Here is a 144179-nt window from a genome sequence, read left to right on the forward strand (position 1 = left end):
CACAAATTATACAACATCAAATACAGTGAAAGCAGGGGTTATACTGTGGGGAAGGAACATACAAAGCAACAAAGAAATAATCTTATAATTGCGTTAGAAACAAATGCATGAAAGAAAATAAAACATTTAAAATACATATGTTAGGGTTCATTTTCCTAACATCACCATTAATGACCTTATCTGTTTGACTAAGACATATACTAGATATTGCAAATAAGGGAAATCATGGGACCTATGTTTCTTTGGGCTTGGTTTACTTAACTTAATATAATTTTTTCCAAGTCTGTCCATTTCCTAACAAATGGGGCAATGTCATTCTTTCTGCTGGAGGCATAGAATTCCATTGTGTATATATGCCACATTTTCTTGACCCATTCATCTACTGAGGGGCATCTGGGATGGTTCCATATCTTAGTTATGGTAAATAATGCTGCAATATACAAAGTTGTGCTGGTAGATGTAGTGTGGTCTTGTTTGTAAACATTTGGGTAAATGCCCAAAATTGGGACTGCTGGGTCATATGGGAGGAATCTCCATACTACTTTCTAAAGTGGTTGAACAAGTTTACACTCCCACCTACAATGCAGTAAGGTTCCCTTCTGTCCACATCTCCTCCAGCATCTGTTGTTATTAGAGTTTTTACTAGAGTTCTTGATTATAGCCATTCTAACTGGGGTGAGGTGGTATCTCGATGTTGTTTTGATTTGCATTTCTTTTATAGCTAGGGAGGCTGAGCATTTCTTCATGTGTCTATTGGCCATCCTTCTTTCTTCTTCAAAGAAGTTTCTCTTTAAGTCATTAGCCCACTTATTTATTGGGCAGTTGTTTCTTTGAGGATTTGTTGTTAGGGGATTTAATTTTATGTGTTCTAAGTATATTTTAGATATGAGATCCTTGTCTGTTGTATGGCTAGTGAAGATCTTCTCCCAATCCGTGGGCTTTCTTTTGATCTTGCTAGCTATGTACTTTGCCATGCAGAAGCTCTGCAACTTCTTGCAAGCCTATTTGTCCAACCTTTCTTTGATATGTTTTGTTTCTGAGTCTCTATTAAGAAAATTTTGGCCTGAGCCAAACAGGCCTATTGTTTCTCCTATTCCATCCAGTAAAGTTTTCACAGTGTCTGCTTGGACTTCCAGGTCTTTGATCCATTGGAGTTGATTCTGTTGCAGGGTGATATATTAGGAGCTAGCTTTATTTTTCTAAAAGTAGTTAACCAATTTTGCCAGCACCATTTACTGAAGAGGCTGTCTTTCTTCCATTCTATTGTTTTAGGTCCCTTATCAAAGATTAGATGTCTATAGGTCTGTAGGTTCATTTCTGGGCTTTCAATTCTATTCTCTTGGTCCTGAGGTCTGTTTTTATTCCAGTACCAAGCTATTTTGATTACTATGGCTTTGTAGTAGAGTTTGAAATTTGGTATTGATATTCCACCAGCAGTGTTCTTTCCATTGCAGAGTGTTTTTGCTATTTGGGGTCTTTTATTGTTCCATATGCATTTTTGGATTGCCTCTTCTATTTCCTTGAAGAATGAGGTTGGAATTTTGATAGGTATCACATTGAAATTGTAGATAGCCTTGGGAAGTATTGCCATTTTCACGATGTTAATCTTTCCAATCCAGGAGCATGGGAAATTTTTCCCATTTTCTAACTTCTGTTTTGATTTCTTTTTTCAAGTGATTAGAGGTTTCATCATAGAGGTCCTTCACTTTTTTGGTTAATTCCTAACTATTTCATTTTCTTTGGGGCTATTACAAATGGAGTTGCTTTCCTCATTTCTGCCCCACTTTTTTCATTGTTGGCATACAGAAAGGCCTTTGATTTTTAGGGTTAATTTTATATCCTGCTACCTTGCCAAAGTTGTGAATCAGCTTGAATAATTTGGGAGTGGATTCTATGGGATTTTTTAAATGCAAGGTCATATCATCTGCAAAGAGGGAGAGTTTTGTTTCTTCTTTCCCTATTTGGATCCCCTTTATGTCTGCATCTTGTCTTTTTGCTGTAACTAGACATTCTAACACTAGGTTGAAGAGAAGTGGAGAGAGTAGACATCCCTGTCTTGTTCCTGAGTTAAGAGGAAATGGCTTAATTTTTCAACATTAAGTATAATGCTGGCCGTAGGTTTGTCATATACAGCCTTTATTGTATAGAGGAATGTTCCATGGATTCCTAATTTTTCAAAAACCGTCATCATAAAGGGGTGTTGGATCTTGTCAAATGCTTTTTCTGCATCTATTGGGATAACCATATGGTTCTTATCCTTGCTCCTGTTGTTGTGATGAATAATATTAATTGATTTGCATATATTGAACCAGCTTTGCATCTCTGAAATGAATCCTGTTTGATCGTGGTGTATGATTTTTTCGATGAATTGTTGAACTTGATTGGCCAAAATTTTGTTGAGAAGTTTTGCATCAATGTTTGAGGTGTATTCCCTTATTATGTTCTGAATCTTGGTTGTTTCTTTGGTGATGTTTCCATTCTCATCTCTGAGTTTATTTATTTGGATGTCTTCTCTTCTTTTTCTGATAAGATTTGCTAAGGGTCTGTCAATTTTGTTAATTTTTCCATAGAACCAACTCTTGGTTTTGGTGATTCTTTCTGTGCATTTTTTTAAAATTCTAGTTCATGTAATTCGGATTGATTTTTAATTATTTCTTTCCGGGTACTGGATTGGGGTTTATTTCACTGCTCTTTTTCAAGGAGATTCAGATGTCTCATTAAATTGGTGTTTTCAGATCTCTCCAATTTGTTGATGTAGGAACTCAGAGCGATAATTTGCCTCTGAATACTGCCTTTGCTCTTTCCCATAGGAGCTGGTTATTTGTGTGTTCATTTTTATTGAATATCATGAACAGTTGAAATTATTTCTAATCTTTTCTATGACCCTCTCGTGATTCAGCAGTGTGTTGTTCAGCTTCTATATGTTACAAGATTTTCTTTGTTGGCTTTTTCTCTTGAGTTCGAACTTTATTTCCTTGTGGTGTGAAAGAATGCAAGGTATAACTTCAATGTTTCTTAATTTGGACAAGATTGCTTTGTGACCTAAAATGTGGTATATTTTGGAAAATGTTCCATGTGTTGTTGAGAAAAACGTGTATTTTGATGTTGCTGGGTAAAATATTCGTTAAAAGTCTGTTAAATAAATTGATCTATGCAGACGTTTAAATCTGCAGCTTTTCTGTTTAGTTTTTGCAAAGTTGAACTAGCTAGTGGGGATAGAGGTGTGTTAAAATCCCTAACAATTAATGTCTTTGGATCTATGTGAGGTTTGAGGGAACATGGTGTTTTTTGTATAAATTGCAGTGTGCCAGTATTTGGCAAATAGAAATATAGATTTGTAACATCCTCCTTAAGTACAGATCCCTTAATTGATATGTAGCGACCTTCTTTATCTCTTCTCACTAATTTTAATTTGAAGTCTATTTTATCTGATATTAGGATTGCAAATCCTGACTGTTTATGGGGGCGATTTGCTTGATTGATTTTGTTCTTACCTTTCACTTTCAAAATGTGTTTGTTTTTATGGGCAAGGTGTGACTCCTGAATGCAGCAGATAGAGGATCTGGTTTTTAATCCAACTAGACAGTCTATGTCGTTTAATTGGAGAGTTAATTCTGTTTAAAATTGAGAGATAGGACTGAGAGGTATTTGGAAGTTCCAGCCATTTTATCTACCTTCTTGGAGCTGTGGCAACTGGCTCTTCCTATGGTTCGTGGATTCTCAGTTTGAGTGTGATTTCTTGGCCTTTATTGTGTTATTGTTGGTTTTCTATGTGTAGCACATTTGTATATCTTTTGTAGGGTGTTTGCTTGAGATATGTGGTTTCACTTTTTCTTTGCTATGGAAGGTTTTTATTTTACCTTTGGTTTTAAAGGAGAGTTTAGCTGAGTACACTATTCTTTGTTTATATTTGTTTGTCTTTTTGGGCATTCTACGCATCATTCCAGGCACTTTATTGTCTCTGCTGGGATATCTGAGGTGATTATAATTGGTTTCCCTTTCTATGTGAGTGATCTTTTCTCACTGATATCTTTAAGCATCTTTTCCTTGGTCTAAATTGATCTTTATAATGTGACAGTGCGATGTCCTCTTCTGGTCTGGTCTCTTTGGGTTCCCAAAAGCCTCTTGTATTTGAATAGGCCTATCTTTTTGCATGTTTGGGAAGTTCTCTACTAGGATCCTGCTAAACAATCTTCCTAGACCATTGACATCGGTCTCTAGGTGCTCCTCTACACCAATTATCCTCAGATTATGCCTTCTGATGGTGTCTTCCAAATGTTGAATAGGTCTATCATATTTCTTGGATTTGTCATGGGTAGCTGTATGTTCTTCCTCTATAATATCTAGACTGTCTTCAATCCCCAAGATTTGATCTTCTGCATGGTCTAACCTACTGTCAAGACTTTATACTTTGTTTTTTTAAAAAAATTTTTTCCTTCTAATTGGTGAGCTTTGATGGCTTCATTTTTTTTGTAACTTTGTTTTAGATCTTGTGTGAACTTCTATACTTCCTTATTTTGGTGTTCAATGTTTATTCTAAAATCACTTAGTTGATTGGTTATGATTTCCTTGCACTCCCACTTCTTCTGTCGGGCTCCATTCAGCATTCCCTTTGTGGTCTGCCTCAATTCTTTCATCTGTCTGTTTATGGATCCCATGAATGCCTCTATTGATCTTTGCTGATTCTCATCCTGCTCTTGCAAATTCTGTATTACTCTTTGACTAGCTTCCTCACGTTCACCCAATTCCTGTAGTTCTCCTTGACTGTTCTCAGCCTGCTCATGCCATTACGGACTTTCATTATGTCTGTTCTCAGGCTGCTCATGTATTTCTGGTATATCTCTTTGTCTGTTCTCAGACTGCTCACGCAATTTCTTTAGTTCTCTGAGTCTTCTAAACCTCCTCACACAATTCTTGTATCAAACTTTGAGAAACTTCCTCACACTCATGATATTCCTGTATTGAATTTTGGTTTGCCTCCTCTCTCTCCCTATCACACTCACACTGAGTCCTTTATGGGTTTTCAAACTTTTCATTCACCATGTTTACCATTAGTGTTTGTAGAGCTTTTGGGGAACTCTCCTCTGCATTATTCATTATCTATTCTGTCCCCTGATTATCATGAATTGGAGTTGAGATACCCTTACTTGCCATTTTTCTTGTGTTTTTCCAGTTTATTCTGTCCATTTGGTATGAAACTAACACAAGTTTCTGCTAGCAAACTATTTTAAGGCAAGTGTCAACCAAAGTCCTGTAGTTACCCAGTTAAAGGGCTGCAGATACAATCTAGTTCAACAGATACCAATCTATTCAACATCAGAAAACTATGTATTAATGGGCTAAGAACAACAAAGAAGAATTTGGCAAGCCAGAAATTATTAGGTTAGGGAGAAATCAGAAAAATAGGAGTAGAGGGATGTGGAAAGATAAAAGGAGAGTGAAATTAACCAAGTCCTAATCTCAAAGAGGAAAATGGATTGGACAGAATGATAGAGAAGAAAAGAGACAAGAAAAAATGGAAAAACAACAATTTAAATTTAAAAAGCGAAACAAAAGTTATCTAACTTTTAAGATGAAATTCACAAAAGAGCAGGGATTGGATGACAGTAGAGGAGGACAAAAAGGACACATTAAAAACTAAAAAAAAAATAAAATTCTTAAAAAATGTTACTGGGGTCAGTTCTAGTGCCAGTACAAAGCTGTTTTGATTACTATGGCTTTACAGTAGAGTTTGAAATTTTGTATAGTTATTCCACCAGGACTGTTCTTTCTGTTAAGGATCTTTTTTTTTTTTTTTTTTTTTCTATTTGGGGCATTTTATCATTCCATATAAATCGCGAAATGAACATAAGGATTTATAGCCATCTAATCTTCAATAAGGAAACTAAAAAATAGAATGGAAAAAAGACAGCCTCTTTAGTAAATGGTGCTAGCAAAATTAGTTAACTACTTGCAGAAAATTAAAGCTAGATTCTTATGCATCACCCTGCATCAGAATCAACTCCAAATGGATTACAGACCTCAGATTCAAAGCAGACACTCTTAAAACCTTACAGAATGGAATAGGAGAAACCCTAGGTCTCATTGGCACAGGACAAATTTTTCTTAATAGAGACCCAGAAATCCACCAAGTCAAATTTGTACAAATGGGATTGCATGAAATTTCAGATCTTCTGCATTGCAAAAGACATACCTAGCAAGATCAATAGAAAGCCCACGGATTTGGAGAAGATCTTCACTAGCCATAAAACAAACAAGGGTCTCATATCTAAAATATACCTGCAACCCAAAAACTTAAAACCCCCAACAATAAATCTTTAAAGAAACAACTGCTCCAAAAGTAAGTGGTCTAAAGACTTAAAGAGAAACTTCTTTGAAGAGGAAAGAAGGATGGCCAATAGACACGTGAAGAAATGGTCAACCTCTCTACCCATAAAAGAAATGCAAACCAAACAACCAGTTAGAATGGCTAAAATCAAGAACTCTAAGAACAACAGCAGCTGGAGGGGATGTGGAGAGAATGGAACTTTACTGCAGTGTTGGTGGGATTGTAAACTTGTTCAACCACTTTGGAGGGCAGTATGGAGTTTCCTCAGAAGACACATAGAGCTCCCCTATGAAGCAGCAATCCCACTTTTGGATATTTACCCAAATGTTCACAAACAAGACCACACTAAATCTACCAGAACAACTATGTTTATTGCAGCTTTATTTACCAGAGCTAAGATATGGAACCAACCCAGATGCCCCTCAGTAGATGACTGAATCAAGAAAATGTGCTATATATACACAATGGAATTCTAATGACTTGTCTGACATTGCTACATTCGTTAGGAAAGGAAAAGATTTAGAAAAAAATACTTTTATGTCTTCATTTATTTTATTTTTGATGTATTCATTTATTTTGGGAAAACCAAGTAAATATTTCACATGTACCTAAATTAAGAAGAACATATTTTATTGGTCTCTTTTTAACCTGGAAGCTATAGATTATGTTTGCTTGCTTTTTATACTCTATTTGGGAACAATGATCTGCTGTCAGTTATTTTCTTCTCCTCCCCTTCTTTGTACATTTCATTGTTGCAATAGGTCCACCAGTATCCCTCTGTAAACGAATGGTTTTTTTTTTCCCTTCCCCTCCACAAATAATGCCAACATCAAATAAAGTGAAAGCAAGGGTTATACAATGAGGGAGGGACATGCAAAGCAACAAAGAAATAATCTTAAAAAAACATGTTAGAGACAATTGGATGAAAGATAAAAGATTGAATACTTATTTTGACGTTCATTTCTCTAACATTAACTTATCTGACCTTTTCTGCTTGACTCAGACATACACTGGTTATTGCAAATAAGGGGAATCATGAGACCTGTCTTTCTTTGGGCCTGGCTCTCTTCTCTTAACATAATTTTTTCCAAGTCTTTCCATTTCCTAACAAATAGGGTAATGCCATTCTTTCTGATGGAGGCATAGAATTCCATAGTGTATATATATATATATATATATATATATATATATATATATATATATATATACAATATTTTCTTGATCCATTCACCTACTGAGGGGCATCTGGGTTGGTTCCATATCTTAGCTATGGTATATAACGCTACAATAAACATAGTTGTACTGGGAGCTTTAGTATGGACTTATCATCATTTGGGTAAATGTCCATAAGTGGGATTGCTGGGTCATATGGTAGCTCTATGCGGATTTTTGAGGAATCTCCATACTATTTTCCAAATTGTTTGAACAAGTTTACACTCCCACAAACAATGCATTATGGTATCGTTCTGCACACATCCCCATTAGCATCTGTTGTTATTAGATTTCTTAATTATAGGCATTCTTACTGGGTGAGGTGATATCTCAATGTCGTTTTGATTTGAATATCTTTTATAGTTACTAAGGTGAGCATTTCTTCATATGTCTATTGGCCATCCTTCTTTCCTCTTCAGAGAAGTTTCTCTTTAAGTCTTTAGCCCACTTATTTATTGGGCAGTTGTTTCTTTGAGGATTTGTTGTTGGGCGATTTAATTTTTTGAGTTACAGGTATATTTTAGATATAAGATCCTTGCCCGTTGTATGGCTAGCGAAAGAATAAGCTATTATTTCTATGAAAATCAATCCCAAGCTTTTATGCCATAATCTCATTTTAGCTCATCAATTTCCAACTTGAAGCAGTACCTTTAAATTCCCTTAATTCACATCATTACTAGCTTATCAATATTGTTAAAAAATACTACACCTCTGCTAATGTGATGACCTTCCAATTATGGAAATAATACTGCACTAACTTTGCTGCATCATTTTCCTCTGTGGTATTCTTGAGATGAGAACAATTGCAAAATATTATTTATATTTATAGTTTTAAATATCTTAGATATTCTGGGGAATAAGATCTGAAGTATATGGTTCGAAGCCCACCCAGGTAGGAAGTTTTCTGAGACCCTTATCTCCAATAACTGCTCAGAAAAATCTAGACCAAAATTGCACTGCCATTCCAGTGGTAGATCATTAGAATTGAGCACAAAAACACTCATGGACAACGTATAGGCCGAGCTTAAGTCTTAGGACCAAAAAAACCCCACAAAAACTAAAATAAAAACAAATCCCATACCTAGAAGTTTTCTTATTATATAGAGTCATGTAATTAAGGAAATTTCTTCCTGTGTTATGTATTAGTAGAAGAACCACGATTTCACACAAATACTCCCTTCATAGCATGTTATAAAAAACCCTGAAATAATACTCTTTTTCGATATTTATAAATTAATATCCATATGTTGGAAACTCTGTCTAGATTCTTCACATTATCAATTCTTACATGACCTATTTAAACTATCTAATATCTAAGTTCTAATTTCTCCTCTCTTCAAAGAATATTCTAGGCAAACAGCATGCCAGAAGCATTTTTTAATTTGTAAATTAAATCTGCTACTTAAAAATAATTTTGTAGTGTCCTATATTATAACCAATTACAAACAAAACCAAAATATTTATTTAAATCTATATTCTAATTTTAGAAGGTCTACAAAGTCCTACATTAGATGAACTTTGCTATTTATTCAGGCTTTGGCTTCTGAAATCCATCATTTATTTAAGTACAACAGAAGGGTGCTTAGGTTTTCCCAATTTGGTTGGTATCCACGAGCGCTATTACATCTACAAATATTCGCTGATGAAGAGAGCGTTTAAAACACAAATGAGGATCACATATGAATTGCATTTCAATAGGAAACTTGACTTCCCAAGACATAATGACAAAATTAACCCAAACTTCCATCTCTGTATCCCTTTCTTGTTGTTTGCTTTATTTTATTGAGACAAAATTATACTACCTTTTCCAGGGAAGGTATCACTATGTAATTCCAATCTCTAATGTCCTGTCTCAGACTGACTGCTAGAATTCCAGGCTTGTAATCTCTTGCCCCGCTATAGTTAGTTGTTGTTATTTAATATAGATACATAGTAGCAATTCTGAACTTCTCCTATGAACTTATCCACTACAATGACTGTTCAGGCTGTATGTATTATTTTCAAAGATATTCTAACATTGGACACAGCATATGAATATTTTCAGATGCACCGGCAGTGGTCTCTCATTGATTCCTACATGGATCTGATACCTTTAATAACCATTACTCAAATTTCTGACTATCTCTGCTCCCTACCTAAGTAATATTCTCAAACTTTTTGGAGGACAGTTCACATGAGGACTTTCTATTATTAAAAATTATCAATTGATTCCAGTCTTACTCAGGACATATTTCCTACTGTTTTCTAACATTTCTACACATTCTGAGTTGTATCATTTGTGTGTGTTTGCACATATCAGGTCCCTCTGTGTGTATGTGTAGGTATGAATTACATAAGCAAAAGCCTCAAGCTCTTATTAAGCAATCTTGCTCATGACTAGTATTCCCTCACTTGAACCAGTCCTCCAAGCAGATTTTGATTGGTTAATTACAGGAAGTGTCTCAAAGACTGTTCTGCCAACACTGCCTGCAAACTGCATTTCCCATCCCCCTTAACATACTTAGGTTTAATTTTTCCAGGACTATCAATTTTTAAACCGTGAGTGTGAAGTGTAAGTTGTAGCCTCTGATTTTCAACCCACAATTCATACAAATAAAGATGTACATAAACATTACATATCCTAAGTGTACACTGTTCAAAATGAGGTCTAAAACTGGGTGTCAGTGGCTCATGCTTGTAATCCTATCTACACAAAAGACTGAGTTTGAGAATTGGAGTTCAAAGACATCCCAGATAGAAATGTCCTTGAGAATTGTTTTTGTTTTTTTTATTTTTTTGTTTTTTATTTTTGTTTTTGTTTTTGTTTTCCCTTGGTCAGTCGTGGGGCTAGAACTCTGGGCTTGGGCACTGCCCCTCAGCTCTTCAGCTTGAGGCATAACTCTACCACTTGAGCCTCAATGCTACTTCTGGTTTTCTAAGTCGTTTATTGGAGATAAGAGTTTCACAGACTTTCCTGCCCAGACAGGCTTTGGACGTAGATCCTTACTTTTCAGCCTCCTAAGTAGCTATGATTAAAGGCGTGAGCCACCAGTGCCCAGCTTCATGAGCCTGCTATCTCCAATTAATCACAAGAAACCTGGAAGTGGCACTGTGGCTCAAATGGTAGGACTTTGGCCTTGAGCTGCACAGCTGAGGGACAACATCTAAGCCCAGATTTCAGGCCCCAGAACCAACAAAAGAAAAGAAAAGGAAAGAGAAGAAAAGGAAAGGAAAGGAAATCTGTTCTTTGCCTCCAACTCATTCCTAGTATAATCCTTGTTTTCTCAATATGCCTTTTTTCCAGTTAAGTCCATGCTCTTATATCTGATTTGCTTGGAAACCAGAATTATTCTTCCTTTCTAGTTTTTACCAATTTGTGTGATTAGAAACCATGATTTAGAGCCAGGAAATGAAAGAGGGTGGCTTCATGTTACACTTAGTAATGCTTTCTCTATATCACTCCCATAGATGAACATACTGGCCTTGGCTTTACTGTTTCAATGTTGTCTTATTTATAGAGTCTTCTATAGTGTATTGATCCCTTATACTTAAAGACAGTACTCTTTCTTTTATTCCTCATGTTTTCCAACTGTTAACTCATGTACACTTGGGAAATAATGCACAACACACACACTCACACACACACACACACACACACACACACACACACACACACACACACACACAATTTTCTGAGAATCTTCTTCCTACTTAAAATTGGCCTTAATTTAAGGAGCCTTTACCAAATTTGAACTCAATGTACTCCTGGTTAATGTTTTTATAAGCCATTTACATTTCATATTTTCTCTTTACTAAGTTGTCTCTGAAACACATGTTATTCTCATGTCCAAAGATATCCTTGTGCTATTTCAGTGAAGGAAGAAAACATTCATTGTATATTAATACCTTTAAAAGAGCAGCACCATAGATTTTTATTGGAAGTAACTGGAAGGAACTGTTACTGGAAGTGGAAACTGATCAAGGAGACGAATTGAATATAGAGGATGACAAAGTTCAAGGTAATTTGTGCTCTCCCTTTTTCCTGTACAAGAAAAGAATAGAAGGATTAAAGGCAACTTTGTTCCTGACTTGTTCGAGTGTGTTCATTACTCATATAAAACTTGTCTGGAAACTTCTAGTTGAGAGTATTACAAAATGAAACTTTATGCAATTTGAAGGCCAACATCGAAAAAAATGGAATAACTTTGTTTTCAAAGTGTTCTACTGCAGAGAAATAAAAACATGGAAGTTTTAAAGTCCCTTTTGGGTGGATATTTCATTCCTAAAATGATTATCTTGTGGCAGGAATCAGTTATTAATTCCTATAGTCTGGCCCTGGGTTCCCCATAGCAACAAGGATTCCAAAAGAGCAGGATCCAGTGAATATAATTAGCAAAATGAGACTCTTCTCAGAGCAGTGCTGCTTTAAGAAGGGTCACAAAGATATATCTGGTGGGTTTTTTTGTTTTTGTTTTTGTTTGAATGTTTAGTTTGTGCTGGTTTTGGGGCTTAAACTCAAACTCTGGACCCTGTCCCTGAAGAGTTGACTTCTCTGTCCACCTGCCCCCAAAGCTAGTACTGTACTGCTTGCGCCACAACTCCACTTATGGTTTTTTGGTTTTAATTACAATTATGAGTTTGAGAGGCTCTCCATCCTGAGTTGGCTGTGAAATGAGATAATAATTAAGACAAGTGGCTCCAATTGTATCAAAGTTCTGCTTTGAACTGAGAAATATTAGTAGAAATTTATTATAAAGCTAATATTTGACAATTTTTGAAAGAAAATATGTCCAGCAAGAAGCCATAGCTTTAACTCAGCAAAAGTAGGTGCACTAAATTATTTTTTTCCACTTGGGAAGATTACTATTGACATCAGAGTTTCTCCTGGGGATACCCCAAATCATATTTTCTTTTTTAAAATTTTGGTCTTGGGGCTTGAACTCTGGTCCTGGTCATTATCCCTCAAATCTTCAGCTCAAATGATTGCTCTATTACTTTATGTACGTCACTGCTTTCAGTTTTCTGGTGCTTACTTAAGTAAAGATAAGATTCTCATGGAGTTTTCGGGGGACTTTGAACCTAAATCCTCTGGTCTCAGCCTCCTGATTAGCTAGGATTACAGACATGAGTCACTGGCACCCATCTCATATTTGTATTTGTGTGCACTTAATGACACTATGTAGACAAATCCTGGAAATTTGAATGAAATAATGACATTGCATATATTCAGAATAATTGAAATAGCAATAAATATGTCCTCTTTTTTGGTGTTACATTAATGACTGATTAGCTATGGGACCCTTACATTTTCATCCTCTTCCTAGTAGATAGGTGGACTTTATATCAGAAAATGTTCATAGACAAATAGAGAAAGAGTGCGATTTTTAGAAAGCAAAGGAGATCGGGTATGAAAGATCAGCATAGAAGGAAATATAACTTGGTACACAGAGGTCAAGAACTAGCATAAGAGATTTAGAATGGTAAATGCAATGAGGAATAAGCCTAGATAAATAAGACTAATTCTTTAATATCCAAAAACGGCTCCATGGAACACTTCCTGGTATACCTTACTTAATATCATTTATTCCTTCCATCTGGAATTATTCCTTCTCTTTTGTCATAACTATTAAATACCCTCTGCGTTTTTGGTGCTGTGCCTGACCAAAACATTTCTAAATCTCACTGCAATTAACCTTTTCATTGTAATTAGAAGTGACCACTCAAAAATCTGGAATCTTTGGATTTATAGGATTAATCTTCACCTATTATCTAAGCACATTCCTGGCATTAATTGCCATGACCTTATGAAAAATACTTTTTTTCAACACAGTATCTTAATATAGGTAAGCACATGAATTAGGGACTCTTGTCAGGTATCAGTATGGATGGAGCAATTATATATTCCAAGTACAGGTTATTTATTTTGCATTTACTAATTAAATGACCTTTTTCTGCCAGTCCTGGGGTTTGATTTCAAGGCTTTTTCCCACCTTAAGTCTAGCAATCTACGATTTGAGGCACAGCACCACTTCCCGTGTTTCTTTTCCTGTTTATGTGGTACTGAGGAATTGAATTCAGGGTTCTATGCATGCTAAGCAATTACTGTACCATGAAGCCACATTTCCAGAGCCCTAAATGACTTTCTTAAGATGGTATTACATTTTCATTCCATTACACGATATCACAATTTGGCCAGGTGCTGAAAAGGAAGTAGAAAACAATACTAAGCCCAGTAAGGCTGACATTCATGTCACATCACTAAGAAAGTACAGTTAAGACCTGCAGGACTCATAGAACTGTTGCATGTAGCATTATTATGTAAAACAGCATAAACAGTCAGCTCCAACATCCATACCATTCTGCTTGAACTTTCAAGGTCAAGAGCTAAATACCTAAGCCTTTTTTTTGGTTGAGAGTGTTTTCTAGGAAAGAAGGAGGATGAGGTAGAAGGTGATAGTGGAAAAATATGTCTATTTGCTGACTCCCTACTTATTTCGCATTTTAAAAAGTGCTAGTGATTAACTGTCATTTTTATCTAATTGACTATGCTCTCTGCACAAGACGCAGATAAATGTAGAAATTTATTCTTGTGGATAGTCACATATAGGTAACTATATTTATATAAAAAGAAAACAAACTACATTACAAAGTATAAAGTTCTAGTATTGAAAAGATTGCCAAGTTTTCTTTGAGATTTTATGAAATCAGTATAACAATATTCTCTAATTCCTGTAACATTCAAGGCATGAAAACATTATTTGAAATTTTATAGTTTTTTTTTTATGAATACAAGGCACATTTATTGATGTCACTCCTTTAATCAATCTTTCCCTGTACTATTTTTATTGTGAAAATACTGTAAAGAGCGGTTACAATTACATGGGCAAGATAGTGAATACATGTCTTATCAAGGATTGTAGCATCCTATATAAACAAAGTTACATAGTAGCTTCCTTCCTGCAGAGATATGTGATGGAAAATATTGTTCATTGTATTATAATAGTCTTCTTTTTTCTCTTTTCTCAATTCTTACATATCCTTGCAAATCACTGGATGATCTACATCAGCTTCCTGTAAGTGAGATTTCCCTCTAATCTGGAATGTCAAGATAGGTCATGTGACTTAGTGCAGCTTAAAAAATTGAACCAGAAGTAAGCGCTGAAAAACTTTTTCTAGAGGAATTTTTTATCCTATTGTCTGTTTCTAACAGATGATTGTTTTCCCATATCTATAAAAGTAGCATATTTTGTGGCTCAAGTGGTAGAGTGCTAGCCTTGAGCTGAAGAGCTGAGGGGCACCGCCTAGGCTCAGAGTTCAAGCCCACGACCGGACCCAAATTAAAAAACAAAAAAACAAAAACAAATAAAAGTAGCATATTTCCAGAGGGAGTCTTCCTTCAAATTATATTCTGGAAGACTAAAGTATGTGAAATAAATGCAAAACTCAAAGGCAGCCTCATATAACACAGCAAAAACTAAGCTAATATTAGAATATAATATTAAGATGTTAGTTTCTTACCATCCTTGTATAACTTCATGAGAATTGACTATAGAACACCAGAATTTGACAAATTCGAAACAAGAAGTAAACAAATAGATAAATTTCATGCTTGATGCTATTACATTTTTTTCTATCAATAAGCATTCTCCATGTGGTCACTTGCATGTGGGGTTATCTTTTCTATAGATAAGTTTAATCACTCGAGCATGATATCTAATATCCACAATTATTAACCAGACATTGTGATTGAGATATATAGAAACAAAATGCCTACATTTGTCTTTCATATTCACCTTCTCCTTTTTCTAATATGAATTATCATCCTTTCTCCAAAAGGTCCAATTAATAAAGGATGAATGACTCATTCTGGATATTAAGCAAAAGGCATCCATGCAAGAATTTCATTCTTTCAGAAATCCCTTAAATAAATCACAGTGGCTCTTGGAAGAATAAAAGCATGCTTTTTTTTCCTTCTCTGGTTTCCACCATAGTGTCTGAAAATGACTTTAAATATCTAATAAACCATTTGCTTTGGCTAAGCTTTTAAAAGGAATAAATAGGAATTTTTTTGTTTGCTTTTGAGAGACCGAAAATAATGTTGCAATAACATTGTGTGTTGAGAGGCTAAATTTTATCAGAATCTAAACATAATGAAAAATAGATGATTTTAAGATAAATAGCTGGTAGGTACCTTTTGAACGTGACATATACGAAGAGACATTTTTTTTTTCTTTTCCTCTCCATACTGATTCAAATTCAATAAGCAGTTTAAATAATTCAAATAATTACTTTTCTTTCAGAAATAGATTAGGCACAAGAAAGGTAGAAAAAGGGAAAAAGTATTGGGTGATGCATTCTTTAAAAATAGCAGTCAAATAAATATAAACTATATTACCAAAAAGAGCACTTGAATGCTCTTGAAAAGAGAAACTTTAAAAATAGAGTGTATAAAATGTGACAGAGCCAGAATTGTTTCAGGAGCTGCTGTTTGGGAGTTAAAGTTTCTAGGAGGTGACAATGTTTTAATCAGTATTACTTTCACGGAATAATTTTAATTTTTTAAAGTTAGATTTCATTGAAGAAATACGTTGTTCAAATCTAATGAAAGTATAACAGGACATAGTGGAAAGAATGCTACCCATTCATTGTGGTAGGCAGAAAAATACCTTCCCCAAACATCTGCCACGCCGACCCTAGTAGAGTCTGCTTAGCATGGGAAACCATCTATCAGACCATGATAGGGGCCTCGAGACCTATCTCTGAGTTTTGGGACTTCACCGAAGTCTACCTCAGAGAATGGGGCTTTACAGAAACCTATCTCCAAGTTTTGGGACTTCACCGAAGTCTACCTCGGAGAATAGGGCTTCTAAGAGGCCTACTCCTGGGAAAAGGCTGGAAAAACCCCTGGGAAAAGATGTGTTTCTGTCTTTCTTCTCTTCATAAGAGTGCCTATCAATCTTTTACTGTTTCTGCTGTGCATTGTACTTACTCATTGTCAACAACGTTCCCTTATTCAAAGCTCTTTCTTAAGAGTGTTGACGACTCCAATATCTGATGAGTGTCTTAAAAATATGACTAACTCACCAGAGTTAAGTCCTACCCTGAAACCCCTCTTATGGAGGCTAGTAGACAAGCCATAAGCAAATATAAAAGCATTGGGGGTTTCACAAAGTCACTCCAGCAGAAGGAATTGTAAGAAATTTACAAGAAGCTGTAGGCGCAGCTAGAACAGAAAGAATGTATGGCAATTGCTGAGATAACTACTTAGGAGAAAGAACTTTCTCATTTACTAAGAGACTTGCTAAATCTAAGTCTCCTTGGTGTTTACTATTAAAGAAGGAACAGAAAAGATCTTATGGGACAATTAAGGCCTCTATAGAAATAAGGTAATGGTTAGTTGGTGACAAACATCAAAACCCATTATATTTCTTAGAGATAAGCCGGAAACAAGTGCCTATCAGGTGACCAGCTGGTGACCACCCAAGAATGAAGCCCTGCAGCAAGATTGTGTAACCTTTTGCCTTTTCTTCTGGAGACTTTTGCTATAAAAGTTTATTATCCTCTGCATTAAATTGCACTCAGCACTCAGCACTCAGCATCCACTCCTAATGTGTGTGAGTTGTCTGTTTGCCATCTCCCCATCCTATTCCAGGTTCCTCCCCTAGGTATCCTCCGTCATCCGACAGAATCCAGTCCGCAGCAGGTGGCGCCCAACGAGGGGCTCAGAGCGGGGCACGAAGCAGTTTCTTCAGTCAAGGAATCTTGGGAGGTAAGCATCTCTCTCTCTTTTCCTTTCACCTGGAATAGTAGTCAGAAGCTCGTTGGGGTGCTGCAGGCCCCTCAGTTGTGACTGAGAAAGATAACGAGTAAATCATGGGGAGTTCATCCTCTAAGAATAAGGATAGTTTGTCTCTATTTTAAAACATAAACTCCACAGCAGCAGTGGGAGAACAAACTAATCCTTGGTTCCCGTAGGAAAAAGGAAACCATTGAAAAAGTGAATGTAAAGACGGAACTCCTCCTTTGAGAGGAAACAAAAAACGGAAACCATTGGAAAAGTAAATGTAAATCTAAGTTCCATAAAGACGGAACTCCTCCTTCGAGAGGAAACAAAAAATGGAAAAAGGGAACCATTGAAAACGTGAATGTAAATCTAAGTTCCATAAAGACGGAACTCCTCCTTCGAGAGGAAACAAAAAGGAAAAAGGGAACCATTGAAAAAGTGAATGTAAATCTAAGTTCCATAAAGACGGAACTCCTCTCCTCTTCAACAGGAAACAAAAAAAGGACAGAGGGGCAACCAGCCCCTCCCCAAGAGAATAAGAAACAGTTAGATCATTTGATACAATTTTCATATTTCAGGAATGGTGAAAGCCTGCAGGTGTGGTCTTGGGGCTGGCGGAGAGTCTTGGCGGACGTGCTATAAGACTGCCAGTGGGGCCAGTGGGAGACGTCCCCTGGACCCCTGGGTGGGGCTGTCCTCGAGATCGGGTAGAGGGGGTTCGAGTCCCCCTGATTGGCCTATTCTCTCTGGTTGGAAGCCCTTCTGGACAGACTGTCTGACCAGCAGTCTGACGCGCTTGCTGTATGTCTTGAGTGTGCGTATGTCTTCTGTTAACTCTAATTTGAATCTTAGGCACAATTTGAATCTTAGGCATGCAGCCCGGGGGCTGGTGGATGAGGGGCTTACTGATCCCCTAGACCAGAGGAAGAATGCGCATTTCCCACTTAATTGCCCCTTCCACCCTTTTAGAATTCCAGGAGTGCCCGGACCAGATCGCCCACCTCCCCAGAGAAAGCGTGACTAAGTGCGCGTACATTACCAACCCCCGTATGTGGTGTGTGTGTGTGTGTGTGTGTGTGTGTGTGTGTGTGTAATTTTAACTTCTTTTTCTTTCTTATCTCGGTTTTATTAATTTGGACACTCCTTGTCGCAGAGATGGGGCAAGGACAAAGCAAGCTTACTCCTCTCAACCTCCTGCTCAATCATTTCAAAGAGGTAAAAGAGAGGGGGTAAAATTTGAGTATAATTGAAAATCTCAGAAGAATCTAAAAAGAAAAATTCTCTAGAATAAGTAGAGGGGGTTCGAGTCCCCTGGTAAGTGGTGAGATGTCACCCCATTCACTGAGACCTGATTTTGTCTTTGTGGCCACTTGTTTGTCTTGTTTAGTGTGTTCGTTTTATGTTTTCTGAGGTAGGAAAGTTTTGGGTGAGTGTGGCAGGCTCACTCAGCAGACTCTGGATTCAGTTTGCTGAATGAGAACAGCATAGAGATTCAAAAGATTAATTAGTGAATTGCCTTGCTAGATAAGCAAGCTCTGGGAAAATGAAGCCCAGCAAAGGTACCTAGTTTAAAAGAAACACTGTCTTAAATTTTTGTTTAAAACCTTTAGAAAGTGTATGTACAACTGATTTTGATTTTTGCGCGCTTTAAGATCTGTGTGTTTTGTGTGGGTTTGTGAACGTGTTCAAAGATAAAAGTTGTCAGCATGCTGTAACAATTGGGTGAGTTTAAATTTAAAAAATTCGAAAGGTTATGAGGTTTGGACATTACCAAAAAATTTTAAAAATCTTCACATTGTTTTAAATGGCTTTTTAAAAGGTTCTTTAACTTATAAATTAGAAAATCTGGTATTTTAAAAACTAATATTTTAAAATGCATAAGACTGTTTATACTATAATCAAGTTATCTGGCTTAACAAAAATGCACTGGCAGTTCGGGATTTAATTCCCTTGGCTAAAATTTGGGATAAAAATTAAAAATTTAAATGTAAAGGTTAGTTTAACATTGTCAAAGATGTTACCTGTTCTGTCTATCTAAAACTGTATTTCATTTGAGAACCAAGAGAAGAGATGGGGAAAAAATTAGAAACCAACAGAAGACCTATCTTTAGAGGTGAAGGGTGAACAAGCAGAAGTGCAGTTCAGCTGGTCATTCAGTGGGACAGGCCCTGGGAGGAGTCCACGCATGGTGAGGCAAGCTGGCACAAATGCAGTTCATCTAACCCTAAAGAGTCAGATTGAGTGTGTGGCCATTCCATAGGAGGGGCCAAGTGGCCCATCGTTGTTCTGTCTCTTTTCCCTGTGGGTAGCCACTAAAAACATGATGGCTAAAATGAATGATGTGATGATCTGATTAGTATTGCTTAAACTTTCCCTTGGATGTGTTAACATTAAAATTAGGAAGGCCTTAAAAATAGGGTAAAAATTATTTGTATAATGTGGCTTACTTTCAATTATGTTCTACAATTAGGATGTTTTTAAAAGTTATAAAGATGTTAAATCTAGCTTTGTGGTATAGTAAAGGTGACTGTAATTCTTGCATTAAGGAAAATTGTCATCTGAGTTTAAAAATCTTAATGTGTGTATGTTTTAAAACAAGCAACTAAGAGGCAATGAGTGACACTTGGCCTCAAGATTTCAAGGGATCTTTTCAAAATGCAAATTAATTAAAATAGATTTTTGGATATAAAGTTTAAATATAAAATTGTTCTTAACATTGGCCTCAATGTGCACAAAGGAAAAATTAGGATTACCAAAATAATTGCTATTCTAGTTTGCTCTTATAGTTTTTTTTTAAGTTTCCAGCAAAGTCCAGAGCAAAGCACAGAGGATTCTTACAAGTTTGTCAGATATAACTTTGACTCTTAATAAGTGTCAGGTAAGTGCATGCTTAAAAGCTACTTCTATGTTGACCACTTTGTTGCTTTTAATTGGAGTAAAGTGGCCTTTTGTAAGACTCACTGATCTGCAAACTGGTTCAAAGCCAGCCTGGGCACAAAAAGGTCCCTGAGAGACTGTCACCTCTATTCAGCCAGCAGAGTACTAGCCCTGGACTAAAGAGTCAGGGGACAGTACTCAAGCCCCAAACTCGAGACTCACAGTGGCAGAGTACTAGCCCTGGAATGAAGAGTTAAGGGACAGCATTCAAGCCCCGAGTCTGGGACTCAAAGTGGCAGAGTGCTAGCCTTAAGCTGTAGAGCTGAGGGACAGTGCTCAGGCCCCGAGTTTGAATCCAGCCTTAAGCTGTAGAGCTGAGGGACAGTGCTCAGGCCCCGAGTTTGAATCCAGCGACCAGCTAAAGGGAAATGCCAATGAAGCGTTTATCCAGTGTAGAGAAGACACTCCTGGGACAAAAGCAATGGAGGAGCATCCAGAGGCAGTAAAGCCACTGCTTGGATGGCAAAAATGTCAGATCCTAGAGTCAATTGTGCATGGCCCTTCAAAACTGGTCAGAGCCGGGAGGTCATAGGAAGATAGTTTGGAAGCATGCCTAATGTTCATGACTACCTTGTAAGGGACAGGAACTTGCCAGTCCTCTGTGATAGTAAAAAGCTAATGTTATAAAATGTGGGAGATAGCTTAAATCTTAACCCCTTTATGTGCCAAAAGCTCTAATTGGCAGTATCTATTGAGCTGACACTAGTTACATGAAATTCATCTGTTCAGGAAAAGTTTGTAAACCTGAGAGAGTGTTTCTATTGATATCTGTCTTAGGCATTATTTGGGATCATTAGAGATCACATTCCTAAGCCATCTAAAAGATGCTTTTACAAACTAGAGTGCTAAACAAGCTACACTGCTGTAGCCAGAGAAAAGGTCTGTGCAGTTGTCAAAAGTTAAATATTGTTCTTAATGACATCTAACCCTGATAGCCTCTTTGTAAAATAGGCTAAGGTTATAGGCTCCTGGCTAGGTAAGATCAACGCCCCTAAAGTCAGCTTGAAGAAGTTACAGAAGATGGACATTCGCCCTTCTACCCCCATTTTAAGATCAAGGGTCTAGAGTCAGTTTTGGAAAAATGAGGCAAAATAGATAAAATAATTTTAAACAAAGGGCATAAAGAATAGAGTTAACAGCTGTGGTGTGCAAGTGTGGAGACTGCATCTGTCAGAGATGGTTACAAGACTAAGCCTTCTGTGTCTATTTATAAAAAAAAAAAAATCTGGTTAGTAAAAAAGGTTATTTTGGTAAATTGTCCTGGGCTATTGTTTAAATGTTCTTAGAAACCAACGGAGTCACGGCCTGCCAAGCCTATGTATTACTTGCATCCTTAAACAGTCTGTGTAGGAATTTACAGCCCAGCATGAGGTGTGACAGTCCCTTGGAGCCACTGAGAGACCCGGCTGTTGCGGTTGCTGCTGCTGCTGCTGTTGCTGCATACCCTAATGGGTAAAGTTCAACGACAGCCTGACAGTCACCTGGAGGAACTCCTGCTTGATTCCATCACCTGAATCTGCTTCCTGGTTGAAAGCTGCTAAATCTAAGATCTTGTGGGACATTCTTTTGGGTGATATCCAGAAACCCTCTCTTCCCACAGTGGATATTAGGGACAAGGATATCACTGGCTTGCTTGTCTTAGGCACTTCAGTGCATAGTGACTGGAAATCCACTCTAGGGTCACAGCCTAGTTTGACTCTGATATGGTAATAACCTGAGTGTGTTATCAATAGAGGTAATACTCTTAGCCTTAAAATCTAGCAAGTTTCTGCATCACGGTGGTGCCTTAAGGCTGTTCTAAGATAAAGGTTCTGCAAGCTAAAGGAAAATTGGGCAGTTTTAAACTACAGCCACAAAGATGGTCAAGAGATTGTAATGAAAGAGGGTGGTAAAGAAAGCCTTGGGAAAGGAATTGTAAAGAAAGAAGGAAGTAAAGAAAGCCTTGGAAAGAGAATTGGGGAAATTTGAAAAGTAAGGATTGTCTTTAAGACAAACCTCAGAAAGTTTAATTATGTCAGAAAGTTTAAGTATGTCGCAAATGGTATGAGTATGTCTTAAAATTGGAGCTTACAAGTACAGCTGGTATAAAATTGAGTTAACTGATACACGGAGTCAGGACTGGTGAAAATAAATAAATAAATAAAGATAAAAATTTAAAAAAAGGGGGGGGCAAATGCAACGCCGACCCCAGTAGAGTCTGCTTAGCATGGGAAACCATCTATCAGACCATGATAGGGGCCTCGAGACCTATCTCTGAGTTTTGGGACTTCACCGAAGTCTACCTCAGAGAATGGGGCTTTACAGAAACCTATCTCCAAGTTTTGGGACTTCACCGAAGTCTACCTCGGAGAATAGGGCTTCTAAGAGGCCTACTCCTGGGAAAAGGCTGGAAAAACCCCTGGGAAAAGATGTGTTTCTGTCTTTCTTCTCTTCATAAGAGTGCCTATCAATCTTTTACTGTTTCTGCTGTGCATTGTACTTACTCATTGTCAACAACGTTCCCTTATTCAAAGCTCTTTCTTAAGAGTGTTGACGACTCCAATATCTGATGAGTGTCTTAAAAATATGACTAACTCACCAGAGTTAAGTCCTACCCTGAAACCCCTCTTATGGAGGCTAGTAGACAAGCCATAAGCAAATATAAAAGCATTGGGGGTTTCACAAAGTCACTCCAGCAGAAGGAATTGTAAGAAATTTACAAGAAGCTGTAGGCGCGGCTAGAACAGAAAGAATGTATGGCAATTGCTGAGATAACTACTTAGGAGAAAGAACTTTCTCATTTACTAAGAGACTTGCTAAATCTAAGTCTCCTTGGTGTTTACTATTAAAGAAGGAACAGAAAAGATCTTATGGGACAATTAAGGCCTCTATAGAAATAAGGTAATGGTTAGTTGGTGACAAACATCAAAACCCATTATATTTCTTAGAGATAAGCCGGAAACAAGTGCCTATCAGGTGACCAGCTGGTGACCACCCAAGAATGAAGCCCTGCAGCAAGATTGTGTAACCTTTTGCCCTTTCTTCTGGAGACTTTTGCTATAAAAGTTTATTATCCTCTGCATTAAATCGCACTCAGCACTCAGCACTCAGCATCCACTCCTAATGTGTGTGAGTTGTCTGTTTGCCATCTCCCCATCCTATTCCAGGTTCCTCCCCTAGGTATCCTCCATCATCCCGACAGAACCCGGTCTGCTGCAAACATCTATTGTCCCCAAATATGTAATCGCTCAAATGCAGATATGGGTTATCAATAAAATAATCACCTATCCTTACCCAAGGAATGCAAATTTGAGTAATTATCACATGGAGAAACTATACTCAAATGGGAACTTAAGTGTCCTAATTTAAGTTGGAAAGGTCAATGATAGGGGCCTAACCATCCAAAAGTTGTAAAGATGGTACATTAGAAAATGAAGGAAAAGATCAGTGGGAGGAAGATGGTGAAGGAGAAGCTGGAATCTGAACAAGGTCTCACATAGAAAGCAGTTTTAGAGTTCCAGTGAACAGTCCTAAGCCAGAGAATCACACCAAGTGTGCCATCACAGGACAGAGAGTTAGACAAGAGAGGGGAAGCCAAGGAAACACATCAGCTGACGCTGCGGCGGCAGGGTCCGGCAGGGTCGCGGCTGCGACCACCTCCGCGGGGTCATAACTGAGACACAGAGAGTCCGGGACGAAGGAGCCAGACACAGCGGACGAGCGGATTCTACTCAACAACAACAAGAACCGACAAGGAGCGGACATCTTCATCCTGCTGTTTGCAGACCAGAGACGACCCAGGATCCAAGACTCGGCGTGAGTACAAGCCTGACCTCCTCACTCCTTCTCAGGGAGCAGAGGAGGGAAGGCCACCCCTCCCCCCCCAGCACCGGTGATCTCCATCTTGGATACCGACAAAGCTCGGAGGAGCTGCTAGCTCCAGCTCAGGCCTTGGAATAAAACAAGTCATTTAGCAGGTCACAAGAACTTAACGGCGAAGTGACCTGCCAGACTCAGCTCCATCCAGGGAAAAGTCACCCAGCTCAGGCACCAGCCATTGGAGTGCCTTGCCTCACTGGGTAACCAGAGCCAGAGGCTGCCCCTCCCTCTAGCAGCCACCACAATCAATTGAAAAACAGAAACCCTGAGAATGGCTCCAGGCTGGGCGCTGTGAGCTTTATCACAAAATAGCCCCAGGGAAAAGCTACTGTTTGTTGAAAGGCCTGAACTCTACCCAGAACCTAGCCTCATCACCACATCCCCCTCTTTTGTGACTCTCAAAGCAGATCACCCTCCCAGAAAACTAACCTGGGAGGGAGATCTCAAAATCTTGGGTAAAGCAGAGCATTTTTCTGCCTCTTCCAACCAACCGATTTAAGAAACCAATCAAGCCACAGGACCTCAAGCTGACCAGAGACTCCAACAAGAGACTGGTTACAGAAAAAAGGGAGATACAAGATTCTTCCCACTCCTACCCCCCCAAAAAAAATCAAAAGAATTTTTTTCTTTTTTTTTTCTTCTTCTTCTTTTCTTTTTTTTTGCTTGTATTTTGTTTTTTGTTACCATATATATATATATATATATATATATATATATATATATATATATATATATATATATAAATTTTTTCCCTTCTAAAACTTTTATTAATCTTTAATTTTTGCCTCTTCTGAAAAAATAATTGTTTTCCAGTAACTTTTTTTTTCTCATCTTATAATTTTTATTTTAGGAATATGTGAATGAGAGTTTTCCTTTCTTTTCTTGTCTTCTTTCTCTTTTTCTTTCTTTCTTAATTATCTTTTTGTTTTTTGTCTAGCTCTACTGAACTTCTGATCTTTTCTTCTCCCTGTCCCATCCTTAAGGTTTTCCACATCTCCTCTATCTCCCTCCCCTTCTATGAACATATTCACATTCCTCTCTGAATAGACGGTCTTTTATCCTCTATAATATTAATTTTTACGTTTCTATTTTTTTTTCTGGTCTCTCTTCATTCCCCTTTCCGTCTCTTCTTTTTCTCTCTCTCTCTACTTGCATCCTACCCAACCCATTTACTGCATTGTGATTAGGATATAGTTAACTCTCCCTGTGCCTCCCCACACCAATCTATTTCTATTTTTTACCCACATCTCTCACTAATCCTAATACTTTCTGGTTTTCCAAATTCTTTTCTGCGGTTCGAAGTCCTTTAACATATACTTGTTTGATGTTGAATAGATGTATCTGTTGAACTAGATTGTATCTGTAGACTATTGACTGTACAAACGCAAACTTTGGTTGATGGTTGCCTTAAGATATTGTTCTAGCACAAAACTGGTGCAATCTTCATCTCAAATGGGCCGAGTAAGCCGGAAAAACACAAGAAAAATGGCAAATTCGGGTATCTCAATTCCCAATCTTGATAATCAGGGATTAGAACAGATAAAGAATAATCCAGAGGAGAGTTCCCAAATAGCTCTACAAACACTAATAGCAAACATGATAAATGAGAAGTTTGACAATGTACAAAGGACACTGTATGAGCGTGATAGGGAGAGAGAGGCGGCATCCCAGAAGTTTATACAGGAATATCATAAGCATGAGGAAGCTACTCAAAAACTGATACAGGATTTGCGTGAACAACTTGAGAATACTCAAAGAGAAAGGGAGGAATGGCGTGAGCAGGCAGAGAACACTCAAAGATAACTGCAGGAATCCCACGAATGGGAAGAAAGAGAACTGCAGGAATCCCACAGACGGGAGGAAGATAATCAAAGAGTAATTCAGGAATGGAGAGACCACTTAGAGAATACACAAAGATCACTAAAGGCATTCATGGAATCCATTAACAAAGAGCTGAAGGAAGTCAGGGAACCAAAAAGGGAATGCTGAATGGAACCCAACAGAAGGAATGGGAGTCCAAAGAAACCATAACCAATCAATTAAGTGATTTGAGAACAAATACTGATCACCAAATTAAGAAAGTAAAAAAATTCATACAAGACCTAAAACAGAGCTTCAACAAAGAAGTGAACCCATCAAAGCTGACCAATTAGAAGGAAAAGAGATAAAAAACAAAGTAGAGAGTCTTGACAGCAGGTTTGACCATGCAGAAGATCGAATCTCAGGGATTGAAGACAGCCTAGCTATTATAGAGAAAAAAAATACAACCATCCAAGACAAGTCCAAGAAACATGATAGGTCTATCCAACACCTGGAAGACACCACCAGAAGGCCCAATCTAAGGATAATGGGTGTAGAGGAGCACCTAGAAACAGAAGTTAATGGTCTAGGAAATTTGTTTAACAGGATCCTAGCAGAGAACTTCCCAAACATACAAAAAGATAGGCCTATTCAGATACAAGAAGCTTTTAGGACACCAAATAGACCAGACCAGAATAGGACATCCCACCTTCACATTATAATCCACACAGGATCAACCCAGACCAAGGAAAAGATCCTTAAAGCTGTCAAGGAGAAAAGGGTAATCACCTATAAAGGGAAACCAATTAGAATTACCTCAGATTTCTCAGCAGAGACAATCAAAGCAAGAAGAGCCTGGAATGACGTATGCCATGTCCTAAAAACAAACAACTATCAACCAAGAATACTGTACCCAGCTAAACTCTCCTTCATAACTGAAGGCCAAATAAAAACCTTCCATAGCAAAGAAAAATTGAAACAATACATCTCCACCAAAGCAGCCCTACAAAAGATTCTTAAAGATGTCCTACACATAGAAAACCAACAAGACCACAACAAAGGCCAAGAAACTGCACCCAAACTGAGAATCCAACAACCTTAGGAAGAACCCAGTTTTCGCAGCCTCCATGAAGATGGATAACATGGCAGGAACTCCCAAATACCTCTCAGTCCTATCTCTTAACGTTAACGGACTGAACTCTCCAATTAAGCGACATAGATTGTCTAGTTGGATTAAAAAACAAGACCCTTCTATCTGCTGCCTGCTGGAGTCACATCTTGCCTGTAAAAACAAACACATTTTCAATGTTAAAGGCTGGAACAAAATCTACCAAGCAAACGGCCCTCATAAACAGGCGGGAGTTGCAATCCTAATATCAGATAAAATAGACTTCAAATTAAAATTCGTGAGAAGAGATAAAGAAGGTCGCTACATACTAATTAAAGATCTCTCATTCATGAGGATATTACAATTCTAAATATCTATTCGCCAAACAATGGAGCACCCAAATTTATCAAAGAAACACTACTTTCCTTCAAATCCCATATAGATCCAAAGACATTAATTGTTGGGGATTTTAACACACCACTCTCCCCACTAGATAGATCAACTCGGCAAAACCTCCATAGAGAGACCACAGATCTAAACAGCTGCATAGCTCAACTAGACTTAACAGACATTTACCAAACATTTCACCCAGCATCATCAGAATACACGTTCTGCTCAGCAGCACATGGAATGTTTTCTAAAATAGACCACATTTTAGGCCACAAAGCAAACTTGTCTAAATTCAGAAACATTGAAGTTATACCGTGCATTCTTTCTGACCTCAAGGGAATAAAATTAGAACTCAACACCAAAAGCCACCAAAGAAAGTCCGGTATCACATGGAGGCTGAACAACACACTGCTGAATCATGAGTGGGTCATGGAAGAGATTAGAAAGGAAATTCAAATGTTCATGCTATTCAACAAAAATGAACACACAAATTTCCAGCTCCTCTGGGACACAGCAAAGGCAGTACTCAGAGGCAAGTTTATAGCTCTGAGCTCCTACATCAACAAATTGGAGAGATCCGAAACTAACAATTTAATGACACATCTAAACCTCCGTGAAAAGGAGCAGCAAGATAAACCCCAATCCAGTAGACAGAAAGAAATAATCAAAATTAAATCAGAATTAAATGAATTAGAATCCAAAAATCTATATAAAGAATCAACAAAACAAAGAGTTGGTTCTTCGAAAAACTTAACAAAAGTGACAGACCCTTAGCAAACCTTATCAGAAAAAGGAGAGAACACACCTAAATTAATAAACTCAGAGATGAGAAGGGAAACATCACCACGGAAACAACCAACATTCAGAACATTATAAGGGAATACTTCTCAAAACTTTATGCTAATAAGTTTGAGAACTTGACAGAAATGGACCTTTTCCTACCAAATATTGACATGCCAAAACTAAACCAAGATGAGTTAAACCAGCTTAACAGGCCCACATCAAGCATTGAAATAGAAACAGCAATAAGAGACCTCCCAGCTAAGAAAAGTCCAGGACCAAATGGTTTTACAGCGGAATTTTACAAGGCCTTCAAAGCAGAGCTCACACCAATACTCCTCCAACTCTTCAATGAAATTCAAAGAGAAAGCTCACTACCGAACACATTCTATGAAGCCATCATAACCCTCATCCCAAAACCAGGCAGGGACTCATCAAAGAAAGAGAACTATAGACCCATTTCTTTGACGAACATTGATGCAAAATTTCTCAACAAAATTTTGGCCAATCGACTTCAACATTTCAGCCAAATAACCAAACACCATGATCAAACAGGATTCATTTCAGGGATGCAAAGCTGGTTCAATATACGCAAATCAATTAATATTATTCATCACATCAACAGGAGCAAGAATAAGAACCACATGGTTATCTCAATAGATGCAGAAAAAGCATTTGACAAGATCCAACACCCCTTTATGATGAAGGTTCTGGAAAAATTAGGAATCCATGGAACATTCCTCAATACAATAAAGGCTGTATATGACAAACCTACAGCCAGCATTATACTCAATGGCGAAAAACTAAAGCCATTTCCTCTTAACTCAGGAACAGGACAAGGATGCCCACTCTCTCCACTTCTCTTCAATCTAGTATTAGAATGCCTAGCTACAGCAATAAGACAAGATGCAGACATAAAGGGGATCCAAATAGGGAAAGAAGAAATAAAACTCTCCCTCTTTGCAGATGACATGATCTTGTATTTAAAGAATCCCATAGACTCCACTCCCAAATTACTCAAGCTGATTCAAAACTTTGGCAAATAGCAGGTTATAAAATTAACCCCCAAAAATCAATGGCTTTTCTATATGCCAACAATGAGAAAAGTGTGGCTGAAATTAGGAAAGCAACTCCATTTGTAATAGCCCCACAAAAAATAAAATACCGAGGAATCATCTTAACCAAAGAAGTGAAGGACCTCTATGATGAAAACTTTAAAATCTTGAAAAAAGAAATCAACACAGAACTTAAAAAATGGCAAAACCTCCCATGCTCCTGGATTGGCAAGATTAACATCGTGAAAATGGCAATACTTCCCAAGGCTATCTTCAAATTCAACGCGATACCTATCAAAATTCCACCCTCATTCTTCAAGGAAATATTAGAGGCAATCCAAAAATTCATATGGAACAATAAAAGACCCTGAATAGTAAAAACGCTCCTCAACGGAAAGAACACTGCTGGAGGAATATCAATACCAAATTTCAACCTCTACAATAAAGCCATAGTAATCAAAATAGCTTGGTATTGGCATAAGAACAGACCTCAGGACCAATGAAATAGAATTGAAAACCCAGAAATGAACTTACAGACCTATAGCCATCTAATCTTCGATAAGGAAGCTAAAACAATAGAATGGAAGAAAGACAGCCTCTTCAGTAGATTGTGCTGGCAAAATTGGTAGAAATGTAGAAAACTAAAGCTAGATCCTTATCTATCACCCTGCACCAGAATCAACTCCAAATGGATCAAAGACCTTGAACTCAAAGCAGACACTCTGAAAACATTACAAGCTGGAATAGGAGAAACCCTTGGTCTCTTGGCTCAGGCCGAAATTTTGTGAATAGAGACCCGGAAGCACAACAAATCAAAGAAAGGTTGGACAAATGGGATTGCATAAGGTTGCAGAGCTTCTGCAGGGCAAATGACATAGCTAGCAAGATCAATAGAAAGCCCACCGATTGGGAGAAGGTGTTTACTAGCCATACAACGGACAAGGGTCTCATATCTAAAATATACTTGGAACTCAAAAAATTAAACCACCCAACAACAAATCCTCAAAGAAACAACTGCCCAATAAATAAGTGGGCGAAAGACTTAAAGAGAAGCTTCTCTGAAGAAGAAAGAAGGATGGCCAGTAGACACATGAAGAAATGTTCAACATCCCTAGCCATAAAATAAGTGCAAATCAAAACAACATTGAGATATCACCTCACTCCAGTTAGAACAGCAAAAATCAAGAACTCTAGCAACAACAGATGCTGGAGGGGATGTGGACAGAAAGGAACCTTACTTCATTGTTGGTGGGAATGTAAACTTGTTCAACCACTTTGGAAAGCAGTATGGAGGTTCCTCAAAAGACTTCTCATAGATCTCCCCTATGATCCAGCAATCCCACTTTTGGGCATTTACCCAAATGTTTACAGACAAGACCACACTAAAACTACCAGCACAACTATGTTTATTGCAGCATTATTTACCATAGCTAAGATATGGAACCAACCCAGATGCCCACCAGTAGATGAATGGATCAAGAAAATGTGGTATATATATATACACAATGGAATTCTATGCGTCCATCAGAAAGAATGACAATTCCCCATTTGTTAGGAAATGGAAAAACTTAGAAAAAATTATATTAAGTGAAGTAAGCCAGGCCCAAAGAAGCATAGGTCCCATGGTTTCCCTTATTTGCAATATCTAGTATAGGTATGAGTCAAGCGGAAAAGGTCAGATAATGTGATGTTAGGAAAATGAACCCTTAAATATGTATTTTAATGTTTTCGTTTCTTTCATGCAAGTGTTTCTAACGCATTTATATGATTATTTCTTTGTTGCTTTGTATGTCCCTCCCCCACAGTGTAACCCCTGCTATCACTATATTTGATGTCAGTATAACATGTGGAGGAGATGGGGACAAACAAGTCGTTTAAGGATTCAGGTGGACCTGTTGCAAAAATGAGAAGTACAAAATGTCATGTCAAAACCAACTTTCCAATGTCGGTGTGGGGGGGGAGGGGGGTATGATTGGGTGGGGGCAGGGGGGAGGATGGGATGGGAGGTGAAGGTTAAACAAAGGAGGAGGCTGCAATGCTTGCTATGAAATGTATGCATTATCCTGCCCATGTAATTGTACCCCCTCTGTACAGTATATTCTCAAATAAAATAAAATAAATTTTAAAAAAAAGAAAAGAAAATGAAGAAAAAGAGATCAACCAGATTACGAAATCAAAAATAAAGGAAAAGACAACAACCATAATGTGAAATTTCTGGAAAATGGAACAGAAATTAAATGCCTTGTAAAGTTCGTTTTTCAACATTACGACTTGTACATGTCATTGTTGCAATCGGTCCACCTGTATCCCTAGTTAAATGATTTGTTTTTGCCCTTCCCCTCCACAAATTATAACAACATCAACTACAACCTTGGTGTTGGGGTTAGGACTGAGTTTGGGGACGTAGAGACAGTGTGGGAAGGGATCGGAAGGGGAAATAAAGAGGAGGCAACAATGCTTGATAAGAAATCTACTCGTTATCTTGCCCATGCAATTGTAACTCCTCTTTCTGGTATTCTCACAATTAAAAAAAAAAAGAAAAAAAAAAAAGTAAATGCCTTTTCCCCTAGAATCATCTGAAAATATATCAGCTCTGTTTGTGGCTATATTTTAATCTAGTGAGACTTCTTTTGGATATCTGTCCTTTAGAAGTGTAAAATTATAAATACGGATAATGCAATCTATTAAACTTAAAGAAATTTGTTACAGCAGTCTTGGTTTAGTAAACTAAACTCAACTACACAGGTTTCTTGATGCAACTACAGAGAAACCAGGTATCCTAGTTTCTGACAATAAGTAAAATTGCCACCAGTTTTGTATACACGTATGATGTACATACTAAGGGCTTTGCATTAATGAAGTCTTGAAATTTAAAAGAATATCTAAATAAGCAGCTTCCTATCTTTATTTTCACATTTGGGGATCACTAAGTACCAAAGTCTAGGGTAAGAATATGGAAATGAAATCTGTGTCCTGATATAATATATCATTTTGAGTGACAGTTCCTAAAATAATAATACAAAAAAGGAAAAACCAAAACAGAAATTCATTTTTTTATCCTTCCAGCCCTTCCAACAGAAATGTGAGAATACATTAAAGATACAACATTTCCAAGATGTTATTAGATATTACAGGATCACCAGATGGAGAAAAGGAAGATAACAAAAATGGGCCCCCTGAAACAATGGGAAACAAAATCTACACCTACAGATTGATATTGCTAGAAAATAGTTTCCAGTGTGCTGGCTTTTATTTTTTAGGTTTCTTTACACCACAACTTTCCTTCCTAAGGTAATGACTCTTTATTAATATGCAAGTGTTTGCACCCTGTGCTCCAGCAACAAATAATATTTCTAGATGTAAACAAGCATGATACTAAGAGTAATGAAGACTACTTCTGTTGCTATAGCTGATAAATAAGAATATCTTCGTGAAATAGTAAAAAAAAAAAAAATACTGAATTTCTTTATATCTTTCCTCTTCTCCATCATGAGAAATCCTAGTCAAGATATGTAAAACATGAATAAATAATTTTTATATTTTGTTGTTTACATTAAAGCGAATATATTTTTCCTCTTTGTAAGCCTGATCTTTGAAAGAGTCACACCCTCACATTTATTTTATAGACAGAATTTTACTTCTGTGATTTAGGTGCTTTCCTCCCTTTGGGTGTTGCTCTCTATTATGTTGGCAACTACATAGAAAAACTAGATGTATTATTCTTATGTTAATATTTTCAAAGTCATACTGTATTCAAAGGTTTTCTTTTCATTTCTTCACTGCTAATTAAAGTTTATTTGTTTTTTTCTTTAAATAATAACAAAAAAGTCATATTTTACTGTATATTGTCAGTGAAATCAGGTGGCTCTGTGATTGCTTTTTAATTGGTTTCAAGTATTTCCTTGGCTATTTTCATTATTGCCTTTGTTCCAGTCTTCTAATCAGGAACTGGTTGAATAAAAATATTATCCTAAGGAATAGGATGTTAGCGAGGATAAAAAAAATACATGTATAACTAAAGACTTTCATCATTTAAGAGATTGAAAGGCTCAGAAGATATTTTGCTATTATTGGCATGGTTAAGATGACTTCAATGTTTAGGTCTTATAGGAAGTGAAAAGCATGTAAAATGTGACAGTTGTTCCAAACAATGATTTTGGCTTATACTTTCCTACTCCAATGAGATGAGTGATTACTGTCAATGAAATCCCTTACAAAGTTGGAGGGCATATTGATTTTAGCTTAGAAGCGTTAATGTTAAAAAGCCATGGGAGATTCCTAAAATAGCACTGCCTATCACTTAACAATTATACTTATGCCATATAAATGTGAATAGAGTGAGAATTGTTTGATTTACACAATTCACTGACAACTAAATTTGGAAAACACACCTCTACATTTATATGAACTATTATATCTAGTATATCTATATATTTTTAGAATATATATTTTAACATTCATGTCAAAATATTAGTGTATTTTTAATTGTTTAATTTTAATTTTTTTAGTCTAGGGGCTTGAAACCTGTGACTGGATGATTTCCCTCAGCTTTTCAGCTCAAGGCTAGTGCTCTACCACTTAAGCCGCTGCCAGTTTTTTGGTGGTTCATTGGAGATAAGAGTCTCATGGACTTTCCAGCCTGGGCCTTTCCAAATCTAAGCTCTATAGTAGCTAAATTTACAAGCATTAGCCAATGGCCCCAAGGTACAAAATTATTTTTTACATAGTTATGAAGAATTTAGTGGTAGCCCATAAATTTATATGTTGTGTAATGATCAAACTACATCATATCCATTAGTTGCTTTAAGTAACCTTACATTTTTAGGAGACTGTTCAAAAAACTTGTCTTTTGGCTATGTTGAAATATCTATTCTTAACTATAATAAGTTTGCTTACTGTGGTACACAATTAATATGTTTATTTTATTCATTGAAGTCTGTTGACTAAGGTATAAAACATATATGTAAACTGAAAGAAATTCATGGTCCAATACTTGTTTTAAGAAACAAATATATCTTTAGTTTTCAATTGAATTTCCATGGGAATGTGAAACATTAATTGGTTTTACAGTTAAAATTAATAACAGTTACATTAAAACAAGTTGATTCAAACTTGTTATTGAAAATTACATACTTAACACAAATATAATTCCACATTCTTCTACTACATAATTTAAATAACAGTAACACAAAGCTTGATGTTAGTGGTCTCTTGTGTAGAATCCTAGAAAATCAGGAGGATAAGACTTGAAGATTTTGATTCAATGTCATCCTAAACAGACAAAATGTGAAAACATCTCCAATTATCCCGCAAGAAGAAGATTGTGAGGATATGGCTCAAAGAATAGATTGTCATCATTCATTAGAAAAAAAATTTAAGGAGACCATGAAAGACTGAGTTTACGCCCCACAAATGTGGCCCAGTGGTAGAGCACTTGCCTTGCATGCATAAGGCCCTGGGTTTGATTTCTCAGCACCACTTAAGCAGAAAGAAAAAAGCCAGAAGTGGCGATGTGGTTAAAGAGGTAGAGCTCTAGCCTTGAGCTGAAGAGCTGTGCGACATGGCCCAGGCCTAGTACTGGCCCCATGATCGGAACCCACCCCCCGCAAAGAAAAGTATTATTAACATCAGTAATGAAGTCAAAATAGTAGAAGAGATAATAAGAAATGTTTTGTGAATATATGGAAGATAAATTATTTCACGGAATTTTCATTCATTGGAGAGAAAAGTCAAAGTTTCATTTGTACAATCTCATTGTACTGGTTTGTGTTGAAACCTGGCTATTAGGTTACACAATGAATGAGTAGATTGGATTAGCTAACTTAGCAGAGATTGCCTGTGACTATGCACCATCCCATACTGCAAAAATCTAAAATCATGCTTCTTAATTTAAATGAAACATCATGTTAGAGACTGTTCAGTCCACATAGACAGAAGTCCTTATTTTGAGGCTTCAGACCAGTGCTTTTGTTGATAAGCACGCTGATTTACTGCCCTTCCCTTGTGTAACTATACCTTCCTTAGCTGGCACCTAGCAAGGCTTCGAACTTCACCCCCTGCCTTAATCTCTCTTTTCTCCTGGTTCAAATCATTTCACATGTTATCTACGTCTTGCCATCAGTTATTTCCTTACTAATCCCCGCTGGAAAACTCTTATGTTCATGTAAACCCACTATAAATATCCTAGTTATAAAAGCGAGTAAAGGTTTAGCATTGGCCGAGGCTCTCATGTGTAGGTTTGCTCCCTAGTAAATCTGTGCTACACAATCACTTTATTTTCTCCATGGCTTTAGGTTCCTCAAAAGACTTCACAAAGAGCTCCCCTATGACCCAGCAATGCCACTTTTGGGCATTTATGCAAATGTTCACAAACAAGACAACACTAAAACTACCAGCACAACTATATTTATTGCAGCATTATTTACCATAGCTAAGATATGGAACCAACACAGATGAATGGATCAAGAAAATGTGGCATATATACACAATGGAATTCTATGCATCCAGCAGAAAGAATGATATTGCCCCACTTGTTAGGAAATGGAAAGACTTGGAAAGAATTATATTAAGTGAAGTAAGCCAAGCCAAAAGAAACATAGGTCTCATGATTTCCCTTATTTGCAATATCTAGTATATGTCTGAGTCAAGCAGAAAAGGTCAGATAAGGTGATGTTAGGAAAATGAACCCTAAGATATGTATTTTAAATGTTTTTTTTTCTTTCATGTACTTGTTTCTAACGCAATTATAAGATTATTTCTTTGTTGCTTTGTATGTCCCTCCCCCACAGTATAACCCCTGCTTTCACTGTATTTGATGTCGGTATAATTTGTGGAGGGGAAGGGAGAAAACAAGTCATTTAAATGAGGATACAGGTGGACCTGTTGCAACAATGAGAAGTACAAGTTGTCATATCAAAAACGAACTTTATAACTTGCGGGGGGGATTTGGGGGGGAGCGGGAGCTTTTGAAGGGATGGAAAGGGTAAACAAAGGAGGAGGCTACAATACTTGATAAGGAATGTAACCACTCTACAGTATTTTCACAATAAAAAATAAAAATTGAAATTAAAAAAAAGAAATAAAATAAATAATATAGGTGAGCAAAGTTAGAACAGGAGATGATCAAGTCAGCTCCCAAAGCAGCACAGATTTTTCAACAATACCATATAAGAGCATATTTTTGGGGGGAAGCATGTTTTACTTACAAAGTAGCTACTATATTTTAAATACGAAAGTGAATGAAATTTTACTAAATTGGGATGTTATTTCAGAAGTCATAATTTTTTGAATTATGTGAAAAAGGTTTAAGCAAAGACTTGATCTATTCTGGACTTCTGTTGGTGAAGGTTCAAAGCGAAAATTCAAGTCATTATATACATAGAGACAAGAACCTACGTCAAGTGGTTATTCTGGAATTGCATGATGTGAAAAGAGAAGAGAAAAGAGTGGAGAGACAATGAACTTTTTATAGAGGATGCAGATTGTAAAAAATCTAGGGATGGCAGGCCACATAGTCTCTTACCTGCACCTCAGTCTCGAACATTGTGGTGCTAAAGCAGGTACAGACAACCTGAAAGAGGATAAACTGGGCATGGTAAAATGTATTAAAAGATACAGATTACCTATAGTATACAATAATTAGTACTTTCGATTATTTGTCTATTTTGTCCATCAATTAAAACCGTAGAAAAATATTCTTAGCTCCAGATCAAAGCACGATATAAAGATCATAGACCACTATTTGCAGATTCCTGGTCAAGAAAATTAACCTCTGAATAAAAGAATCCAAACAGGAAATGACAGGTGTTGTTTATGAAAGAGGAAAAAGAATATTCAAACATTGCATTAAAAGTCATATAATTTGAGCAAATTATCTCTGACATTCATGGGAGCTGGCTGCCACGAGTTAAAATGTACACTGATTGAGATGTATAAGTTTTTATGAAACATAGTCCTTTCATTATTATAAAAGCAATAGAATTTAGAGTTGCTTAAAAAAAGAAGCCACCTCTTTCTACCCATGATTCTCACACTTGCCCAACCCGCCCAACGTAAAAAAAAAACAAAAAAAAAAAACAAAAAAACTTGATTTTAGTGATTCTACAAACCTAAGTTCTATTCTTGGCCCTCTCATGTTTACCAGTTCACTGGCTTTTTCCATCTCAGTTTACAGTTCCATGAAATAAAGGAATCTTGCTGAATCAAGAAAGATGTGGGATAGCAAGCCTTTATATGAAAGCATTTAGAAGAATATGCAGAATATGCATCTATTCAAATAAATTTTAAATTTCTCTCCTCAAAATGATTACAGTTTGATGTTCTATGTGGATTTTTGATAGTTGTCAATGGAATTATGTGCTTCCTCATTTCAGATTTGGTGAAATACTATAGTCAATAGCACTATCAATGAGTATTTTCTGATACACGTATTGCTTGGGCTTTTGTAAATATGCTTATATTGCATGGATTGTTGATGTTCTGCAAATATGTCTGACAATTACCATGTATATCTCACGTGAATGCAAGGATGAGTTATACTTTCATTGGACTCTCTTTCCATCTGCTGGGTTTCATTCAGCAGACCTTTTCTGGCCTCGAATTCTTCCAGATTTCTGATTGTAGACTCCATGAATGCTCTATTAATTTGTATTTATTTCCATCCCACCTGAACAATTCCACAATTAATCTTTGATTAGCCTCATCATGCTCATGAATTTTCCTATCACACTCACTCCTTTTCCTATGACCTTTATACAGAGTCTTTTGCAGGTGTTCTTTTTATTTAGCATTTTTATTAGTTTTTATCAGTGTTGTAGACCATTTGTGGAACTCCCCTTGGATTATTAACTGCTCTATTGCCTGATTATCATGAGTGGGAATTGAGATACCTGCAGTTGCCATTTTTGTTGTGTTTCTCTGTAGGGAGCCGAGGCGAGACTCCGCCCACTTGGTGCTTGGCGGGACGCCTGGGCTGTGCGTGTGCACGAGCCAGGTAGAGTTCCCAGCCAATCCCATGACACCTGGTGACGGTGAAAGGCAGGCGACCAACTATAGAAAGACCCGCGTTCCGATTCTCATATATAAGCGGCTGTGTTTCGGGTGCACGCTCTCTCGCGCCCAAGCTCTCCTACAACTAAAAGGCTCTCCAATAAAGCGTGATCTGAGAAGACTCCTGGTGTGGTGGTCGTTTTTCCTCGCTGGTTGAGTAGATGGTCACTACAACTGGTGCTGAAACCCGGGAACGAACCAGGGACGGGACCCGCGCGAGAGGCCGAACCGGAGCCAGAACTCAACATGTGGAGAGGGGACGTTGGTAAATATCCCCCGGTATGCTGTTCACTGTAGATTTAGATATTTATTGGTTGCTTGCATTGCTTCTTCCTTTGTGGCTTGTCTTTTTGATGGTGCGCACTTGCCTAGAGGAGGGAGGTTTTGATTTAATCCAGGAAGGATGCAAAGTACTAACACGGCATCAGGATAGTCTATCAGAGTCAGCATACAGTAAGGGGGAGGAAAATAGGCCTAAAAGAAAAAGGGAAAAAAGACAAAAGGATCCTAAAGAATTAAAGCAAGAGGGGCTGCAGCCCTCACAAAAGGAGAAGGGTTTTAGCGAGGAGGGGGTCTCAAGGAGACCCCCATGCCCTTCTTTAAAAGGAAACCGGTTCTCAGCCCTACATGTGGAAGGGCGGGACCAAGAATATAGTAATCTTGTGAGTGACTCAGAGGAAGAAATGTTAGAGGAGGAGGGAGAACAGCTCGATCCAGGTGATAGTGAAGAGTTAGAAGAGGCTGCGGCGGAGCACGTGGCAGACATATGGAGGGTGGCGCCCCCTAGGGGTGGGAGTACTGCAGCAGCCAGGAAGAGGAAATGGAGCTGCCCCTCACCCGTCGGCCCCCCTGCCGTGCCCGCCGGCAGGGAAGAGTCACTTTATAAAAGGCAGCACCTGGTCGCAGTTAGCGGCCGCTTTTCCAGTCTTTGAAAATCCAATTACTAATGAGAGAATTCTTGAGCCGGTTTCCTACTCCCAGTTAAAAGATTTAGTTGAGGCAGTCAGGACTTATGGAGTGACGGCCAATTATACCACTGCCTTGCTTCAAAGGCTAACTATTAATGCTATGATTCTGTGGGAGCAAAATCTGTTCAATATTTTCCTGAATTAGTGGCTAAACAGGCAATTTTGATCTGAAAAATAAATAAAAATAAAAAAATAAAAACAAAAACAAATTAAAAAAAAAAAGCAGGCAATTTTGGGTATAAAGTATTGTTTGATGCACTTTGCAAAAATTCCAGATAAATTAATTATTCCATACACCTGTGAGCAAGTTGAAATTTTAGCGGCCACAATGGATATGTGGGCAATTCTTGTTTGCTCATTTCCAAATGTAATTGATAATCATTATCCTAAGCATCCTCTGCTTGCCATAGTTAACAAAAATTTAGTGTATTTTCCTGTTGTCACTTCAAAGGAGCCCTTGGTTGATGCTCTAACCATCTTTACGGATGGATCAAAATTTGGACAAGGTGCCTTTTTTGTTCAAGGACACAAACAGCCGGTAGTCTTTAATTTTCGGCCGAATGTCCCACAGGCTGTTGAATGTTTAATTGTGCTTAAAGTTTTTAAAAGATTTGATCAACCTTTTAACTTATTTTCTGATTCATTATATGTTGTAAATGCCGTTGCTTCTCTTGAAGTTGCTGCTTCAGTTAAGCAGGCCAGTACAATTTCTAATGTTTTGTTACAGATTCAATCCCTTATCTTAAACAGAAAACATCCTTTTTATATTGGACATATTCGTGCCCACTCTATGTTGCCGGGCCCGATGGCAAAGTGTAATGATTTGGTGGACCAGGCAACTCGGGCTGTGGCTCTGGTCGCTGCTGATCCTGTAGAATTGGCAAAAGACTTTCATAGATTGTATCATGTACCTGCTAATACCCTTAGGAAAAGATATAATTTGTCCAGGCATGTGGCAAGAGATATTGTTAAAGCCTGTAAATCTTGTGTCACCTTTCTTCATCCTCCCCATGTGGGGGTAAACCCCAGGGGGTTGAGACCAAACGCCCTATGGCAAATGGATGTTACTCATCTGACGGAATTTGGTAAGTTGAAATATTTACATGTGTCTGTGGACACCTTTTCCGGTGTCATTCATGCCACACCTTTGGCAGGAGAAAAGGTGTCTCACGTCAGAATACACTGCTTAGAAGCTTGGGCAGCTTGGGGAAAGCCCCTTAGACTCAAGACGGATAATGGCCCTGCTTATACTTCCCATGGTTTTCACGCCTTTTGCACACAAATGCAGGTTGCCCACACCACCGGATTGCCCTACAATCCTCAAGGACAAGGTATAGTGGAAAGAGCTATTAGAAGCATAAAAGAAATGCTTCAAAAACAAAAAGGGGGAGTTGCTGAGTCCGCATCCCCCAGGGAAAGACTTTCTCTTGCGCTCTTTACCCTTAATTTTTAAATTCTAAATGACAACGATCAGTCTGCCGCAGATCGGCATATGACAAGAGACTCCATGGATACTAAAGACATGGTTATGTGGAAGGATGTTATTAATAATAAATGGTATGGACCGGATCCGGTAATAACGAGATCCAGGGGAGCTGTTTGTGTTTTTCCACAGAGTCAAGAAGTACCTCACTGGGTGCCAACGAGACTGACCAGGCCGGTGGAGACTGCAGCAGAACCCGCTCTTGAAGATGCAGCTGATCTTCCTGCTGTTAGCAACAGTGCTAATAGCAATCCCTGTGATAGCTAAAACAATGATGCTGTGGGCTGTTACAATTTACTGACTGGATTGCCTCTGCGGTGTCCTTTTCCAAAGAGCGGGTGGGAGTCGGAATGTTTTTAGCCTGCTGCTTGGGAGGATGCGTGGTCTGCCTATGGTTGGTCTGTTGCCTTTGAGCCCAAACCAGAAGGGACAAGGTTGTTATCTCGCAAGCATTAGCCACTTTGGAGAGTGGATCCTCACCCCAGATTTGGCTGTCGGCCCTAAGAGGCAATTAAGCCTTACCTTTTTGCATAGCCTTAGCACCCCGAGGGATCAGGGGATCCCATTGCACCGGGACAGGTATGCAATTTGCAATTTGGGACAGGGTGCAAGGCAAGTGCACTGCACTTGAGGAGATGGTCCTCATCTCCTCAAGAAGAGCATGCTGGGTTGCAAGTGGGTTGATGCCCAAGATCCCACCTCTGCAAAAAAGGCATCGGACGGGCCTGGTCATCACTGTGGAAGGCACGCCCCTCAGGCGAAGGCCAGTGCAAGGTCCTCTCATTAATGTCTTAGACAGAGGCCCAACCTCTACTCTTACCTGTTGCCATAAAACAAAGAAGGGGGAACTGTAGGGGGCCGAGGCGAGACTCCGCCCACTTGGTGCTTGGCGGGATGCCTGGGCTGTGCGCGTGCACGAGCCAGGTAGAGTTCCCAGCCAATCCCATGACACCTGGTGACGGTGAAAGGCAGGCGACCAACAATAGAAAGACCCACGTTCCGATTCTCATATATAAGCGGCTGTGTTTCGGGTGCACGCTCTCTCGCGCCCAAGCTCTCCTACAACTAAAAGGCTCTCCAATAAAGCATGATCTGAGAAGACTCCTGGTGTGGTGGTCGTTTTTCCTCGCTGGTCGAGTAGACGGTCACTACATTTCTCCACTTTTTCTTCCACTTCGGGTATTAAAGCAAAACCAATATCATTCAAGGACAATCTTTTATGGCAATCGTCAATCAGAGTTCTCTAATGGCACAGATTTTTTGAAACAGTCAAAACGAATACATGTACATTCAAGTTCAGTAGATACATCTAGTTCAACTTCAAATACCTAGGGACTAAAAAAATCAAAGAAGGAGTCAGCAGACCAGAAATTGATAGGTTTAGGGAGAATTGTGTGAAGAAAATACGATTGGATGAGTGTGGAGATGGAATGGGAAAGAGGGAATATAACCAAGATATATGCCAAGAGAGACAAAGGATATAAAGAAAGAAGAGAGATACAGACAAAGGAAAATGAAAAAATAAAAAATTTAAGTGAAACCAAAATTACGTAAATGTGTTAAACAATAGCAAGAAAGGAAAACATATGAGTCCTTATCTTGTTCATGTTATTGTAACCCCTCTGTATTTTCACAATTAAAAAACCTTATTAATAAAAATAAATAAATAACGACATTGGAACATGAAAAAATTATACAAATATAAGGAAATAATACTACAGTTAATGGAGTCATGGCAGAGGGTTTGTGAATTGAGTAATTGATATCTGAATTAAGCATGCATACACAATAAACGAAATGGTCGTATATAAGATGTGTTTTTACTTGGGAATGAATAGAACAGCAATTATGTAAAGCCGAAAACAAAAAGTACCAATAGGAAATAAAGTAAAAAGAATTCAAAAGTTCAATAAAAATGATGAAAAACTTGAAAGCAATTTAATTTTAAAAAATCTCATAGATCTTTTTGGGGAGATGACTCTAAGAGGTCATACTAGGTTTAGAATGTCACAATGGGCTTCTGATATAACAATGGCAATGTGATGTCAAAATGTTTGTCATACCACAGTGATGATGCAGTGACAATATCTGTGAGGTCACAATGAATTTGTAGTATCAATAAGTATATGAATTCACACAGGAACCATGATGTCTTAAAATACATGTGTTGTCACAACTGTGATGAAGTCCTTTGAGGTTTGTGATGTCACCATGTGATACAATGGTCATGAAATCTGGCAGTGTAATGTCAGTGTGGTCATGACATCTCAGTGGATTTCTGATATCACATAGGCAGTATGTCATAAAAGTTATGAGGAATGACAGGTTTGTGATGTCACAGTGTGTTAGTTGTAACCTATTTGCACTGTGATATCACAATAGTTGTGACGTCACACAGCATTTTTATTTCAAAACACACGCCACATAGAAATAGAATGAAATAATAGAATAGGCATGCCCAATGTGTCGATGGCATCATAATGACACTGTGATGTGAGAATGCAATGATGTCACTATAGCTTTTTGATGTCCCAATGAGCTGATTTTGTCATAACAAAAATGTGATGTTATACTGGTGATGATGACAAATGGGCTGTTATGTTACCATGGCATGACATGACATCTCAATTATCATTAGATCACAAAGAGGATAATGATAAAGACAGGGATTGTGATGTCACAAAGGCAATGTTTTTTTCCAAAGAAGCTAACAGTTCATAGTAGGTTTGCAATGTCACAATGTGATTGTGAAAGCACAATGGCAATGTGATTTCACAATGTGTTTGAAATGTTACAGTGCTGATGCAATGGGGACATCAAAAAAAATTGTGATGTGACAATGAGTATGGGGACACAATGCATTTCTGCTATCAACCTACACGGAAATGTGAAATGGAATGAAATCACAGAATATGCATTCACAATGTGCCTATCACATTCCAACAAAAATATGATGTGATAATGCTGTCACAATAGTTCAGTGATGTCACAATGTCCTGTTGATAGCATATTAACAATTTAATGTCATTTGAGATGATGTCACAAAAGGTTTGTGATGATTCCTTTAAAAATGTGATCTTAAGTCTGGTCAAAATGAAGATATGGATATACAGACAATGAAGTCACAAAGACCATGTGTTTTTTCAAAAGTGCTAGGAGGTCAAAATAAGTTTGGTGTGTCACAATGTGATCATGATGTCACAATGTCAGTTTGATTTCACAGTGGGTTTGTGAATGACGGTGAGCTCACATTGGGTTAGTGATGTCTCCATGAGTTTGTAATATCACAATGACATTTCCAATATCAATATCACAAGCAATGTTATAATCCAATTATAAGCTGACAAAAGTCCTAAGATATCACAGTGTTGTCTTCTCAAGGAAGCAGCAAATGACCTCCAGAGGAGGTCAGAGATAACATAACAGATAAATTCTCTAGGAGGACCCCGATCACTTCCCAAGGAAGCCCAAATGACCTCTCCACGAGGTCCCAGATGGAATCTCAAGGAAGCCATAAATGACCACCAGTAAAGGTCTGCAAAACAGGCTATCATGCTTACCAAGACTCAACACTAGAGGATTTCTAAATGAGTCTTAACTTTGTTGGTCCTTGGGAAACAAACACTCAAGGGAGACTTTCAGTTCTGAGGCCTGAGAACCTTACCTAAGAGGGGTTTCCTTAAGTCCAGACTCACAGCCAACTCACTGGATCCTCCAAAAATAATAACCTCTAAAGCACAAAACAGTCTTGAGAGGCACATTTAAGAGAATAAACAAATTTGTTTACACAAAAAGGGCTTGAGAATGCCTGATTGTGTGCTGGATATCCAGAGACAAAAGCAGCCTTGATCAACAAACCTCTGACCTCCAATGGGCAGCCCCACCCTTTGTTTATTGGTCTGCAAATCACCACGCCTCACAATTATGATCTCCAAATCTCCATACTTCAAAAGGCAAGGCTTTTTACTTTTCTCTTCCTCCTTCCCTCTCTACTGAATTGTCCTTCCTTCCAAGGTCTTTCCCTTTTTCCTATCTTCTGTTTAGGACTTTCCACATTCCACAGGATTGCCCTTCTGCCCCAGTGGCCAGTTGCCATTTTTGCCCTACGGCTTTCCTTCAATTCCCCTCCTCCCAGGTCTTTCCCCTCCTGGTGTCTCCCCATGTCCTTCCTTCCAGGTATTTCCCCGCATTTACTCCTATTCAGTTGCTCAGAACACATAGCCTGTACCCCTACCCAACACCAACCAGTCCCCTTTCTAAGATATTTCAATGGTCACTTCCCAAACTGCCCACTGCCCAATCACTACTTAATTGCTAAACATGTGGAACTTGATATCCCACCCCCCTCCAGCAGAATGCCCATCTGCCTGTAGCAACATGTCCTGTCCCCTCCAGACATCTAGATTAAAGGGCCATGATGATTTTCAGTTTCTGCAGAATTTATTTGGTTATCATGGTGGTTATCATTGTGGCCTCTTTTTGAACTAGAAGGTATTGAATTTGGACATGTCATTGTGATATTACAAACTTGTCATAAAAAGTTTGTAATACCACTAGTTGTGACTAACCCATTAACACCTCACCAAAACTGACCTCATAAACCCATTTTGAAATCACATTGCCTTTGTGACTCCACAACTGAATTGTGACACTGCAAACATTATATGACCGCCTAGCAACTTTGAAAAAAACACACGTTCTTTGTGATATCTTAGTAACTTTGTGTACCCATATATTCATGGTGAACTGAGGACATGCCATTGTAATATCACAAAACTTTTGTGACATCATTATCAGTGCCAAATTGCATTGTCATTATGACATTATCAACTCATTGTGACATCGTCAAACTGTAATGAGATCACACCATTAAGACATCCAGTTGTCATTGTGAGATCATAAACTAATTGTGAATTCTGTAATTTCATTGTTTTAAATGTAATGCATATTGATTGATATTAGAAACCCATTGTGACCTCATAAACATTGTGATATCAAAATCTTTGTGATATTACAAGCCATTGTGATATCACTAACACACTGTGATGTCATAAATCTGTCCTGTCCCCATATCTTTGTTGACATGGTTCCATTATTATATCTTAGGCCTTTGTGAGCTCATAATCTGTTTTCAGCCTCATAATATTCCTGATATGATATGTGATTTCAGAAATCCACTGTAACATCATGCCCACTGTGACTCCACACTGTCAGTCATCATCACTGTGCCACCTAGTACATCACACACTTGTAGGACTTCATCACATTTGTAACAAAACATGTCTTTAGAGACATCACAATCCATTTTTGAACTCATATACTAATTGTGAATTAATGAAAATTGAGGTCCAGAATGCCATTGTGACATCAACACATTGTTACATCACAAACCTATTGTAACTTCATCACCATTAGGGCATTACCAACTCATTGTGACATAAAACCATTATTATAAAATGATATTTTGACAACTTGCCATCATGATATCACTTTCCCTTTGTGATTTCATGAATTATGACCTTATAATCTTTTAGAAAATTCACCATTGGGACTTCAAGGTCCTTGTGTGAACTTGTATCCTCATATCAATTGAATTTGGACATGTATTTGTGATATTTCAAAGTTATTTTTGACATCACAAACCCATTGTGACATCACATTGCTGTTATGACATCATGATTCCATTGTGATATCCTAAACCTATTATGACCTATTAGCACCTTTAAATGCACAAATATCCTTTGTTTCATCACAGCCTCTTTGCATATTCTTAGTCTAAATGTAAACTATTGAAATGAGATTTTACATTTCATTGTAAGATCACCTTTCCTTTGTGACAACACTATTTTGAGATCATATTGTCATTTTTACACCATCAACTAATTGTTACAACACTAAACTAAAATGACATCATACATTAGGAATTCCTGTTCTGTGAGTTTATTCCATTTCAAATGTGGCATGTGTACTGAAATGAGAAACCCATTATGTTTTAATAACCATTGTGAAATTACAATGCTTTGTGACATCATTTGTACATTATGTTTTATCACTGTGATATCACAAACCTGCCATGTCCTCTTATGTGACATGCTGCCATTTTTGAACTCATGGTCTGTTTTTTACCTTGTCATATGTTAGGTATGATGTGATAGGATAAATCTACTCTGACATTATGACGAATATGATATCACACTGCCAGACATTATGACCGTTTTGTCACATTATGACATCACAAACCTGTTAGGATTTCCTCCTATTTGTGACAACACATGCCTTTGGGACATAACCATCCCTTTATGAACACATGTACTCAATAGAGTTAAGGGTAATTGATATATTCCATGCCATTGTGACATCACCAACTCATTGTGATCTCCCAAAATTATTGTGACAGTATCACCATTATGGATCACCAATTGTGTCATCAAAACATTTCTATGACATGATATTGTGACATCACATTTCCATTAGGATATTATTGTCCTAATGTGTTTTCACAATTCTATTTTGACTTCATAACATTTTACAAAATCCGTGGTCTTTGGACTTCAAGCTCTTTCTATGAACTAGTATCCTCATTGTGAAACATTCTTAAATGATATCGGACATGAGATGATTATATTCCAAACTCATAGTGACATCACTCTCACATCGTGACCTCATTACCACTGTTACATAACAAACCCACTGTGACATCACATTGCAATTGTGATATCACTATCACGTTGTGATATCCCAAACCGAGTTTTACCTCTTAGCACCTTCGACACAACTCAGAGCCTTTGTGACATCACAGTCCCTTTGTGTACCATATCCTGATGTGATCCTAGGACAATTTATATCAGACATGCCCTTTAACATCACATACACTTTGGGTCATCACCAGTGTGACATCATATTGTCATTATGAAACTATCAGCTTACAGAGATATCACCAAACTATAATGAATTCATAGCATCTTGACCTCACATTATCATATTGATACCCATATTTCAGGCTTTACCTCTATGAATCCACTTCTCCAAATTAACCATGTGAGGTGACTTGCATAAACACTCTCTTCATGAGTTCAAGGTTTCCAGCATTTACCTGTTGGGAAATTTCTATGTACATTACATATGCTTGTAAGGCTGAGGACCAACTGTTTTAGGCATTGGCCTGGGACAATTTACCAGGTTGCCTGATAACCAGAAATAAACATACAGAAGGCTTGAGCCTATAATCATTTTACAGAAATTTAGTGTCCACACATGTACACTTGATATCACTATTTTTCCTCGATCCTTTCAATGGTAATGATTAGTAGCTGTGGACACTACTGTGTTTAGAGTAGTCTCCCGAAGTTCCTGATAATCTCAGTTGTTTCTCTGAACCTCAGGGATCTCTATTTTCTTTAACTCCTATTTATTACTCTGACCTCAGTCTGGAACTTGGAATCCTCTTCCCTTTTATCCTCCTCCTTTTCTTTGAAGCTAGCTTTTATGATTCCAATCTTCATGTCAAAGTCCTCCTTATCCTGCAAGTGTTCTTCCAGGACCACACAATTCCTTCCACTCTCAAACTGCTGCTCCTTCTCACAACACCTCTAACTGGTCTTCATCTCCTCCTTTAAGTTTGAAATGGTACTATTAAAAGGGTTTTTTTCCCACCTCCAACTGTTCCATGGAGACCTGCTACTTCTGCATTATATTTTTGGTGAGATCTCAAAAGTCTCATTGGCCAGTTTGGAATATACTAATCATTGGGGCCCCAATGGTCACCACGGCCCAATAATCAGTGTAGCCACTTGGCTTCGTATGGTGGAGTAGACAAGACTTTCCACCAAATGGGACCGAACATGCTGCAGTAGGGGATAGTGTGTCAAGCCCGACATGGTGAGCTGTGACGTAGTGACTGGGCAGTGTGCAGTTTGAGATGGTTGAAAATTGTACGGCAGGAGAGCCATTGATATGACAGAGGGGTACAACCTATCTGTAGGCTGTGTGTTCAGAACAATAGACCAGGAGAGAAAGAGGAGAAAGTCCTGGAAGGAAGATAGTGGTGAGATAGTAGGATGGGAAAGCCCTGGTTTGTGATGTCACTATGTGACACAATGTTCATGACATCTTTCAGTGTGATGTTAGATCAGTCATGTTGTCACAGTGGTTTTCTATGACATGTCATACATGAAATATTAGGAAGTGAAAAATAGATAATGATCTTACAAATGGCCTAAGATATCAAAAAGGAGAACAGGAGTTTGTGATGTCACAATGGATTATTGATACCACAATGGTTATGCAGTCACAATGCGTTTCTGATAACAAAACACATGTCACATTTTAAATAAAAAGATTTCATATGATACACATCCATATTGGATGTATGATGTAACAATGCATATAATATAATAATACTATTATGAAATTGTAGTATTGTGAGGCCAAAATGAGCTGATGGTGTCATACCAGGAATGTGATGTTCAAATAGTAATGATGTCACAAGGGGTTTATGATATTACCATGGCATATCTGATCTCAATTGTCACTAGTTCACAATGAGATTGGTAGAAAAAGTGATTGTGATGTCACAATGGACTTGTGTTTATTCCAAGGAGCTAAGAAATATTCATAGGCTAAGAAGTAATCATGACATAATATTGTGACATCACATTGTCAGGGTGATATTACTGTCCCATGGGGTTTTGACAAGTCTATAATCGTCACAATGTGATCATGATTTCAAAATGGCAATGTAACATCATAATGGGTTTGTTTTATGAGCGGGGTGATTAGGTCAAATTCTGTTTGCGATTAAAAAATGAGATTGAAATAACACAAGTACTTCTTCAATTTTATTTGCTCCTAGTACAGGAGTACAGGAGTTCATGGAAAGAGCTGCAAGTCCCAAAGGCCAGCAATTTTCCAAAATATTATGAGAACATACTAGGTTTGTGAAAACACAATAGGCAGTTATATCATAATGGCAATGTGATGTAAAAATATGATGTAATAATGTTTTAATGTCACAATTAGTTGGTGGTGCCACAAACATGTTGAAATCACAATACATTTGTGAAGCCACAATTGGTTGGTGATGTCACAATGGAATGCCAAAACTCAATTGTCATTAATGCACAAATGTTCACAAAAGGGCTGTGATGTCTCCAAAGTCATGGGTTGTAAGCAAAGTTATGAAGTCCTAACTTATTTCATTATATACTTCATTGTAAAGATACTGTCCAAAGAGATTTATTCTATTTATTTATTTATGTATTTTTACTGTGAATATTCTGTACGCAGGAGTTACAATTACATGGGCAAGGTAATTAGTACCTTTCTTATCAAGTATTGTTGCTTCCTCCTTTGTTTCAACTTCCCATCCCTTCCCACTTCTCATTCCCACTCCCCGACTCTGCTCTCCTGCCTCGCTTACCCCTTCCCAATCCCCACCCTCACCCCCACTCCTGGCCAAAATTAAAGTTTATTTTCGACATAAAATCTTGCTCATCTCATTGCAATGGTTCCACCTGTATTTCTATTTAAACATTTTTTCCTTTCTCCTCCACAAAGTATACCAACAACAAATAATATGAAAACAGGGGTGATGTCATGGGGGAGGGACATTCAAAGCAAAAATAAATCATCTTATAGATGTGGTAGAAACAATCGCAAAAGAAAAAAAAATATTTGGGTACTTATGTTGCATTTCACTTCACCTAACATCAACTTATCTTACCGTTTTTGCTTCTCTTACAAATATACTAGTTATTGAACATAAGGGAAACCATGGGACCTATGCTTTTTGGTCCTGGCTTACTTTACTTTATATAATTTATTCTAAGTCTTTCTATTTCCTAAAAAATGGGGCATTGACATTCTTTCTAGACCCCAAAAAACAATAAACCAAAGATGATTCAGTTACATGAGTAAAATAATGAGTACACTGTCTAATAAGAATTATTACGATATTATATAATATATACATATATACCTATATTTATATATCTGATATATATATATAAACCTATATAATAAATCTTATATATATAAATATATATACCTACATATATATAGATATATACATGTATGTAATTTTATAATAAGTATTATATAGGTATACATGTAATATATTATGTATAATTCATAAATATGTAATGTAAAATATGAAATATATAATATATAACATGTATATATAGATATATACATAATATTAATATATACAATAAATACATATATACATATACTACATATGTCATAAATAATATATAGTTATATATACAGATATATACATATAATATTTAGGTATATATGTTAAGATAAAGGAATATGTACAGATATATACCTGTAAAATTTAGGTATATAATGGCAGATACATATACATAGGTATATATAGTATATATAAATATACAGAATATATTACATATTATATTAAATGAAATATATACTATATAAATATATAACCATATGACATATTTATATGTAATATATATACCTAAAAATACATAACATACATATTACATATGATATATATGCTTATATATTATATGTATATATCCACATATATACCTATATTATATTACATATCACATATTATATAGTATATATATTTATATCTATAGATATGTATATATAAATGATAATATATTATTATGTGTTTTATATCATCTATATTTGATATATTTTATGTTATAATATTATTTATACTAATATAATATATACTACATAATGTATATATAAATATATGTATATATACGAATATTGTATATATTATATATAAAAATGTATAGAAATATATATTATATATACCGTATATACTTGTATAATACATATACAATATATACAATATATGAATATATATATACATATCTAACATATAAATAATGTATTCAATATACATATATATGCATCTATATACATACATATACATATATACATATAGATGAATAAATGTATAAACATATAAATATATACATGATTATACATTTGAACTATATACTCAATAAAATATATTCTCCCTATCTCTATATCTCTCTATCACATTTTTTTATCAGTTCATCTACTGAGGTTTTGGGGATGAATAATGGTGTGATAAACATTCTTATGCTGATAGCTGTTTTATGGCCTTGTTTTTGATCATTTTTGCCAATGGTCAAGCATGGGATTGCTAGATGATGCGTGAGCTCTATGCATTGTCCTTTGAGTAGCTTCCCTACTCCTTTCAAAGGTGGTGAACAAGTTAATGCTCCCACCAAAAATGAACTAGGGTATACATTTGACCACATCGATTCCAGGATTTTTTATTAGATTTCTTGATCATAGTCATTTTAATTGAGGTGATGTGGAATCTCAATGTTGTGTTGATTTGCATGCCTTTTGTGGCTAGAGAAGCTGAGCATTTCTTCATGTGTCTGTTGGCCATTTTTATTTCCTCTTCAGAGAAGTCTCTCTTGAAGTCTTTTTAAATAAGTTTTTTTTATTGTAAGAATACTGTATATATCTAAGCTATGGTAAATATTGCTGGAGTAAACATAGTTGTGCTGGTAGATTTAGTATTGTCTTGATTGTGATCATTTGGGTAAATGCCCAAAAGTGGGATTGATGGGTCATAGAGGATTTCTACGTGGAGTCTTTTGAGGAACCTCCATACTGTATTCCAAAGTAGATGCTCCTCAGTAGATGAATGGATCAAGAAAATGTGGTATATAAATATATATATACAATAGAATTCAATGCATCCATCAGAAAAAATGACGTTGCCGCATTTGCTAGGAAATGCAAAGACTTGGAAAAAATTATATTAAGTGAAGTAAGCCAGGCCCAAAGACAAATAGGTCCCATTGTTTCCCATATTTGTAGTACCTAGTATATCTGAAACATGCAGAAACGTTAAGACAAGTTGATGTTAAGCGAAATGAACCCCAAGATCAGGACCTAAATGTTTTTTTTTTCTTTCTTCCTATTGTTTCTAATTATTTTATAGATATTTCTTTGCTGTTTTGTTGGACCCTTTCAGACGGTATCACCCCTGTTTTCACTGTATTTGATGTTAGTGTAATTTGTGGAGTGGAAGGGAAAAACAAATGGTTTAAATTGGAATACACGTGGACCCATTGCAACAACGAGATGTACACGATATTATGTCGAAAAACGAACTTTTCAACTTTGTCAGGGGGGTATGCGGGGTGAGTGGGTATTGTGGGAGGAAATGGGAAGGGATAGTAAGGAGAAACAAAGAAGGATGCAACAATGATTAAGTAGAAATGTACTCATTTCATTGCCCATGTAATTGTAACCGCTCTGTACGATATTTTCACAATAAAAAAAGAATACTGTACAGTGGGGTAACAGTGACCTGAGCAAGGTAATGAGTACATTTCCTATCAAGCACTGCCTCTTCCTTTGTTTTTCCCCTACCATCCCTTCTGCCTCTACAACTACATTCTCTCCTCCCTCCCCCACACACACCTATTGTAAAGTTCCTTTTTCAACAAAGTGTCTTGTAGACGTCATTGTTACAATGGGCAACCTGTATCCCTCTATAAACTTTTTTTTTCTCTTTCTCTCCCCAAATTAGAGAAGTGTATATACAAGATGCAAGGCACCGACATTATATACACTGAAAACAGGGGTTACAGTGTAGGGGAGGACATACAAAGCAAACAAACAAAAAAAAAGAAACAATTTATTTGCTATAACTAGTACATGTCTGGGGAAGCAGAAAAAGTCAAATGCTATGTACATATTGACCCGATAAGATGAAGTTAAGTGAAATCAACAGCAAGGTAGTGAAACAAGTGTTTTTTTCTTTCTTTCTATTATTTCTCTGCAAGTCTTTAACCTAGTTATTAGTGGGGCAGCTGTTTCTTTGAGAATTTGTTGGTGTTGGGTTCAATTTTGTGGTTCTAATTATATTTGTAAGAGAGACTTGTCTGTTGGATGGGTAATGAAGATTTTTTTCCAATCTCTGGGCTTTCCTTTGACCTTGGGAGCTATGTACTTTTCAGTGGAGAAGTATGCTGTTTCACAAAATCTCTTTTGTCCAAACTTTTCTTCGAGTTTTTGTGTTTCTAGGTCTTTCTTCAGAAAAATTTGTCCATTGACAAGGAAGCCTACAATAATTCCCATTCCTTCCTCTAAAGTTTCCATGTGTCTGCTTTCATAGTGAAGTCTTTGATCCATTTGGAGTTGATTCTGGTACAGAGTGATATAGAAGAATTTAGGTTCAGTTTTTTGTTTACTAAATTTGGAAAGCAGCAATTACATGAGATGCTGTCTTTCATCCATTCTCTTGTTTTAGCTCCCTAATATAAGTTTAGGCAGCTACGGGTCTGTGGGTTCATTTCTGGGTCTTCAGTTCAATTCCATTTTCCCTAGGTCTATTCTTGTGCCAGGAAAAAGCTGCTTTGATTACTATAGCTTTGTATTGGAATTTGAAATTTTGTATTGATATTCTCCCAGCACTGTTCTTTCTGCTAAAGATTGCTTTGTTATTCAGTTTTGTATGTGAATTTGGGGGTTGCTTCTTCTATTTCATTGATGAATGACGTTGAAATGTTGATAGGTATTGCATTAAATTTGTAGTTAGCCATTGGCAGAATTGTCAAATTACTGATTTTCAAATCTCTCCAATTTGTTGGTATATGGACTCAGCTATAAACTTGCATCTGAGTACTACCTTTGGTGGGTTCCAGAGGAGCTGGTAATTTGTGTGTTCATTTTTGTTAAATATCATGAGCATTTGAATGTCCATTCTAATGTATTCCATGACCCACTGGTGGTTCAACAAGGTGTTGTTCAGCCTCCATGTGTTACAGGATTTTCTTAGGTGGATTTGGTGTTGAATTCTCCTTTTATTCCCTTGTGGTTTGAGAGAATGCAGGGGATAATTTCAATGTCTCTGAATTTGGACAAATATTCTTTGTGACCTAAAATGTGATCTATTTTGGAGAATGTTCCATGAACTGCTGAGAAGAATATGTATTCAGATGCTGATGGGTGTTATATTCTGTACATGTCTGTTAAGTCTAGTTGATCTATGCAGTTCTTTATATGTGAGGTTTCTCTCCTGGGTTTTGCTGTGTTGTTCTATCCAGATAGGATAGTGGTGATTTAAAGTCCCCAACAATTAATGTCTTTCAATCTATATAAGATTTTAGGGCAAGTAGTGTGACTTGGATTACGTTGGGTTAATGTTTGGTGAACAGATATTTAAAATTGTAATATACTTCTGAAGGAGAGATCCCTTAATGAATATGAAATGATATTCTTTATCTTTTCTTGCTAATTTTAACTTGAATTCCATTTTTCCTGATATTTGAATTTCAACTCCCACCTGTTTATGGTCGCTGTTCGCTTGATAGACTTTACTCCATGCTTCCAATTTCACAAGACGTTTCTTTTTGTGGACAATGTATGTTTCTTGAAGGCAGATTTTTTATCCAAGTAGACAATCTATGTCGCTTAATTGGAGAGTTGATTCCATTTAAAACTGAGAATTAGGATTGAGGTGTTTCGTAATTGCTGCCAAGGTATCCATCTCGTTTGGGGCTGTGCCCATTGGATTCTTCCTATGATTCTTAGACTCTGTTCTGGGGCTGCTTCTTGGCTTTTACTGTTCTCTTGCTTGTTTTCTATATGTAGGATACATTTACATGTCTTTTATAAGGCTATTTGGTGGAGATATATGGTTTCAGTGTTTGTTTTTTCTGAAAGATTTTTATTTGTCCTGATGTTACAAAGGATAATTTAGCTGAGTGGAGTATTCTTAGTTGATAGTTGTTTATCTTTAAGATGTGGCATGCATCATTCCAGGCCCTTTTTTGGGGGGGGGTTCAGTCATGGGGCCGGAACTCTGGGCCTGGGTGTTGTCCCTCAGCTCTTCAGCTCAAGGCTAGCGCTCTACAACTTGAGCCACAGAGACACTTCCGGCTTTTTTCTTTTTGCTTATGTGGTGCTGAGGAATCAAACCCAGGGCCTGAGCCACCTTCCCAGCCCATTACAGGCTATTTTACTTTCATTGACTCTGCTGAGAATTCTGAAATTATTCTGTTTGGTTTCCCTTTATAAGTGATTAATTTTTCTCCCTGAAAGCTTTAATCATCCTTTCCTTTGTCTCAATTGATCCTGTGTAGACTACAATGTGACAGTGGGATGTTCTATTCTGTTCTGTTCTATCTGGTGTTCTAAAGTTTTCTTGTGTCTGAATGGACCTATCATTTTGCATGTTTTTGAAGTTCTCTGCTAGGATCAAGTTAAATAAATGTCCTAGACATTTCACCTCTCTTAGCCTTCCTCTACAACCATTAGCCTTAAATTAGGTCTTTTGGAGGTCTCTTCTAACTATTGAATAGATCTCTCATATTTCTTAAATTTGTACATTTTTTTATAGTATCAAGGCTATCTTCAGTCCCAGAGACTGGATACCCTGCACAAACTAACCTACTCTCAAGGCTTTCTATTATGTTCTTATTTCCTTTCCTTCTAATTGGTCAGATTTGATGGTTTCAGATTCTTTGTTGGAGCTTTGTTTTACGTCTTGAATTGACTTCTTTACCTTCTTAATATGGTTTTCAGTATGTATTCTAAAATCTCTTGATTGCTTATAAGTTAATTGGACAAACTTTCCTTTCATTGGGCTTCACCCAGCATTTCCTTTGTAGCCTTCTAGGGATTGCCCAAGCATTCTGTTTATGGATTCCATTAATGCATCTATTAATCATTTTTTTCTCATCTTGCTCATGCAATTCCTCAATTAGTCTTTGATCAGCCTCTCAGGCTCATTAAATTCTGTATTAATGTTTCCTTGGCATCATCATGTTCTTGCATTTCCCGATCATGTCCACACAGAGTCTTTTGCTGGCTTTCAAACTTTTCATTCAACGTATGTACCAGTAGTGTTTGTAGAGGATTTTGGGAACTCTCCTCTGGATTATTATATTTATTATATTATTTTTATTGTGAAAATACTATACAGAGGGTTTACAATTACATAAGCAATTAATGAGTATATTTCTTATCACTCATTATTGCCTCCTCCTTTGTTTCATCTTCCCATATCTTCCCATCTCACCACAACTTCTGCACCAATGTTGTAAAGTTTGTTTCTCAACATTAGGTCTTGTACAACTTATTGTTATAATGAGTCCACCTGTATCCCTATTTAAACAATTGGTTTTTCCCTTCCCCTGCACAAATACAATGAAAACAGGGGTTTTTCCTTGGGGGGCATGCATATCAACAAAAATAATCATAAATATGTTAGAAAAAAATATTAGAGACCTTGTCTTGTAAATTTGTTCAACCAATTTGGAAAGTAGTATTGGTGGTTCCTCAAAAGACTCCATATAGACCTCCCCTTGATGCAGCAATCCCACTTTTGGGTATTTACCTGAAGAATCACAAACAATACCAAGACCATATTAAAGCTACCAGCACAACTATTTTTATTACAGCATTATTTATGATAATTAAGATTTGGAACCACCTCAGATGCCCCTTAATAGATGAATGGATCAAGAAAATGAGGTATAAAGACAAAATGGAATTCTCTGCCTCCTTCAGAAAGAATGGCATTGCCCCATTTGTTAGGAAATAGAAGAACTTGGAAAAAATTATATGAAGTGAAACAAGCCAGGCTTAAAGAAAAATAGGTCTCATGGTTTTCCTTATTTGAAATAACTAGTATATGTTTGAAACAAGCAGAAACTGTCACATAAATTGATGTTAGGCGAAATTAACCCCAGTATTAGGACTCCAACTCATTGTTAGTGGGATTAGAGATAGCTGGCCATACCATTTTTCTTGTCTTTCTTCACCGTGTTCTGCCAATTTTTGTACGAAGGCAAAACCAATACTGTACTAGCACTCTGTTTTAGGAAATCATCAACCTAAGCTCTGTCGTTGCACAAATTGTTTAACACAGTCAAATAAGTACATATACAATCCAGTTCATTAGATACAACCTAGTTCAACTACAAACAACTAGGGAACAGACTAAGAAAATCAAAGAAGTCAGAAGACCAGAAATTAGTAAGTTCAAAGAGAATTGTGAGGAGAAAATAAAATTAGAGACATATCGGAATGGAAAGGGAAAGAGATAACATAATACCTAAATACTGAGAGAGGTGATGGATAGAAGAAAAGGAGAAGGGAGATACAGGAAAAGATAAAAGGAAAAAAGAAACATTTTTAAATAAAACACTTACAAATGTATAAAGGAATAATACAACTAAGGGAGTTAATGATGAGTATTTGTGAATTAAGTAATCAATACATTAATTAGTATGTGAACAATTAAGAATAAGATCAAATAATTGAATATGGATATATATCTGAAGATGAATTGAACAGCTATTAAATATAGCAAAGGAAGCAACATAGGACCAAGAGAAAAAAGTAAAAACAATAAAAAAATAAAATAAAATTGATGAAAAATTAAAAAACAATTTTTTAAAAATTCTAAAAACAGATAGACAAAAGGGTTCTTCCATTTTTTTTTCAGGCAGGATCTTCTAGCTCCCCTGAGACCTTAACCAGTTTATTGGTGCTCTGGTTTGCTTACAGTGTTTGATTTTTCTGTGGCTTCATTGGTTTCTTAAATCAGTTTGTTTCAGCAGGCAGAACAAAGCTCTTCCTTACTAGAGATTTTATAACACCTTCCCAGGTTAATTCAATGGGATGGTGATTTCCTTTGAGTTTCACAAAAAAGACAGATGGCTGTTTCTTCTAGATTGGAGTTACCCTGATGGGGCTAGGCTCAGGGTAATGTTGAGGCCTGTCAGAAGCTAGCCCCTGAGAGGCTAGCTCATGAGACACTCATATAGCACAGCCTGGAGCCATTGTCAGGATTTATATTTACTGAGTTTCCAATTTTTTTTTCTTTTCCTCTCAGGCAGCTAGGTCTGCTCACTGTGCTACATTGTGGTGGGATAGCCTCTTACCCAGTGATGAAAGTCAGTCATCTATGAGCAGAGATTCCTTTGCCTGGAAAGTAAAACTTTCTCCTTGCCTGGATCTGAACCTGGCATGTCAGGTTCCTGTGATCTGTTAAATGGATCATAGTGATTTCTTCAAATGTCTTAGAATGGGGTGTTCTGCCATGTCTTTGTCAGTATCAAGGATGGAGTTCTCCTCTTGTGGTTGGAGAGTATCTACATTCCCATTCTGGTTCTGTGGAAAGGATTATGTGGTAATCACTCCTTTCCATGGTCTGGACCATCTATGCAGACCATCTATGGTCTGCAAATGTCTCTGGTGAGCAGGATGAAGATGTTTTGCTCCTTGTCAGTTTTTGCTGGTGGTGACTATAATCTGCTCACACACCACTCTGGTGACTGTGCTCTGGGCTGTATTTGTTGATGAGGTGGCAATGGTAGCAGCTGCTGTAGCTACTGCTAAGGACTATTTTGAGAGCTCGTCTGTCTCCATAAGCAAGCTGCATGTATTTTTCCCATCTAACCAAGCTCTCTTTACTATTATGGCACGTCATGTGCGTCTAAAGTCTTGGACTTGCACTGGAACAATAAAATTGGTTTCTATGAGAGATTTTGATTAAAAATATTAGGACTGCTAAGCGCTTTTAAAAACACATGTCCTTTGTGACACAATAGTCTCTAGTATACCCATATATTCATTGTGAATTACAGACAATTGAGATTCAACCTGCCATTGTAACATCAAAACCTTTTGTGACACCAACTGTGTTACATTGTCCTTATGATACCATCAGATAATTGTGATATCACAAAACTTACAATCATATCATACCCTATGACATCACATTGCATTGTGACATCATAGACATATTGTAAATGCCTATTCTGCAATGTCATCCTATTTCAAATGTGGCATGTGTGTTATCAGAAACCCATTGTGAACTAATCACCATTGTGACATCACGTTGCCATAATGATATTAGTAACCCACTGTGCAATCACAAACCTGGATTCTCCACAAACTTTCTTTGCCATGTGATACGTTAGGCTAATAATTTGTTTTCAATTTGTGAGCTAATAATTTGTTTTGAAACTGATAATATTTCAGTTATGACATGTTATAAAAGACATCTTCTGTAATGTCAAGGCCACACTGACATCAAACTGCCAGATGTCATGAACATTCTGTTACATAGTGAAATCAGAAACTTGCTAGCACTTACTCACATTTTTCACAATACATACTTTAGAGACATCACAGTTCTTCTGTGAACTCATATATTCATTTTGAGTTATTTTGCTATCCATAGCGCTTTGTGACATCTCAAACATACTGTGATCACATCACAGTAGGCATCAACAGCTAATGGTGAGTTCAAAACATTATTATGACATGATATTTCAACCATATTTTAATTGTGATATCACTGTCCCATAGTGTGTTTAGAACACTTTAATTGCTGTAAGGGAAATCATCCCAGAAGCCTTATTTTGAAATATGTATATTGTAATATTTATAATAGAGTTTACAGGTTTCAGGTAGCCAATTGTTACAAAGACCTACCAAGCAAATAACAGTAACACAGCTAGGATACATGCTAACAGAAACAAAAAACAAAAACCATGCAAACAATGCTATGGATAGCTTAATTGGGTTGAAATTATGACCAAAGCTGAGCCAGGAGACAGGACACAGGACATGATCAGTGAGACAATTGGCATGACATAATGATGTCTAAGCTGGTTCAGACCTAAGTAGGTCGGTGCAGAGGTCAGATCATCAGGAAATTCCAAGTCCAAGAAAATTCAGTTACCTATCAGCCAAGTACCCACACCTGTCTCCAGGGATATGGTCATGCACACTTCCTTGGACTTAGGTGATAGGCAGGGGGTTTTCTTGCCCCAGCATGAAAGCAAGATGCTAGACTCCACAATCAACAATGTGACCAATAAGGTGATGGCCAGAACTGACCTCCATACTTCATCATGACCTCAAAACATTTTAGATTTCAAGCTCCTTCCTTGAACATTGAATTCATTGTGAACTAGTAGCAACTGAAGTCGGACATATCATTGTGATATTACAAGCTCATTGTGACATCCCAAATCCATTGGGACCTCATCAGCACTGTGATATCTAATTGCTGATGTGACATCATGATCATATTGTGACTTGAAGTTCCATCTGAGAACTACATATTGGAGCTTTCCAGAATTTACCTGTTGGTACCTTTCTATATACAAGTTTGTCAGGCAGCGGCCCCAATGGTTTTCAAGATAGTTTTGGCAGTGGCTGGTGGCATATTACCAGCATGTCAAATAACCAGATACAGACAGAAGGTTTGAGTATGTAATTCTTTTCACAAGATCAGTATTCACATTTACACACTTGTTACCACTCTTTTTTGCTCCATTCTTTAATCTTAATGACTGATTTTAGAGTGGTTTCCTGAGCTACCTGATCTGCTCAGTTATTTCCCTGAACCTACGTGTTCTCTAGTTTCTTTAACTCCTTTTTATTATTCTGAACCTATTTGGAGGTTGGAAACTTCTTCCATTTATCCTCCTCCTTTTCACTCTTTAAAGCTTGCTTTTATGATCCCAATCTCCTTTTTGCATTCCTCCTGACCTTGCAAGTGTTCTGCCAGGGTCACAGGAAAGTTGCTTTGACTGTTCAACTGCTGCTCTTTCAGCAGCACCTTTGCTTGCTCTTCATCTCCTCCGTTCAATTCTCAGTGGTGCGATTGATAGGGTTTTTTTTTTTTTTTTCACCTTCCTCTGTTTCATTGGGACATGCTACTTCTTTATGACATTTATGGTCAGGATCTTGTCATTGTCTTTGGTTTTCCTCTAGTAGCTCCTCTTTCTTTTTTACACTCCCTTGTATTTTTATGACAAGTCTTTCAACTGTTTAATTTTTTTGTGCCTAAAGCTGTTTTTCCCAAATATTCCCCATCAAAATATGAGTGTCCTTGGCTCTTTCTAAAGAGTAACAATCTGTATTTTGACCTATTTATTATTCTGCTCACTTTTCTTAGCCTCTACTTCAAAGACACAGGAATTTGGGGTCTATTCTTCTAACTGGCCTTTCAGTACTTCCTCTGGTGCTTTGAAATTTTGCTCACACCCTTAAAAGATAAAAGCTTAATGCACTTTTGTATCATGACCAGTTCCTTTTACCTGGCCTTGATTTCACGTACAGTGTCAGGATCTTCTCCCTGCCTTGCTTACAGTCAGCAAGGATGGAAGCATTGGTGTCCTTGTCCTCCTCAGTCTGTGACCTGTGGGCTCGACCTTTGCATCAGGCACACATTGTCTGATGTACTTGGATTTCATTAGATTCTGCGTTTTTCTCATTTTCATTTTGTGAATTTTTGTTCTTATTTATGACTCTCACAAATTTATGATTTATGTCTTCAAATCTTTTCTTCACATCTGATAATTCTTTCTTTTCTCCAATGTGCTGTTTAATGAACTTTTAACCTATTTGTGGGGTTTTTGTTTTTTTTTAATTTAATTTAATTTTATTTCATTTGTGAACATACTGTACAGAGGGGTTACAATTACATTGCCGCGGACCGGGTTCTGTCGGGACGATGGAGGATACCTAGGGGAGGAACCTGGAATAGGATGGGGAGATGGCAAACAGACAACTCACACACATTAGGAGTGGATGCTGAGTGCTGAGTGCTGAGTGCTGAGTGGGATTTAATGCAGAGGATAACTAACTTTTATAGCAAAAATCTCCGTAAGAAAGGGCAAAAGGTTACATAATCTTGCTGCAGGGCTTCATTCTTGGGCGGTCACCAGCTGGTCGCCTGAAAGGCACTTGTTTCCAGCTTATCTCTAAGACATATAATGAGTTTTGATGTTTGTCACCAACTAAACCATTACCTTATTTCTATAGAGGCCTTAACTGTCCCATAAGTTTTTTTCTGTTCCTTCTTTAATAGTAAACACCAAGGAGACTTAGATCTAGCAAGTCTCTTAGTAAATGAAAGAGTAATAGGAAGTTCTTTCTCCTAAGTAGTTATCTTAGTAATTGCCATACATTCTTTCTGTTCTAGCCGCGCCTACAGCTTTTCCTAAATCTCTTACAAACAATTCCTGCTGCTGAAGTGACATCGTGAAACCCCCAATACTTTTATATTTTCTTATGGCTTGTCTACTAGCCTCCATAAGAGGGGTTTCAGGGTAGCACTTAACTCTGGTGATTTAGTCATATTTTTAAGACACTCATCAGATATTGGAGTCATCAACACTCTTAAGAAAGAGCTTTGAATAAGGGAACGTTGACAATGAGTAAGTACAATAAACAGCAGAAACAGTAAAAGATTAATAGGCATTCTTATGAGGAGAAGAAAGACAGAAACACATCTTTCCCAGGGGTTTGCCAGGCTTTTTCCAGAAGTAGGCCTCTTAGAAGCCCTCTTCTCCGAGGTAGACTTCGGTGAAGTCCCAAAACTTGGAGATAGGTTTCTGTAAAGCCCCATTCTCTGAGGTAGACTTTGGTGAAATCCCAAAACTCAGAGATAGGTCTCTGAAGCCCCTATCTTGGTCTGATAGATGGTTTCCCATGCTAAGCAGACTCCACTGGAGTTGGCGTGGCATTACATGAGCAGGATAATGCATATATTTCTTACCAATCATTCCACCCTCCTCCTTTGTTTACCCTTCACCTCCCTTCCCAGCCTCCCCCCTACCCCCCTTAATCCTTCCCCCTCTCTCCTCCCCACCGACATTATAAAGTTCATATTTGACATGACAATTTGTACTTCTCATTGTTACAACAGGTCCACCTGAATCCTTAAACTACATGTTTTTCCCCATCTCCTCCACAAGTTATACTGACATCAAATATAGTGAAAGCAGGGGTTATAATGTGGGGGAGGGACACACAAAGCAACAAAGAAATAATCTTATAAATGCGTTAGAAACACATGCATGAAAGAGGAAAAAAACATTAAAATACATATCTAAGGGTTCATTGTCCTACCATCACATTATCTGACATTTTCCGCTTGACTCATACATGTACTAGATATTGAAAATAAGGGAAACCATGGGAACTATGTTTCTTTGGGCCTGGCTTACTTCACTTAATATAATTTTTTCCAAGTTTTTCCATTTCGTAACAAATGGGGCGATGTCATTCTTTCTAATGGAGGCATAGAATTCCATTGTATATATATACCACATTTTCTTGATCCATTCTTCTACTGAAGGGCATCTGGGTTTGTTCCATAGCTCAACTATGGTAAATAATGCTGCAATAAACATAGTTGTGCTGGTAGCTTAATGTGGTCTTGTTTGTAAACATTTGGGTAAATGCCCAAAAGTGGGATTGCTGGGTCATAGGGGAGCTCTAAGTGAAATCTTTTGAGGAACCTCCATACTGCTTTCCAAAGTGGTTGAACAAGTTTACACTCCCACCTACAATGCAGTAAGGTCCCCTTCTGTCCACATCCCCTGCAGCACATGTTGTTGTTAGAATTCTTGATTATTGTCAGTCTAACTGGAGGTGGTATCTCAATGTTGTTTTGATTTGCATTTCTTTTATGGCTATGGATGTTGAGCATTTCTTCATGTGTCTATTGGCTATCCTTCTTTCTTCTTCAGAGAAGTTTCTCTTTAAGTCTTTAGCCCACTTATTTATTGGGCAGTTGTTACTTTGAGGATTTCTTGTTGGGGGATTTAATTTTTTGAGTTCCAAGTGTATTTTAGATATGAGACCCTTGTCCGTTGTATGGCTAGTAAAGATCTTCTCCCAATCGGTGGGCTTTCTATTGATGTTGCTAGCTGTTTCCTTTGCCCTGCTGAATCTTTGAAACTTCATGCCGTCCCATTTGTCCAACCTTTCTTTGATTTGTTGTGTTTCCAGGTCTCTATTCAGAAAATTTCGGCCTGAGCCAAGGAGACCTAGGGTTTCTCCTATTCCATCTTGTAATGTTTTCAGAATGTCTGCTTTGACTTTGAGGTCTTTGATCCATTTGCAGTTGATTCTGCTGCAGGGTGATATATAAGGATCTAGCTTCAGTTTTCTACATGTAGCTTGTGTTTTCACACAGAAATGTGTGAACTTTTTCATCACCACATTTTTTCTTAAGTTAAGTTGGCTGATTTTTAAGTTTAGCACAGTTGGATTTCAGATTCCTGAGCTCATTTGCCTTGTTCTCAGGAGATATAATCAAAGTTTCCCAGTGTCAACCTGCCTACTTACCATGTTATTTTTAATACTTCTCTTCCTTGGAAATTCCGTTTTCCCTTGCTGTTTACTTCTAGTAAGCACACAGATCTAGTCCTAGAGGTTCCCTATTGATATTTGCAAATGAATTAAACTGTCTTCACCCTGAGTCTCTTCATCCCTGTCCTATTGCTGCTATGTGAACCCCTTCTTAGACTGTTTTTTCTTCCCTTGTATAACTGTTATGAAACACCTGTTGGGCAACTGCTACCAACTCAAATAATTCCTAAACTCAAATCCTTCTAAATTGTGAAGCTTTTTTCCTAATAATATCTGGGCTGATGGTGTAGTGAAAGCCATATTTAGGGCTCTTCGATTATCCTGGGCCTCAGGATCTATAGGCATATAGTTCCTATAGACTTCTTGGAGACTTTCTAGAAAAGCATTAGGGGATTCATTGGTGAACTATAGTATCATTCATCTTAATTAAATTAGTTCGCTTCCTAGGCTTGCAATATTGCTAAGCACATCCTTACCTTGATTGCTGTTATACTCCCAGCTTGGTTCAGTTTAGGGAAAGACTTGCTCCTACCAGATGTCCTACCAGTAAAACCCTAGAATGGAGGAAGACCTAGATGAGGACCTCGAGGAGGGCTAATATAACCTCGAGATGAGATCACAGACGGCTTCTCAAGGAAGCCCAAGATGAACTCTCAAGAAGGTCTCAGATGGACTCTCAAGGATGGCCTCTTGAGATTACCCAAAATATCCTTCAGAGGAGGTCCAAATGGCCTCTTAAGAATGCCACAGATGAGCTCCAGAAGAGGTTTCAAAATCAATCTCACAAGTTTGCTGAGACTCTCACTCATACATGGGTCTGAAATAACTCTTGTTTTCTGTTTATTGGTGTTTTTTTTTTTTTTTTTGGCTTGTCATGGGGCCTGAAATCTGGGCCTGGGCCCTGTCCCTCAGCTCATCTGCTCAAGGCTAGCACGATACCACTTGAGCCACAATACCACTTCTAGCTTTTTCTGCTTATGTGGTTTTGAGGAATGGAACCCAGGGCCTCATGCATGCAAGGCAAGCACTCTACCACTGAGCTACCTTCCTAGTCCTGAAATGTCTCTTATCCTTGTTGGTCCACAGGAAACAACAACTCTAGGGATGCTTTTACTCCTGAGGGATGAGAAACTCACATACAAGGAGGTTTTCCTAGGGGCCAAGGCCCAGTTCAATACATATGGATTATCTCTATGGGGCTTCCAAAATTTAAGTCCTGGAAAACATGAAATAATCCATCAAGGTACAAGTAAGTTAATAAAATTATTTACACTACAAAGGGTCCTGTGTTTAACTTGTCCTGGGCTGGATAATCAGGCCAATAGCGGCATTGAACATCAAACCTCAGACATCCAATGGGCAGCAATGCCCTTTGTTAATTCATCTGCAAACTACCAATACCAAAATTATGATCTCCAACGCTCCAAATTTCAAAAGACAAGGTTTTTCTTTTCCCTTCCTCACTCCTCTACAGATCTGTCCTTTCTTCCAGGTCTTTCCCTATTCCCCTTCCACCAGTTCCTTCTTCTTTTTAGGCTTAGGCCTCTCTACTATCCACAATATTGTGCCCCATTGATGAGTTGCCATCCTTACCCTCCTGCTCTCACTCAAGTTCCTCTCTTGTCAGGTCTTGCCCTCCTGCTGTCTCATCACTTTCTTCCCTCCAGTTATTTCCACTCTTTCTCTGCACTTCGTTTGATATGAACACAGCCTATATAAGGGCTGTACACCTCCAGCACTCCAAGAAATCTCTTGCCTAAGTTTTCAATTGTCACTTCTCAAACTGCAAAATGCCCAATCCCTTCTTGACATATCTCCGTATGTTACATGACATGGCAACCCCTTCAGAAGCATAACCCACCCTCTCCCATAGGCCAGGCCATAAGGGCAAGATGATGATTAGCTCCCACAAATGATTGGGGCCCAGGAGTTTATTACAGCATCCTCATTGATAACAAGTACCAATTGAAATTGATATTACAAACTCATTATGACAGCACCAAACAATTGGGTCCTCATCATCAATATGACATCACTCATGCATTTAGCCATGATCACATTGTGACATCACAAATCTATTATGACCTCTCTTACAATCATTGAAAAAAACACATGGACTTTGTGACATCACAGTCCCTTTGTGTACCACTATCCTCTATGTGTACTATGACAATTGAGATCAGACATGACATTGTTTCATCACAAAGCCTTTCTGAGATCATTACTAGTGTGACATCACATTACTCATTGTGACATCACCAACCTATCACATCACCATATCATTATTACTTCACATTATCATTCTGATGTCATAGGCACATTGTGAATGCCTATTCTGTGAATTCATTCTATTTCAAATGTGGACTCTGGCTTGATAGCAGAAACCCTTACAATGCAGTAACCAGTGTGACAGCGTATCATATTTGGCATATAACTCCCATTGTGTTTTCAAAAAACCAATATAACTTCATTACATTTTTCAAAATCATGGACTTTGTGACTTCAAACTCCTTCTGTGAAACCCTATCCTTATTTCTAACTAAGAGCAATTGAAATGGAATATGTAATCAATATTACTAATATTATGAAATCACCTCATTACATCTGTGAGAGCACAGTCCTATAATGACATCCCATTGCTATTGTGACATCAAAATCAAATTGTGACATCTCAAACCTATTATGGCCTCTGAGCACCTTTGAAAAAACAGATCATTTTTGTGGTATCACAGTCCTATTTTTTATACATATTGTCATTGTGAACTAATGACTACTGCAACAGATAGGCTAGTGTAATACCACAAACCATTATGACACCATAATTGTCATTTTGATATCATCACCTTAATTTGATAACACCAAAGTACAATGACATTAACTATTACGGCATCATATAGCCAATGTGACATTATAGACACATTGTGAATCCCTATGTTGTGATTTCTTTCTTTCAATGAGGCATGTGGTTGATATTAGAAACCCATTTTGACTTCATAACCATTGTGGCATGAAAATCCCTTTGTGACTTCACATTGCCATTGTGATATCATTAACCCATTATGACATCACAAATTGGTCCTGTCCTATTAATTTTTGTGACATGTTGCCATTTCGACACCTTCGATTCTAGGTAAGTTCATAATCAGTTTTTTACATGATAGTATTTCTGAAATGTATCAGATATCCACTCTGACATCATAGCCACTGTGACATCACACAGCTAGATGTCATTGACCACTGTGTTACATTGTGACATCACAAGCCTGTCAACTATTGTGACAACACATAGCTTTGGAGACATCACAGTCCTTTGAGAACTCATAATCATTGTAATTGGTATCCACCATGTCATTGTGACATCATCAACCCATAGTTATATTACAAATTTATTGTGAGCTCCTCAACACTTTGGTATAACCAACTATTTTTGACATCAAACATAATTATGGAAGGAGGGACCAAGATGGTGCCGAAACAGTAGGGAAACACCATAGCTCTCTCCAAACAAACAGAGAGAGTTCTAAAGCTCAATTTTCCCAAAAGACCCATGACTGAAAAGATGACCATCCAGATAAAAAGAGGTGCCATAAAAAGTAAAGGAAAAAAAATTACAATGGGAAAAAATACAAAAACCCTTCCCCAACCATTGATGTCCTTGCAAATCTGTGCCAAACCGGAGCCCAGCCCAGATCCCCCAGAACCACAGTAGGCTATGTGAAGAATGCCCATGCATAACATACCCCAAGTGCTGGTGCCAGAATCAGTGATTGTTAAAAGAGGTACCTCAGAGCTTGGAACCTTCACAAAGAGCTTTTACCAACTCCTCATTGGTAGAGCAACTTTGCATAATCCTACAAAATTCCCCAGGCCTCACAACAGTGGTGGGAAGCCAAGAACTACATGGGTCCATCCACTGAAGGCCAGTGCAGGAGACTCCCAGGTGCCTTTCCTGATATGGACATTGCAAATAGAGACAAAAACATCGGAGCTCAGAACATGCAGAAAGATCCTATTGGACCCCTCCCTGGCAAAGTGGTTCGATGCTATCCTGCCAAAAATCCTAGGCCCCCAGAACCACAGTAACCCATAGGAAGCCAATGCAAAATCACTAATGGTGCTTACCAGGACAGAATAAACAGAGTCAGAGATGGTGTAAAACACAGGCCCTGAGCCACTACCATCACCCAACCCAGCTCACAATCATCTCAATACAATGCTAACCCTGGTAGCAACCTGCAATCTACAGTGCACAGAGACAATGATCTGTGCCAGCACCATTGGACAGCTCTCAACCAGTTCTAGCTAATTACCCAAACAGGAACAGCCTTACTCCGTTCCAAGAGAGACCAGTGCTGGCAGTAATTTCCCCTACAACCTGGAGTACAGGTTCCACTAATACTGTGCAAGGATCCCAACAGCCTTTGGAGCACACCTAGCCCACCAGGCTTGAAAAAAGCAACACAGAAAGGGAGCTTAAGCACTCAAGTTGGGAAGAGCACCAACGGGCCACAGGAGCCAGCAGAAAAAGAAATCCAAACTGTATACCCGGCATGGGAATCCCAGCAGCACAGGTCACACCTAAGCCCAAAGAGTGTGTCCCAGGATGGTTGCAGAAAGACAGGACCAGGCAATGGGATAGGTGACTGAGCTACATAAACGACCTCTCCTGATTGAAGTCAGAGGCTGAGCACAGGTTTCAGAAGAGGCTGGAAAGAAAGACAAAGCAGCTCTCAGGAAACAAACCATGACAGCAAAAGATCTGTGTGTGTGCAGGGCGCCCAACACCAGAGCCTAACTTGTGTATCACAGACTGGTTATTGAACAACTCAGGCCACCAGCACCCAATTATAGTCAGGAATGGGCTGGAAAGATGGCTCAGTGGTAAAGTGCAAGCCTTGCATGCATGAGAACCTGGTTCAATGCCTCAGCACCACATAAGCAGAAAAAACCAGATGTGGAAATGTGGCTCAAGTGGTAGAGTGCTATCCTTGATCTGAAAATCTGAGGGACAACACCAAGGCACACAGTTTAGGCCCTACAATAGACAAAAGAAAAGAACCACATGATTATCTCCATTGATGTGGAAAAGGCTTTTGTTAAAATACAAATTTATTCATGTTAAAGGCTCTGAAGAGAATAGTAGAGGAATTTTCTAAAAACTCTGTAAGCCATATATGAGAGAGCAATAGCCAATATTGTGCTGAATGGGCGATACTACAACAAATTCTCCTAAAATTAAGAACAAGGCAAATATGCCCACTCTAATCACTCTTCTTCAATATAGTCCTGGAATGCTTAGCCAGAGTAATAAGGTAAGAGAAACACTTTAAAGGGATCTGCATTGAGAAGGAAGAAGTTAAACTATCCTTTTTTGCAGATGAAATGATATTATACCTCAATGATCCTAAAACTTTATAAACCATTTTGGCAAAGTAGCAGGATACAAAACCCACAAGAATCAGTTCTCTGTGCATACACCAACAACAAATAAGCTGAAAAGAAAATCAAGCAAATAACACTATTCACACAATGACCACAAAAAACAAAATATTTTGGAATTAACCTAACCTAAGATGGAAAGGATCTATTTAAAGAAAAGTATAAAAACATAAAGATATCCGGATACCAGGAAATGGTGCCAAAACAATTCTAGGCAAAAAAAAAAGGGAGGGTTCTCTTGCTGGACTTCAAACTGTACTATAAAGCCATAATATCAAAGACAATTTGGTATTGCATAAAAGAAAAAAATGGAATAGATTAGAAGATCCAGAACTAAAACCACATGCTTACAATCATCTGATACTTGAAAACTAAAAATGGATAAAAGACCATAACATCAATCTCGAAAATCTGAATCTACTGAAGCACAGACTAAGACAGACAATTGAATTTATAGGCATAGGCAGGAACTTCTTTAGCAGAGTCCCAGGTTCACAACAAATTGGGGAGAGACTCAAGAAATGGGAATACTTTAAAACAAAATGATTCTGCACAGCTAAAGGCATAGAAACCAAACTAGAAAGAACCAATTGGGAAAAATATTTACCAGCAATATATCATACAAATTCCTATATCCAGTATATACACTAATCTCTCCCAAACCTGATGAACCAATTACTAAATTGTCAAAGGAACTTAAAAGAGACTTCTCATAAGAGATAAAAATGGCTAAGAAGCACATGAGGAAATGCTATTTAACCGTGGCTGTAAAGGAAATGCAAATAAAAACAATAGTGAGATATCACCTTATTCCATTCAGCATGGTCTGTATTCTAAGGTCAGAATAAAACAAAGACTGGAGGGAGCCATTGACAAATGTAGAGAAAGGAGCACTATTGCATTGCTGGTGGGAATGGACACTAACACAACCACTTTGGAAAGCAGTCTGGAGGTACCTCAGAAAACTAATCATAGACCTTCCCAATGACCCAGCCATACCACTCCTAGGAATCTATGCTGAACAAAAGGAACCAAGATACAAGTACACATGCACTTCCATGTTTATTGCAGCACTGTTCACAATAGTCAAGATATGCATACAACCCAGATGCCCTACTGGATGATACTAATGGATAAATAGATCCAAAAATGGTGGTACCAATATACAATGGAATATTATGCAGCCATTAGAAAGGACAAAATAATGGCATTTGCAGGGATATGGATGGAACTAGAAAAATAATTTTGAGGGAGGTAAGCCAAAAGAGTCAAATGGAAAACGATCTCCTTGATATGTGGATATTAAATACAACATGTAAAGAGATACAAAAAAGTACACAGGACTCGACAAACAAAGAACTTCCAGTCATCTTGTTTCATTTCAAAATAACCCAAAGCTACTGACCACATTTAAGGTATATACGCACACATCTGAGGGAAACTAAGAAAAGGACACAGAATCAGACATAGATAGAGGAAAACACAACAGAAGGATGCATCAAGTGCATTGGACATTAATGAAAATGAACTAAGTAACTCAAGGGCAGTGATGGGAGGGAGGGAATGAGGGAGAAAGAGGGAAAAGCTGACAGTAAGCAAAAGGAAAGAAATGTACATATCATTTGTTTTATTTATTTATTTATTTGTTTGTTTATTTATTTATTGTGAACATACTGTACAGATGGGTTACAATTACATGGGCAAGATAATGAGTACATTTCTTATCAAGCATTGTAGCCTCATCCTTTGTTTACCCTTCATTCACATCCCTTCCCAGCCTCCCGCCACCCCCCTAACTAACCCTCCCCTCCCCGCACCAAAATTGTGAAGTTCGTTTTCGACATGAGAAATTGTACTTCTCATTGTTGCATGGGGTTCAACTGTATCCTTAAACGACTTTATTTCCCCCATCTCCTCCACAAATTATACCGACATCAAATATAGTGGAAGCAGCAGTTACACTGTTGGGGAGGGACATACAAAGCAACAAAGAAATAATCTTATAAATGCATTAGAAACAAATGTATGAGAGAAAAAAAAAAAAAAACCTTTAAATACATATCTAAGCGTTCATTTTCCTAACATCATATCATCTGTCCTTTGCTGCTTGACTCACACATATACTAGATATTGAAAATAAGGGAAACAATGGAACCTATGTTTCTTGGGCTTGGCTTACTTCACTTAATATAATTTTTTTTCCAAGCCTTTCCATTTCCTAACAAATGGGGCAATGTCATTCTTTCTGATGGAGGCATAGAATTCCATTGTGTATATATACCACATTTTCTTGATCCGTTCATGTACTGAGGGGCATCTGGGTTGGTTCCATATCTTACCTATAGTAAATAATGCTGCAATAAATATAGTTGTTATGGTAGCTTTAGTGTGGTCTTGTTTGTACACTTTTGGGTAAATGCCCAAAAGTGAGATTGCTTGGTCATAGGGGAGCTCTATGTGAAGTCTTTTGAGGAACCTCCATACTACTTTCCAAAGTGGTTGAACAAGTTTACACTCCCACCAACAATGAAGTAAGGTTCCCTTCTGTCCACATCCCCTCAAGCATCCAGTGATGTTAGAGTTCTTGATTTTTGTCATTCTAACTGGTGTTAGGTGGTATCTCAGTGTTGTTACGATCTGCATTTCTTTTATGGCTAGGGAGGTTGAGAATTTCTACGTGTGTCTACTGGTCATCCTTCTTTCCTCTTCAGAGAAGTTTCTCTTTAAGTCTTTAGCCCACAAATTTATTGGGTAGTTGTTTTGTTAAAGATTTGTTATTGGGGGATTTAATTTTTTGAGTTACAGGTATATTTAAGATATAAGACCCGTGTCATATACAGCCATTATTTTATTCAGGAATGTTCCATGGATTCCTGATTTTTCCAAAACCTTCATCATAAAGGGGTGTTGGATCTTGTTGAATGATTTTTCTGCATCTATTGAGATAAATATGTGGTTTTTTTCTTTGCTCCTCTTGATGTGATGAATAATATTAATTGATTTGCATATATTGAACCAGCTTTGCATGCCTGAAATAAATCCTGTTTGATTGTGGTGTATGATTTTTTGGATGAGTTGTTGAAGTCGATTGGCCAAAATTTTGTTGAGAAGTTTTGCATCAATGTTCATCAAAGAAATGGGTCGATAGTTCTCTTTCTTTGATGAATCCCTGCCTGGTTTTGGGATAAGGGTATGATGGCTTCATAGAATGTGTTCAGTAGTGAACTTTCTCTTTCAATTTCATTGAAGACTTGGAGGAGTATTGGTGTCAAAGCTCTGCTTGGAAGGCCTTGAAGAATTCTGCGGTACAACCATGTGTTCTGGACTTTTCTAGATGGGAGGTCTCTTATTGCTGTTTCTATTTCAATGCTTGATATGGGCCTGTTAAGATGGTTTAACTCATCTTGGTTTAGTTTTGGCATGTCAATATTTGCTATGAAAAGGTGCATTTCTGCCAAGTTCACAAACTTATTAGCATAATGTTTTGAGAAGTATTCCCTTATAATATTGTAAATCTTGGTTGTTTCTGTGGTGATGTTTCCTTTCTCATCTCTGAGTTTATTTATTTGGGTGTGTTCTCTTCTTTTTCTGATAAGATTTACTAAGGATCTGATAAGATTTACTAAGGAGCTTAGCTGGCTGTAGAATTCTTGGTTGATAGTTGTTTGTTTTCAGGGTATGTCTTACATCATTCCAGGCTCTTCTCGTTTTGATTGTCTCTGCTGAGAAATCTGAGGTGATTCTAAATGGTTTCTCTTTATAGGTGATTAATCTTTTCTCCTTGACAGCTTTAAGGATCTTTTCCTTGGTCTGAGTTGATCCTATGTGGATTATAATGTGAAGGAGGGATGTCCTATTCTGGTCTGGTCTATTTGGAGTTCTAAAAGCTTCTTGTATCTGAATAGGCCTATCTTTTTGCATGTGTGGGAATTTCTCTGCTAGGATCCTGTTAAACAAATTTCCTAGACCATTAACTTCTGTTCCTAGGTGCTCCTCTACACTCATTATCCTTAGTTTAGGCCTTCTGATGGTGTCTTCCAAATGTTGGATATATCTATCATATTCTTGGACTTGTCTTGGATGGTTTTATATTCTTTCTCTATAATATCTAGGCTGTCTTCAATCCCCGAGATTCGATCTTCTGCATGGTCTAACCTGCTGTCAAGGCTTTCTACTTTGTTTTTTATTTCTTTTCCTTCGAATTGGTCAGCTTTAATGGCTTCAAATTCTTTGCTGAAGCTTTGTTTTATATCTTGTATGAACTTCTTTACTTCCTTAATTTGGGGTTCAATGTTTATTCTCAAATCAGTTAATTGATTGGTTATGGTTTCTTTGGACTCCCATTCCTTCTGTTGGGTTCCATTCACCCTTCCCTTTGTGGTCTCCCTGACTTCCTTCAGCTCTTTGTTAATGGATTCCATGAATGCCTTTAGTGATCTTTGTATATTCTCATCCTCCTTGCTCAATTCCTTTGTTTCTGTTTGCTTAGCTTCCTCACGTTAATGCCATTCCTGTAGTTCTCTTTGAATGTTCTTATCCAGCTCACGCCATTCCTGCCTTTCTCTTTGAGTATTCTCAAACAGCTCATGCAAATCCTTTATCAGTTTTTGAGTAGCTTCCTCACACTTATGATATTCCTGTAGAAACCTTTGGATTGCCTCCTCTTTCTCCCTATCAAGCTCATACAGAGTCCTTTGTGTTTTTTCAATCTTTTCATTTATCATGTTTTCCAGCAGTGTTTGTAGAGCTATTTGGGAACTCTTCTTTGGATTATTCATTATCTGTTCTGTCCCCTGATTTTCATGGATGGCAGTTGAGATACACGGACTTGCCATTTTTCTTGTGTTTTTCTAGCTTACTCTGCCCATTTGGGATGAAAATAACCCCTTTTTTTGCTAGAAATCTAATGTAAGGCAAACATCAACCAAAGTCTGTATTTGCAGAGTCAATAGTCTGCAGATACAATCTGGTTCAACATAGTACATCTATTCAATATCAAACAACTATATATTAATGTACTACGAACTGCAAAGAAGAATTTGGTAAACCAGAAATTATTAGGTTTAGGGAGTGATGTGGGTAAAAAATAGGAATAGAGTGATATGGGAAGGCACAGGGAGAGTTAACTAAGTACAAATCTCAAAGCAGGAATAGATTGGATAGGATGAAAGCAGAGAGAGAAGGCAAAAAACAAGAAAGAGAAAGGGAAAAAAGAGACCAGAAAAAATAGAAAAGTAATAATTAAACACATTGTGCATATTCGAAAATATGCAGAGAAGATTGTGGATAGAGTGAGAGAAGGGGAGGGATATAGAGGAGATGTGAAAAAGTTAAAAATAAAAATACTTAAAATATAATAGAAGTATGAAGAGGTCGTACGGCTATTAAGGAATTTAAGTATAAGAGGTTCTGAATTGAGTAATAAATTTGAGGATGAAGTGTGTACACAATGGGGGATAAGGTCTAATAATTGAATACGGGTTTATCTGAGGATGTGCAGAACAACAATTAAGTCACATGAAGAATGAAAGAGAAGAAAAGGTGAAAAGGATAAGAAAGAAAGAAAAAAGATCAGAAGTTCAGGAGAGATAGTCAAAAAACAAAAAAATTGTTTTTAAAAAAGGAAAAAAAGAAAAAAAAATGCACACGCACATACCCTTAAAATAAAAATTTTAAGAGGAAAAGAAGTTACTAGAAAACAATTTTTGTCAAAAAAGGTAAAAATTTAAAATTAAAAAAAATTTTAAAAAAATTTATAAAAGGTGAAAAAAAGGAAAAAAAGTTTTTTTGATTTTCTTTTTCTTTCTTTCTTTCTTTCTTTCTTTCTTTCTTTCTTTCTTTCTTTCTTTCTTTCTTTCTTTTTTTTTTTTTTTTTTGTAGGGCAGGGGTTGGAAAAGTCCTGCATCTCCCTTGTGTCTGTAACCAGCCTCTTGTTGAATTCTCTGGTCTGCTTGTGCTGTTTGATTTTTCTGTGGCTTGGTTGGTTTCTTTAGTCAGTTTGTTTGAACAGGCAGAAAAATGCTCTGCTTAACCCAGGATTTTGTGATCCTCTTCCCAGGCTAGTTCAATGGGAGAGAGATCTGCTTTGGGTATCACAAAAGAGGGAGATGGCTTTTTCCTCAAGTTTGGAGATGCTCTGGGTAGAGTTGAGGCCTTTCAGCAAACAGTAGCTTTTCCCGGGGGATAATTTGTGCAAAAGTCACAGAGCCCAGCCTGGAGCCTCTCTCAGGGTTTATGTTTACCGAATTTCAATTGATTGTCAAGGCTGCTAAAGGGAGGGGCAGCCTCTGGTTCTGATTACCCAGGGAAGAAAGACACTCCTGGGGCTGGGGTCCTAGCTGGTGAATTTTCCCTGGGTGGAGCTGAGTCTGGCAGGTCAGGTTAAGTTCTTGTGACCTGCTAAATGACTTTAGTTTTCTTTCAAGGCCTGAATTGGAGCTAGCAGTTCCGCAGGACTTTGTCACTATTCAAGATGGAGATCTCCAGTAGTGGGTGGGGAGGGGTGGCCTTCCCTCCTCTGCTTCCTGAGAAGGAGTGAGGACATCAGGCTTCTACTCACACCGACTCTTGGTTTCTGGGTCGTCTCTGGCCTGCAAACTGCAGGATGTAGTTGTCTACTCCTTGAAGATATCTGGTTCTTGCTGGTGTTGAGTAGTATCCTCTCACCCACCGCATCTGGCTCCTTCTTCCCAAACTCTCTGTTTTGCAGGAATGGCGACTGCAGCTACCACCGCCACCACTGCCGCTGCAGTGGCGGCTGCTGGCAAGCACTCAAATCTGTCTCCTTGCCTGGAGTTTCCCTCTCTGGCCTAACTCTCTGTCCTGTGATGGTACAAACTAATCCTTGGTTCTTGGAGGAAGGAAGCCTTTCTCTACAAGATTGGAAAAAGGTAAAACGAGGGATAAAAGAGTACTACCAAGCTCATGGCTCAGCAGCAGTCCCTATGACAGCCTATTCCCTATGGACTCAGATAAGAGATCTTATGGAGAAGACTGAGCTAGAATGCTAAGCCGAGGAAGCATGTTCCACAGTCGAGGAAACATTTGAGTTAAAGAGTTCCAATCAGTGCCCAAACTACGACACGACAATGAAAGCTACAAACTTACATAATGAGGAAAAACCACTTGTAGATTTGGATAGAGACTGGGACATTAATACTGAAAAAGTGAAAACGCCTGCACTTCCGCCCACAGCATTTTGAGCAGCCATGTTAGAGGCAAAAGAGCTCGGCGATACTACGTTCACTTTCCCTATTATTGACCTAGACTATGGTGCACCTCAGTGGGAGCCATTACCGTTCAAATTGCTAAAAGATTTACAAACAACAGTAAAAACTATGGGTTGTTCTGCCCCTTTTACTTTAACAATCCTTGACTCCATAGCAAGTAATTGGCTAACTCCTTATGATTGGTATCAAACTGCCAAATCAGTGCTAACCCTGGGGCAATGCATGTTATGGAGAACAGAATATGAGGAGCTTGTTAAAGGAGAGGTGCAACAGCTATTATTCACTGCTTCAGGCCCTAAGCCTACAGTCTCCATGTTAACTGGTCAAGACAATTGTGCAGACATTAAAAATCAACTTATACTGTCAAAGGATATTTTAGAAACCATCACTAAGCTTGCTGTTATGGCCTGGAAAAAGTTACCATCAGGGGAAGGAAAGACCATTGTTTTATTAGGAATTAAGCAATGGCCTGAGAAACCATATGGGGAATTCATAGCTAGGTTGTAGGAAGCTATTAAAAGAATGTTCCCTTCTTCTGAGGGATCACAAATCATTCTCAAACAAATGGCATGGGAGAATGCTAATACTGTGTGTCAGGAATTAATCAGACCAGTGAGAAAAACAGGAAGCCTACAAGACTATGTTAAGGCTTGCATAGATGCTTCTCCTGCTGTGATTCAGGGACTTGCATATGCTGCTGCCATGAAAGAAATGCCTTTTCAAACATATGAGAAAAAGGTAACCATAAGCTCAGGATTTAATCCTGGCCAAAAAGTATGTCATAATTTTGGCAAAGCAGGTCACCGTCAAAAGGAGTGTAAAGCTCAAATGCAGCAGAAGGGATCAGGAAAAGCACCAGGCTTATGTCCTCGGTGTCAAAAAGGGAACCATTGGAAAAGTGAATGTAAATCTAAGTTCCATAAAGATGGAACTCCTCTTCAAGAGGAAACAAAAAACAGACAGAGGGGCAACCTCTCAGCCCCTCCCCAAGAGAGGAACTAAAGCAAACTATTCATGACTTGCCTAGAGCCACTCCAGGGAGTGCTGGATTGGACTAGGCTGCCGCTGAAGATCATATCATAACCTGAGATAATGGGGTTGTATTAATAGAGACAAACATAAAAGGGGAACTCCCTTTGGGAGTAATGGGCCTAATCATAGGCCGGAGTTCAAACTATAAAAAGAATTTTGAGGTTTTACCAGGAGTAATAGATTCAGACAGTCCTACCACTATAAAGGTTATGATAAGGTCTCTAAAATAGACTTTTCAAGTTCATAAAGGGCAGAGGATAGCCCAAATACTTTTACTTTCATATCTAAAGTTGCCTAATCCCACACTGACTCAAAACAGAAAAGGATGGTTTGGCACAGATACTGTAGCCTGGTTTCAGGAAATTACAGATAAAAGGCCTTATAAGTCCATTAAAGTCAATGGAAAACAAATAACAGGACCCTTAGACACAGGGGCTGACAGATCCTGTATAGCTGGAAAAGATTGGCCTATGGCCTGGCCAGTGCAGGAGACTTCCTCTTCCTTAATTGAATTAGGGATGGCTTCTAATGTAGCTCAGTCAGCTCAGAGACTCAAATGAGTATGTGAAGGGCAGCAAGGCCACTTCAAACCTTATGTTATCCCCAGCTTGCCCTTTTCTTTATGGGGCAGAGACATCATGCAAGACATGAAGATACAAATAGGACAAATAGACTCCTCATCAAAGGAGCAAAATTTTTCATAGGGGCCACTGAGGAACAGCTTTATGCTGACAAAATAATATGGAAAAGTGATGATCCTGTATGGATTAATCAGTGGCCCCTAACTCAAGAAAAGATTCAAGACACACAGGACTTAGTTCAAGAACAATTGAGTCAAGGAAGAATAGAAAAGGATACCAGTCCATGGAATACTGCAATTTTTGTAATAAAAAAGAAGTCAGGAAAATGGAGATTATTACAAGATCTAAGGACAATTAATGAGAGCATGCATGACATGGGAGCCCTTCATCCAGGTCTACCCTCTCCTGTTGCAGTCCCACAGGGTAGATATATAATAATAATAGACTTACAGGATTGCTTTTTTACAATAAAATTATAACCAGAAGATTCCAAGAGATTTGCTTTCAGTGTCCTTTTGGTTAATTTTAAACAACCTTATGATAGGTACCTCAGGACATGAAAAACAGCCTTACCTTATGTCAACAATATGTAAAAAGGGCTATAGAACAAATTAGAAAAAAATATCCAGGGGCATACATTATTCATTATATGGATGATATACTTATGGCTGATGAAACTAGAGAAAAACAGAAAAAATATTACAGAATATGGTAGACAAATTAACAAAATTCGGATTAATAATAGCTCCTTATAAAGTTCAACATGAACGACCTTTAAATTATCTGGGAAATGTGATTAGACATGATTATATTATGTCCCAAAAGACACAACTTAGAATAGATAAACTAAAAACATTAAATGATTTCCAAAAGTTATTAGGAAATACTAATTGGATTCGGCCTAGTCTAAAAATAACTACAGGATAATTAGATCCTTTGATGAAAATGTTGGACAGAGACCCTAATCCTAAATCTACCAGGAAAATAACTCCTGCAGCCCTATCCTGTATAAAATTGGTAGAAAAAGCATTGAATACAGCTAAAATACAGCAAATAAATATTACACAAACATGGTCCTCTATAATTCTGGCTACAAGCTTTACTCCCACAGGATGTTTTTTTGCAGGATGGGATGCTGGAATGGATCCATTATTCCCATAACCATAAAAAATAGTTGTTTCATATCCCTTTTTATTGCTAATTTGATTTTAAAGGCTAGATTAAGAGCTAGAGAATTATTTGGGCAAGAAATACCTAACATTATTATCCCTTATAATAAGAAACAATTAGATCATTTGATACAATTTGATGATGATTGGAAAATTGCTGTTAACTTACACAGGTAAAATAAGCTTTCATATGCCCCAACATCCTTTGTTACATTTTTATACTGAAACCCCTGTGATATTTCCAAAGGTTGTCGTTACAGAGCCTTTGGGCGGGGCATTAACTATTTTTACAGATGGATCTTCTATCAGAAAGTCTGTGGTTTATTGCAGTACAAGACCACCATTAATATCTTATGACCCAACTGTATCTGCACAATAGGCAGAACTTATTGCAGTTCTGCTAGCCTTTCAAAATTATTCAGAGGAGTTTAACCATTACACAGATTCCCGCTATGTGGTTTCCTTGTTTCCTGCTATTAAAACAGAGCTAGTTACTGGTCATTCTAAAGTAAATAAGTACTTAATAAAATTAAAACAGCTATTACAACAGAGAACGACAAAGGTATTTGTGGGACACATCAGGGGACATAGTAATCTCCCTGGACCTTTGTCTCAAGGGAACAAGTTTGCAGACTTATTAACTAAGGAAAAACATGTAATGTCAGCTTTAGAAGAAGCCCAGAAAAGTCATAGACTACATCATCAAAATGCTAATGCCTTAAGAAAGATGTTTCAAGTGTCCCAAGACCAGGCAAGACAAATTATTAGGAAATGTGAGGCATGCCCAGAAGTTTTTCATCCACAAGAAATGGGAGTTAATCCTAGAGGCTTGAAGCCTAGAGTTCTGTGGCAAATGGATGTTACCCATGTAACAAAATTTGGGAAACTCTCCTTTGTCCATGTTTCTATAGATACTTATTCTCATGCTATGGTTGCTACAGCCCATTCTGGAGAGGCTGTAAAAGTTGTTATTCAACATTTGGTTAAAGCCTTTGTGGACCTAGGAATTCCTAAGGAAATAAAAACAGACAATGGACCAGCATACACTTCCAAAGCTTTTGCTGAATTCTGTGCACAATGGAAAATCGTGCACAAAATAGAGATTCCTTATAATCCAAAAGGCCAAGCAATCATAGAACGGGCTCATCAGACCTTAAAAAATCAATTGCCAAGAATTAGACAAGGAGGAGGGAAGCAATACCCCCCCCCCATTGCACTCTTAACCATGCTTTACTGGTTCTTAATCATTTCAGTGCTAGTGAACAAGGAATAACCCCAATGATGAGATATTGGGGCATGGAGAAAACTACAACCTTTCCTTTAGTAAAATGGAAGGATCTACTCACTGGAACCTGGCATGGGCCAGACATCCTGTTAACATCCAGGAGAGGCTATGCTTGTGTTTTCCCACAGGGTGCGGAATCCCCCATTTGGGTCCCAGACAGACTCACCAGGCCATTCTCGGGCCCAAAAAAGAGCCAGGAAGTAAATGAAAATACATCAGGAGAAAAAACTGGTGCAGAAGATGAAGACTCTCTCTCTGTCACTACCACAGGCTAATTCAACAAAAATCCCAGCACCACCTATGTGGGAACAGATCAAGAAGTTGTGTGAGGAAGCTCGACACACTGTTGAGATCATCGGAAATCAACCCAATCCGGAAAACATGTTCTTATCCATGCTTGCCCTTGTTTCTTTACAGGTGAAGTACGCTTTTTGTACAGTGTATTGGGTGCATGTTCCTAATCCACCTTTCCTTCACCACGTGGGTTGGACTCACTCATCTAACATTAAAGTACTAATGAATGATACCTCTATACTAGGGGGCATTCCGGTGGGGTCAAAAAAGTCAATGATCTCTCCACTTATCTAGATTATGAGGAACGATCTGATGTCACCCCTATATGCTTGGCTTTAAAAAGCCACGCTCCCTTTGCATGCTTGCCTGTTAACTATAGGACCTTATATACTGATGCACCTGATAAGACTAACATTGCTAACAGGGCTTCTAGCGATAAGAGGGTAATGTGGGAATTGGGCTTCTAAACACTTGGATATTTTAATTACAATGAGACCTTTGACAAAGATAACAATGTTAACATGCCTTTTCCAAATTGTTTCACAACTTACCAGGATAAAGATCAATTTTGGGACAACAAAATAGAAAAAGTACTTCCAACATGGTTGTACTGTGGATTTCCACATTCTGCCTCTGTATACTGGCTTAGGGGTACTACAGATTTGGTATTTGATTTTTTCATTGCCAACCCAACTTATGACTATAAAAATATTTTTTAAAAAATAAGCAATTGAAATTCACAAGCTATAAAGCTCCAGTTGACCCAGAACTGGTGAGGCGTTGGTTCACGCCTAGGTTTGTCACCCCAATGTGGGTTGCCAAATCTAGTCATTATGGAACCACCGTTACCCATAAGAATTTTAGATTTGCTGCAGATGCAAATATAGTATTGTTAAAAAAGCCCAAAGCTAACCTGCTAAAATCAATTGCATTAAGAACTTGTTTGTCTTATCCATATGGAGCTTTAATTAGAAGTGATAAAAGAATTAATATTACACAAGTAGGAAATTCTTTTTTAATTCAATATTACTATTGTCGGTTGACCAACTGTGTTGATGCTTCCCTAGATAAAGAATTTTCAGTAGTAATTATTGTAAAAAGACCTGAATATGTAATGTTTCCTGTAAATTTGCATAATGATCCTTGGTTTGATAATTCTTCTTTCCAAACACTTCTTGTTTTAAATGAATTAATACGACCTCAAATATTTGTTGCGACATTGATCTTTGGAATTGCTTCCCAAATAGCATTAGTAACCTTGCTTGCCGTATCCACCACTGCGTTAGTGCAGCAAGTGCTCTCGGCACATTTTGTTAATGAGTTAAATAATGTTTCTCTAACATTAACAGAGCAACAAATTATTGATCAAAAATTAGGAAGCAAACTAGAGGCTTTGGAGAAAGTAGTCTTAAAGTTAGGGACTAAAGTCAATAATCTAAAAACCCAGCTGACAACTAGATGTCATCAGTCATTTAAATATATTTGTGTTACCCCATTGACTTATAATGAGAGCTTAAATTAGGAAGCTAATAAAGTACATTTACAAGGAGTCTGGAAGGACAATAGCTTAACTCATGATATAGGACAGGTACAGGAAGACATCTCAGCCCTTAGTTAAGCTCATTTGGAAACCAAGGGGATAAATTCTTTGACAAAAGACTTACAGAAAGGATTAAAAAGTTTAAATCCCTAAGATCTGTGTCACTATTTGGTTACATTTGGAGTCATAATACTAATTATTATATGTATTCTTGTTTTCTTTCCAGTCTTTGTCAAACTAGTCTTCTGCTCCATCTCCTCCATACAAGAAGAAATTTCTCTGGCACATCTAAAAAATAAAAAAGGGCCAAATGCCACGCCTACTCCGGTGGAGTCTACTTAGCATGGAAACCCTGCTTTCAGACTTGAGAATGGAGCTTCACAGAAGCCATCTCTGAGAATGGGATTTGACTGAAGTCTACATCAGAGAATGGGGCTTCAAACAGGCCTATCTCTGAAAATGGGACTTCACCAAAGTCTACCTCAGAAAATGGGGCTTCAAAGAGGCCTACCCCCTGCAAAGGCTGACAAGCCCCTGGGAAAGATGTGTTTCTCTTCCTGTTTTTCTTTTCTTCACTGTATAGGAGTGCCTGTTAGTCTTTTACTGTTCCTGCTGCTTATTGTACTTACTCATGCTCAACGTTCCCTTATTCAAGGCTCTTTCTTAAAAGTGTTGATGACTCCAACATCTGATGAGTGTCTTAAGAATATGACTAACTCACCAGAGTTAAGTGCTACTCTGAAAGCCCCTCTTGTGGAGGCTAGTAGACAAGTCATAAGTAAATATAAAAATATTGGGGGTTTCATGACGTCACTTCAGCAGAAGAAATTGTAAGAGATTTACAAGAAGCTGTAGACACGACTAGAGCAGAAAGAGTGTATGACTATTGGAGACTTCCCTTTAATCCTAAAGCATATAGATTCATATAGATATCCTGTAGATAAGAAATATGTAGAGGGATATTTAGACCAAAAGCTAAATAAGATTCCTAAAAGGTTGGTAGATGAAAGGTAGCAATGGCTTATCAGAGGAAAATGGTGGGATCCTTCATTATCTAGAGGACCCTCAAAGACTTCCCCTAGATCCATAGCCTTTAACAGGTGTGTATGATAAGGATGGCAACCGCTGGGAAAACTACTTAGGAGAAAGAACTTCCTGTTACTCTCTTTTATTTACTGAGAGACTTGCTAGATCTAGGCCTCCTTGGTATGTACTATCAAAGAAGGAACAAGAAAGATCTTATGAGACAGTTATTAAGGCCTCTATAGAGAAGAGTAATGATTATGTGAAAGGGTTACAAAAAAGACACTATGAGCTTAAAGTTGATATATGGCCATATTTAACTAAGTATACTAAATATCATGATTTTTGGCCACAAATTGGGAACCCTCTAAGCACAATTGCTTAGAAAAGATTTAAAATGTATAAAGTACAAAACTAAACAAAAGTAACTATGAAGTACTAGAGTTCATGCCTTTCTGTTCAGCACCTTACCAATATGCTCTGGTTAATGGTTAATTGGTGATAAACATCGAAACCCATTGTATTTCTTAAAAAGAGAGGTAAAGCCAAAAACAAGTGCCTATTGTCATAGCTGGTAGCTGGTCATCCAAAAAACATGATCAGGCAACCAGCTGGTGGCCACCCAAGGACAAAACCTTGCAACAAGATTGTGTAACCTTTTGCCCTTTCTCATGGAGACTTGCTATAAAAGCTTGTTATCCTCTGCATTAAATCACACTCAGCATCCACTCCTCTTGTGTGTGAGTTGTCTGTTTGCCATCTCCCCACCTATTCCAGTTCCTCCCCTAGGTGTCCTCTGTCATCCCGACAGAGCCGGTCCGTGGCACTAAATCCTTCTTCTCTTGGAAAATTTCCATCTACTGGATTGGGGTTTATCTTGCTGCTCTTTTTCAAAGAGGTTCAGATGTCTCATTAAATTTTTGGTTTCAGATCTCTCCAATATGTTGATGTAGAAACTCAGACCTATAAACTTGCCTCTGAGTACTGCCTTCGCTGTGTCCCAGTGCAGCTGGTAATTTGTGTGTTTATTTTTTTGAATATGGTGAACCTTTGAATTTCTTTTCTAATCTCTTCCATGCCCTACTCGGGATTCTACAGTGTGTTGTTCAGCTCCAGGTGTTACAGGACTTTCTTTGGTGGCTTTTGTGTTGAGTTTGAATTTTATTCCCTTATGGCCTCAGAGAATGCATGGTATAACTTCAATTTTTCTGAACTTGGAAAATTTGCTATGTGACCTAAAACGTGGTTTATTTTGGAAAATGTTGTATGTGCTGCTGAGAAGAACGTGCATTTTGATGCTGCTAAGTGAAATATTCGGTACATGGTTTTAAATCTAGTTGATCTATACTGTTGTTTAGATCTGTATTTTCTCTGTTGATATTTTGCCAAGTTGATCTACCTAGTAGGAATAGTGGTGTGTTAAAGTCCCCAACAATGAATGTCTTTAGATCTATGTGAGACTTGAGGGAAAGTAGTGTTTCTTGTATAAATTTTGGTTCTCCATTGTTTGACGAATTGAGATTTAGAATTATGGTATCCTTCTGTGGGAGAGATCCCTTAATTATTATGCAGTGATTTTCTTTATCTCTTCTCACTAATTTTAATTTGAAGTCTATTTTATCTGATTTTATGATTGCAAATCCTGCTTGTTTATAGGGGTGATTGGCTCGGAAGATTTTATTCCAGCCTTTCACTTTCAAAATGGGTTTGTTTTTATGGGCAAGGTGTGACTCCTGAAGACAGTATATAGGAGGATCTTGGTTTTTAATCCAACTAGTCAGTTTATTTCACTTAATTGGAGAGTTAAATCCGTTAATGTTGAGAGATAGGACTGAGAGATATTTGGGATGTCCAGCCATTTTATCCACTACCTTGGGACCTGTGGCAACTGGATTCTTCCTATGGTTCTTGAATTCTCAGTTTGGATGTGGTTTCTTGTCCTTCAGTGTGGTCTTGTTGGTTTTCTATGTGTAGGACATCTTTAAGTATCTTTTTTGTAGGGCTGCTTTGGTTGAGATATATTCTTTCACTTTTTTTTTGCTATAGAAGGTTTTTAATTTGACCTTGGTTTATGAAGGAGAGTTTACTGAGTACAGTATTCTTGGTTGATAATTGTTTGTCTTTAGGGCATGGCATACATAATTCCAAGATCATCTTGCTATTGTCTCCTGTGAGAAATCTGAGGTGATTCTAATTACTTTCCATTTATAGGTAATTCATCTTGTTCTTTGACAGCTTTAAGGATCTTTTCCTTCCTCTGAATTGATCCCGTATAGATTATACTGTGATGGTTGGATGTCCTGTTATGGTCTGATCTATTATGGATTCTAAAAGCTTCTTGTATATGAATAGACTGGGTGACTTTCTCCTGGGTTGACCTGAGCCTGGCAGGTCAGGTCAGGTTCCTGTGACCTGCTAAATGATTTTTGGTTTTCTTCCAAAGACTTAGTTGGAGCTAGCTGCTCAATGGGCCTTTGCCAGTATCAAAGATGGAGATATCCAGTAGTGGGGGAGAGGAGTGGCCTTCCCTCCTTTACTCCCTGAGTAGGAGTGCGGATGTCAGGATTATACTCATGCTATACTCTTGGTTTCTGGATCGTCTCTGGTCTGGGTTCTGCAGAATGAAGATATCTGTTCCTTGTCAGTTCTTGCTGGATCCTTTGCCTCGGACTCTCTGTGTTGTAGGTATGGTGGCCATTTAAGCCACCAGCTCCACAGCTACGGTTACTCCTAAGTGCTTAGAACTGTTATCTTGCCTGGATTTTCTCTCTCTGGCCAAACTCTCTATTCTGTGATGGCACACTGGGTGTATTTCTCTGGAACACCAAAGTGCTTTCTATTGGAGAGCTTGTTTAGACTCCAGCTTCTCCCTTGCCATCTTCCCAATACTCCCTACTCATCCTATTTTCTTATATAAGGAATTTTTTTTATTCTCTTACGCTATCATTACAAAAATCGACATACAACATGGAACCAAAATCAAATACAGTGACAACAGGAGGAACAACATGAGGTAGGGACAAAAATAGTCGTATGCTATTTTAAAATCTAGATGTATAAGGATAAACGCTTCTGAAGCTTTCTTGATATTCATTTCCTCGAGCTTCATTTTATAAAATAATATATTCTCTCTCTGTCTCTGTCTCTGTTTCTCTGTCTCTCTGTCTCTCTGTCTCTGTCTCTCTGTCTCTCTGTCTCTGTCTCTCTCTCTCTGTCTCTCTCTCTCTCTTTACCAAAGTATAGAGCTAATCTGATAAAATTATCATATCCTAATAATACCAAATAAATGGTCAGTTTTATACTGATGGGTTGGAAGGGACTCTCAAATGTGAACACAAGGGACAAAATCTGAATTTTAATAATTACTATAGAATTCACACTAAGAAGAGATAAAAATTATCTCGAGAAATACATTTATTAGATACTCTTAGGACTTAGTGAGATAAAATTATTACCTCCTGAATTACAACCGTCATATAATATGGTTGACAATTGCAAAATCATACATTTCACCTTATTTTCATATATTTTGATATCATTTATTTCTTGTCCTTTTCAGATGATGGGAACTCTGAAGATTATTCAAAACCAGTTGACCAAAAAAATGCATGAACTGTAAAGAAAGGCAGTCATGGAAGACACTGTATCTTTTAATATCTTTCAGAGAACAACAAGAAAATTAAAAAAAATATACTTGTTCATTTTTTCTTGAGTCAAAGAAAAATAGCAATCACTTGTGTACAACTTTGATAAATGCTAAGAACTCTGTTAGCTATTTTGGAAGTATGGAAGTACATGAAGCACAAGCTACCTAAGGTCATATCAATTTTAACAATTTTAAACATGAGTTCAATCACTAATTATTACTTCTTTTCCACATAGTATCTTTTATTGTTCACACAAACCGGTGTAATGCTTGTCTTTCTTTCTGAAAATAGAATTTGTTTTCAGACAGTATTGCACATGAACACATAGTACACTGAATAAAGCCCTGTTTCTACTTGGACTGGAATATCAAACATTTTTTTCTGAAGATATACCATGTGAAAGAAAGATGGAACAATGCAGTTAGAGTATAGTATCGATATGTGAATTGAGAAGATGATCAGCAGATATGGTGGTTTTGAAAACAGGGTGTTTTTGATGATGTGCATATTTATATAGCAACATTTACCTATTGAATAATATCAAAAATTGGCTACAATTTCTCCATAAGTTTGTTTTTCTGAAAATATTTACAAAGGGATTACAATTACCCAAGCAAGGTAATAAATACCTTTCTTATCAAGCATCGTTGCCTCCCCCTTGGTTTTTTCCCTACCATCAATGCCCTCCAATTTTTGAAGCAAACTTTGAACATGAATAAAATTCTTTGGATTGATTCAACACTAATACTTACATGAAATCCTGGGAAAGATCCTTCTTCTGCTGTTCCTCCTCCTCCTCACCCTCCCTCTTGTCCCACTCCTAATCCTCTTGCTCTTTTTCCTTTAACTATTCGTCCTTCTCTTTCCCTCCTTCTACTCTTCCTTCTTTCCTTACTTCTTCCCATTCTTCCCTTTCCATTTCTTCTCTTCTTCTCCCCCTCTTTTCTTTCCCTCCCTCCCTCTCTACCTTTCTCTCTCTTGCCCTCTATTTTCCCTTGCTTCCTTCTTTCCTTCCTTCCTTCCTTCTTTCCTTCCTTCATTCCTTCCAGTTTTCTCTTCTCCCTTTCGATACTTCCTTCTTTCTTCCTACTCGCATTTAACCTCCATCTACTACCATCCATCAAAAATCATTTCATTCTTTCCTTTCACCTTACCCTCCCTGACTAACCCAAGCATGAAGATCTGAAGTTAAACTCCTGGACTGGGAATTGAAATTGAGGGTGAGATTGGAACTAATACCCTGGTCCTTTAACTCAAAGGTTGGACTTGTACTCTTGAGCTGGAATTTGAACTCCTATCCTGTGCCAGAAACTCTGGGCCTGAGCCTTGAATTCACAATGTGGGCTTTAAACCCAAGCCGGCACTTGAGTTCGTGGCCTGGGAATAGAATTCACGGCCTGTTCCTAGAACTAGTGCTTAGGAAATGAATTTGGATCCTGGGCATTGAGGTCAGGTGTGAGCCTTAAGCTCACAGCCTAGGACTTGAATTCATGTCCTGACATGAACTTGTCACCTGAGATTGAAAAATAGGGTAATGGGACCTGAACAGAAATCCTTGCCTGAGCTCATTGCCTGGGAATTGAACTCAGAGCTGGGTTCCAGAAATTGGTTCCTAGGCCTTCAACTCAGCCTGGGTCTTGAACTCCAATCTGTTCATTGACCTGTCTATGCCATAAATGTTTGCCCAGGAACTTGAACTTATTTCTGGGCCTTGAATTTGTAGCCTGGGCCCTGAATATGGGACCTAGAAATTGAACCCACAGCCTGTGCCTTGAATTAGGAGCCTGGAGCTTCCACTCAGTTCTGGGCCTTGAACAAGTGACCTAAACCTTGAATATGGTTCCGTGGCCTTAAATTTGGAAACTCGACAAAGTTCCTGAGCTTCTCTGTGCTCAATACTGGTGCTCAACTACTGGAGACTCAACTGTTTTTCTGTGTTTGTTCCATAGCTGGAGAAACATTTTTAGTTTTAGTATCACAAATGTACTTTTTGCTACAAGAGAAGTCAACCCATCTCGTTCCATATTTCTCACATTTGGCTTATTTGCTTCTGCTTTATATGTAAACAGTTCCCTTTATATGAAAGTGGAGGGGCTGGGCTGGGAGGCAGAGAGTGTGTAATTTGTGTCTGGAGAGGGGCTCTACACTTGTATGCTTTCAATAGAAAGGGAGGAGAGGGCATTATCAGGCCTTCCAGACTTTTGGGAGATAAGTAGGTGGACAGGGTACAGAGACAGAAATGCAAAAAAAAAAAAAAAAAAAAAAGAATTAATTGCAATACCAAAGTATGAGGCACACAGGAATGGAGTTGGACATATGTGCACACACAGAGGATTGAGAGAAGTTTCACGAACCAGGTCCGCCTTTGCATACGCTTGTTCTCTACCTTGCCAGCTGCTTCTTCATTCAGGTTAGGATTGAGAGATTGATATTGATCCCAGATCTTTTCTACATTCACCTCACCTTCCTCATGTCCAGAGGCACACCTGCCCTGCTGTGGTAAGATTAAAGCTCCCAAAATTACAACACAGGACTTGTTATGTTGTTTTGTTTGTTGTTGGTTACCTGTCTTGTTCAATATCAAGAAAGACCATGGTTTCCTGAGACAGGCCCTTTGTGAAGTGAAAGAATCTCCTAAATTCTTCGCTTCTATTTCTGTCTCCTCTTCCTCTACTTCCCCTCCTTTTCTTTGTCCTGCTGCTACCTGGGTGGGAAGGCCTCAACATGATCATTTGTTTGATGGAACTGTTTTCCTAAGGATCTGCGTCTTGATTGGAACACTCAGGTTCCTCCTTTAGCCAAGCTGTGTGAATTGTGATAGTGGATGGTGGGTAGAGAAGGAGGAATGAAGATGGCAAAGGGAGAGAGGGAGTGGGGCAATGAAGTGGGAAAAATGAGGCCATAAGGGAAAAGAGAAGCAAGGAATGATAGAAATAAGAGGGAAGGGAAGGGGGATAGAAAAGTGGAAGATGAAATGAAGTACGGACGAGGCTAAGAAGGTGGGGTTGGCTTAGAAGTAGGGAAGGAGGCAAGGAATGGCCTAAGGATTAAGGGAAAAGAAAGGGGCTAAGGAAAAAATGTACACGAAGAGAGAGAAGAAGGAAGGAAGGGAGGGAAAGAAGGAAGGCAGAGATAAAGAAAGGAGGGAAGAGAGAAAAGAAGGTAGAAGGGAAGGAGGGAAGAAGGAAGTAGGGAAGGATGGGAGGAAGAAGGAAGAATGGAAATAAGCGAGGGGAAAGAGGGGATGAAGGGAGGAAAGGAGGAAAGTAGACAGCAAGGAAGAGATGAAGTAGGGAAAGGAGGACAAAAGACAGGAAGGAAGAAGGGAAGAAAGACACGAGGGACAAGGAACGTAGGAACGAGGAAGAGAAAGGAAGATGGAAGGTAGTAATGGAGGGAGGTAAGTGGAAAGGAAGGAGGGAATAAAAGTTGAGAGTGAGGAAAGGAAAAGAAAGAAAGGAAGGGAGGAAGAATGGGAAAAGAAGGGTAAGCTGGAACTAAGGGAAGTAAAGGATGAGGGAGGAGTTGTGACCATGTTACACACATCCCTCGGAGTTGGGGTGTCTGAACTGGCTTGGTTTCCCTCCTGAGTCTCGGTATCGATGTGGGATGTCCAGGGAACTGGATTCTGACCTTGGGGATGGTGGGGCTAGTGGCTGGGAAATAACTGTTATCCTGGCCATGTACTTGTGTGAGGGAATTTAAAGGCAATGGGTCCCATGTTCAACTCCACGCTATTCTGTATTGCCAGTTCAAGGCTACCCAGGGCTTGATCCAGTCCCAAACACTTTTTGGTCCTGCCTGAAGGATGGACGGAATATATTTACAAAAATGCCAAGGAGAGGAAAGGGAAAATATGCTACTAGTGGTCAGCGTTTGTTGATTATTTCCTCCACAGTGTGTTCAGAGCCTCGTTTGAATTATCTATCGTGCCCTAGGTAGGTGTGTGGGGGGGGGACAGAGAGCAGCTGCTCTCCTCCCCCTTGTCGTCCTCTTCCTCTTCCTTTACCTCCATCAACACCAAGGAGGGCATGGAGAACCATTAGATGACCACTAGGCAAATGCATAGCACCATGCTGCAGCCAGTTCAGCCATAGAAGGCCAGGGACAGCAGGAAGTTCTGCACAAGTATCAGGAATCGCTGGGGAAGATGGATGCAGGGAGGTTCAAGGAGTAGGGAGTCTGAGAAATAGAAAGCATTCACAGAGATGTAGGGTTTTGGATAGCATCCCAGGAAAAATTATGTTTGTGATGACCTCTGGCAAAGATGTGACCTCACTCAAAAAGATGGGTTGGACGACTGGTCGGACGGTGGGTTATTTGGTTGGTTGTTGGTATGATTGAGTGGTTGATGGTGGGCTTGGTAGTTTGGTTAGTTAGCAAGGAAACTTTTTTTTTTCTCATTTCATTGCTCATATAAGAGTTTCTATGAACCTTGTGTCCAGGCTTGTTTCAAAAAATGATATTCGGACTCAAACTCCTTCACTGATATGATTTCATACATGGAGAACCAGTGCGAAACTCCATGAAATTTTCTTTATCATACATGTGAAACCTAAGAATATTCAAAATTTTGGCCTCTGTGTATGCAAATAATGTTTATTTATATGTATTTGATGAATGTATGCAAAATGTGATAGAAATGTATATGTAAAAACATCCCTGGTGTTTTTGTTACAAAACACAACAGCAGAAACTGTCTCTTACAGCTCTAGAATTTACTGTAGTAATGTTAAATTAAGAAAAAAAAAATTCCACACACAGTTTTCTTAACATTCATCCAAAGTGAAGTTTTTTTTTTTTTTATTCAAACTAAGAGCATTTTTAAAATCATTACACTAGGTACAAAAAAAAATGCAATGAGTACCTCAAAGTTATCAGTTTATAACCATGGCCTGAAATCTAAAGGATTCAAGCTAAATTCAGGTCACATGATAATATAGTGGATGTCTTAACATATTAAATTTTAACCTTTAATAATGTCAATAATGTACAGTTTCACTAATAGGTAATAGGGAGTAAAATCCTTCTCCAAAGTAAATGAAATCTGGCAAACAATTTAAAATAATTGTCCAACACACAACATCACACCTATGCTCTTCTCTAGAAGTACACAATTTGAACTTCCAATGTCATAATTTCCTTTGAATTCTACTGAGATTTCAGAGGATATACAAAGGTCTGATCCATGACATTACTTCCCACACACTCTCTCACATAATCGACATACTTTTCCAACATTTACCTGTAAAGATACCAAAATTTATCCATGAAATGAAGATTTTATGTGGTACCAACATTTTCCACTGAAACATTACCTTTCTACATTTCACCAGATTGTATAAGAAGCAGCAGAACCTAATTTTAAGCTTTTGATCAAAGGGACATGGAAATAAAATCTCATGATCAACAGATTCCTCTGAAAAGGAAAAAAAAATGTATTGGACAAAAAGCACTATATTGCAGAAAATACATATCTTTGCTGTTATTCACTTTTAGACCTACAGAACACCTTAGGAATCACTATTAGGAGAAGGAAGATTAAACTATTATGCAGTATTACTGTGGAAATTAGCTTCTGTTGTCCTCTCACATGTTTAAAATTTCAGAGTCCATCAGAACTAATGCTATCTAACCTGTTCTTCTGCTCCAGAGAGTATAATTTCTGTGAGTCACTAAATGAAGAAAATAAGGTGAACTAGACCAAGAAAATAAATTCTTAAAACATGTGTGCCTTCTTCCATTGTGACAGGTAAGTAAATGTCAACAAGTCCTATAGGGAGCGAAATTTTTGAAGAAAAATTGTGATTACATATTTCAAAATTAGATATTTTAAGTGTGATTTCTTTAATGAAAGGAAAAGCTAACAGTAGAAAGTATTCAATTCTAAATCTTTTAGAAGCTAGAGACATGTGAAATGAAATATATTGATTTCTGTATTTCACAGATTAGGGTCACATATAGCAAGCAACAGAAATTAAACCTTTTTTACTCAACAAAGTTCATAATTTTAAAGCTTTTTCTCTTCATCATGGACAACCAGTAAAGGAACAACGAGTAAAAGGACAAATTTTGAACGAATTTGGATTTTTTTTTTCTAAATTATGGATGTCCGAATTAAACAATTCGATTAACCCTTTAAAAATATCAAACACCTATTAAAATATACATTAATCTGAAAGAGGATTTGCAATTGTTTTACATCTATCTTGCTTACTATTATGGTTATAAGATCAGTAGGAAGAATCATGCAGGTAACTTTCTTAGAGATGATATATATCACAAAGCAAAGGAATCATTGTGAATCATGAGTATCAAAGTTTGAGACTGGGGCTGTTGTTCAATAAGAATTAAATTGCAGTAGAACAGTGTTTAGTAGTCCATGAAGCAGAGCCAGAAGACATTTGTACATAGGACCCACATGAAAGTGACAGGAATAGAAGTAAATTTTAAGATCAACAGAATGGAAATCGCTATTTTCTGAAGTGTGGTGAAGTAAAGTATTTTGATACTTTTATAAGTACTTTTGAAAAATAGTGCCCACTTGGAGAAAATTTTAGTAAATATAACTTGGGATGTCATTTGTAGAAAGAAAACAAACCATTAAGAGAGAAATGTCCTAGTGACAGTCACGAGCCAAATAGATGGTATGTATGTGTTAGATGGGGAAGAAGGAAATGAGGGCAAGGAACTGTGACCTGTTTCATAAAGTTAACTGAATTCACCAAACGTAGTGTCTTGTACATCTGGTTGTTACAATGGGTCATCCTATATATTTATTTCATCATTTTGTTATTTTGCTTTCCCCCTCTGAATTACAAAAAAAAAGTACATACTTGTTGCAGGACAATGGAATCAAATACAGTAACATTGGGGTTTGCAATTATTTTATGGCAAGAGAACTTGACTGATTCTTACGTGTCTATTGACTATTCTTATTTCTACTTCAGAGACGTTTCTCCTTAAATCTTTAGCCCACTTGTTAATCGATGGTTGTTTCTTTGAAGATTTTTTGTTTGGGATTTAATTTTTTGAGTTCGAAATATATTTTAGATATGACATCCTTGTCCGTTTTATGGGTAGTGAAGGTCTCTCAATCGGTTAGATTTCTATAGATCTTGCTTGCTATGTCCTTTGCCTTGCAGAAGCTATGGAGTTTCATGCGATCCCACTTGTCAAAAGTTTCATTGATTTGTTGTGTTTCTGTGTTATCATTCAATGTTCGATAAGAAATTTACCCATTACCTTGCTCATGTAACTGTAACCCCCCTGTACAGTATGTTTCACAATAAGAAACTTATTACTAAAAGAAAAAAAATTACCAATAAAAAATAAGAAAATTTTAGCCCATGATAAGGAGCCCTAAAGTTCTCCTGATCCTTCCAATATGTCTTCTTTGACTTCTAAATCTTTGATCTATTTGGAGTTGATTCTCGTCCAGGGTGATATCTAAAGTTGTAGCAGTAGTTTTCCTGAGGTGTAACCAATTTGGCCAGCACCATTTATTGAAGAGGCTGTTTATCTTCCATTCTATTTTTTGGCTCCCTTATCAAAGATTAGATGGCTATAGGACGGTGGGTTTATTACTTTGTCTAGCCCATTGTTCCATTCTTTGTTCTATTCAATTGGTCCTCAGATATGTTCTTGTGCCAGTGCGAAGCTCTTTTGATTACTATGTCTTTGAAGTGGAGTTTGAAGGTTGGTATTGTTATTGTTCCAGTGCTGTTCTTTGTGGTAAGGATTCTTTTGGCTATGTGTATTCTTTCATTGTTCCATACTAATTTCTGTATTACTTTGTCTATTTCCTTGAAGAATGAGGTTGGGATATTGATAGGTATCACATTGAATTTGTAGATACCCTTTGGCAGTATTCCCATTTTCACGATGTTAAACCTCTGAATAGAGGAGCATGGGACTTTTTTTTTCCATTTCCTTAGTCAGGATTTAATTTCCTTTTTCAGTTTTTTAAAGTTTTCATCATTGAGGTCATTCACTACTTTAGTTAACTCCTAGGTATTTTAATTTTTTCACACATTTTCATCTAGATATCAACTTCTCCTTCTTTCTATGTTGTTCTTCAATGTTTCTATGTCCCACACAGCTGTAATAAATCAATCTTTAAATATTATTTTTTGGGGGCTGGGAAGGTGTCTCAGTGGTAGAGCACTTGCCTTGCATGCCTGAGGCCCTGGGTTTGATTCCTCATCACCACATAAGCAAAAAGAAAAAAGCCAGAAGTGGGGCTGTGGCTCAAGTGGTAGAGCACTAGCCTTGAGCTGAAGACCTGAGGGACAGCGGGCAGGCCCAGAATTCAGGCCCCGTGACTAGACCAAAAAAAATATTATTTTCTTCATTTCTTTTGTATCTTTTTTCATAGTGATTGCTAGGAAAAATTTGAAAATGGTTTCTTTGGGAAAGAAACGGGCTGTGTTTTTTGAGCTTTCAGAAAATGCTTGTGTTCTTGACTGGTGACTACTGAACAATGATCCAAACACAACACAAATATAAACATTTCAAATGCAAATTTTCTATTTCAAAATAATTTCAGTTACGTTTGTATGCTGGTTCTATATAAAACTTTAATGAACATTCTGGGTCATCATTATAACACAAAGGTTACAACTAAAGCTAGACTTTGTATGAGAAAAACAGTGATTATTTTTTTCATAAATCTCTTGTTTTATGTTTACATTTATTAAAGGGTAATTTCAATATGAGCCATTTTTAGAAGGTATCCAGTTTCTGACACATATTTTGCTTTGCCTGCCTTGTAGATATGCTTTATCTTTGTGTATATCTTCTTAATTCACATCTTATATACATATTGATTCAAAGGAACAGTGAAACAGGAAAAGATTTCTCAAAACAAGTACTAGTAAATGTTTAATAAAATAAGCAGGAAAGAGAAAGTTTCCCAGAAGGATTTTTATGTACATATAGTATATTTTATTAAACAAATATTAATGTTACTATATAATATAAGAAATAAACATGGAATATGTAGACATATATCAGTGAATGTGTCATATATACATATATATACATATAGGCTTTCGCATTGATATTACATTTAATCAAAATTGTATAAATGACTTACCAATATCCTGGAATATAAAAATAATTGGATAATTTTTCAGTAATGCCTCAGTTGTCAGGTTTATGTAGAACATGAAAGTCAATTAGGAATTAATAAAAATATGATTTAATTATACAACTTTTTAAAAGTGGGAGTAAAATATATCAGTAGACACTGACATGTAGAAGCTATTGTCTAGTATATGTCACTGTTCTGGTATTAGGTACATTTCCTATCATTATTTTTCATAAACACCAAGCAATTTTTTTTATCTAAATTTTCTACCACTGTTTTGAAGTTATACTGGGGGAACTTTGGGAGTATGGGTAATTAAATATCGACATTGGAAGTATGCAAAAAATTCAGTGGCAACTTCCTTTATTAAATATCTAGTGTATATGAACAACAAAATGGTAATAAAACTGTTTGGTGTTACAATAATAAGGGCCTCTTATTGTGGGTTTCCAAATCTGCCTGTTTGGAATTACTATTATATGAATCCTATGGAACTGAAGCATTTCAATATTGTTATGCATATGTTTTGAGACGATTTTAACAACACTGACATGGGAGAGAAGTCTTAGAAGTCTGTTAAGTCTTTAAATGGAGAATCTGACAAAATTTCTGAACAATCCAAATAACTTGGACACAGGTACTGATAAAAGAAGGGATGGTCATACTTGACATCTCCTGAAATTAATCAGATGCACCAAAGATGGGCAGGAAATGATTCCAATCAGAAAGCTTCTCATAAGCAATGATCAGATTTTCTAACTCTCTAGTATGGGTGTGTTCATCATTCTTGTGAGCTCAGGTAAGAACCAAGGTACCAGTCATACAACACTATGAATCAGGATTCATTTCAGGGAAGCGTAGCTGGTTCCATATACACAAATCAATTAATATAATTCATATCAACAAGACCAAGGATTAGAATCACATGGTTATCTCAATTGATCCAGAAATAGCATTTGACAAGATCCAACTTCCTTTATGTTGAAGGCTCTGGAAAAACTAGGAATCCATGAAACCTTCCTCAAAACAATAAAGGCTCATTTTTGTACTCAATGGTGAAAAAATTGAAGTAATTTCCTCTTACTTCAGGAAGGAGCCAAGAATGCCCACTTTCTCCACTTCTCTTCAATTTAATACTAGATTGCAGAGCTATAGCAATAAGACAAGATGCAAATATAAAGGGGATTCAAATAGTATTAAATGAAGTAAAACTCTCACTCTTTGCAGAAGACATTATCTTATTTTTTTAAAAATCCCATGGATTCCACTCCCAAATTACTCACGCTGATTCAAAACTTTGGCAGAGTAGCAGGTTATAGAATTAACCTTCAAAATATTAATGATTTTTCTGTATACCAACAATGAGAAGAGAGCAGCTGAAATAAGGAAAGCAACTCCATTAGCAATAGCCCCACAAAAATAAAATACCTAGGAAGTAACCAAAGAAGTGAAGGAACTCTGTGATAAAAACTTTCAAAGTCTGAAAAAGAAAATCAAAACAGGACTTATAATGTGGAAAAACCTCCCATATTCACGGGTTGGAAGAGTCAACATCGTGTAAATGGCAATACTTCCCAAAGCTATCTGCAAATTCAATGCGATAGCTATCAATATTCCAACCCCATTCTTCAAGGAAATAGAAGAAACAATCCAAAATTTTATATAGAACAATAAAACACCCTGAATAGCAAAAACAATTCTTAACAGAGAGAACAATGCTGGAGGAATACCAATACCAAATTTGAAACTCTACTAAAAAGACATAGTAATCAAAACAGCTTGATACTGCCACAAGAAGAGACCTCAGGACCAATTGAACAGAATTTCAAACCCAAAAATCAACCCACAGTCCTATAGCCACATAATCTTTGATAAGGGATCTAAATAAACTATAATTGAAGTATAACCTTTTCAGTAAATATTTCTGGAAAAATGGTTAATCATCTGTAGAAAACTACAGCTAGATCCTTAAATATCACACTGCACCAAAATCAACTCCAAATGGATTAAAGACCTTGGAGTAAAAGCAGACACCCCAAGAACGTTACAAGTTGTGATAGGAGAAACATTTGGTCTCCTTGCCCCAGACAGAAATTTTCGTAATAGAGACTCAGAAATACAAAAAAAAAATCAAATTTGGAAAATGGCATTGCATGAAGCAGCAGTGCTTCTGCAAGGCAAAGAACATACCTGGCAAGATCAATAAGAAAGCCCAAACATTGGGAAAAGATCTTCACTAGCCATACAATGGATAAGGGTCTCATATATAAAATATACTTGAAATTGTAAAAATTAATTCCCCAACAACAAATCCTCAAAGACACAACTCCCCAATAAATAAGTGAACTAAAGCCAGAAAGAAAAACTTCTCTGTATGGGAAATCATAATGGCAAATAGACACATGAAGATATGCTCAACCTCTCTAGCCATAAAAGAAATGAAAATCAAAGCAACATTGAGATTCCTCATCACTCATTACAATAGCTATAATCAAGAACTCTAATAACGGCAGATGCTTGAGGGGATGTGGCCAGAAGGAAATCCTACTGCATTCTTGGTGCGAGTGTAATGTTTTTCAACCATTTTGGATACTAGTATGGAGTTTCCTTTAAAGACTCCAAAGAGAGCCAACCTATGACCCAGAAATCCCACTTTTGGCATTTACCCACATGATCACAAAAAAGGCCATGGTAAAATTACAAGTTTAACTATGTTTATTGCAGCATTATTTACCATAACTAAGATATGGATCCAACCCAGATGCCCCTCAATAGATGAATGGATCAAGAAAATGTGATATGTATACATTGTGTATATATATGTGTGTGTGTATATTTATACATTGAGTATATATATATATGTATTATATATATATATTCTGTGCCTCCATCAGAAAGAATTACATCTCCCCATTTGTTAGGGAATGGAAAAACTTGGAAAAGATTATATGAAGGGAAGTAAGCCAGGCCCAAAGAAACATAGGTCCCATGGTTTACTTTATTCGCAACAAGTATATATGCGGTACAAGCAGCAAAGTTCAAGTAAGATGATGTTAAGTGAAATGAACCAAAGATAGCAACACAGGGTGTTTTTTGTTTTCTTCTTTGCTATTTTTTCTAACGTATTTTTAAGGGAGTATGTGATTTTTTTATATGTCCATGCCCCATGGTATAAACCCTGTTTTCATTGTATTTGATGCTTGTATAATTTGGGAAAGAGAAGAGAAATTAAAAAATGCTTAGCTAAGGATACAGATTGACCCATTGCAACCATTGTATGTACAAGACTGAAATAACCGACTTTACCATCCATGTAGGGCTAAGGATGGGGGTGAGGGTGTGTAGTTGAAGAGTTGGGAGGGATGGGATGTTAAGGGAAAAACAAAGTGGGAGGCAATAATTTTAGATAAGAAATGTACTCATTAATTGTAAGCCTTCTTGGACAGTATTTTCACAATAAACAATTTATTTAAAAAATACGCTATGTCAAAAATGATCTTTATAATATAAGCAGGGGTGAGGGGGAGTGTAGTTGTGGAGACCAGGGAAGGGATGGCAGGGGAAAGTTAAAGGAAGAGGCAACAATGTTGTTAAGAAAAATACTCATTATCTCCCTCCTGTAACTGTAACCGCTCTGTACAGTATTTTCACAATAAAAAACTTATTTTGCAGAAAGATGTTAAAGGAAATAAACACAAAGATAGAGATTCAAGTGGTTTTTTTTCTTGTTATAGTTTATAAAGTATTTGTAATAAATTATGTGATTTCATTTTTCCTTTGGTTTGATCCTCCCCCATGGTATATACCCTATTTTCACTGCATTTGATTCCAGTGCAATGTTTTGTATATATACATTTACCTAATTTGTGTGAGGAAGAGAAAAACAAGGGCATCCTTTTGCACAGGGATAGACTTCTACAATTTTAGCCACCACATTTCTTCTATTCTCATTTGATAGTGGAGATAAGAAGGTTTATGACTCTCGTGCCTGGATTGGCCTTAAAAAAATGATACAGCGATCTCAAACCCTTCTCTTTAATTAAGAAACAGTACCAGTATCCATAAATTGTATATGGACCTGTAGAAATATAAGTATATGCTCAATTTGGCCTATGTTTACTCAAATATTGATTATTTATATAAAATTGACCAATGCATAGATAGGGTGATTGAAAACATATTTGAAAAGATCCAAAACTGAAGGTCATCTCATGTGTCTTTTTTACAAAATAGCAGAAACTATGCCTCTCCTAAAGCTTTGGAACTTATTGTAGCAGTGTCACATGAAGAAAAGTAGTAATTTTCTACCCATAGTACAGTGAATCTTCAAATATTGTGAAGTTTTTTGATGAAAATAAGAGCAATTTTTGTAATAAATAGCCTCTATATAGAAAAGAGACAATGCACCTCCCATGTTATGTTTCTAACCGTGGTATGGAAAGTACCCAAACTTAATGCTAGGCCATATGATAGTAGAGTGGGTGTGTTAACAAAATAATTTAATGTTTAAGAATACCATTGATTTACATTTTGGCCATTAGGCAATGGGGAGGAAAAGGGAATCACCTCTAATATTTGTGAAATATGGCACACAGTTTGACATAATTGACCACACAAAACATCTTGCCTTTGTTCTGCTTTGAATAGGGATCTAGAAACACGTGTCTACAAATAAAGTTGGACTACAATTGTCTTATTTTCCATTACATGCTGCTGAGATATCAGAAGAAATACAAAAATCTCACCATGACATTTATGCCCACAGTCTCTCTTATATTTTCACATACATTTCCCACAATTTATTACAAAAACAATACTCAAATGTATCCATGAACTAAAGACATTAGGGAATATCAACATGTTCCAATGAAACATTACCTCTTTACATTTCACAAGATGGTATGGGAACCTGCATGATCTGATTTTGTGATTTTTATCATAGGGACACTGCAATAACCTCTCAGGATCCACAGATTCCTCCGAAAGAGAACAAATAGCTCTGGGAAATCAATATATTGGGGAACATGCAAGTCTTCAATGTTGTTTCCCATATTAACTCTACCTTAGCTCAAGAATCCTTATTGGGGAATATAGATTCAAAATATGACAAAGGGTATTACTGTGGTATTTGAGTTTTGATGTACTCTCAGTTCCTATTAGGTAGTTCTTAATATTTATTATTAAATATAATTATTATAGTTAATTATTGATTTGAGTCAAATCGAACTCAGATTTTGTTTTTATCTTCTGAAAGCATACATACATTGAGTGCCCCTGATTTAAATGCTTTCTTACATTTCAATCGAGAATGTACCCATAATTTACATTCTTTTCACCTTTCAATCTAGCACATCAAAAGTCAAAGTTATAATTATCAAAATTTCTAAAGTTTCAGATTCAATGAAGACGAATCCTCCTATCCTATTCTCTCAGTTCCTGTCAATATACTTTCTGTGATTCCAAACAAGAAAAAAATCGTAAGAACTAGACCATTTAATTTAATTTCCCATAACAAATGCGTAAACATGTTTACCTTTTTCCATTTTGACAGACAGTTAAATATCAGCAAGTATTGTGGATAAAAAAAATTCTCTATGAGAAAACATGCCAAAATACTTCAAAACCACATTTCTTAAATGTTGTGATTTCATCAGCGATTAGAGAAACGACTTGATAGAACCTATTCATCTCTAATACTTTTTGTTGCTAGACACACTTGAATTGAAATATATTTATTTCTGTCTACTTCAAAAATTATGGTCTCTTATAGCAAGCTGTAGAAATGTACAACTTTTAACTCAAAATATTTTATATGGTTCTGGCATTTTTCTTCATCATACCAAAACAGAGGATGATGTATCCTGACAACTTTTAAACGAATGTGGAAAAAGTTTTCTAAATTATTGATGTCTGAATTAAGAAATTCCAAAACCCATTTTACAAATATCTAATACCCATTGAAAATATGCACTTATCTGAAGGAGGATTTGCTGTTCTCATAGATATAGCATGATTCCTATTCAGATTATAAGATCTGTATGGAGTTTTATTCAGGTAACTGCTTCTTAGAGAAGATATGTATTACAAAGCAAAGGAATCATTGAGAAAAATTAGAGTCAAAGTTTGAGATGGGTGCTGTCGTTCAATAGGGAGTAAATTTCAGTACTATATTGTCTAGTGGCCATGAAGCAGAGCCAGAAGTCATTAAACCTATTACTACTTTGACACAAATAAAAGTGACGGGAATAAAAGTAAATTTTAAATCCCCAGAATGGAAATAGGTATTTTCTGAAGACTTAGGAAATAATGAATTTTCCTTATATTACCAATGAAACAATACTGCCTATTTGGAGAAAATTATAAGAACTACAATTGGTGTCAGCAAGAATTGTCCCAGTCACATACATGAGCTAAAAGATGATTTCTATGTCTAAGAGGTAAAAGTATGAAAAGAGGGCAAGGGACTGTTACCTGTCTCCTTCAGTTAACTGGATTCACCAAAGAAGTCAGGCTCTCTTCTTCCCCACGACAGACGTTGTCCGACTAGTAGGTTTTAAACAGCAACAGATACTCCTGTATAATGACTTCTCTACATGGGGCCACCGTTATTGTGATGTATCTCATAAATCTCACTTCCGTTTTACCAGCTGATGGAACTCAGCCATACTTCCACATATGATAACGCAAGTGCTGAGTTCCGGCCTGAACCCAGAAGATAAAGTCACATTTCTCTTTGGAATGCATTGGTGGACTCCAATTCAGTATAATAGAAATGTGGGACTGGTCAGTAAAACAATAATGTGAATGGATGTGTCACTGGTTTGATCTACACATCAACTACTGGTTCTATGTAAATTGTTCTGCCTAGACATCTGTACACTGACTATGGTCTATATAGCCACAATAAGTCATTCTTTACATAGTATTCTTTCCTTGTTTAGTTTCTTACTCATCAATATGTTTATTAGCAGACAGTTTCACAAAAAGACCCTTCTATAACTTGATCACCTTCTTCCAAAAATGTTCCTTAGCCTTCCTTGTAGATATGATTGGTATTTTTAATTCACATTTTTTATTAAAATTCATGTAATGTGAGATTAATGTACTCTAGGATTTCTCAAAGCAAATAGTCACAATTATTAAATGAAAACAGCAAGAGAGACACAAGTTCACCGATGAATTTCATCATTTATAAACCATATATTTTTACTTATACAAATATTAATGTTATTAAATAGTATAAAATAAACATATAAAAGCTGTACAAAAATACTTTTGGATGTCTGGCTTTAGAAATGCCTTTGCATTATTTAATCACCAATAATATAAATTACATGCAAATTTCCTGCACTATCACTTTTGATTATAGAACTTGCAACTCAAGAATATATTTGCAGGTTCATGTAGGACACATGAAATTCAGTTAGATTTTAATAAAATATGAAGTTATTATGGCAAGTTTGGTAAGATGAATTGAAGTGCTTGTGATATATGAGGTGGTACATAGGTCACATTTTTAGCATTATGTAGATTTCATATCATTATTTTTCATAAATACCAAGTAATTTTTTAAAAATATGCCAACGTTTTCTGTTTTACCCTAAGGAAACTTTGAGAATTTTGTATTCTTAGTGGCAAGGTTCTTCAATAATTTTCTAGTGTATATGAACAAACTATTGTAAATTAAACTATTTGATGAGGACAGGATGTTATTCATGCTGAATGAAAGGAATGAAAGCTTGGACTGGGTCTGAGCATAATGGGCCTACCCATAGATTATTACAGGAATTATGGAAGCATGATATCTACCTAAATACTAATAAATGAATTTTAGATAAATACAGGAATTCAATGAGAAGGATGAGAATAAGCAAAGATTAATAGAGGCATTCCTGGAATCCACAAACAGAAGGCAAGGGAAATCATAGAGGCCACAAAGGGAATGGTGAATGATGTCCAATAGAAGGAAAGGAATTCCAATGAAACTATAAGAACTGAACTAAGGAATTGGAGAATGAACACTAAAACTCAAATCAAGGAATAAAAAAAGTTTAAACAATGATCCAGCAAAGAAATCAAATGACAAAATCTGAACATTTACAAGGAAAGAAAATTTAAAAATAAATAAATAAAAAGAAAAAGCCTTTTCAGTAGGTTAGCTAATGCAATAGACCGGATTTCTGGGATTGAAAGAGCCTAGCCATTACAAATAAACGACAACAATTCAAGACAAATCCAAGAAAAGTGATACATCTATTTCATATTTAGAAGTCAGCATCAAAAGTTCTTATTTATGCTTATGTGTGTAAACAAATGTTTATAAACAGAAGTGAAAGGTCTAGGAACTTTCTTTAACAGGAGTTTTACAGTGAACTTCCCAAATTTGCTAAAAGATAGGGCCATTCTAATACAAGAAGCTTTAGAACCACAAATAGAGACTGGTCTAGAACAGGACATCCTGATATCACATTTTAATATGCCCAAGATCAAATGAGACCCAGGAAAGGATCCTTAAAGCTGTTACAGAATAAAGATCAATCACTATAAAAGAAAAACAATCAGAATAACTTCAGATTTCTAGCCAGAGTTAATTAAAGCAAGAAGAGTCTGTAATGATATATGCAATGTCCTACAAAAAAAAACAACTATGAACCAGGAATACTGGATCCAACTAAGTCTCCTTCAAAGAAAAGGTCAAATAAACTATCTTCCACTGCAAAGAAATATTCAAACAATATATCTCTACCAATCCAGCCCTACAAATGATACTTGAAATATCCCACATCTAGAAATCCAATAAGAACATGATGAAGGCAATGAAATAGCTTTGAAAGAGAGAATCTAAAAATCATAAGAAGACCCCAGTTGGCACAAGTCAGAAGACAATGAATAACATGATAGAAACTACCAAAAACCTCCCAGTTCTAATTCTCAATATTATTGGACTGAACTGTCCAAATAAGCAACATTGCTTGCCTAATTAGATCAAAAACAAGATTCTTCTATCTGCTGCCTTCAAGAAACACTCCCTTTCAAAAAAACAAACGTATTCAGAAAGTAAAGACTGGAATAAAAAGGACAGAGTTGAAATACTAAATAGCAGATAAAATAGATTTCAAATTAAAATGAGCAAGAAGTGACAAAGAATTAATGAATCAACCCTTCAGAGGATACTACAATTCTTAATATCTCTTCATCAAAAAAACAGAGCACCCAAATTCATCTGAGAAACTCTACTTTTCCTCAAGTCTCATATAGATCCGAAGACATTAATTCCTGGAGAATTTAACACATCACAATCCCTACGGGATAGATCATCCCAGCAAAAATCAACTGAGAAACCTCATATCTATACAACTGCATACATCAAATAGACAATACACATCTACCACATAATTCACCCAGCAGCACCAGAATACACATCCTTCTCAGCAGCACATGGAACATGTTCAATAAGAGCCCACATTTCAGGTCAAAAAGCAAATTTGTTCAAATTCAGAAACATTGAATTTATGCCCTGCATTCTCTCAGACCACAAGGGAACAAAAATAGAATTCAACACCAAATACCTGCAAAGAAAATACTGTAACACCTGGAAATGAACAACATACTGGTCATGGTAGAGATAAGAAAGGAAATTCAAATATTCAGGATATTTAGCAAAAATGAACACAAAAATAATAAGGTTTTCTGGGATACATCAAAAGCATTAGTCAGAAGCAAGTTTATAGCTGTGAATTTCTATATCAACAAACTATATAGACCTGAAATCAACAATTTAAAGAGGCATGTAGAGCTTTTTGAAAAAGAGCAACAAGCTGTACCCCACTCCACTAGATGGAAAGAAATTATTAACATTTAATTAGAATTAAATGAATTCAAGTCCAAAAATACCCTAGAAAGAATCAAGATAGCAAACAGTTGGTTCTTTGAAAAAATTAACAAAATTGAGACCCTTAGCAAATCTTATCAGAAACAGAAGAGAATACAGTCATATAAGCAAATTTAGAGATGAAATGGAAACATCAACACCTAAAGAACCAAGATTCAGAACATTATAAGGAAATACTTCTTATAACTTTATGCTAATAAGTTTGGGAATCTGGAAGAAATGAAAACATTTGTACCTAATAATGACCTGACCCAACTCAACAAGTTTATTTAAACCAACATAATCGACTCATAACAAGCATTGAAATAGAAAGAGCAATAACAGTCCTCCCTCCCAAGGAAAGCACTGGACCAATGAATTTAAAATGCCTTCAAAATAGAACTCACATGAATACTGCAACTGTTCAAGGAAATTGAAAGTTTAAAGTTCAGTGCCAAACTCTATAAAACCATCAAACCCCTCATCCCCAAACCAGGCACGGACTCATCAAAGAAAGAGAAATATAGAACCATTACTTTCATGTCAATCACTGACAAATTCCTCAACAAAATTTTGGACAATCGGTTTCTACAATTCACCAAAGAATGATACACCACTATCAACAGGATTAATTTCAGGGATGCAAAGCTGGTTCAATATATGCAAAATAATTAATGTAATACATCACAATAACAAGAGAAAAGATAAGAACAAATGGATTATATCAATGGATGCAGAAAAGCATTTGACACAGTCCAACACTTTTTTATGATGAAAGTTCTGGAAAAACATTCCTCAATGTAATAAAGCCTGGGTATGATTACCTACAGCGATGAGTATACTTAATAGCAAAAAGATAGTCATTTCCTGTACACTCAGAAATGAGACAAGGATGTCCTCCACTTCTCTTTAATTACAAGGCATAGAAAGATGCAAATATAAAAAGGGTCTATGCAGGGGAAAATGAGGAAACACTCCCATGATTTCCAGATGACATGATCTTTTATTTAAAGAATTCTCAATTACCTACTCAGAAATTACTTGAGCTGATCAGAAATTTTGGAAAAGTAGGAGGATACAAATTAACCCTCAAAATCCATGACCTTTCCATATGCAAACAATGAGAAGAGTCCAGCTGAAATCAGGGTATAAAAACTCCTTTTGAGTAGCCCCATAAAACTTAAGTACCTAAGTGTTGAGTGAAATGAAGAAGTGAAGGACCTCTACAATGAAAACTTTAAAAATTGAAAAAGAAAATTAAACAGAAGTAAGGAAGTGGAAAAAAGCCTCCCATGACCCAGGATTGTGAAGGTTAATGTGAAATGACAATACTCTCAAAGGCTTGCTACAAGTTAAAAGAAATACTGGTCAATGTTCCAACTTCACTTCATTCTTCAATGAAATAGAGAAGCAACCCAAAAATTCATATGGAATAATAAAAGACTCTGAATAGCAAAAACACTTCTTAGAAGAAACAACAGTGCTAGAGGAATAATAACACCAAATTTAAAACTTTACCACAATGCCATAGTAATGAAAACATCGTGGTCCTGGCACAAGGACCAAACTCAGGCCAATATAGTAGACCTAAAGTCCCAAAAATGAACTCACAGATCTATTGCCAATTAAATTTCCCGTAGGGAGAAAAAAATAGAATGGAAGAAAGACAGTCTCTTCTGTAAATGGTGCTGGCAAAGTAGATTAATCACTTGTAGAAAGCTAAAGATAGATGCCATATATCACCCTGCAATAGAAACAACTGCAAATGGTCAAAGACCTCGAAGTCAAAGCAAACACTTTGAAAACATTGGAGTAAGAACTAGGAGAAACTCTAGGGCTCTTTGGCACAGGCTGAAATGTTTTTTAATAAAAACCCCGTAACTCAAAACCTCAAAGGAGGTTTGTACATGAAACTACAGAGCTTCTGCAACGACAAGGACATAGAAAGACCAATAGAAAGCCCACTAACTGGAAGATCTTCACTAGCTATACAACGGACCGGGGTCTCAAAGCCAGGCGTCGGAGACTCAGATTTTAATCCTAGCTACTTAGGAGACTCTGATTTTAGGATCACAGCTCAAAGTGAGTCTGGCCCTGTGGCTCATGTAGCCTACCTTGAGCTGAAAAGTGAAGAAATAGAGTCCAAGCCCGGAGATTAAGCCTCTTGACGACAAATTTAAAAATACAGAAATAAATGAAATATATTAGAATTCAACAAATTAAAATCCAAACAGAAGATCCTCAAAGAAACAACTGCTCAGTAAGTCTGAAAGAGCAGAATCCCTTAAACAGAAATAAGAATGTCCAATAGACAGAAGAATAAATGCTCAACTTCTCTAACTATAAAAGAAATACAAATCAAGACAAAATAAAGAATCCACCTCATCCTACATATACTTTCTATAACCAAGAAATCTATAGAACCTTCCTCAATACAGTAAAGGCTGTATATGACAAAACTACAGCCAGCATTATATTACTGGTGAAAAATTAAAGCCATTCCCTCTTAACTCAGTAATGAGACAAGGATGCCCACCCTCGACATTTCTCTTCAATGTAATATTAGAATGCCTAGCTACAGCAATAACAACATATACAAAAATAAGAGAGATCCAAATACGGAAAGAAGAATTAAAACTCTCCCTCTTTCCAGATGACATGATCTTGTATTTAAAGAATCCCATGGACTCAGCTCCCAAATTACTCAAGGCAATTCAAAAACTTGGCAAAGTAGCAGGGTATAAAATTAACCCCCAAAAATCAATGGCTTTTCTCTATGCCGACAATTAGTAAAGAATGGTTGAATTTAGGAAAGCAACTCCATTCGTAATAGCCTCACAAAAAATAAAATACCTAGGAATTAACTTAACCAAAGAAGTGAAGGACCTCTATGATGAAGACTTTAAAAACCTGAAAAAGAAATCAAAACAGAACTTAGAAATTTTTCAAGGAAATAGAAGAGTCAATGCAAAACTTCACATCGAAAAATAAATGACCCCGAAGAGCAAAAGAGTTCCTTAACAGAAAGCACAGTGCTGGAGGAATATAAATATCAAATTTCAAACTGTAATATAAAGCCATAGTGAACAAAACAGCTTGGTACTGCCACAAGAACAGACCTTGGGACCAATGGAATATCATTGAAAACCCAGACATGAACCTACAAACTTATAGCCATCTAATCTTCAATAAGGGAGCTAAAAAAAATAGAATCGAGGAAAGACAAACTCTTCAGTAAATGGTGCTGGCAAAATTGGTCAACTATTTGTAGAAAACTAAACCTAAATCCTTATATATCCCCTTGCACCAGAAACAACTCCAAATGGATCAAAGACCTCGAGGTCAAAGCAGTCACTCTGAAAACACTACAGGATGGAATAGGAGAAACCCTAGGTCTCCTTGACACAGGCTGAAATACAAGAAATCAAAGAAAGTTTGGACAAATGGTATTGCATGAAATTGCATGGGATTGCATGAAATTGCATGGGATTGCAAGATCAATAGAAAGCCCACGGATTGGGAGGAGATCTTCACTAGCCATACAACAAACAAGGGTCTCATATTTAAAATATACTTGGAACTCAAAAAATTAAATTCCCCAACAACAAATCCTCAAAGAAACAACTGCCCAATAAATAAGTGGGCTAATAACTTAAAGAGAAATTTCTCTGAAGCAGAACGAAGGATGGCCAATAGACACATGAACAAAATGCTCAACCTTCCTAGCCATAAAAGAAATGCAAATCAAAACAACATTGAGATACCATCTCACCCCAGTTAGAATGGCTATAATCAAGAATTCTAATAACAACAGATGCTGGAGGGAATGTGGCTAGAAGGGAACTTTACTACATTGTTCATGCAAGTGTAAACTTGTTCAACCACTTTTAAAGCTGTATGGAGTTTTCTCAAAAGACTCCATATAGACCTCCCCTATGATCTAGCAATCCATTTTTGGGCATTTATCCAAATGATCACAAACAAGACCCTACTAAAGATACCAACACAACTATGTTTATTGCAGCATTATTTACAATAGCTAAGATATGGAACCAACCAGTTGCCCCTCAGTAGATGAATGGATCAAGAAAATGTAGTATATATACACAATGGAATTCTATATCTCCATCAGAAAGAATAACATTTCCCCATTTGTTAGGAAATGGACTTTGAAAAAATTTTATTAAGTGAAGTAAGCCAGGCAAAAAGAAAACATAGGTCCCATGGTTTCCCTTATTTGCATTAACTAGTGTATGTCTGAGTCAAGCAGAAATGGTCAGAGAAGTTGATGTTAAAGGAATGAACCCCAAGATAATTATTCAATTTTTTTTGTATTTTCTTTCCTATCATGCAATTGTTTCTAATATATTTATAACATGATTTCTATGTTGCTTTGTATGTCCCTCCCCCATGTTATAACCTATGGTTTCACTGCATTTCATGTCAGTATCATTTGTGGCGGGGAAGGGAAAAAAACAATTTATTTAACTAGGGATACAGATGGACCCATTACAACAATGTGATGTTACAAGTCATTATGTTGAAAAACAAACTTTACAATTGTGGTGGAGGGGGAGGATCGAGTGGGAGTAGTGGGGGAGTATGTGAAGGGATGGGAAGGGAAAACAAAGAGGAGGCAACAATACTTGTTAAGAGATGTAATCCTTATCTTACCCATGTAATTGTAACTCTTCTATAAGTTATTTTCAAAAAAAATCTAATAACAACAGGAACTGGAGTGGATGTGGCCAAAAGGGAATCCTACTGCATTATTGTTTTGAGTAAGCTTGTGCAACCACATTATTGAGATTTCTCAAAAGATTAAACATAGAGTTCTCCTATGACCCTGCAATCACACTTTTGGGCATTTAACCAAATGTACACAAACAATGATATACTAAAGCTTACAAAATTATGTTATCGCAATACTATTTACCATACCTAAGATATGGAACCAACCCTGATTCCCCTAAGTAAATGAATCGATCAAGCAAATGTGATAAATATATATATATATATGTATATATAATATATATACATATATATATATATATATATATATATTACACACACACACTCACAATGTATTTCTGCCTCCCTTAAAAGAAATGGCAATGCTCCCTTTCTTAGAAAATGGAAATTCTTGGGAAAAATTATGTTAAATTCAGTAAGCCAGGAAAAAAGAAACATAGGTCTCATGGAGTCCTTGTTTTCAATAGCCAGTATGTCTAGGACATGCAAAAATCTCAAAAGCTAAGTACATATGACAATATAGGATGATGTTAAGAAATGAACACCAAAAGAGGGACAATAGTGCTTATATTTTTCTAATAGATTTATAATATACTATGTGACTTTTTTGTCTTTTATATATTCTTCCCCTGGTGTATAAGTCCATTTTTCAATGAATTTGATGCAGGTGTCCTGCAACTTATATCCACCGTAACAATGAGATGTACAATACACTATGTTGAAAGGGACTTTCCAACTTCAGGGAGAAGGAAGGAGTTGTGCAAGTGGTGGGGGGAAGGAATTGTAGGGGAAAAACAAAGGAGGAGCTAACAACGGTCAATAGGAACTGTACTTATTACCTTACTCATGTAACTGTAACTTCTCTGTACAGATATTTTATAATATATATGTACATATATATATATATATATATATATATATAATTGAAAGAGGGATTTGTACTTGGCTAATCATACTCAGGGACTCTATTTGTACATCACATATTTTTTTCTATAGTGTGGTGTGTGTGATGGGTTACCTTGCCACTAGCTGAAACAGGCTGTGGCAGGAGGCTTTCAAGTTCAGAGACAGACTGGAAAATATCAAAAGTTAGAAGGAGGGAAGGAAGGAAGGGAAGAAGGAAGGAAGGAAGGAAGGAAGGAAGAGAGGGAGGGAGGGAGGGAGGGACGGAGGGAGGAAAGGAGGAGGAAGTGAGGAAGGAAGAAAGGAAGGACTGATGCAATTAAGGCAGGAATTAGGTAGTAAGAAAGAAAAGAAACAAGGAGATCCAGATACAGATGATGATGGCTTACAAATATATGTTATGTGAAAGTTAAAATAACAACAACAAATATTAAGAAATGAGGCATAGTGGTGATTTCTATAATCACAGCTTTTGGGAATTTAGGCAGGAGAATACTGGGTTTAAGTGAATCTGGGCTACTGGAAAAGTTCAAGATGAACATGGTATATGAAATGAAGAGATTGTTACCCCAAAATTATAACTGAATATCCCTGACTGTAACCTATAATCCAAGTTTCTTTGAAGGCATAGAATGGAAAAATCAAAGTTCAACGCCATTCCAGACAGAAATGTCCTTGAAACACTGTCTTGACCAAGGGAAACTGGAAGTGATGACCTGTGCCTGTCATCCCAGCCACAAAAGGATGCCCATAAAATGTAAAATGGTTGTCTCTAGATGTTTGCTTGGATAGCAAACAGAATTCCCTCAAAATTAAGTAGGAAAGTATAGAGTGAGATCTACCTCAAAAACAACCAAAGGAAAAAGAGGTTGAAGACGTGACTAAACATATACCTATTAAAGGAAACTGGTAGAGCCCTTGTCAAGTAAATGTGAGGATCTAAATTCACATACAGAAGCATCAAAAGAAAACAAAAGAAAGCTGAAACAGGCTGCAGAATATTTTATAAAATTGATGGAGTTTTGAACACTCATGTTTTAATATGTTCAACAGATGTTTCCTCTTCATGTAGGTCCTTCAATATGAGTAAGTACTGGAAAATAAATCTTTTTCATACTTACTTGAGTCACTTTACTCAATAATCACCTCTTATAAAATGATTCTGTCACAACTCTGTACAGCAGTGTGATCATGTCTAAAAATTTTCTTGAAAGTGCTCACTCAATTGTCATTGTGCATCTTGTGCATGGAGCATATAGATTTCTATAACAGTTCTATATGATACCAAATTTTCTAGTGATTTATTTAGTATTAACATTTATATGTAAAGTGAAAGAGATAATCATATAATCACTGGTAAATCTAAACCAGAGCAGGTGATCTTTACTGTACAGAAAAGCATATTTATACTACAGTAATTTTATTGAAGATTTGTTACCCTTACATGACAATTCCTATGAATGATGAATAAACTTATTGTGAGAAAAAAAGAAACTTGATTTTTGCTGTGAAGCAATTACAAAAAATGATTTTCTGGCTTCCTGCAAATGAGAAGCATGTCCTTTCAAAAACTTGTTCAGATTGAATGGGAGGGAAAAATAAAACTTTTCTGATTTTAATCATCACATTTATTTACTAAAACTCAGTTTTGGAAATGAGAAATGGCCTAGAGGTTTTTATGCAAAAGATTATTACAAAATCCTATTCATATATTTCCTAAGCAAATGACCTTAACATACATCTTTTAATGTGGAAATAATGAATAAGGATATTCAGGATTGATCTAGATATCAGAATTTAAAAGATAGCCTTGGCTAATTAGCCTATAACTCTTTTGGTCTCTATTTGTTTTGCATATCCAAAAAGGAGCTAGTGGCACCAGTAGTACTCAAAGAATTACTAATAGATATTATCATTTTCATCTGTTTCAAAGGGAATTGTTATGGAATATGTACCACTAGTCATCCCATCTTTTGTAGGATTTAGGTCTTTTATTTTTATTGTCACGGTGTTGTAGAGAAGGTGTATAGTTACATAAGAAAGCTAATGAGCACAATTCTTGGTGAACATGTTACCCCTTTCCTTATATATGTCTCTCTTTCCAATCATAATCTGCTCCCCAAGTTTTACAGGTCATATCCAGCATATTTTCGTGTTAGAGTTTCTAATACATATGATTCTCCGGTGTCATTTCTTATCATTTTCTTGTTATGTGAATCATTGCAGAAGTTCTATAGTTTCAGTCTACTTTTTCAAATTTAATGTCATGGCAAATGCATAATCTCCACAATTTTTTGTAACACTTTTAGAAATACATCTCACTTATTATCCCATGTACTATCGGGAATTATAGATATTCAAAAATCATCACAGGATGTGATATAAAATAAAATAAAATTTACCTTATTTGGAAATAGTTTATTCATGATTTTATATGAATTCATCACTCGTTCTGTTCTCTGTTGCTGTTTTCCTAAACTCTTGCATTTCACAGTGTCATGCAATGTCTTGTTTTGTTGTGAAGACTATCATGAATTGATAAAAATTAAAGCCATATATGCAACATATTATATTGATGTAATAAATAATCTTCATAACAATTACAAAAGAAGTATCATAGATAAAACTTCACCTATGTTCAAACACAATAGTCTTGATTCCATTAGGATGTGTGAAATATGCAAATGTTTGCAACATAATAACTGTCACAGAATGTAGTGCTCTTAGGGACAAATTCATAATGATGTGGAATAATTAGCTATCTTTTCATAACTATATGATTCATGTCTATGAGAATAGTTCAATTCTACATTTCAAGCGTAAGAGATTCTAAAGACTGACTCCCATAAATTTTCTTTATCATATCTGTATCTTGAGAACTCTAGTGTTGGGGGACATCAATATTTACCAACCGTGCAGATGATAGAGCACTTTGTGGTTATCCAAATTAGGTGATAGGAGAGCAATAGTGTAGGATGGTGTAGGGTAACACTAATTTATTTTAAATAGTATTGCAAGGTGCCGTATGTGTTTAGGTTAATCCCTTTAAAATAATGGGACCACTGATGATTCCCTAATTAATATAACAAAATTTTTGTTTTTGCAAGTATGGACATATAAGGTGGAACAAGACTGCACCACATCCAAACAAATATTTCAGACACATGCATATGAGACACAAATAAATTGGCATGAACCATACAAAGACTTATTAAGCATACACATATTTACACAGCTCATCACTAAGAAGCAAAACAATTGTTTAAACAGTATATCGAGACAAAACAGAAAGTATTGATTTGACCTCAATATTTTCAAATGTTCTCTCAAGACAAATCTCTAGAATATTGAAATTTTCCCTCCCAGAAGAATTAAACAGCCAGTTATATTCAATATGCGGTTTAAAGCTTTGAGATATCATGGAGTAATTAAATGGTGTTGCCTAAGTATATAACTTGTAAATATCCTACATTGATGTGAAGAAAATTGCAATATTTTCTCAGTATATAGTACATGAGTAAAAGTACTAAATTTTCTTAAAGTCCTCTTTTAGATATGAAGAATTTACAGAATTCACAATGACTAGTGTTTCCGAAGTTAATCCAGTGGAATTGTGTATATGAAGGATATGCAGACAAATTCACAGAAATATTAAGATGGCATTTACAACAAAATTTAGTATAAAATTTGTTTCAATATATGTATTTTGTTTACTGAATTTCATAATGCTTTTATACACTGTGCATCAGAGTTCAAAATTATGCCTGAAAATTCTCTGGAAGCTACTGAAAATATATTTTCACAGGAAAATTCATGGGACCGGATAATACCGTTTTTCCAAAGTATATTTGAATACTTACCTGCCTTCTATTAAATACTGCTAGGAGGGGCTGGGAGGGTGGCTCAGTGGTAGAGTGCTTGCCTTGCATGCATGAGGCCCTGGGTTCTGTTCTTCAGCACCACATAAGCAAAAACAAAAAGACGGAAGTGGTGCTGTGGCTGAAGTGGTAGAGCACTAGCCTTGAGCTGAAGAGCTAAAGGACATCATCCAGGCCCAGAGTTCATGCCCCATGACCGGAGTATCCCCCCGGACCCCAAAAAAGAAAGCGCTGCTAGGAAATATACCTGAAGAGCATCCTAGCAAATACTACATTGTAAATTTCCTGAGTTGATAGACTATTCGGACAGAATTTAATGATTGGTGCTATCATTCCATGATACAAAAAAAAATGCTTCAGAGAGTAGTATCTTGGTATTTCAATTAAACCTAGAAAACTCTACATAACAAAGAACCTGTAGGAAGACAATACCTGTTACTCAGAAAAATTCTGAATCTGAGTAATGTTTAGCTCTAAGAATAAAAGTAGTAACATAAACCGGAAGAATGAAACGAATTGTGTGCACATTAAGGTATCTGCTAAAGATAAGGAGACCCATCAAAGACAACAGGAAGCTCTTCCATCAAATAGACGTATCATTTTCAATGGTCACTTCTAATGTCTCCTCTGTATGGTTCCATACTTAATGTTATCATTTCACGTTGAGGATTTCGGGTCCTTCATCATCGCACCAGGTGTCTCAATTGAAATGCTCCCTTCGGGCGCAAAAACTGAAGGAAAGATTCCATTTCTGAGTGCTATGATTTTGTCATAGAATTCACTGGAATTGTGCTAGGCTTTGATAGAAGTGTGCTGCTGGTGTCTTCTTAGCATCTAACTCACCAAAACTATTATCATATTTTTTATATATACATAGAAGTTACTTTACATGGCACTTGTTTCAATGGTCTGTTTGATCTAGGGAAGTATATATATATATCCCTGTGCTAAAATATTCCCAGAAAAAAATAATAACTTCATGATATTTCAGCCACTGAAATAGGGCTAATGGAGGGCAACGTACTTTACTCCTCAATGAAGTTTATCCAGCAAGGAATGAAGTAACTGCTTGCAAATATAAATACCTTAAAGCTCACAGTGTGTACTCTACCACTTGAACCAAAACACCAGTTCTGGTTTTCTAGTGCTTTATTGGAGATAAGAGTCTTACGGTCTTTCCTGCCCAGGCTGGCTTTGAGCACTGATCCCCAGATCTCAGCCTCCTGAATAGCTAGGATTACAGTTGTGAACCACCAGTGTCTGGCCTTGTGTCAATTATTTTAACCATATATTTTTCTACCGATTGAAATACTGAAATGCTTCAGTGCAGCTATTCGAAACAGACAAATTTGTAGACCAATAACATCCTGTTTGTAGAGCATTTTTGGAACTCTTGTCTGGATTACTCATTTACACTTCTGTTGCTGATTATCATGACGGGAGTTGAGTTCCTGGATGATATTTTTCTGTGTTCCTCTGACTCGTTCTTCAACTTTGGGTATGAAAAGAAAATCAATTCGGTGCTAGTACACTATTTTAAGGCAAGTTTCAACCATAGACCTGTAGTTGCCCAGATTTTTTGATGTAGTCAATGTAAGTACACATATAATCTAGTTCAACAATTACAATCTAGTTCAACAAAAAGCAAGCGAACAAACAAACCTGAATAAATTATCTAAGTCAAGAAGCAAGTCAAAGAAGGAGTCAACAGATCAGAAATTAATAGGCGTAGGGAGAATTCTGGTGAGAAAGTAAGATTAGAAGAATGTAGGAGGAAAAAGAGTGAGGGATTCAGAGAGCAGAAAGCATAGAGGGAAAGGAAGAGTAAAAAAAGGAAATGAAAAATAAATAAATATGAGACAGCTAAATTTTATATAAGTATAAATTAATCATAGTATAATGAAAGAAGTTAAATCAGAGTTTGTGAATTGATGGATTTATATCTGAATTAAGGATGAACACAATAAAGGATAAGACCTAATAATAGAAGTTGCATATATACTTGTGGATGAATACAAAAGCAACTTAAGTGCTGTAAAAAATGCAAAAAGACCAGAAGAGAAAAATATAGAAATAAATTTTAGAACAGACACCTAAAATAAAAATGATGAAAAGAAAAAAAAAAGAAAACTCTTTTTTTTAATTAGTTAGAAAGCAGTTACTGGATTTGTTCAGTGTATGGGGTAAATGTGTGTACCTTGTGTTTGTAACCAGTCCCTTGGTGGATTCTCTGTTTTCCTGTTCTGTTTGAAAGTCTCATGGCTTGACTGGTTTCTTAAATTACTTTGAGCGTACACAAAGAAGCTCAGCCTTCTCAAAGACTTTATGACCCTCCTTCGGGAATAGTTCAATGGGAGGTAAGTCTGCTTTGATCATCACAAAAGAGGGAGATTCCTGTTTCCTCTATTTTGGAGTTGCTCTAGTGGGGTTAAGTTGTGGGTAGGGTTGAGACTTTTCAGCAGTCAGTAGCTTTTCTGTGAGGGTCTAACTCCTGAGACACTCACACAGCACAGGTTGGAGCCATTCTCAGGATTTTTGTTTCCTGAGTTTCAATTACCTTTCTTGTATGCCTTCTGCTACCGAGTCTCTTGCCTATGCTGTAAGGCATAGTGGCATCCTCTGACTTTGTTTACCCAGTAAAGACAGTCACTCTTCCTTGGGCTGATCTCCCTCTGCCTGGGGCAAGCTGAGCCATGTAATTAAAGTTACTTTGACCTGTTGAATGGCTCCTATTGTCTTCTTCCAAAAGCTGAGATATGTGCTAGCTACTCAGGTCAGGTCTTTGTCAGTATCAAAGATTGAGATCTTCTCCATTGATGTGTGCAGGTTTATTTTCCCACCACTACTCCGTGAGGTGTTAGGATGTTGTGGGGGTACACACATCTTTCCCTTGGTTTCAGAGTTGTCCTCATTTGGCTACTGTCTGTGATTTGTAGGATGAAGATTTTCACTTCTTGTTGGTTCTTTATAACAATGAATAGAGTCCACTCCTAGGTCACATCTGGCAACATTTTCCTGGGCTCTCTCAATTGATATGTAGGCAGTTTTAGGAGCTACCACCACCACCGCACTGCAACTACTCAAATATGGATATGAGCACTTGGATATTTCATTTCTGGACAAAGTCTGTGTACTACGTTGGTGTACTTGGTGTGACTCTGTAGATTTGGACTTTTCACTAGAAACCTTAACCTACTTTCTATGCGAGAGCTTGTTAACCCTCAACTGATCATCCACCATCTTCCTCCAGACCTGCAATTTCATAGTTTTTCTCCTCACTAATCAAACCAGAATATATTTGACAAGAATTTTTTCTGACACTAATAAGTCATTGTAGATATAAATTAAAAGGTGTAAACATTAAAATTTTATTTCAGTTTAATTGCTGTTCACTTTTCTGCATGAATCAATGCAACTCCAGCCTTCACACAGGAAAAATGGTGAAAATTCTTTAACACAGTGTCTTTGATTTAGCATTTATGAACTATCACTGGCTAATGTCCAATGGCATAGTCTGTATATCGACGCTTATATCCTGCTCTCATTTTAGTACTTAAGGCAGCAAATAATTTTCAATGGAAAAATTGTTATATGACAAAACTTTCTCTATCATATACAGAGTTATCAGACATTTGTACACAATTGTCAGTTTTTATTGATCATTTACTATCTGCTTGGTAAGTGTGAGGACCTGAGTTCAAAACCCCATATCAAGCAAAAACCATGTATTTCTCACTAGTAATTACTCTTCAATAGTAAAATATTGAATTGTATATGTGTGTATTTGTACCTATATGTATCAAATTTTTATATTTCTTATATTTAGCTTTATTTTTGTTATATTAGTAATGCTCATTTTTGGGGAGGGGGAGGATTGCTGGGTCTCAACTTACCAGTCAGGTACTCTATGGCCATACATGCACTCTTTGGTGTTAGTTATTATATCTGGACTGTGATCCACCTATTTTAGGTATCCTGTAAAAGCTAGGATAATGAATGCACATGCCTTTATCCCAAATCTACATACCACTATGCCCATCCTGTGTTGAGGAGGGATCTCAAGATCTTTTCTGCCAGGGCTAGGCTCAGATAAAAAGTCTCCTCCCAAACCTACTTTCTAAGTGTTTAAGGTTATAGGTATGTGCTACTGGCTCCTGTCTTATAATAAGATTACAATCTGTTCTCTTGCATTTTCTGTGATTAAACAAAGATTAATATGTTCTGAAGAATATCAATTGTAAAATTTAAATTGTGTTTTTAATTTTAAAAAAAAGGAGCAATCATATGAGACTTAGAGGAGAGAGGATTATGCTTTTATAATTTCCTACTTGAGTTATACTTGAAGGGTTAAAACTTGCCTCAAGAAACATGTTCAGTAGATCCTGGTGAGGCATAGTTACTGCATATAAATTTTCTACTTGCCCAAATACAACCATCATGCAATTTTCTTAAAGATTGTAAGTCACTCATTTTGATATATATTCATGTATTTTATATCATTTCTTTCCTGTATGTTGGATGAGTAATATTGAAGACATGAAATTTCACTTAAATATGTTTGAGTCAAAACCAATAGACTAAAGGACACAAATAATTCTTGACTGGTTGATAGTATTGTGAGGTAATGAATTCTACAGTGTAAAAACAGGCATGAATTTGAATTGAAAGATATTTATTAATAGTTCAAACACTTCCTTTAAATATTCTTTGTTACGCTTAATTTCAGATGAGAGTTTTCATGACCAATATTTTGAGATTTCCACCCATAGTAATGAAAGGATGAAGAATGAATGGTAATTTCCAACATAAAAATTATACACGAAATATGAAGAAGAGAGGGCATAACGGAAGGCTCTGTAACTTTCTATTTCTTTCACACAGCAAAAGTAACCATAGCTCATGCTGAACCACTTGAGCCTTAGTGGCACTTCCGAAATTTTTACATGGATTGATGATGAATAGAACTCAGAGCTTCATGCAAGTTAGTTAATCCCACTTCTACTGAGCTACCTTCCCAGCCTCTGAGTTTAGATATTCTAGATTGAGATGTAAGCAAGCAAGAAAATTATGGACGCTTTCAAGATTGAAATGTAAGAAAGCAGAAGTTCAATGGATGTATCATCTCTGAAGATAACGGTAGACAAAAATAAGAAATCCTTTAACTAGAATAAACTTTTTTTTCCCATAATACTAAAAAGAACTATCTAATGAGAATAGGGAATATTTCAGAAGGTATTTTCTACAGTAATACTCTCACATTTTGTGTCTTCATTCTCCCAACAGGAATTTAAAGGTAATGTATCGCTCATAAACGAAGAACAGTAAAGATTTATATATTCCCAAGTATATTGCTTGTTCCAGAGGTATTTTTTTAGAATTCTATGGATCTGAGAGGTTATGCAGTGTCTCTATGATAAAAATCACAAGATTATATAGTGCAAGTTGCCATACCTATGGTGAAATACAGAAACCTATGTTCCTTTAGAAAATGTTGACAGTACAAAACTTCTTTTATTCATGATTAATTTCTGTATTGTTGCTAAGGTAAATTTTTGGAAATATATTCAAATGATGTGAGTGTTGTGGGCAGCAAAGGCATGGACAGGTTTTTGTATTTCTTTTGGGATCTCAGCAGCATGTATTGGAAAATATGGCAGTGGACTTCCAACTAGTGTATTTCTAGAGTTTTATTCCAAGAAGAGCATAGGCAAGATGTTTTGTATGGGTAAGTGTTTCACACTGTGTGTGTCATATTTCACAAACACTAGAGGTGGTTTCTTTTTACTCACTTTTACCCAATGGCCAAAATGTAAATTAATTATATTCTTAAAAGTTAAATTATTATATTAAGACATCCACTGTATTATTATGTGACTTGGAATACAGCTTGAATCTTTTAACTTTCTTGCCGTGGTAATAAACTGATAATATGAAGAGTTTCAATGTGTCCCTATTCTATATACAGGGTACTGATAAAAACATTGTTCCTCTTAATTTCATGGAAAACTTCACAATATTTGAAGGTGGATAGAATTGTTGGTAGAAAATTAAATTTCTCCTAATTTAATACAATGTAAGTTTTAGTGCAGTAGGATATATAGTTTTGCTTTTCTATTTTGTGAAGAAGACAGATATGATGACGCGACAGTCTGTATGATTCAAATATCCTTTCAATCATCCTTTGTATTCATTGATCAGTTATGTATGAGGACTCAATATTTTAGTAAACACAGGCCAAATTTTCAAATACATGCAAGTTTTCAAACTTTGATAAAATGCGATTACATAGCCTAGCACTTGTTCTTCGTGTAAGATATTGTATCAATGCAAGAGTTTAAGAGACTCTTATCTCCATTATCAAATAAAAAGGTATAAGAGGAGGTAGGGCCAAATTCTTAGAAGACTAGCCCAAAGAAAAACTATGCACAAACACTGAACACAAACTCCTGTATCACTCTTACATTGGTCAATCTTCCTGTTTTGTTTTGTTTTTAATCGGTGTATAAGGTTAGTGCCACTCTAATCTAGCACCTCAAACAGGCATGTATTTCTCCCTTTGTCAAAATCTTTGGAACATCCTATCCCCAGTTTTGTTTGGGACACAATAAAATCCTCTGGCAACATGTAAAGAAAATACTGTTTTCAAATGACTTGCTATTATCTTTCAAAATTGAAAGTAAAGAAATAGGATAAATGAACAACCAACTTTCTGGTCTACATACCCATATATTTTGCCCATTACAAAGGAGGTTTGGAATTGCTTTCTGACCTAGCAATACTCTGATTGGTGTGGCTTCACTAGGAAAAAATAAGAAACTCCCTCAACCAAAATATGTCAAATTAGAATTATCTAATCTGAATGTTCTCATTCTCTTTTTCTCAATTTCAATTCTGGGAAGGAATAAATGACACTGTTATTTTTGATAAAATTGTTTCTGCCCATTTCATCATTTCACATTCACTCATCTCATAAATAATGAAATGTTAATTGAAGAATCTTTTCCTGGTAATTGATCAATATATAATCTTGCGAAGGGTACCATCATTCTCAAAATGATTAATGAAATATTGCATATATAAATAGTTGGCTGAATTTTATCATGACATTTTTATAAAAATACTCTATGAATCCAGGTGCTGTTGGCTCCTGCCTGTAATCCTACCTACTCAGGACTCTGAGAACTGAGGATCACGGTTCAAAGACAGCTTGGGCAGGAATATCAGTTAGATTCTGACCTCCCATTAACACTAGAAAACTGGAAGTGGTGCTATGGATCAAGTGATACAGTGCTCGCCTTGCGTTGAAGAGCATAGGGACAGTGCCCAAGCCCAGAATTCAATGCCCACACCGACAAAAACAAAATATTTGGTGAAATAAATCCTTGAATATCTCTATTAATGAAATGCATTTAGAGTTTATTTTTAACCAGCTATACATACATAGATTTCAAATTATCCATTTCTGAATAAAATATGATATGCATTTAATTACATGAAGATCGAAATATCAAAAGAAGATATAAAACTGCAAAAGTTACTTCATCTCAATTAGAGTATTTATGAAATTATGCAAAGGATTGTAATTGCAATAATGAACTTGTCCATCTAGGCTCACAAAATTAATTGTACTTTTTAGTTAATGGATTGACCAAACAAAAGTCTCTCTTACTGAAATAGGAAGATGGCAAATACCATGAACAGCAAATTGGAATTCCTAGGAATTTCTTGTAAGCATTTATTCCATTTGTAATCATGAAATTTGTGTTGCTTGTCAATATTGCCCTCAACTTTCTTCTGAGCAAGACAACCCATTCTAGATTCATTTATTATTCATTCAATTATTTTCTTTTCAGTTCAATGCTGAAAACCACAAGCTTTTTCTACTTCAGACTATGATGTACTTTTGTTAGCATGTTGTTGCAATGGGCTTCATGTATACTATCCCTGAAAAGTAATATACATACTTGAAAAATTTTATTCAATTCTCTGTTTCATGTAAAAAGTATTTCAATGCTATGTGAATGATGAATTTGCCATTTTTATAATGAAGAATGTGCTTACTGAGGAGGACTAATGGGAATGGGAACTTCACCTTTACATCATATAACTAATTTTCTCATTCATGAAAATGATAGGGAAGACTAAAACTCATACTGCTTTCAAATTGTAAGGTCAATACAAAATTCAATCAATATTTTATGTTTATCCTTGTGGTTAGGAGTTTCTCAACCTCCATGCAGAAGAAAATGAATAGGACATGGCATTTTTGAGTTTGGAAGCCCCACTTGAGCCAGGCCAGATGATCTTGATAGTAATCCTAGTATCTCAGGCATTTAACTTAAGAGGATCTCCATACAGATTCATAAACTGGGGTTTTTTTCTCTGAAATTCATTTCTAGAATGAATCCCCACAAAATTAAACACTATAGAGTCTTATCCTTGAGAAAAATCATAGATATATTATAGAACTGCGGTGTGGATGAAAGTCCTAAAAAACAAACACAAAAATCTATCAACACACCAAGGAAAATCAGAAAAAAAAAAAAAAAAAGCCTAATGCGGGTGGCTTATATACTGCAATCCTACCAACTCAGGAGGCTGAGATCTGAGGATCAGGTTTCAAGGAAGCCTGGCAGGAGTCTCTATGAGTCCCTCATGGCCAATTAAGAACCTCCGAATTCAAAGTGGCCCTGTTGGTCAAGTGGTAGAGTATTATCCTTGAGCTGAAGAACTCAGGGACGGCACCAACCTCTGAGATTTAGGGCAATGACCAAAACAACTGGAAAAATAGACACAAAAGTAATGTAATGTTCATCAACAACGTACAATACTCACTAGTATACTTACTTTAGACAAAGTGTCTCAATTATTTCGGCCCACATAAGAGCCTTTAAGATGTTATTCACTCCCTATATGGAACTTCTTGCATTTACTCTTTGACATATACAGAGTAATGTGATATGTGATATTTCCCTAATTCCAAAAGTTGTTAAATCACTTAATATGACCCCATGGTGATATGAATCCTGTTCCCTTTTGCTAATATGTCTTACTTATGGAATCATAATATTCTGTCTTCTAAGAATAGGATGGAACTAGAGAACTTGTGAATTGATTAGATAATTTTGACAATTTAGGACACATGCTATTCTTTCCTGATTTGTCTCTTATAGTTGGCTAATATTTTCCAATCCGTATCTTTATTATTATATATATGTGAGCAGTTTTGTATGTCTAATCATATATTTCTGTTATCGGTCCATTTGTGTGAACAAACAGAAATTATGTTAACAATTTTTCCCTACTCTGTTTCAACATCCATACAGTGCAACAGAGAACATTGCTATGTTTTTCGATTCAATGAGAAGTACAAGTTGTCATGTCCAAAACGAGCATTACAACGTCGGTGCGAGGGGGTGGGGGGGAAGGTGGGGGAAGGAGAAGGATTGGGATTGGGGGGGAGGGGGAGGCTGGGAAGGGATGTGAAGGGTAAACAAATGAGGAGGCTGCAATGCTTGGTAAGAAATATACGCATTATCCTGCCCATGTAATTGTAACTCCTCTGTACAGTATGTTCACAAATAAAATTAAATAAAATTAAAAAAAATTGAGATGATTTTTTGCCTTGCTTAAATTCCTGATTTAATTCAAATTTGGTAATTTTTTATCACAGGTTTTTCACGATTTTATTTCTTAGATTTTTTTCCTTGGTCAGGAGGATTGATACCATGATGGTGCCATTTGTATCCAAGCCTTTTATGCTAGGCTTGATCTTAGTCATGTATTCCCAATGATGGTGGGCCTATTGAATAGAATTCTCCAAGGTATGTATGTTTGTGAAAATAGTATTAACAAAGAAATGCTACTACATTAATGGTAATCTTTTCAATGTTGCTATCAAAATCCAATATTTCAGTGTTTATACAGAGAGTGACATGCATGCATCTTAAATGTTAATTTTATTTCCTGATCCCTGAACATATTGACTAGATATCACTTCATAATGTAATTGTCACTTCATTATGGCATTGGTTTTGTCCACACTTAAGAATGGATAAGCAGTTTTTTGTTGGAGCTTATCCACATAAAGGGCCATGGCACATTCCTCTTAATTGTACCTATCCCTTCAAGCCTTTTTCATGCATTACATTATGTATGTATCCATTAGTCGGATATCTCTCATGTCATAAGCAATGGTTGTGCCTTGCTTTGATGCATCCTTTCACAAACTGAAATGGAGATTAAAAATATGTTGTTTTAAGTTAATGACAATAACATGTAGTAAATCCCTTATAGTTTTTCTTTCTAAAAAGCCACGTGAAAAATATCTTTTTTATTTTCCTGGATATATATATATATATATAGCTATATATCTATATACCTATATATAGGTATATAGATATATGTATGGATAAATATCTATGTATAGATATGTATTTATATAGATATAGCTAGCTAGCTAGCTAGCTAGCTAGCTAGATAGATAGATATCCATGAATATTGTGTAAGACATTAAGTTTTGAATAATTGGTCCATTATCCTTCAATTAATAGAGTGACTAGGGTAAGATTTCAAATGTTCAATGCATTTAATGTGGGGAGAGTATCCAAGCATAATTTGTGAGAAGCTGTGTAGGCAATCAGTAAGGTTCAATGGAGGAGGAAGTCGAAGCAGGAGTGAAATTTCTTCAAAATTACTTTCAATAGCTAATATTAATTTTTGATTATCTTTTGGAAAACCAGTAAAGTTTCTTCTTGATCATAAGCAGAATTCAGAAATATAGTTCCACATCTTTTGCACAATATATACATATATATACTATTGTTTCCTCTTCTTTCTTTACAGGAACCATTCAGGGGACACAACATGAGTTCAAAGTATTTGTCATCATTTCTATTATATCTTACATTAATAAATACATTGTGACACTGGCTAAACCAAATGAATTTATTTTTATTTCTACTGCCAAATGACCCTATCTGATTTTATTAGGTTATACATGGTTTTCTTTGAATGCAGAAATAAACTCATGTTTTATATCTTTATAGGAATTCACCATGTCCTTTTCCATATACATGTAGTAAGTTTGGAGTATAGAAACCTCAATCATCAAATCGAAATGTACGTATGTTTCCCTATAGAGAACAAATCACACTATGTATATCATTGTACTAGTCTTCCTGTGAATATCATATTCCATTTCATTTATTCTTATACTTGTAGAGTGTAATAAATGTGTAACAAATGTGCAATGATATTGGATTACTAACAAATATACATCAACATATTTATTCCATAAAGAATGCCCACGAAAATTTTGTTTGTTTGTTTCAACCAAAGATTCTGAAATATATTTCATACTAAGCAAGTTTTTCACCCATCTCAATAATTTTCATGTGTAAACTCATCAGTCGAAGGACACTGACTTCTTTGCTACACTGCTGGCAGGGAAATAGCAGGTTTTGTATGTAGAAACTAAATATTATCAAAAACTATTTTTGGAAAGCATGCACTTTGTGAATACAGCATAGTTTTCTGCTGAGAATCTGATATTTATAGGATAAAAGTATATGCATCGTTTAATAACTTCTCAGTATTTATTCTGTAATGTTGAAAAAAGAGTGTACTGTAACTGTCAAGTTTAACAAAAGACCTATCAGGAAACTATATTAGATGATTCTATCTTTGTTTACTGTTGTGTGTAATTTGCCTCACATATAAATGCCCCCACATATTAATAGTTGATTTGGCACTGTGGGCCACAATAATCCTAATGAAAATTTGAATAGACTTTGAGGCATATTTTACATAAATCCAACATATCCAAAATTATTGGTAGAATTCCTAAGCAATCAAATGTTTTGAATTATTTGGGTACAGGTGAGGAAGTTAAGGATGTGAGAATGTTAATCATATTTATTAATAGTGTATATATACATATATATGTGTGTGTATATATATATACATACATATATTTAGGGAAGATAGGGTAAGCAAAAAGAACTCAAAGATATAGAAAAAATAGGTATTTCTTTGTTGCTTCTTTTTAAGTATACCATGTGAAGCTCTTCCTTGTATTTTTCCTTTGTTTTCCCATGGCGTATCCAGGCTTGTCACTGTATTTGATTTTCTTATCTGGTATATTACATGTACATTAATCTAAGTTAGGGAAGGGAAGGGAATAACAATATCTCAGACAAAGGACCAAGATTCAACCAATGCAACTGCAATCCTCACAAAACAACCTCTTGTAATAAACTTTATACCTGTGGGAGGGGATAGAGAATTGAAGCAGAAGAAAAAAATATGAGGAAATGAGGAGTGAGTAAGAACATATGACCAGAAATGTCCTCACGGCCTTTCATATGTAACTAACCCCTCTATGAATCACATTGATAATAAGATTCTATAAATAAGAAGACTATTCATAAATACACTCTCTGAAAGTATGTTTTTCACAATGATATTATGTTGATGGGTTTGTGGCTCGTATACTGACCTGTGGATATAGTTCTCTTTTCTTTACATCCCTACATCAATCAAAAGACAGGTTTTACTCAGTCTCCAGGTTCCAAGCCATCATTTATAAATCAATTTTGAAATCATTTTTTTAGATATTTATGTCGAATTCTTTACAATGAATGAAATTATAAAATGGGAGAAATCTTGGTGCCCAAATATGTCCAAAATTAGAAACCCTCAATTTTCAACACCTATCCTAAATATGAGCAAGATACTCACTTGTGAAACTTCCTTTTCTGTGGCCAAATACTTCAACTCTACTTATTAAATTGGAATACAGACCTCTAATGTAGTTTTTGCAAAGTGTATTTTTGTAAAATATCCTGAAAAACTATTTTATTTAGAGTAGGATTTTTGTAGACAAGGAATGTTAAATCAGCTATACAATGACATTTCCTGAGTTAAATATGCAAAGCAAATTACACACAAGTTGAAAACATTAGATTCATTGGATACGGTTTCATGAAGTGTCATAAATTATAGTCAAAATTTACAGCTTAATTTTCTTTGAACATTTCATTAATATAACGGGAAATTCTGAAATGATGAATGTGTTCTTCCCTTATAAATGGCAGATTTTCTGTGCAAAAGTATGGTGTCTTCCTAATGTGTTTATTTACCTGCCAAACTAACAAATATTGGCTGATATTTGAGGGATACATGAAAAAGTCTATTTTTGCCATGCCACAGGCCTTGTAAAAAAGTCACATTATGCTGCTGCAAATAAGATAACATATAAAAATATTGATATATATTAGCCTCTTCTAGTTTGAAAAATACGTTGCAAAATTATTTGATTTACACAACCCACAAAATTTTCCTATCTATTCTTCTATTTGGAACATAGAAGTTGATAGGAAATTTATATGAGGGATAAAATATCACTATATTTTTCTCATATTTTATTATGTTCTGCAGAAATAATAAATAATAAGGAAGATATTATTCCCAGGCAAATGTACCTTTTTCGATGGGTCCACTTACACTCAGAAATAGCCTTTTCCTCAGTTTTCTTTTTTCTTTGAGCAACCTAGGCCTGTTAAGTAATGGGTACTTAGTATTTTCAGAAGAGAGGGATTTTCCTAGTTCATCTGCAAGTCTCAATATTCACAAAGATTTCTTTGTGCTATAGTAAATATCTTTTGTCAGTAAGTCATTCATGTAAGTCTGTTGATAATATATAGCAAACTGGTAAGAATCTAGGTATATGTAGGCAAAGGACATTGATCTCAAACATTCTCCTTCATAGGTAAACAAATCTGTGATATGTCTTTGGAAATATTTGAAGAAAAATTTTGAATTGATTGATTTTGAACTCTAACTTGGCATAACTATATAATGCCGTCAAGAAATGTCTTCTCATCATAAGCCAGTGAGTATGTTGAAGCATTTATGCCTAATACAAGGTTTATAGACTTTCAATGTTACAGAGTAATATGGTAAATGCTTTGTCCTTGATATTTTTATTTGTAATATGCCTGTCAAAGGGTTTGTATTCTGGGTTTGGAGTCTGTCCCTTTCCTCTTCAGGTCAAAGCCTGAGCTTTGCCAGTTGAGTCACAGGGCTACTTTTGGTTATTTGGTTTTGGGGTCATTTGGACATAAGACTCCCATGTACTTTCCTGCTCAGGGTGGCTTTGAATCACAATCCTCAGATTTCAGCCTCCTGAGTAGCTAGGATAACAGGCAAACGCCACCAGCCATCAAAATTTGCTCTTCTTACTTTGAAAATATAATACAAAATAGAAATTTTAAAATCATGCTGAAGTATTTAAATAACATTGAAGTAATTTTGCATCATTTCCAAAGAGAAGACTTTCATGGAAGTTTTCCTTTCAACTTTCATGTCGCTTCCACCTGAAGGGCAAACCCAGATATCAGTTAGGAAGGGAAATGAAAATTTTCAGGAATCCATAGAGCAAAAATTCATTTAGAAAATTCTTCATTTGTATTGAATTTGATTCATTCATGGAAATAAGATTGTTTTCGAAGCCAGTGATTTTCTTTTTTAATGATTGCATTAAAAGAACAGATAGTTGCCTCTAAAAGTATGGTATCATTTGCCTCTTTTTTATTAGGTTAGACACACTTTCTACTCTGTACAGTTTCCTTTGTACACAGTAAAATATTTCTGAACTAATATTCAGTTTTTGAAGATAATTTCTTGTAAGCATGTACTTTTTACTCACGGCGTCTGGAAAAACTTACTAATTCACAAGTTTTACTATCTCTCAATATCTCCACATTCATCCATCAAAACCTCCTTAACAAGCTCTGAAGTAATGCCTGTTGGTATGGTAAGATTTGGATAAATGACATGATAGTGGTAAAGGCTTCTTCATAGGAGAGCATTTCTTCAATAGGCAGCCGTGAATATTGAAAGGTAATTTGAGAAAGGTTCTTCTACTGCCCTAGAATCACCCTGATTGAAACCTAATATATCATGTCCAGATTTATGATTTCCATTTATATGAACACTGGTATCAAAAAGAATGAAAAGTTCACATGAAACGAGTACACCAATTGAACTTAGATGATGGGTAGGCAAGGGCAAATAAATATAAGCAGAAGGATATTTTTTTTTTTTAAAACTCTGGAGTTTATTTTCATCTGAGTTCACCCTATCAACAGTAAACTAAAAGAGAAGTCTTTCTGAACCCTGGATAACCCTGTTTTGAAGAACATTTTATGTGCTCCCTATAGGCACAGCATTCCTTTTAGAAACTACTGCTTATCTTAATGTCTTTGAAGGGTGTTGTTTATTTGATGATTACAGCAAATAACTCTGGAAACATATTCTTGTTTTGTATTGCTGTGTTATCTAACTACAGCTGATGGAATAACATTGTTCAGCTTTTTTTTTTTTTAATTGTATTTTATTTTATTTGAGAACATACTGTACAGGGGGGCTACAATTACATGGGCAGGATAATGCATGCATTTCTTACCAAGCATTGCAGCCTCCTCCTTTGTTTACCCTTCACTTCCCTTCCCTGCCTCCCCCCTCCTCCCACGCAATTTTAGCCCCCTCCCCCCACCCAATTATACCCCCCTCCCCCCCCCCACACCGACATTGTAAAGCTGGTTTTGACATGACATTTTGTACTTCTCATTGTTGCAACAGGTCCACCTGAATCCTTAAACGACTTGTTTGTCCCCATCTCCTCCACATGTTATACTGACATCAAATATAGTGAAAGCGGGGGTTACACTGTGGGGGAGGGACATACAAAGCAACAAAGAAATAATCTTATAAATGCGTTAGAAACACATGCATGAAAGAAACGAAAACATTAAAATACATATTTAAGGGTTCATTTTACTAACATCACATTATCTGACCTTTTCCGCTTGACTCATACCTATACTAGAGATTGCAAATAAGGGAAACCATGGGATCTATGCTTCTTTGGGCCTGGCTTACTTCACTTAATATAATTTTTTCCAAACCTTTCCATTTCCTAACAAATGGGGAAATGTCATTCTTTCTGATGGAAGCATAGAATTCCATTGTGTATATATACCACATTTTCTTGATCCATTCATCTACTGAGGGGCATCTGGGTTGGTTCCATATCTTAGCTATGGTAAATAATGCTGCAATAAACATAGTTGTGCTGGTAGCTTTAGTGTGGTCTTGTTTGTAAACATTTGGGGAAATGCCCAAAAGTGGGATTGCTGGATCATAGGGGAGATCTATGTGAAGTCTTCTGAGGAACCTCCATACTGCTTTCCAAAGTGGTTGAACAAGTTTACATTCCCACCAACAATGAAGTAATGTTCCTTTCTGTCCACATCCCCTCCAGCATCTGTTGTTGTTAGAGTTCTTGATTTTTGCTGTTCTAACTGGAGTGAGGTGATATCTCAATGTTGTTTTGATTTGCATTTCTTTTATGGCTAGGGATGTTGAACATTTCTTCATGTGTCTATTGGCCATCCTTGTTTCTTCTTCAGAGAAGCATCTCTTTAAGTGTTTCGCCCACTTATTTATTGGGCAGTTGATTCTTTGAGGATTTGTTGTTGGGTGGTTTAATTTTTTGAGTTCCAAGTATATTTTAGATATGAGACCCTTGTCCGTTGTATGGCTGGTAAAGATCTTCTCCCAATCGGTGGGCTTTCTATTGATCTTGCCAGCTATGTCATTTGCCCTGCAGAAGCTCTGCAATCTTATACAATCCCATTTGTCCAACCTTTCTTTGATTTGTTGTGCTTCCGGGTCTCTATTCAGAAAATTTCGACCTGAGCCAAGGAGACCTAGGGTTTCTCCTATTCCATCCTGTAATGTTTTCAGAGTGTCTGCTTTGACTTTGAGGTCTTCGATCCATTTGCAGTTGATTCTGGTGCAGGGTGATATATAAGGATCTAGCTGTAGTTTTCTACATGTAGTTAACCAATTTTGCCAGCACCATTTACTGAAGAGGCTGTCTTTCTTCCATTCTATTGTTTTAGCTTCCTTATCGAAGATTAGATGGCTATAGGTCTGTAGGTTCATTTCTGGGTTTTCAATTCTATTCCATTGGTCCTGAGGTCTGTTCTTATGCCAATACCAAGCTGATTTGATTACTATGGCTTTATAGTAGAGTTTGAAATTTGGTATTGATATTCCTTCAGCAGTGTTCTTTCCGTTGAGGAGCGTTTTTGCTATTCGGGGTCTTTTATTGTTCCATATGAATTTTTGGATTGCCTCCTCTATTTCCTTGAAGAATGAGGGTGGAATTTTGATAGGTATCGCGTTGAATTTGTAGATAGCCTTGGGAAGTATTGCCATTTTCATGATGTTAATCTTGCCAATCCAGGAGCATGGGAGGTTTTGCCATTTTTTAAGTTCTGTGTTGATTTCCTTTTTCAAGATTTTAAAGTTTTCATCATAGAGGTCCTTCACTTCTTTGGTTAAGTTAATTCCTAGGTATTTTATTTTTTGTGGGGCTATTACAAATGGAGTTGCTTTCCTAATTTCAGCCACACTTTTCTCATTGTTGGCATATAGAAAAGCCATTGATTTTTGGGGGTTAATTTTATAACCTGCTACTTTGCCAAAGTTTTGAATCAGCTTGAGTAATTTGGGAGTGGAGTCTATGGGATTCTTTAAATACAAGATCATGTCATCTGCAAAGAGGGAGAGTTTTATTTCTTCTTTCCCTATTTGGATCCCCTTTATGTCTGCATCTTGTCTTATTGCTGTAGCTAGGCATTCTAATACTAGATTGAAGAGAAGTGGAGAGAGTGGGCATCCTTGTCTTGTTCCTGAGTTAAGAGGAAATGGCTTTAGTTTTTCACCATTGAGTATAATGCTGGCTGTAGGTTTGTCATATACAGCCTTTATTGTATTGAGGAATGTTCCATGGATTCCTAATTTTTCCAGAACCTTCATCATAAAGGGGTGTTGGATCTTGTCAAATGCTTTTTCTGCATCTATTGAGATAACCATGTGGTTCTTATTCTTGCTCCTGTTGATGTGATGAATTATTTTAATTGATTTGCGTATATTGAACCAGCTTTGCATCCCTGAAATGAATCCTGTTCGATCATGGTGTATGATTTTTTGGATGAATTGTTGAAGTTGATTGGCCAAAATTTTGTTGAGAAGTTTTGCATCAATGTTCATCAAAGAAATGGGTCTATAGTTCTCTTTCTTTGATGAGTCCCTGCCTGGTTTTGGGATGAGGGTTATGATGGCTTCATAGAATGTGTTCGGTAGTGAGCTTTCTCTTTCAATTTCACTGAAGAGTTGGAGGAGTATTGGTGTCAGCTCTGCTTTGAAGGCCTTGTAAAATTCCGCTGTAAAACCATCTGGTCCTGGACTTTTCTTAGCTGGGAGCTCTCTTATTGCTGTTTCTATTTCAATGCTTGATATGGGCCTGTTAAGCTGGTTTAACTCATCTTGGTTTAGTTTAGGCATGTCAATATTTGCTAGGTAAAGGTCCATTTCTGTCAAGTTCTCAAACTTATTAGCATAAAGTTTTGAGAAGTATCCCCTAATAATATTCTGAATCTTGGTTGTTTCCGTGGTGATGTTTCCATTCTCATCTCTGAGTTTATTAATTTGGGTGTGTTCTCTCCTTTTTCTGATAAGGTTTGCTAAGGGTCTGTCAATTTTGTTAAGTTTTTCGAAGAACCAACTCTTTGTTTTGTTGATTCTTTCTATAGTTTTTTTGGATTCTAATTCATTTAATTCTGATTTAATTTTGATTATTTCTTTCCGTCTACTGGATTGGGGTTTATCTTGCTGGTCTTTTTCAAGGAAGTTTAGATGTGTCATTAAATTGTTAGTTTCCGATCTCTCCAATTTGTTGATGTAGGAGCTCAGAGCTATAAACTTGCCTCTGAGTACTGCCTTTGCTGTGTCCCAGAAGAGCTGGTAATTTGTGTGTTCATTTTTGTTGAATAGCATGAACATTTGAATTTCCTTTCTAATCTCTTCCATGACCCACTCATGATTCAGCAGTGTGTTGTTCAGCCTCCATGTGATACCGGACTTTCTTTGGTGGCTTTTGGTGTTGAGATCTAATTTTATTCCCTTGTGGTCAGAGAGAATGCAAGGTATAACTTCAATGTTTCTGAATTTAGACAAGTTTGCTTTGTGGCCTAAAATGTGGTCTATTTTAGAAAACGTTCCATGTGCTGCTGAGAAGAACGTGTATTCTGTTGCTGCTGGGTGAAATGTTCGGTAAATGTCTGTTAAGTCTAGTTGATCTATGCAGCTGTTTAGATCTGCGGTTTCTCTGTTGAGTTTTTGCCGAATTGATCTATCTAGTTGGGAGAGTGGTGTGTTAAAATCCCCAACAATTAATGTCTTTGGATCTATATGGGATTTGAGGGAAAGTAGTGTTTCTTTGATAAATTTGGGTGCTCCATTGTTTGGTGAATAGATATTTAGAATTGTAATATCCTCCTGAAGGAGAGATCCTTTAATTAGTATGTAGCGACCTTCTTTATCTCTTCTCACGAATTTTAGTTTGAAGTCTATTTTATCTGATATTAGGATTGCAACTCCCACCTGTTTATGAGGGCCGTTTGCTTGGTAGATTTTGTTCCAGCCTTTAACTTTGAAAATATGTTTGTTTTTACGGGCAAGATGTGACTCCTGCAGGCAGCAGATAGAGGGGTCTTGTTTTTTAATCCAACTAGACAGTCTATGTCGCTTAATTGGAGAGTTCAGTCCGTTAACGTTAAGAGATAGGACTGAGAGGTATTTGTGGGTTCCTGCCATGTTATCCACCTTCTTGGTTGCTGTGAGAACTGGGTTCTTCCTAAGGTTCTTGGATTCTCAGTTTGGGTGCAGTTTCTTGGCCTTTGTTGTGTTCTTGTTGGTTTTCTATGTGTAGGACATCTTTAAGAATCTTTTGCAGGGCTGGTTTGGTGGAGATGTATTGTTTCAATTTTTCTTTGCTATGGAAGGTTTTTATTTGGCCTTCAGTTATGAAGGAGAGTTTAGCTGGGTACAGTATTCTTGGTTGATAGTTGTTTGTTTTTAGGGCATGGCATACGTCATTCCAGGCTCTTCTTGCTTTGATTGTCTCTGCTGAGCAATCTGAGGTAATTCTAATTGGTTTCCCTTTGTAGGTGATTAACCTTTTCTCCTTGACAGCTTTAAGGATCTTTTCCTTGGTCTGGGTTGATCCTGTGTGGATTATAATGTGACGGTGGGATGTCCTATTCTGGTCTGGTCTATTTGGGGTTCTAAAAGCTTCTTGTATCTGAATAGGCCTATCTTTTTGTATGTTTGGGAAGTTCTCTGCTAGGATCCTGTTAAACAAATTTCCTAGACCATTAACTTCTGTTTCTAGGTGCTCCTCTACACCCATTATCCTTAGATTGGGCCTTCTGATGGTGTCTTCCAGGTGTTGGATAGACCTATCATATTTCTTGGACTTGTCTTGGATGGTTGTATGTTCTTTCTCTATAATATCTAGGCTGTCTTCAATCCCTGAGATTCGATCTTCTGCATGGTCTAACCTGCTGTCAAGACTCTCTACTTTGTTTTTTATCTCTTTTCCTTCTAATTGGTCAGCTTTGATGGCTTCAAGTTCTTTGTTGAAGCTCTGTTTTAGGTCTTGTATGAATTTCTTTACTTCCTTAATTTGGTGTTCAGTGTTTGTTCTCAAATCACTTAGTTGATTGGTTATTGTTTCTTTGGACTCCCATTCCTTCTGTTGGGTTCCATTCAGCATTCCCTTTGTGGTCTCCCTGACTTCCTTCAGCTCTTTGTTAATGGATTCCATGAATGTCTTTAGTGATCTTTGTGTATTCTCTACCTGGTCTCTTAATTCGTGAATTACTCTTTGATTAGTTTCCTCCCTTCTGTGGGATTCCTGCAGTTCTCTTTGAGTGTTCTCTGCCTGCTCACGCCATTCCTCCCTTTCTCTTTGAGTATTCTCAAGTTGTTCACGCAAATCCTGTATCAATTTTTGAGAAGCTTCCTCACGCTTATGATATTCCTGTATAAACTTCTGGGATGCCTCCTCTCTCTCCCTATCACGCTCATACAGAGTCCTTTGTACATTGTCAAACTTCTCATTTATCATGTTTGCTATTAGTGTTTGTAGAGCTATTTGGGAACTCTCCTCTGGATTATTCTGTATCTGTTCTAATCCCTGATTATCAAGGTTGGGAATTGAGTTACCCGAATTTGCCATTTTTCTTGTGTTTTTCCGGCTTACTCGGCCCATTTGAGATAAAGATTGCACCAGTTTTGTGCTAGAACACTATCTTAAGGTAACCATCAACCAAAGTTTGCATTTGTACAGTCAATAGTCTACAGATACAATCTAGTTCAACAGATACATCTATTCAACATCAAACGACTATATGTTAAAGGACTTCGAACCGCAGAAAAGAATTTGGAAAACCAGAAATTATTAGGATTAGGGAGAGATGTGGGTAAAAAATAGGAATAGATTGGTGTGGGGAGGCACAGGGAGAGTTAACTATGTCCTAATCACAGTGCAGGAAATGAGTTGGGTAGGATGCAAGTAGAGAGAGAGAGAGAAAGAAGAGACGGAAAGGGGAATAAAGAGAGGCCAGAAAAAGAATAGAAATGTAAAAATTAATGTTATTATAGAGGTTAAAAGACCGTCTATTTAGAGAGGAATGTGAATATGTTCAGAGAAGGGGAGGGACATAGAGGAGATGTGAAAAGCTTTAAGGATGGGAACGGGAGAAGAAAAGATCAGAAGTTCAGTAGAGCTAGATAAAAAACAAAAAGATAATTAAGAAAGAAAGAAAAAGAGAAAGAAGACAAGAAAAGAAAGGAAAACTCTTATTCACGTATTCCTAAAATAAAAATTATAAGATGAGAAAAAAAAAAAAAAGGTTACTGGAAAACAATTATTTTTTCAGAAGAGGCAAAAATTAAAGATTAATAAAAATTTTAGAAGGGAAAAAATTTATATATATATATATATATATATATAAGGTAACAAAAAACAAGCAAAAAAAAGAAAAGAAGAAGAAGAAAAAAAAGAAAAAAAAAGAAAAAGAAAAAGAAAAAAAAAAAAGAAAAAAAAGTCTTTTGATTTTTTTTTTTTGGGGGGGAGGAGTGGGAAGAATCCTGTATCTCCCTTTTGTCTGCAATCAGTCTCTTGTTGGAGTCTCTGGTCAGCTTGAGGTCCTGTGGCTTGATTGGTTTCTTAAGTCGGTTGGTTGGAAGAGGCAGAAAAATGCTCTGTTTTCCCAAGATTTTGAGATCCCCCTCCCAGGTTAGTTTTCTGGGAGGGTGGTCTGCTTTGAGAGTCACAAAAGAGGGCCCCGCCGATGGAGCGGCAGCTGCTGCGTTTCCTTGGCTTCCCCTCTCTTGTCTAACTCTCTGTCCTGTGATGACTCACTTGGTGTGATTCTCTGGCTTAGGACTGTTCACTGGAACTCTAAAACTCCTTTCTATGCGAGAGCTTGTTCAGATTCCAGCTTCTCCTCCGCCATCTTCCCCCAGAAGGATATTTTTATATGTGAGTTAAAAAGGGTAAGAATTCCAACCAGAGTTCAATTCTACTGAACCACAGCACAATTCTCAGGAAGTCTGAAAGGGAAAAGTTAGGGCGTGATGTGGTATATTCGCTTTTGAAGTTAGTTCTTTCTGGGAGCCATTCACATGCCATAATGTGGGGTGGTGTTCAATAAACTGAGCAACCTTGACAAAGAAATTATGGTTATGGGGGCAGACATTGGAAGGGATGGGAATGGGAAAAAAGGAGACAACAATGCTTGATAAGAAATATATTCATTAACTTGCCAATGTAATTGTAACCCCCCGTCTGGTGTTTTCAAAATAAAAAAAAGAAATTATGGTTATATAAATAACAGAATACATAGATCCCCATCTCGAAGGCACACTGGAAGGAAGGGACAAGAGCAGTTTACATACTTTCTTAATGTAGGCTTCTTTCTTCAGAGGGTAAGGTGTTTGCTCTCCTTGGTGAAACTGGTTTATATTGTCACATGTATGATAGGTTCAGTTTATTTTAAATCTTGTAGCATGAACTAGTTTATTTTCTTCACTTCTCTCTTAGGTCTAAATAACATACATTTTCCTTCGTTTCTCTAAAATTTAGTGGTTTGGCTTTTGACAAATTAATTGTCCTAAACTTTACTGTATTTATTATAACTCCAAGCAACTTCATTAGCAACTGCATACTTGTTAAGATATTTTCTAGCTATCCAACTGAAGTTGAAATCTTGCAATATGAGCCTCAATATTTCCTCACTTTCCTCATATTTTTATTTTAAATCTTTCATAACGACTTCTTAATTCATATTTACTAGCTGTTAACCAAGTTGCAAGACCATGTTATATTTTCATTAAATGACATGAAACTGGTAAAGGAATCTTTATAGTTTATAGGTCTACTGGGCCACAGTGGGTTATTGATAACTTTGTGGTAATTTTCAATTATTTAATGCTGTTATCCATAATCTAGATATATTCTACAAGGTTCATTCATCAGAACATAAAATGCTCAATTTTTTTTTTTTTCTGTATGAGACATTGGTTGTATATAATCAACCCGCTCTTTTTGTCAATTTGGCTGTGTGTCCTCAAAATACTCATGAATGTGTCTCATGGAATCAAACCAATAAGCATATACTAATTTTGATGGAACCAAAGTCTAATTAGGAAGTTGTAGCTAAGCTTCATTTGTAGCACAAAGTCCTACAATAACGTCGACGTTTTAGTCCTTTACTATGCCAGATGTATTATATCTCTGATGGTGTAGTCAACATTTCTTGGTAACATGGCATGGTCTTTTCTCTCCGAATGACTTAGGTTAGTAAATAGAGCTCCTTCAGTTTTGCATCCTATCAGGCATAAATCTACCTTCAATGATTACACCTTTTTTGTCATGTTAATACACCAAGGAATTTGGTCAATCCTTTCTTCTTTTTAAATGCAAATCTTTAAAATCCTAACTATCCTTTTACATGCATTAGGTCAATTGAATTGAACTGAACAAAACAAGTCAAACATACTGGCCTTCTCCTTTGTTTCCCTTTCCCATCTCCCCCGCTAATCCCCACAGACACCCCCCAACACACCATGTCCACCCCCACCCAAAAAAGAAAATAAAGTTCAATTTTGCACAATGGCTTGTACCTCTCATAGAAGCAAAATGTCCAGATATATCCCTATTTAAACTATTTGTTTTTTCCCTTCCCCTCTACAAATTATACCAAAATCAAATACAGTGAAAATAAGGGTTATACGGAGGGGAGCGACATACAAAGCAGCAAAGAAATCATCCTATAAATATGTTAGAAACAATTACATGAAGGAAAAAAAATATTTGAATGCTTACTTTGGGATTCATTTCACCTAACATCAACTTATCTGAACTTTTCTGCTTGTCTCAAACATCTACTAGGGAACCAAGGGACGTATGTTTCTTTGGGCCTGGCTTACTTCACTTAAAATACTTTTTTTCAAGTCTTTACATTTCCTAACAAATGGGGAAATGTCATTCTTTCTGATGGAGGCAAAGAAATCCATTGTGTTTATACAACACATTTTCTTGACCCATTCATCCACTGAATGGCATCTGGGATGATCCCATATATTAGGTATGGTATATAATGCAGGGATAAACATAGTTGTGCTGGTAGCTTTAGTAGAGTCTTGTTAGTGATCATTTGGGTAAATGCCCAAAAGTGGGATTGCTGGGTCATAGGGAAGCTCTATGTGGAGACTTTTAAGAATCTCCATACTACCTTCCAAAATGGTTGAACAAGTTTACATTCCCACCAACAATGCAGTAATGTTCCCTTCTCTCCACATCCTCTCCAGCATCTGTTGTTATTAGAGTTGTTGACTATAGCCATTCTAACTTGGGTGAGGTGGTATCTCCATGTTGTTTTGATTTGAATTTATTTTATGGGTAGAGAGGTTGAGCATTTCTTCATGTGTCTATTGGCCATCCTTCTTTCTTCTTCAGAGAAGTTTCTCTTTAAGTCTTTAGCACACTTATTTATTGGACAGTTGTTTCCCTGAAGATTTGTTGTTGGGGGATTTATTTTTTTTTTAGTTCCAGATATATTTTACAAATGAGACTCTTGTCAATTATATGGTCAATGAAGATCTTCTCCCAGTCCATGGCTTCCTATTGATCTTGTAAGCTATGTCCTTTGCCATGCAGAAGCTCTGTAATTTCATGCAATTTCATTTGGCCAACTTTCTTTCATTTGCTGTGTTTCAGTTTCACTATTAAGACATTTTCAGCCTTTGCTGAGGAGACCTAGGGTTTCTCCTATTCCATTCTGTAATGCTTTCAGAGTGTCTCTTTGACTCCGAGGTCATTGATCCATTTGGAATTGATTCTGTTGCAGGGTGATATGTAAGGATCTAGCTTTAGTTTTCTACATGTATTTAACTAATTTTGCCAGCACCATTTACCGAAGAGGCTGTCTTCCTTCTGTTCTCTTTTTTTAGCTCCATTATCGAAGATGAGATGATTAATGGTCTGTAGGTTCATTTCTTGGCTTTCAATTCTATTCCATTGGTCCTGAAGTCTGTTCTTGTGCCAGTAATAAGCTATTTTGATTACTATGGCTTTGTATTAGAGTTTGAAAATTTGTATTGACATTCTTCCAGCATAGTTCTTTATGTTGAGGATCTTTTTTGCTATTCACGGTCTTTTATTGTTCCATATTTATTTTTGGATTGCCTCTTCTATTTCCTTAAAGAATGAGGTTGTAATATTTATAAGTATTGCACTGAATTTATGAATAGCCTCGAGAAATATTGTCATTTTCACGATGGTGATCCTTCCAATGCAGGTGCATGGGAGGTTTTGCCACTTTCTAAATTGTAATGATTTCCTATTTCAGGTTTTTAAATTTTTCTTCGTAGAGGTCCTTCATTTCTTTGGTTACGTTGACTCCTATGTATTTTATTATTTGTTAAACCATTACGAATAGAGTTTCCAGATTTCAGCCATGCTTTTCTCATTGTTGGCATAAAGAAAAGCCATTGATTTTTGAGGGTCAATGATATATCTTGCCAGTTACCAAATTTTTGATTCAGCTTGAGTAATGTGGGAGTGAATCCCTGGGTTTGTTTAAATACAAAATCATGTCATCCGCAAAGAGGGAGAGTTTTAGTTCATCTTTCCCTATTTGGAACCCTTTTATGTTCACATATTTTCTTATTGCTGTAGATAGGCATTCTAATACTAGATTGAAGAGAAGTGGAAATAGAGGTCATCCTTGTCTTGTTCCTGAATTAAGAGGATATTGCTTTAGTTGTTTACCTCAGAGTATAATACTTGCAGCAATTTTGTCATATACAGCTTTTATTTTATTGAGGAATGTTCCCTGGATTCCTAATTTTTCCAGAACCTTCATCATAAAAGGGTTTGGGATCTTGTCAAATGTTTATTTTTTCAGAATCTATTGAAATAACCATGTGACTCTTATCCTTGCTCTTGTTGATGTAATGAAGTATATTAATTGATTTGTTTATATTGTACCAGCTTTGCATCCCTGAAATGAAATCTGTTTGATCTTGGCGTATGATTTTTTGGAGGAGTTGTTGAAGTCAATTGGCCAAAATTTTATTGAGAAATTTTGCATCAATGTTCATCAAAGGAATGGGTCTATATTTCTCTTTCTTTGTTGAGTCCCTGCCTGGTTTTGGGATGAGGGATATGATGGCTTCATAGAATGTGTTCAGTAGTGAACTTTCTCTTTCAATTTCATTGAAGAGTTGGAGAAGTATTAGTGTGAGCACTGCTTTGAAGGCCTTGTAGAATTCTTCTGTAAAATCATCTGGTCCTGGACTTTTCTTAGCTGGGAATGCTCTTCTTGCTGGTTCTATTTGAATGCTTGATTTGGGCCTGTTAAGATGGTTTTACTCATCCTGGTTTAGTTTTGGCATGTCAAAATTTGCTAGGAAAAGGTGCACTTCTGCCAAGTTCTCAAACTTATTAGCATAAAGTTTTGAGAAGTATTCCCTTATTATGTTCTGAATCTTGGTTGTTTCTGTGGTGATGTTTCCATTCTCATCTCTGAGTTTATTTATTTGGGTGTGTTCTCTTCTCTTTCTGATAAGATTTGCTAAGGGTCTGTCAATTTTGTTCATTTTGCCAAAGAACCAACTCTTAGTTTTTTTGATTCATTCTGTGTATTTTTTTTAAATTCTAGTTCATGTAATTCTGATTGATTTTTAATTATTTCTTTCTGGGTAGTGGATTGGGTTCATTTTTCTGCTCTTTTTCAAGGAGGTTCAGATGTCTCATTAAATTGTTGGTTTCAGATCTCTCCAATTTGTTGATGTAGGAACTCAGAGCGATAAACTTGCCTCTGATACTGCCTTTTTTGTGTCCCAGAGGATTTGGTAATTTGTGTGTTCATTTTTATTGAATATCATCAACATGTGGTATATATATTCACAGTGGAATTCTATGATTTCATCAGAAAGAATGATATCGCACCATTCCTAAGGAAATGGAAAGACATGGAAAATTGCTATTGAATAAAACAAGCAAGACACAAAGAAACAGATTGCATGGTTTTCCTCATTTTATTAATTAGGAAATGTTTAAGAG

Source organism: Dipodomys merriami, unplaced genomic scaffold (genome assembly GCF_024711535.1).
Source record: "Dipodomys merriami isolate MVZ:Mamm:240054 unplaced genomic scaffold, mDipMer1.0.p SCAF_18, whole genome shotgun sequence".
Taxonomy (NCBI): Eukaryota; Metazoa; Chordata; class Mammalia; order Rodentia; family Heteromyidae; genus Dipodomys; species Dipodomys merriami.